At 43.3% G+C, this 144,179-nt stretch overlaps 2 protein-coding genes and 1 long non-coding RNA gene across 7 annotated transcripts; 2 read left to right on the plus strand and 1 right to left on the minus strand.

Annotated features, from left to right (window-relative positions):
* The first annotated feature begins 6,857 nt into the window (after positions 1 to 6,857).
* Positions 6,858 to 99,875, plus strand: TSPAN7 (tetraspanin 7). Its single transcript, XM_071565442.1, has 8 exons — positions 6,858 to 6,991; positions 81,462 to 81,650; positions 83,847 to 83,921; positions 85,406 to 85,501; positions 87,343 to 87,498; positions 91,918 to 92,001; positions 98,365 to 98,437; positions 98,761 to 99,875. The coding sequence occupies exons 1-7, from the start codon at positions 6,911 to 6,913 to the stop codon at positions 98,431 to 98,433; spliced, it is 750 nt and encodes a 249-aa protein (XP_071421543.1). The 5' UTR covers positions 6,858 to 6,910; the 3' UTR covers positions 98,434 to 98,437; positions 98,761 to 99,875.
* LOC139676448 (uncharacterized) lies at positions 65,717 to 119,291 on the minus strand. Of its 4 annotated transcripts, XR_011698656.1 has the most exons (4): positions 100,410 to 100,623; positions 90,585 to 90,671; positions 67,649 to 67,861; positions 65,717 to 66,117 (listed from the first exon to the last, which is right to left on the minus strand). It is a non-coding gene; the product is annotated as an uncharacterized lncRNA (long non-coding RNA). The 4 variants fall into 4 exon arrangements; XR_011698657.1 differs by lacking the exon at positions 67,649 to 67,861; XR_011698658.1 differs by lacking the exons at positions 65,717 to 66,117; positions 67,649 to 67,861; positions 100,410 to 100,623 and adding exons at positions 66,127 to 67,012; positions 119,150 to 119,291.
* Positions 119,292 to 132,148: 12,857 nt separating this feature from the next.
* On the plus strand, positions 132,149 to 134,524 carry MID1IP1 (MID1 interacting protein 1). 2 transcript variants are annotated; one of them, XR_011698659.1, is made up of 2 exons: positions 132,149 to 132,967; positions 133,335 to 133,462. XR_011698659.1 is itself a non-coding variant. In XM_071565478.1 (2 exons), exon 2 carries the CDS (start codon positions 133,458 to 133,460, stop codon positions 133,950 to 133,952), a length of 495 nt encoding a protein of 164 aa, XP_071421579.1. In that variant the 5' UTR covers positions 132,858 to 132,967; positions 133,338 to 133,457; the 3' UTR covers positions 133,953 to 134,524. The 2 variants fall into 2 exon arrangements, 1 of the variants encoding a protein (XP_071421579.1); XM_071565478.1 differs by having other exon boundaries at positions 132,858 to 132,967; positions 133,338 to 134,524.
* Positions 134,525 to 144,179: the final 9,655 nt, after the last annotated feature.

A 144,179-nucleotide genomic window follows, 5' to 3' on the forward strand; every position in this document is an offset into this window, starting at 1 on the left:
GAGCTGAATTTTTGATGTGCTCATGTAACAGATACCTGTATGCAACATGCAACAGGTTGTCCTTTAAATGCAAGACCTCTGCCTACACCGGCACTGAGGTGGGCACAAGATGTGCTCTAAGTATCAGTCTTGTTTCTTTGATTGTTTGAAGATTTAATGTCATAGACTTTATCTGTAATAAATTGGGGGGTTTTAATATTATTTTTTATACAGCCAAATTCTATTTGCCAAAATATTTATTTGTTGTAATTTTTTTCTCATTCTATGACTAATATGCTATTGCAACTTTAAAAATCAATCACCTTTTTTTCTGAAGAGGAGCCACTGTTTAGAGGAGCAGAAGGAATCCTAGGCATCACATCAAGAGAAAACACATCGGCTCAAAATTCATACAGTGTACCTCAAATTCCTTTCACTGCGTGCATGGTCTTATTTTCCCACCTTAAGCATGGCTATTTATCAAAGAGCTCCTGGTCTGACTGTGGCCTCTGTGGTGCTTTCCTCATCATCCCTGGTTGTCCTCTGTACTGTATAAAGCAAATATTGCTCTGTGTCTCCCAGAACACCCTTCCACTTCCTTCATCCTCCCACTGAGAATCAAGTCCTGCCAGTTGTACCCTAAGGTTAGTAACAGAATTAGCAGGTCCTGATGTGATGCTCAGCCTACAGTGCTTTGCCATTTCTTATGCTGTTGTGTCACACTAATATAACATCACTTTCCTTTGCAGCAAAAGTTCCACACAGTGACCTCCCTCAACAGCATCCATGCTGGCCATAGTCCATCAGTCCTCACACCTGAGCTCTCCCCATATCACTGTCCATAAACTGAGGACATCCAGGATTCCTCTTCTGCTTACATAGCTGCATGAGACTTAGGTTATGGTTTCCTTTCCTGTGGACTGAGATGCACATTAGGAAAATGCAGTCCTCAGGGAAAACGAAGCTTTTCCAAAACTTTTTCCAAACTGTAGTTGTTTGGAGTGGTGTCTGCTAAGAGGATGTGAACAGTGTTGCTGCAGGGCTCTTATGGCTGACACAAATAATCCAGTGTCTACAGGTGGGGCACAAGACTAGGAGCACCCCAGGCAAGGGTTTGTTAGGGTCCTCCCCCACATACCTACCAGTGGCTGCTGTAAGAGACAAGATACAGGGCCAGGCAGATCCTTGCAGGTGACCAAGCTGACCAGTCTCTTACCCTGCACAGAAAATACCACACAGTGTATCAGTCAGGAGTCTGTACCTGTCACACGAGGGGATGGCTGCACATGCCAAACAGAAGAGCTGGAGTTTGCTGACTTGCCTCTGTTTCTTATATGAACACTTACAGACCTACGATGACAAAAGGCAATTTCTGCCAGCACTGGAGGAGAGGCTGAGATCCCCAGTTCTGCTTGCATTTGCTTCAGGGCAGATAAAGGAGAAATCTAGTGGAAACAAATCACAGAACAGTCAAGAAAGGAAAAGGAGGAAAATGCAAACAGTGTTCAATGCTGTGGTGTTCACAGTTTAATGTGCAGCTCCACTGCATTTCTTGACAGAAACTAAATAACAAAATCCATGGAGGAGGGGGACATCACAGATGCTTCTTAACCCCTGACACTGATCTTTCCAAAAGAAGAAATTATCTAATTCCTCACAAGGTTATTGTAAATTACCCTCTGACCTTAAGAAAATGTGCAGGTATTACAGGGACACCGGGATAGAATCTGGCGCTGTTATTCACAACTACAAAGAAAGGGGGAAAGAAAGAAAAAAATACAGTGTGACAAACCAATTTCAGTGACTTGGCAAATGTGCAGGGTTAATTGTCACTTTATTGCTAAAGAAGATAATAAAATTGTATGGCTCCATTTTTCTTGCTGGGTGTCAAGACTCCTATCATTTGCAGATGTAATAACATTTCTCCTGAAATAATATAGATATGTTCCTTGGGTATTTATATGCTCTTTGTGTATTTTCTGCTTTCTGTCCTCTTATCTTTTCCAAGTTCTCCACTCTCTCCCTGTAAGTGCTGGTGTTCTTAATTTATCCTATTGTAGCAATTATACTTAGTCACAAATGTATTTGTTACACTCCCTTCAGAGGGGACACTTCAGAAAGCTTTGGAGTAATCAGGAAAGTCATCACAAGCCATGAGAAGTACCTGCCTTCAAAATAACTATAAGCTCCCCTTTAAATCAAGGCATTTCCTGAGAAATACAAAAAGTTATGAAAAGCTTATTTGTATTGATATTACTGGTAAATGCCAGATAGTACAAGCCCACTCTGAAGGCAAAGAGAATAAAGGAAACCAGACACTCTCTTCTGCCTCCACACAGCTGGGTGGCTTTTAGGACAAAGCTGCCCAAGCTTTGGAAGTCATACTGCAAAGAATCAAGAACTTCATTGATCCCTTAGCAACCATCCAGGGGCAAAGGAAGACAATAGCATGACAGAGCCCTTTTCTTATCATCTAGTAATTACTATAAAACAGCACTGAAATAAACACAGCAAGCAGCTATATCTAGTTGCCGTCTGGCTTCTGGGAAGACTGAGTGTAAGCTTTACCTCAGTTTTGTTTATCTCTGCACAAGTTTTGATCCTATAACTGATTATTTTGTGTTGTGAAAAGTATAAAGGTCACCCTTTTTACCACCTTTCTTGCCTGAAACTACTTCTTTTGATTCTTACTTCCTTGACATCTCTTTTTGGCCTACATGAGAGCATACATAAACAGAGCATAATTCATAAAGAATTATGTGCTTCCTCAAAGCATTCTAAGACTTTCTTTAAAAGGTCTAAGAATGTTTCCCAATATTACTATTTTTTCCTCTGAAAACATGTACTCCTTGTTCATCAGGCACTATGTTCTCAATACCGCAGAGCTGTCCCACAAGCCATGTATCCTGAATTGGTGCTGAATATGCATTTCATCCTAACTCACATCTGTTACCAAACTACTGAAGCTCATGTCTCTATTTGCTCCCTTATGCCTGTGGTGCAGGAGGCTGAATCTTTCTCATTAGTTATTGAGTTTGCCAACACTACATTTGCATCCTTCCAGGGTCTCTTCCAACAAATCATTCTCTGACATTGGCTTTGTAACTCCTTGTCTCTTCCTCAGTGACCTATAAAGTTTGAGGTGTCTTTAGAAAACACAGTTCAGGTCGTGGACCTGACAGCTTGGTCCCACTGATGCACCTGCCAAAAGCAAGCAGCTACCAACAATGTAACTAACTAACTATCTGCTGTGCAAGAACTCTGCTTACTTAGAGCTGAATTACGATGTAAAGATGTTAGTGGGACTTGTACAGAATTGCCTGAACTCACCTGAGCCACATGAGCACAGAAAAATGATGAGGCACTTATTTTTTTCCTTCTGCTTTCTGTGTTTTGTGAGAAAGAATGTCTTTCCTCCACAGTGAACTGACACAGGCTGTGCTTTCTGCCAGCTGAGGACAGCCACTGGCAGGATACATGGAGGTAGAAGGACTCAGAAAAGGAATAAAAACCCTCAAACATCTGCTTTCCAGGGAGGAAGAATTGAGTGTGAGATTATGAACCTGAATGCCCAGCAAAGGGGAGCAGAGATTGCAACCTTAACATTCAATAACAGCACCACAGTGAATCTGGGAAAGGCCAGAGTGGGCATGAAGAGAACAAAGCATCATGTTTCATGTCACCTGCTGTAGTTCAGAAGGGTGTGAGACCCCACCATGCTTGATACAATGGCTGTTTATATCTTTCATCCACCCTCCCCAGAAAGTTTCTAATATTTGAACCATCAAATAGCCAAGGTCAACTTCAGGTAAGGATGGAAATGCTCATTTTCATTTTCTGCAATATGATGCTCTCCTGTAGTGGGATTAAGGAGCTCTTCTAGATCAGGGCTTTGCAAACAGCCTTATTAAGACACAGGATATTCCCTATGCATTATGAAGAAATAGAAGCTTGTAGGCACCAATTGTGAGTAGAATCCCCTGCAAACTGCTAGTGTTTTAAAGAAATATTTTTTCAAATTACACACTTAGGCAAAAATGTTTCTTTTGAATAACTACAAGAATGTTCTCTCTGCAGGGAGATGTGAAGAACAATTATGTTCCCAACTCTGCAAACATGGATTACAGAACTGAAAATGTATTTTGCTTTAGAAAGACTTGCTTTGATTTTGTTGAAGTAATACTTGAGAATCTGCACTCCCAAATCTGCAAAAAAGATGATAAAATGATTTGAAAGGGTAAATGTGTTTCCAAGCCACACATGAAGGCTAGCAATTGTTCAGTAATTCCATTTAAACCTAAAATGTTTGATGACTTGGTGCTTTTGTCATATTTTAATGATATTAGCTGTAATCAGGCAGATTTATGTCCAGCTCTGCTCAGACATTCTCATTTTTAATCCCAAATTTGCTCTATATCTGGTAAAGTATATGCTGCTTGAGTGTGTGTCAAAAAGCAACTCAGAGTTCCTCCAAAGACAGTCTGGGAAGGAGACTATAGGTTCAAGTGGAGATAATGTGAAGTCTCTGTTTCTCAGTTCTCAGGACATAATCCTCTCTATGGACTGACATTCACGGAGAAAGGAACTGTATTTCATGATGCGGACATTTATTCTTGCACTTGTTTTCTCTCTGGTTCCCCAATGCAGAAGCCTCTGAGTTTTATCAGCACTGTCAAAGGAGGCTCTGTAGGCACTTGTGCACTTTAGATCCCAGTATATCCTTCTGAGAAAACTCAGGGGATGTATCTCAAATTAGGCACTACAAGACAGAGTGACCTAAAATCACATGCTATTGGCAGAAAGCTTGAGCCCTTGCCAAAATCAGCATCTACCGAAATAGCCATCCATTCTTTCTGTTGGCTGGATATTTAAATTCTGATTGATATTTTAGTTTGTTTCACGCTTTCGTAAAAACACCTGAAGGGGAGGGAAGTATAACCATAGCTACTGAAATAAATGATTGCTGTCCCCTGGCCTGTGACAGCAGCATTTATCTTTTCTACAGCCCATGTGTGAGAGGAAGCAAGAGAAGTCTCCTACTTTTGCTTAGCTATTTTCTGTCAAAAAATCATAATGTAATTTTTGTACAGTGAATATTTATAACTGTTGTTAGTGTCAATGTAATTTTTGCAGTTACTGCACTTATTTACATTTTAATGGCCAAGTCAATAAAGATTTATGCACCTGTCATCTGAATTTTCCACAAAAGTGGTGATTGCTTAAAAACCCCAGTATCTCCTCCAGAATACTCCCCCTCCAAGCATCCTTTAAATGCCTTCATTGTTTTCAGAAATAGTAGGCTAACCAAGTCTTAAAGTCATAATTCAGACCCAGAAAAATCTTGCAGCAGTTTTCATTTCAAAACTTCTGCATATTACAAACCCACTTGCTCAGGAACCACTTTTTTCTCTCTATTTTTAAACCATGTCCCTTGAACAGCAAGGGCTTGTTTATCACTTTAATATGTCTCAGATGCACAAACTACATTGTATTGTAGATTAAGGAAATACACTGCTAAGTGTTGACCTTGTTTTGATTTTAATACAGTAAAAGGTGCAGTTCAGTGCCCTGCTTTGTGGGGTGTGCAGGGACACCACTCAGGAGGGACATGTTATGCCCCAGCATTCACTGCCATGCATACATTATCCTCCTCCAAATTGTGAACTTTAGGAAAGAAAACCTGAAGGCATTCCCTCTGCACCTGCCCATGGTCTGGGTGCAGGAGTTCAGACTGCCAAGGCACATGTGTGCTTTTCCTGAAAGCAGCCAACCCACAAGCCTTTTCTTATCCCCACTCAGAGGAGGCTGATCAGACCCACACCACTGCTTCACTGTCAGGCTCTGCAGGACTAGCTCCCTTTCCATTCCCAGACTAATGTGGTTATTTCTCTGCTGTCCACACTTTGCTGGATTTCGCAGTGGGCTGGTGGCTGTAGAGACAATAAGGAGAAGCCGACTCCCTCCAGAGCTCTATCCTCTCCCTGGAGTGCTCTTACTCCACGCAGCGTTGAGCCAGGTCTGTTCCAGCTAAAGCTCAGGGTCTCATACAGAAATACAAGGTTTCTGATCAAGTTTAGGCTGGGGTTCAATGTCCAGATTAGTTTAGATAGAGTTGAGATTTGAGGCTGAGGTGAAGACAAGGTTAGGGGTCAGGCTTCAGCAGTATCCCAGCTCCACAACCTTCTCTTGTAAGGCACCATTCATAGATCTACTGTCTCAATGTAATTGCCTGCACTAAAGCTGCAAAAGAGGCACATCACAGGCGCAGAGCTGGAGAAACCCTGGCCCTTCAAATGTCTTCGGTGCACAGCTCTTGCTCTTACATAGCCTGACTCATCCAGACTATATGACTGTAACCAGAGCACTGTCAGACCTGTCCTACGTGCCCTTTCTGTGGTCTTCAGACTCTTGTAGCTTGTGCACAAACACACATTTTCGTTGTGACACCGAAAGATACTTTCTCCCGTACGGGCAATAATCTTTCCAGCTTGGACCATCCATCCAGCGCCCTTCTTCCCAAGCCGCTAAGCAGCCCAAACAACGCGTCCGAGCACTTTCCCCAGAAAAAGGGGCGGCCGTGGCGGGAGAGTCTTTCACTTCGGCTTTCAAAAATCACCCCCCCCCCCCCCTCCCCGAGATATTCCAGTAAATTGCACCCCGGGAGCAGAGTCCTCTGCCCTGCGGCCACCCCTCCCGCAGATGATGTTTCAGCCCCCTCTCCCCGGCGCTCGGCGGCCCGGGGCGGGGGTCCTCGGGCGGCAGCAGGAGGCGCGGTGAGCCCAGCACCGGCAAGCCGGGCGCTGAGCTGAGCTGAGCTGAGCTGAGCTGAGCTCACCTCCCTCCACCCCCCCGCGCTTCCTCCTCCCTCCCTCTCCCCTCCCTCCTCCTCCGCCTCCTCCCGCGCCCAGCCTGCAGCCGGGATCTCAGTATTATGGCATCGAGGAGAATGGAGACCAAACCCGTGATAACGTGTCTGAAAACTCTCCTCATCATCTACTCCTTCGTTTTCTGGGTGAGTGCTGCGCGGCGCGGTGCGGGCACACACGGACCACCCGGGCACGGCCCCGCACCCCCGCGGCCCCCACCTGCCCGGGGCGAGGGGCGGCGGGGTCTCCGCAGCGCGGCTCCGCCGGGGGGGCACCGCTGTGGCGTGCGGGGCCGGAGTGTATCCGCCGGAATACATATGTGCATACTCACATGAGATATATAGATATAGATTTATGTGTATATATATATATATATATATATATATATATATATATATATGCACTCATATGTATATATACATACGCACCTATATATATATACACACATGTATATGTATGTGTGTGTACATATTTATATACACGCACATATACATTAACAAATTATGTTTTTTGCCTCTTCTCGCGGCGAGCACAGACCCCCAAGCCCCCACTGGGCAAAGTTGCAGGGGTCTCCCAGACAGCCGCCATGGCCATCCCCCTCCGCACCCACCGCCCCCTTGGCCGGCCGGACCAGTGACTCGGGAGGATGCGGAGCGGCCCCCGCCCGTGTCCCCGCTGCTGCCGCATCCCCGTCCCGCGGCGGGGCCAGAGGGGTGCCGTCTCCGAGCCCCCTGAGCCCCCCGATGCTCGGCCCGGCGTTTACCTGCGCGCAGCGGGTGCTGCCCTCCTTCGCCGCCCGCGGTACCCGCCGCGGTATCTGCGTTTCGTAACCGGGCTCAGCCTCCCGCAAACCATTTTCCTGACCCAGATGCATTAATTGAGTTGCCGCGATTGACTGACGGGGAGCCGAGCGGTGTTTTTCAGGCGACCCCGGCGGCTTGGGGGGCTTTTCGCAGCGTCCCGGCCTGTTAGTCAGCAGATCTCTGGCAGGAGCCGCGTATCGCGGCGGCGATCGGCAGATTAAAGTCCTTTTAATGGCACACGGTGACAACACAAGATAATGGCCCCGCTGTGTGCCGTTAGAGACCGTGTTCCGCACATCGTCGATACAGTGCCCTAAGGCGCATTTGTCACTTCCTAGCAAGGGGAGCTGATTGTGTTTTATCGGTTTAGTAGCTTTGTGCCGTGAAAAGTGTCTGTGAAACAGAGTACCTCTAATTTTCATCATTCTGCTTAAAAATGCATTCTAAACAAAGAATTGCTTATTCATGGCAATAACGTTTGTCATCGTTATAGTGAACATATTACTTCAATTGTTTCAACTTTAACTTCATAGGTTTGTCTATTTTTTAAAGAGCATAACCAAAATGCATTTTGCTAATCCATATTTATGGCAGTACCTCTGCATTATTGACCACCCCCCCTCCCCCCCGCAGTATTTAACATAGCCCCCACTCTTTTTTAACAATTTTGCTGGTAGCTGCAGTAGATATATCTGATGATTGAAATGGATAGGAAGCCGGAATCATCTGTTGGGGTTTTTTTGTTGACAAGTAGATCTTTCAAGCTAGTCTCGAGTATGTAGGTTGCTAAGTTTATACAGTTACAATTTCAAGATTCATCCTTTCCAGTCCTCGGTTCTCAGCGAATCTGTAAGAAACCTCTCTTCTTCCTGTGATGAATAGCAACTGCAGGAGCTCTGGTGAATTTATGGTGTCTTAAAATTGTATCTTCTTTTAAAAGTGATTGCTGTGTCTGCTGTAGATGGAATAAACAGAGGACTTAGATTGGCATGCCCGTTGAGCTAGCGCATTTCACCAGCGCTAATCTCATTAAAAAAGAGAGAATTGTACACTGACCCAAGCAGCTGGCTAAGGGCATTTGTGCCGTAGGTTGTTGTGATGCCAGGCCAGGTTGACAGCTGGGACCTTGTCGGGTAAATAACACAGCTGAGCTCTAGTATGGGCGCCAGCAACACGGCTGTGCTGGTGGGATGCTCTCCTGCAGATTCTTTTGCTCTGAACTGCATGTCAGGCTTCTGTCTATCCCGATCTCCAAGGGAGTGGCCCACTCTTCCTTAACATTCGGTAGCCCTCAGAGTGTTTGTCTGTTTATCATCTTCCTTGAGCCTGGAAAAGGAGGAAGACATAAACAGCTGTAGACATAATCCTGCAACCATTAGCAAAGGAGAGTGAAGAATCATACTTGCTCTTACATCCAGTTTCTCAAGGCAACAGCCTAGGGAAACTTAGGCAAGTCTCAAATGCTGAAGACAGCAAAGTACTTGGTACAAAGTCTAGAGTAGTTGTCCCTAAGTCTTCATCAGTTCTTCCATGCTAAAAGGAAGAAAAAACTAATTAAAATTTTTGGCCCCTTTCTGAGCTTTGAATCCATATAGCATAAATTGGAGCAGAATGCAGCTATTGCCATGAGTAGAGCAGAAACACAGTGTGCTCTGGCTGTATGCTCATTTTCTTTTTACAGTTTGAGAACTAAGGGATGCATGGACTTGCTTCAACCCTCTCTTCATTATTTTCTGGGGTGCTTTTTGTACTCTCACAAGCTGCCGGCTCCAGAGCCAGTGTAATTCAAATTTAGTCCCTGTGAATTCTCAGAGCTGAAAATATGGGAAGGATTCTATTGGAGGAACTGTTTTAAAAAATTATTTCTTGGACTGATCTAAATACCAGGAGGAAACCATGCCAGCACCACAAATGGCTGGTTTGTAAATTTTCATTCTGACGTCTTTCCCACATTTTTTGAGAAGTGGTAAGCTGAATTCTGAAGGAGAAAGCGCTGCATTTCTTAGCTGCCGTTTGTGTAGGGCTTTTTCTAGCTGTCAGGATAGAGTTGTGATACAACACAGGGCAGAAAGTTGTCCTGTGTCAGGGTGGGGTGTGGTGTCAACCTTTTGCTTATCAGGCCAGGTGATTGTGGATTGTGATGTAAGGGGTCAGGGGGAGAAGATGCTTCTTTGCCTCCAGTGATCTGTTGTGAACCATAATGAAGGACTTCTTTGTGTTTACACTGTTTATAAAATAAGAAAATCTATGTACACAGAATGGTCCTATAACAAGTGATTGTCAGGGTTAAGTATGAGTTGCATTTATATCAATGGGGGAGATGTATTAGGTGAAGGCTTTTAGTGTAAGCGTTAAATGAGGCTCCACTGACTACATGGGAGCTGCAGGACCATAATGAGGAGACATGGTTCATTCAAATTTCATGCTGCGTAGCTTGTTCCTTTCCAAATAGGTTTTATTTAATGGTATTTGTTATTTTGATAGCTTCCCCTCCTCTCCCTCACCATAATTCCCAACTTCTTTTTGTAAATGTATCAATACGGTAAAAAAATTCCATAAACAGAGATATAACAAGCTTTTTATGTGCTCGTATGTATTGTTATTCATAGAACACATTAAGTGCCTAAGGTTACCGCTTTTGGTCCTTAAGGGATGTAGTAATAAAAATTCAATAGCCATTTTTTTCCTAATCAGAATTCTGTACTGAGTGCAACTGGTTCGGAACTAGTAGATTAAAAAAGGGTGATAAAAGCTTTGCTTGGTTGTTAGCTATTTTTATTTTTTTTCCTTTTGGGTATCATAAATTGCTTGAATAGAAATCCAAGATATAACCTGTCTTGTTTTTAAGAGAGATGAATTCTGGATTAGAATTCAAAGTGATTGTTTGTAGGAGAGAGAAACCTTGAAGCACCCCTCAGTACCTTGTATTTATCTAGCCTTTAAATAACCTTTTGTCTTAAAACATGGGTATACTTAATACTTCATTGTAGACTTCAAAATATATTTTGTTACCAAATTAACTTCCTGCCTTAATGTGTTTTGGAAGGGAGCTTTAAGGGTGCATGCATTGGTCCTTAAAGTTATACAGCTTCAGAAAATGGGTTTCATCTTCCATGCAAAGCTTGTTGTTGCCCCAAATAGGCACTGTAACAAAGTGATTACTTTCTGATTTTAGGCCCTGTGAGACACTTGACACTCAAATGAGTCCTTTTGTGTGCTGTCCTGCTGGTGTTGGTTTTTCTTGCTGTTCATTAATGTAGTAAAAGCATAAAAGTAGAGTTTCCACTCAGATATTTTTCCAAGATGAGTCACTGAACTGAAGAGCACCTTCCAAAGTCAGTGTTTTGGAGACTACATTAGGTTCTGTGAACTTGACTTGTGTTTTGCTTTGTGACAGAATCAGAACTAAGACAGCTATTTGCAATAGTGGCAGTTTAGTTTCCCAAGTTTTTAGCACTTTGAAAACAAATCTGTGCATCATGGCAGGACTCCTTGGAGGTTGGCAGGTGGCAGGAGAGTTGTGGACTGGAGTGTGGCAGGACAGGTAAGTGTTGCTTGGCTGTGAGGCCACAGCCGGCGCTGTGATTTTAAACCAGGTTGAAATTGTGTGTTTTCTCATAACTCACCTTCTTTTAGCCAGTTCTTCTGGTGGCTGTGGTGTCACTGGTGTGGAGGTCAGGGGGCCAGAAGATGGCCCCAAGGAGGATGGTGGGCTCAGGCCCCCTACAGCATGAGTTGTGCAGGGAGAATTGGTGTCTGCTTTGAAGTGACCCCCTCCATCTCAGTCTTCTCTCAGGCTTCCTGAAAAGGAGGAGGTTACTGGTGGGGACCTAGGAATGGCTGTGGTGTCGGGGCAGGAAGCTCCTGGTCCTTGTGCTGTGGCAGTAGGGTGGAGGTGGCACTCACCCATCATTCCTTCTGGGAGCTCACAAAGCCATTTTCTGGGAAATGCTTGAGACAAGGGGCAGGTATGATGGCCTGCTCTGTAACACAGATTTATGGTTCTACTGCTGACCCATCTTCAAATGCAACCTTTTGAGCTGTGCATTATAGTATGGAATGAAATTTCCATGTCCTTTTCAATTACTAGTGACATTAATCATCTTTACTATGAGTGTCCAGCCAGGTTGCTGAAATTACTGGTTCTCTCCCCAGAATTTCTTTCCAGTGCTTCTACATTGGTATCTGCATGTTTCTGGTCTTTTTAATACTTCTTACTATTTTTTGTTTTAATTTTTTTAAATGTCTCTTAGCAGATGGTTTTAAAGGAAATATTTTAGAAAATTTTTAGATTTCCCATGTGGCTAAGATTGCTCAATCTTTTGGTGGTTCCATTGCCTGCAAAGTCAACATTTATATACTTTTGAAGGGAGATGGTATTATTCATACATAGTTACCTGAAATCCAAAAAAATTCATGCTCTCCAAATGCATGATATCCCTCCATCATGATGGATTTTAAGTGCTCCACTGTTTAGGCAGAAACTTCATGCAGTTGCTTCCTTAGGTCAGTTGTTTCCTGTTCTGATCTCATAATGATATACATGAAAGATTAAAGATAGTGGTGTTTTGTTGTGAGCATAGCCCAAGGTGAATTCTGTTGGCTAAATAAATAACTGGATTAAAAAAATACAAAACCAAATAAAGGCCAGATGGTATTTAAAACCATATCTCCAGAGTCAGCTCTCTAAGTTTCCTCTTGGGGTATGTACCCAGCTTGGTTTAGTTTTGTGGGAGTTTTGGTGGGATTTTTTGTTTTTATCACTGCTGTGGTATAAACCCCCATTGATGGCCATCCTAATGGAGGAGATCTGTGCTATTAGGACAGCTTCAGAGATGGATTGTGGGTAAACAGGGAAGATAATGCTGGGACTTCAAAGTATGTTCTATAGCAAGTGCTGGGGCTGTTGTTGCCAGAATGCAGAGCCCCTGCCTGTCTTCCTGGGTCACCTGTGGGTGAGATGCCTTCCATAAGGTGTGGGTTGTGCCTTCCTACACCTCACTCTGTTCTCCTTCTTGGCAGAAAATTGGCTTTACAAGTGTAGTCAGCTTGCCTATTTTGGAGCAGAGAAAATGCTAAGTTTGTGCAGTTTTTGCATTGCTGATGCCCATCCATGTTCCATGTGTGTTTATGGTACAAATTAGCATTGTACACCTCATTTAAAGGAATAATTGACTTTGCTGTTGGCTAAATGCTTTCCTATTTGTGTAGCTATGCTTATGTCTTGGCAAAGTAAACTGCCAGCCCTTGACCTTGGAGTTTGTATCTGGACAGTGCTCTAGTTTGAGGATAGCAATTTTTTCACACTGAGAGGTTGGTTTGGACTGGTGAAGAGAGATGGTGTGTGACTTGAAGCATTTCAGTTATATTTGGGAAGACACAGGGTACATTCATAACAAGCAGTGGCAGAAGCCTTTGCTTTCTCACAGGGGATGGGTGTGGGGGAGTACTGCTGTATGCCTAGTAAACACTTGGCTGTTTAGCATTCACTCCTGCACTAAGCAACCTGTTGTGTGGCCTAAACAGTGGCAATAGAAATTCTACAGAAGGGTGCTGAGGAGGCCTTATTATTACTTTTCCATTGAAACAGTGGTAAACTCCTTTTTCTTGGATGCTGGTTCATACCAGCTGTGCTCATCAAGGAAACGGAGGCAATTATTGTAGGTAAACCAAGGGAATTTAAAATGGATCCAGTAATCTGATTTTATCTGTGATTCTGTGACTATTTATCAATTCCCTGTGCTGTCAGGGAAATAAATTAGGTTACCTGGTACTGTTAGTAATCTCCATCTCTGGATTTTTATCATCATTTCTTCAGTTGTCGTAACTGTCCCACAAATTTACATGCCAATGAGTTAATAGGTGAATATCTAGAAAGGCTCTTTGTGCACTGAGCTTGCAGAAGCATCTCCTTCAATCTCTCATGCTTTTTAAGCCCAATGACACTTGTTACAGAGATGTCAGCTTTAGTGTACTACTGACTCTGTTCTGCAGCCACCAAATTTGCAGTTTTCAGCCCTGATCTCAGTCTTGCAAACCTCAGTGACTGAATCTTTAGAAAAAAATGCAAAAGGTGGTGGCTGTAGGTGGCTGTAGGGAGCAGATGACCGGTACTGCAAGGCCATTTTTATTTGCATAATGTTATTTCTTGAGGCTCACCTCTATTAATTAGCAGTTAATAATCTCTTAGGGAATATATCTGTATCATCAGTAGAACAGGTTTCTTTCCATCTTAGCTCTCTTTCACGGTGGTGGGCAGATGGCTTATATATTCTGTCTCTATAACAGTTCTGGGTTATGAGAGGGAAGCATTTAAATTTCTCCTGCAGTAAAGGGAGTCTGAAGCATGGCACACTTGTGTCTTACTGGATTATCGTTACTTCATAACTGAGCAGGTTCTTTGAGCTCTGGGAGTAGGCTACAGGATTTTTAGGAGCTAAAGTAAAGGAGTGGAAGCAATGCTGTTAATACTAATTTTGCTATAATTTCCAAGCAGTGTTTTGCAAGATGTTTTCCAGATGTTCTTTTTTCGTCTATGTGGTTCTGGGGACAGTGCTAAACTCTTTAATAGTAGCAAGCAGATCCCACTCCCTCTCCATTTCTCATTTTCTTCATCTCCATGAATTCCTGTGCTGAGCTCAATTGGTGGACAGTCTCTGTGTGATACCGGCAGTGACCCCTCCCCAAAGCCAGGCAGGATACACCACAAGGCAACAGCCTGGGCTCAGCAGAAGGCTGAAGTTGTGTTTTGCCATTATTTATTTCTGGGAGTTACTTGCTGTGAACTTTGAAAAAATGTTGGATTTGGTTTGGGCTGCATGTGGATTTGGATGGATCAAAGTAAATGTTCTTTGCTTTTTTCATAATCAAAAATGTTTTTTAAGAGTTTATCTGCTAGGAGACTGTGATGCTGTGAATAACACGGTGATGGACTTAGTGTGCAGAAGTCTGTTGATGTTGGAAGCAGATGTAAGGAAAAGGTTGACGTGCTTGTATGGTACTGCAGAGAAGGAGAAGAGGAGAGAGTGAAACCCTGTAAATATCACAGGAAGAGGGGTCCTTACATTTCCCTAAAACTGGGAAAGGAAGCAAGCCCCTGCTCTATGACCCATATAACCACTCAGTGCCTTAATGCCTTTGAATAGAAATTATCAGCTCAGACCTGCTGATGCCACAGGACTGAAGTTATCAGTGAAGCTGACAAGTTCGTCAGGATCTTGTTCCTGACCAGATTACAGGCACTGCTTCAGAGAATGCAGTACACAGAAACTGCAAATTGCACTGAACAGCACCAGCAAAGTACATTTGCAACTCAGCCTTAACACACAAGAAATTCCTATTGCATGGACCTAAGTACATCCCCTGCAATTGAAGACTCAGCTAGACTATGCTGATTTAATCATTTGATAAGTTTTTAAAACATTCATCATTTGAACAGAGTTTCCAATGGGTTGGTCTCCATCTGGCGAAGTGTTTAGAAAACTTTGAAGTGTTTAGAAAATTCCTTTCAGCATTTTTGGCAACTGAATATGCAAAAGTGCTCATTTAGTATGTTTCTAAAAATAAATGGGAGCTATATCAAAACCTGAAATTTTTCACAGAGGTAGCTCTCTCAGGGGTGGAAACTGCTGGTGATTTGGGAAATCATAAAATATATAGCTTTCAAAGAAATTAGAATTCCCTGAATATTCCAGGTAACATTGACATTCTTTTCGTTTGTTTGTTGGTTTTTGTTTTGTTTTGTTTTGCTTATAGCTGGACTTGGAACTGAGGCGAGATTATGGCATCACGGCTTGTGTCATGGCATATATTGCATCAGCCCAGTTGGGCAGTACCAAGGCTTCAAAGTTGTGTCTGGGGCTTGAGGCCCAACCAGAGGTGAAAGTCTGTGGCAGATATGGGGAGCTGGGGTCTGCAGGCCCATGCAATCTGCAAGGATATACACCTGGACTGGGATGTTTTTCCATGTTAGAAGGTAATGCAAAGGCACATGGCAATGTGTGGCTTGCCTGGGCTGCCCAGATGCCACAGGAAAGGGGAAGGACATTGTATACAAATCATGTATGTTCGACATGCAACATGTGCAAGTCAATTCCAAAGGCCATTTGAGTTGGAAAATTGTTGCAAATTTCCTCCAATGAAGGTGAAGGGAGAAGATCTCATGAGTTTTATTGTGTTCTTTGGCCAAAGCATTTTCATTACAACTTGCTATGGCCACCACTACATCAAACAACAGCCAAAACACCAGAAATGTGTCAGGCAAGTTGTGACTTTCATTCTTGCAGGAATAGTTTAAGATAAAAGAGAGGACACTTTCAAGGTATGTCTTAACATAAGAATAGAAACTCAATCCTCCTGCATTCGTTTCACTTTAATAGTACTTAACATCTAACTGTCTGTAATTAGGCTTGGAACGGGAACATAATTAAGTGCATATCACTTCTGTTTCTCTTTGAAAACAAAGAGGAAACAAATACTGATAGGTTACCCTCAGTACCTTGATTCTCTTCCTGATGGCTGCATCTTATGGCTGGGATCATTTTTACAGGTGTAGCTGCCCTGTGCTGGGTGTAGGACTTGCTGCTCTGTGTTGTGCACTGATTGCAGACAGAGCGTGATTCGATTTACCTGCAAAATAATGTCTTACAGGAAACCAGCAGCTGATATCATTGCATGTTTAGAGGCTTTTTTTTTAAACTTCCTCTGGGTTTGAAGGTCGTTGATGCTATGGTAGAGCTGCTTTTTTGCATAGCTGAGTCTTTGAGCCAGTTGAAGCCAACCCAATGTGCAGTTGCTAGTGAATGCAGAGATCAGCTTGAGTGTAATCTGGAACGGAGTTTCTCTTTCCAGTATACTTCAGGAAAACGTGCTGAGTTAAATCATGTGGATCAAATAACCTAGAGGCTTAAATTGACCTGTCCCAGAACAATTTATAGACCAACTATGCATCACCTGAAGACTTCAGGATTTTGTTGGGTGTGTGCTTTTTTGTTTTTGTTTGTTTTGGGTTTTTGTTTTTGTTTTCTATGCAAAGGAGGTTTTAACACTCCTGAAGAACGAACCAGGACTTCAAAATGTTGAGAAGCTGACTGTCAGAAATGTTTCAGTGTTATTTCCTGAAACATACTATCCAGGCCTTGCTTCCTGTTCTCACAAAACAGGAGTTGATGCAAAGGGATTGAATCAGGATTTTCTAACAGAAGGGCATACCTTTTAAAAAGAAAAAAAACCCCAACAAACCGTTCATGAGGATGGCATTACAGCTTTATTTTTATCATTGCAGGTAGGACTGGGCACACATACAGGCTTTCTAGGAGGCAGCATGACCTTGCTGCATTTACTGAGCGTGTGCTGGATCTCTGTGCAGCTTTCAGAATGCTTGTGCAAAACTCACTGGCAGGATGGGGCGACTGCTGTTTGTGCCCATGGCCTTGCAGATAAATAATTTCTTATAGAAAAATACTCCTCTTTAAATCTTTCCCCTTTGATCTCTCTGCTGCAAAGTGATGCTTTCACTGAACATTCTCCCAGCTTGGAAAGGGCAGCTCAGTGCTCTCTATCCCCTGCTCAGCAGTAACTTCACCCACCCTCAGCTATGTTTATTGGCATGGTCACCTGAAATATATGCAAGACGGGACCACGGGTCCTTGTCCCATTCCAGGTGGTCCCTGCCACAGCCAGGGGATAGCCTGAAGCTGTCCAGCTAGAGTGAGAGCACTGCCAGGCTCTGCCCTGGGACAGGTAGGTGTGGGGTGGGTTGTCCCACTGTGCTCACCAGCTGGTGAAATTACTAGCTGCAGGAGATGTGCTGGACCAATCAGTGTGGGTAATAAACAGTATTTCATCCAGCACTTGTGTTATTTTCAACTGAAACCAGAAACAAAAATAAAACCTCCCACTTCCAGGACTTATGTGTTTTGTAAACAACAACTAGTTGCTTTCTGACAAGATGGTTGTACTTAAAATAGGTATGTCTGTGGTAGAGAGAATTTTCAGCTCATGGAATTGTTCAAAATGATATGGAAAATTTGCCTCAGTTTCTGTGAGCTGGCATGATATGCATGTAATACTTTTTAGCCCAAACTGAACCTAGTGTCTGTTGTACGGAAACCTGAGCATGCTGCACCATAGCTATTTTTTAACAGAAGTATCAGATTTAAAGTGTTCCCTTCCTCCTCCCTCACTGACCTCAGATTGCTGAGGGACGGGACAGAATTAATCCTTATGCCGTGAGGAATATCCATTATTAAAGCAAGGACCTGGGCTGTTTCCTAGAGCAGTGCAATCCCCAAATTGTCAAGAATGTAACTGAGCCACAACCACTTACTTGATTTCTTCTCTGAATTTCATCAAGTGTTTGGCTTTCCAGTTTCATGCCAGGTGTTATACTGAAATGGATTCCTATTTTTTCCAACACCACAGAATATGAAAAATACAGAAGACTGCAGACTTCTAAATCTGAAGGATATTAGAATTTCATGCTAAGTCTTTACTCAGGCAGTAAATCAAGTTATTAATGATATAAAAGTAAGAGCTACCTCATCAGTGTGGAACAGACAGTTAACCAGTTTCTCTTCTAGTACCACCCACCAGCTGATCAGTTGTGCACCCAAGTCCAAGTCTCTGTGGCAGTAACATCTGCCTTTTGAAAACATATTTGCTCCACATCATACATTAGTGCCGTACCAGTAAACAAAAGAATATGAAATAAAAAAGACATTTTAAGAAGAATTGTATCAGCTGGGGTTGATGAGCACATGTGGGTGGACTGAGCTTTGTCCATATGAAAGGTGCGAAGTATCTTGCAAAGTCATCTTGCCCTGCTTAAAATCAGCTGAAAGCAAATATTACCAAACTGTCTTATGGAGTTAGTCAGTTTTTTATGAAACTCCTCTGCTTAATATTCAAGTTCAATGAAACAAACAGTTATTCTGGTTTGGATTCCACAGAATTCCCATAGACTTGGGATTGGGAGAGTTTAGCATTTATTCTTGTGCTGGATATCTCAGCAGGATAAAGCCTTTTCCCCTTCCTCTGTCCAAACAGAAGATTTGTAAAGTTCTGCTTCCTATCTCTAGACCTGCTTTGGTTGCCCTATAATTTTGCAGCATTACATCATTTCACAAAACATGTGATCCTGTGGCATTGCAGTTCCACTGAAGCTCAGCTGGACCCTAAAATTTTGCAGCTTCTACAAAAACAAAGCCTAAACTAAAGGATGAGGAGCAAAAGGCTCTATCTGTAGAGGTGTTGCTGAGATGATGTAGTCTGAGATCACACGTGAGTCAGCTGGTGGATTAATAAATGCTGAGTATTATCAGAGGGCATGGCAGAGCACGTGTTGTTTGGAATAAATTTAGAAAGAAATGGACCCTGGCTGCACCCTGTACATTGATAAGGTGGATTTTTTACATTGACAGACGTATGTTATGTTTACCCCATTCTTAAGTGTCATTACTTATGGCAAAACTAAACCTTTGGATTTATTTACCAGTGGTAGTCTTTAAAAACTAATAGTTGGCATGTCCATTATATAGATGGAGACACTGATGCAAACTCAGCAGAGTGTCTAAGGAACAGTTTGGTCAAATTTGACACAGCTGTGAGTCAGTTATTTTAAGTCTTTGATTGTAATTATTGCATTGTAGCACGCACATTGACATCTTATTTCAATTGCATAAAGAGCAAGCTGAAATAAGGATCGCACTTTGACTGATGTTAAGGTAGCTTGTAGAGTATGGGAATATTTCTGAGAAGTCTAAGGAATATTGCTTGTGGAGAGAGATTATGATGGAGCAGCTGACTGTATGCGAACTATGAAATTGGTACACCACTATGTTTCTTTATTCTGGAGCTGCATATGCACAATGCACCGGAAAAAGCATTTCAGGCTACCTGATGTCTTAAGAGAGGGAGCAGAGCTGCTGGTGCACAAGAGCAAGTACCAAGGTGAGTGGGCTTCCACATCTGGGAATGATCCATGCAACTTTTCTCATTTCCTAGATCAGGCAAACCATTTTGGGGGGGGAAAAATAATGTTATGTCATGCAGGGCTTAGGGCAGATAAGGGAAATAAGTTCACATTTCTGTGGATGGATATTCATCTTAATTTTGAAAGATCATTTGTCTGGGGAACAAGCATGTTGACACACTAACTCAAAGAGAGGAGACTCAGTGTGCCTGCTGAAGAATGTCCTCATCCTCTTTGTGTTAAGTGTCAGTGATCTGTTATCTACATGATATGTTCCAAGTGTGCAAGCAGGATCAGGTTTAAATGGTGACCTCCAGAACAAGGTGGTTTGCTGCAGACATGAGGATATGGAGAAGGATTTTACTAGCATGGAGCTGTCGTTCATGATCAGTATGCAGAATTTTGTCATTTGTGGGTTCTGCCAGGTTCTAAGGGAGATTGTCAAGTGCTTCTATGACCTGAACTGATTTGTTACCTAAAGAAGGATTTCTTTCTAGTTTACTCATGCAGTGGATAGTATGACAGCTGCAAAGAGTTATTAGCAGTTTTGTTTGTTAAATTTTAATCAGACAGCTACAAAGTACAGTCTGTGTGGGGATGGTTGCTCTCAGAACTCTGCTTAAGTGCAGGAAAAGGGCACTAGCAACTACTAGGGCAGAGGCTGACCTGTGCTGAGCAGGGCAGTGTGGGCTTCCCAAGCTGCCATTTAAGACTAGAACAGGCTGTGAGGATAAGGATTTCAGGTGACTTATTGCTTGGAGGAAGCATTTAATTTGGGGATGTCTTCAAATAGAAAGGAGTTTGCTCATGCTGAGAACCTATTCTGTAGCCTTTCTACCACATCCCAGTGGGACCCTTCTTCCAGAAGTTAATGCTGGTTGCCCTTGGTTTTGTGGCAGAGTTAAATCAAGGTTTTCACTTGCCTGGATTAAGGTGTATTTTGTTGTTTGCTGGGTATAGGCAGCGACAGTTCATGGAAAGATGTCATTGTTCATCTTAAGACACATCTTGAACCTGGATGGGTGAATGACAGGCTGGTTTTCTTCTGATAGTCCCTGTGAAATTCCTAAAACCCCTTGCAATGGCTATTGCTCAGCACACTGAGCTGAGAGCAGAGTAGAATGGCTTAGAGCAGTTACTGTTGTGTTCTTATCCACTCATATGGCTTGGTGAACAAAAGGGGAAAGGGCTCAGCAGGGACTCAGCAAAAAGTAATTAATTTCTCTGTCATTCCTGTCAAGCAAAGGCCAAGCTGCTTTTATGTAGAGAGAATTTTCAGGTAAACTACACCATGATTTCTGTTTCCACTTCTCCCTAAGTGGTATCATGTAGGAACAGAGATTGGTCTGTGGCTTAGTTCATGCTTTGTTTTATCACCTTATGTGATGAGATTTAAATTACACTTTTCAAATGGTAAATTATGAGTTCCTTAGGAAAGACTTCTTAACGCCATTTTTCCTGTCAGTTTATTTCATCCTTTTCATGTAAGTCATACCAGTACAGTATCTAGTGGGGCTGCCTGCTAAGCAGTAACAGATGGCCCATGCTAGCTAGGACAGGAAGGATCATAGGAGTAGGAGCCAGTGTTATCTACATATGTGTTTCAGATTGCATCATGAATGCTTCCCAGGAGGAAGCACAGCTGGTGCTGGAATTGTGGAGATCAGATTTTTGGTATTGTTTATTCCAAGTCTTGGCATACTTAAAAGCAACATTTGTGGTTCATGTTGGGCTAGATCAATAATATAGAAATTATACCTCTTCTTGAATAAAATTGCTGTGCTTGCTGATTGTCTCCTTTTTTTTCTTTTTTTTTTTTTTAGCTTATCCTGTAATCAAAAGTACTGTGTGAGAAAATACACTGAAGAGAGCAGCCAGTTCCATTACGTAATCTTGCTTCTATATACACTCTACCACAGGGTGGCCTGAAAATGTAGTAACTAATGCAAAACTGAAGGAACAAAACCAGAACTAGTCATAGACAGTTTGGACCAGTATTTCCCCCATAGCTTTGGTCCTGCATTAAAATACTTGGATGCCGTGACAGGGAAAAGGCCAAAGAGAAAAGTGGGATGTACCAGAAAGTGTTTACCCCACAGAGCTCAGGTTCTGGGGCAGTTTCTTCCTAACACTGAGCTTGCAGCATCCCCTGTGCCCCAACTTGGTTTTCATCTGTAGCAGTGGGCACATGTCTAAGGGGCCAGGGAAAAGCATGGATGTAGAAAGCTGTGATATTAAACATATTCTGTAGAGGTCAATATTTGATTCTGCCTAGGAGGCCAAGGTTTAGCCACAGCCACCTCCGCTTTGCTCAATGTATTATGTTGGGTGTTTGTTAAGGTACCAGCAGGCAAAGGCCAAGAGATCCTGAGCATGACCATGTGCTTGTGATTTGGTAGGTCAGGCATTTGAGAGGGCTCTTACAGCATGTATTGGTATCTGTCTCTTCCTGACACTAAGAAACAACATGAATAAAAATATGATAAACTTCTTATTGAAAAATTCCCTGTCACACAGGCATGGGAAATTCACGACTTTGAGAGATTTTTACTTTTTGTTGTTGTTGTCCTAGAAGCTTCCAGTTTAGAAGATAACATTTCACTTGGTTCTCCCCTGTCCCATTCTGAATTTAAATCCTTTTCTTTCCCCTGGATGGACAGAAAGCAATTCTTGTTTCATATAAGGTAGCCAGAGCTTGTGTCAGCCCTGGAATGATAGAATCATAGAATCACAGAATGCTTTGGGTTGGAAGAAACCTTAAAGATCATCTAGTTCAATCTAGCATTTGTCTCACAGCTTGGTTTACGAAATTTGCACTTTCCTAATGCTACCTCACCGTGATAACAGTAGTTCTTTCTGTCTTGATGCCCATCTTTCGAGCATAAGCAGAAAAGGCTGGCAATGTTTTATGAAAAAATCCATGAGGACTACCTCTGAATTGTCCTGGGAGAGAAGAGGAAACCAAGTGAGGCGAGTGAAAATTCCTTCTCTCCCCCTGCCTCATGTATACAAACTTACTTGAGTCAAAGTTGCTTGATTGTAGGGTAAAGCCAGATTCTGCATTCAGAGAGAAGCATTTCTGGTCATACAAGAAATAGAGAAATACAAGTGGTACACCTGTGACGTCTTGCCAAATTAATGTGAGATGTCTTATTTTGGAAACTGCCTTCCCTTAAAGCATCTGTGCCTCATTTGGTATTAAAGTAATTTCAAAGGCAATTAACAGTTTCTTTGTGCCGTTCTGTGTTTGTGAACTCATTTTCTTCCAGAGAAGGTCATTTTCCTTGGAGCAGTTGTACCAGCTTATAGAAATATATAACTTTCAGGATTTTGGTGTCAGAACTGCCTTCTGCTGAGTTTCCAAGGAAAGGCTGAGATATTTCAGAAACTTTTTTCCAGGTGGTCATGGGATTCCACCACAAAGACCTCTTGTTCTTTCAGCTTTCTTTCCAAACCTGCCTTCTTGTGCTTGCAGGACTCTTCTGCATGTGGTTCAGCACTAGAGGGCCAGAGGGACTCTGTTCCTCGTGGTCAAAAAACCCTTTTCTGAAATGTTGTGAGCCTCCGGGCATTGCTGTCGGAAAAATGACCATGTGTGACAGCCTTTTCCATATCCTTTCATTTTCACCTTTCTGGCCTGAAGCTGAAAGGTCACTTCAAAGCCTCTGTTGCCTACTTTTGGAGCATTTCCATCTTACATATGCAAGACAACTGCATGATCTTTGTACAACACACCTGCAAAATCTTCTTTCTGGGTAGAACCTCCTGTGAGTAATTCTGTTCTAGGCTCTTGGTTTGGCAGAAACCAGTTCAAATAGAAGGAAGGGCCAAACTTGAAAGGAATTAGGACTGCAAAGCCCAGTTCTCTGTAAAGGCTGTGGAGGTCTTCTCAGATAGACTTGTCTTCCCAGCACAGTGTGGTATTGCTCAGAGGTACCTGTGTCAAGGTTGTAAAATGGTTGTGATTAAAGGTGGGCTCCTCTCTGCTCCTCAGCAGAGCTCATGGGCAGCAGACCAGTGTTGGACAGATTTGACTTTACTGGTTTTGGTTGTACAGCTGCTCCACAGTATTGTGTTGTGCACAGTAGATATGCCCTAGATGTCCTTCATCTAAACTCTCCACAGTGAACTTCTGGTTTCTGTGAAAGCAACCCACAGACAATTTCAAGTGCTTTTGTGGTATGGTGAAGTGATATCCAGTTGTCTGGGGTGATGGTTTATTAATATATTTATATAGGTATACATTTTTTTCTCCTTAGGAGCAAATAATTCTGTAATAAAAAAAAGTGTGTTTTCATTTTGTTGTTTTGGTTTTGCAATTTATTCAGAATCCCCCAAGTAGTGTTTGACGCACTATCGATAAACTGCTACAGACTTCTTACAGGGAATTTCTTTTCCCTTATGGATTGACCAGGTTAAGAACTCAGATGTGTTTGGCTCTCCTATGGGAGCTAGAACTGCTGCAGGATATTTTCAGAGCTGTGAACTTAAATGTTCGCTTCAGTCCTGTGTCCTGCTTTTTCAACAATGATCTTGTTTGCAGAGGCAGAACTAGAAATACATGGCTGGTCTTTCAAGGGAAGAAAGGATGACTTTATCCCTGCTTTCTCCAAGGGACACAGAGGCCGAATGGTCAAATGCACTTACTCTTGATGGAGGTGACAGTGAGCCTTTTCTAGCTGTGCTGTTCTCTGTTAGGTCTGTGGTGAAGTGCCATGTCATTCCTTCTGGAGAATAGCAAAGGAGGGAGCACCTGTTTTTGTAACTAAGCTGCTGAAGGGATCAAAGTATTTAATGCTAACTCTCCCTTGCACTTCCCTCCTTAAGCTCTTCTCTTGAGAAACAGCTCATTAATTTGTTATCGGCTTGGTGAGAAAGGAGGGGGTGGAAAGCCACTAACAAATGGATTTGTTCCAAGTCAGGTCTCCCTATAGCAGTCAGGAACCTGCTCTTTCCCACCTTGTTCCAGCAGGGAGGTCAGGAGTTGGATTATAAGAAAGTTGCTTCCCTGTTTTGCAGTAGACTAGTTTGACTGCTGCTGATACACAGGCTGCTATATATAAAATCTCTTCTTGATGAATATGAGGATTACCTAAGAAATGATGTAAGGGCTGTAGAGCTTACATAGATTCCATAGTTAACTGCTACCTTCCTTCCAGAATTTCACACCAGAATTTAAATGTGGTACCTTTCCTTTTCAAAGACCTATGTGTATATCCCAAGTTGACAGGTAAGAAGATCTTTATAATAATACTTTGACTATGTAAAGCAGCCTTGCAGATAGATAGAAATTGGCAGGTTCCTTTTATATCAGTTTGGCAAGCACTGCCAGAGGAAAAGACAGTTCAGTACCTGCTTAGGAAGGAGAATATCCTTGTCATAACAGTATCCATTGGTGGCCTTTTCTCTGGCTCACTGGTGAGATATGTTACAATGAACCACAGATTTTTTTACTCGACTTTGAAACTGGCAAGAAAACCACTTGGTTTCTGTTGTAGAAAGACTGTGGATTTTCACATTACTAATGCATATTTCAAATTGGCCACAGGATGTGAGAATGACTGTAGAGACGGAAGATTTTACTGTGCTTTGTATTACAGCAAACAATATATGAAAGATGATTCATACAGGAAAAAATGGGAAGAATTTAGGTAACTTAATCTGATGACACAGGTATTTGAAGGAAGAGAAACTCTAGCATCATTTGTTTTGAAACTCTATGAAGGGCCATAGCTACTCATAAATACCATATAACTGAAGTTTTATATGTCTTTGCTCCTGACATACCTGCTTGTGTTTCTACAGCATACCTGGGTTGCACCTTTGGGGCTCCCAGCTTTAAAAGTGGGAGACAAATGATGCAGAGTTCATCCTGAAACATTTTACGATAAAATGGCATTTGTATGTATGTATATCTAACCTAAATGATAACAACAACAATAATATTGAACATCCTGGAAGTGATCTTGAAGTTCAAAGTTCCCTCTACTTCTGATGATTCTACCAGAAAAACAATTATCCCATTTTTAATATTTCTCTTTGGGTAACCAGAAGGTTCCGTCTGTCCCTTTTGGGGGGGCCCTTCCCAGCCAGCTGCAATGAAGCTTGCCGAGGATGCAGTCCTGGTGTCTGCAGGGCATGAGGGATGGACCTGCAGCCTTTGCCTTTTGATGTAAGGATAGCCACAAGGGTCCACCAGACTGCTCCTTCATGGCGGCAGTTTGGGTCTTTTGGTGCTGATGAATGTTTGCCCTGTACTTCCAGATGTATGTGTTTAAGCAATATTCCCATATCCCTCAAATGTGTCACCTTTGTGACTGACTTTTCTCTTTAATTCTCTTTTCAGACAAGCTCCCATGCTTTGGGATCGTTCTTTTGAAGATACACAGTTGATTTCTTTGACTTTTATGATGGCTACTGCTACCTTTGGTGATCACATTGTTAAGGAAGTGCTGCTCCCCCACTGACATGATCTAGTTACTCTTTCCTCAGTAATATGTAGCTTGATTTTAAAGAATAATCATTACTACCTCACTTTTACCATGTTACTGGTACAGTTAATGTGTTGGCATCCTCATTTAAAGCCAAACTCTTCAGTCTCCCCCCCTTGAGTTTTAGGTTTCCACAGTCTTGCGTACAAGTATATACATTTGCTCTGATTTCTTATTTTCCCTTGCCTTTTTTAAATGGGACAACTTATTCAGATTTCTCTGGGGTGTTGTCTGCATTTTGCCGGATCCTGTCCTGTCCCCAGCTTGAGGCTGCAGAGATTTTATGACCTGATCCACAGGGAATGGCTCATTCTAAACACCATGCACTTTTGCACTTCCCTTAGCATTTTTTAAAAAGTAGTGAAATCATCTCTCTCTTTTTGTTATTTCTTCCCCCCTCCCAGTTTAATGTTTTTTGTTTAGTTTAGAAGAACCTGCCCTCCCTTTTGCAGGTTCCCTCTATTGGAAACTCTACCCAGCTCCTCAGAAGACCAGATGCTGCTGGGAATTTTAGGCTGTGGTACAGTCTGGGGGTCCAAGCACCCACTGCAGGCTGTTTTCCTTGTGCTTTCTCCCTTGTTCAGCATTTTTGGAGAGTTATGTTTTGGGAGGTATCTACCTCTTGGGAACTGCTAGAACAGGGAGGGGGCAGTTGCACTGTGGTGGCAGGGGATTCACCCATGGGGCATGAGGGGTTTATGTCAGTGCTGAGTAGCACAACCATCCTAAATCCATCCTTTGCCAGCTGTATCTTGGATTTGTAATGCTTTCCCAATGAGGCTGCAGTTATTTACTGTGCATGCTTGGTATGGCCACCTGCCCTGCCCTCCTCACCACCTGTGCCCTGGGCAGCACTGCACACCCTCCCACTCTGGTCTCTGCTTTGCCCTTGGGATGTGTTGGTTTGACTTTTTCCTACATTCAGCAGTGTGCACAGAGGAAAAAAAAAAGAAAAGAAAAAGGAAAAAGAAAAGGCTGCATTGCATTAAATAGGAGGAGCGGAAAGAGTGAGGAGAGATGAAAAGATGAAAAATGAAAGTATGAAGGGGAGTGCAAAAGCATAAATCTTGGTGCGGTGGCATCAGATGAAGCACCTGTGCACAGCCAAGTCAGGAGTGCAAACTGGGCTGCAAGCCCTACAAAGCTTTTTTGTCACCTCATTCACAACTAACCCCCACCCCTACAGCACGGTCTCCCTGTGAACAGATGAACTGTCAGTTGCTGTGTGATTATTGGCAGCACAACTCAGGTTTTCCCCAGAGGTGGTGGTGTGGGCAGGCTGCCTGCAGTGTAGCTAACACTGTGGTGTTAGTGGTGTCCAAATGTCTCCCTCCGTGCCCAGGCTAAGCAAAACTCGTTTTGAAAACAAACAAGTCAAGACCAGGGTTGCCTCATGTACTCCTGTGTTGTTCTCCATCAGTGGGCAGCGTGTCGAGGTCTCCGTGTGCCAGGTGGCTCTGGAGAGGTAACAGCCGTTGGCTGTTACCCTGGTGTGGGGTGGGAGCAAGGAAACCAGACTGCATGGCGAGTCCCTGCCCCTTACCCCCTAATGCCATTTTCAGAGTTTCTCTAAGGCCATGATAACATGTAATACCTTTGGGGTGAGAGCTTGTCCTTTCCTTTGGTCTTTCCTTCCTTCACACAGCTTCGCCTGTCAGGAGTGGGTGTGGATGTTGGTGCTGTCAGCTGCCTGTTTCTAGCCCTGTGAATGTGGACACACGACAACTGACTGAAACAACTGCAACTTGCTTGTGCAGGCAAAGATGTCAAAGCAGAAAGGGTGGGCTAACAGAAAAAGAGGATGGGGATGTATGGAGGAGGAAGGTAAAAGTTAATGGAGAAGAGAAGGGCAAAGAGAAACTTGTACTTGAGGCAACCAACCAGTCATCTGATGGCCAATAAAATAAATAAATGGCCAAGTAGAATAAATCAGGCAGGTAGAAGAGTAGATAAGGCTGCCAGGACATTTTGTTTTATGGCCCTGTGTGCTTTCTTTCTGGGACATTTCACTTTTCCTAAGGTTACCTCTCTCACTGCTGTTCTGCATGTGCATGAGACCAGCAAACTAAACCACTGTAGCCTGGGATTTGTTGCTTCATTGTGGGGCAGATTCATGCCCCTCTCTACTCCCCCTTCAGCTTTCTGTCCCTCAGAGTGGGGAGCTGCTGTCCTGCTGACCCTACTCTTTGTTGGGGGAGGCAAAGGGGGAAATGGTGTGGGGGCAGATTGGTTTGTGGAATCTCTGGGTCTCAGAGGGTGTTGTGCTGGGATAGAAGCACCCCTGGGAATGGCTAGGGGAAGACATCCCTGTGCTGCTTTTCAACACACCATCGTGGCATAAAACCCCTTTATCTGCAAGTTGGTCTCTGCAGCAGAACCAGAGGGTTGATGGGAGGGAGGAGAGTTCAGTATTGTACTGAGAGCAGGGAGGGAAATCTCTGCGTGCTTGGCTGCAAAACTCCTGTCAGGCCCTTTCCCCAAAAGCTTCATAATGTTGTGACTCTTGGTGGCATTGAGATTCAGTGTTTCCACTGAAAATCAGTGGTGTCAATGGCATTGGCCATGAGCACTGTAAATGTGCAGGCAGAGCCCACTATGAGGGCACCAGTGCATTGAATCAAGCCCTACACCTTTGGATGAGCCCATGTGACTGTATTTTAAAATTACATTATATATCCTGTCTGTGTAGAGAAAGGGAGTGCATATCAAGGGTACTTAGAATACATGTCTGGCTGTAAGGACTTATGTCACCTTCTGGGGGACTTGTCACAAAGCCAGGCACAGCAACATCTTTGTCCGTCAGTCATGTTGCTGTTAGTTAAGTGTAAACACTGAAACCCCCAAGGTGCCAAGCAATTCAGTGGCTGCACTGCATGTGGCTCTTCAATGTGCTGCTGCTAAAGGTCTTCATGCTGTGGGAGTGGGGCCTTCAGTGTAATCCTAAAGTCAAAGAACCCCAACTGCCCAGTTAGCTGTACAGCTGAGCAAGCTCCAAGGGTCTTACTTTCCACCCCATTCCTGCTACAATTCTATTTTCTCCCACTTTTTATTCTTCTATTGAATTAGAAATCCATTATCACTAATAAGTCTATTTTTAAAATAAGTTTAGAACTTCATGAGCTGCCCAGGGGGACAGAGCATCTCTTTTGTTTGCAGGAGCGAATCACTAGATCTTTGTCAGACCATGCCTGTTGCAGAGTAGCTTAAAGAGACTTTTCTGGTGACACTAAGGGACAGATTATGTTGAGACGCCCACTAATAGTGAAGCTGCGCTTATGGTGGGCAAGCCTGTGCTAACAGCAGAGGACTGATTCAGAACATTTGCACTAATGAACTTTCTTTGTGCTCTGCTTGTTTATCTGCTTTGTTCCCTTAAATGATGGCGCATTTGTGGATAATTTCCTCTGCTGGTGAGCTACCCCCATCAAGTTGAAAGTTGTCTATTTTTAAAATGCCAGCTGCCTCTCGGATAAAAAAGCCAGTGCTGATGTACCGTTGCTTGCAATGCATTATTCAAAGTCCTTTTTAGACTCTCTCAAATAAAGAGGTTCATTAATATTTCAGCAGTCGCTGTGATTCTCTCCAAGGGGGCTCCATTCCTTTTTCTCTCTTGACACCCCTGTATTTCTATGTGTAGTGAAAATGATTGGATTTTGAGTTACCTTTGGTAGAGCAAACTCATCATTTTCTGGAGGAAGTGGATCTTAAAAGAAAATCTGACCTTGAGATTGGTGCTAAGCAGATACCTGGCATACTCAGCATCTTACCCCAGCCCTTGGAAACAGAAGTGGTTTGGGAGTGGAAGGTCTACTTTTGTGCACGAAACACCAACTGGTGTGTGTTATCACATGGACTGATCATTCCAGCTGGCTTTGCTAGCTTAGAGGAGAAACAGAAAGGGGGATTGGAAAAAGAGAATCAGAACAGGTTGTATTTCTGTACATTAAGATTTACTTAATAAGGTTTTCTTATTTAAATAGTAACTGCATTTGCACTGATTTCAAAACCACACTAAGGGCTATTTGCTTTCTTCTCCCTGTTATGTACAGAGTCTTTGATAAAGCTGGACATTTAAGTAAGAACATAGTGATATCCTCACTTGAGGTACTGGTGGAAAATCAGTAGCAGGCAGGTCTAGGAAAAGTGATTTTAGCTCTAAAGAAGAAAGGCTGAGACAAAAAGTACCAGCCATTCTGAACATGCTGAATAAGAGAAGTTTTCTTAATTTATAGGCATCTTACTTTTATCCTTGTGCTGCTACAGTAAGTGATTCCTTTGGCTTGATTGTGCATGACGGGTTTTGATGCTGGGAGAGGGAGATCTAGTCATACGGAGCTGTGTAATAATTTTAAAAGGTAGTTTCTCAATACATCAAGCAATTAAGTGTTTGAAGGGAAGACAAGCACTCAAAGCTGTTGTTCACCCATGAAACAAGAGCAAGAGTGATAATGCTTGCTAAAAATCAGTGGTGCAGTCCCCTGGGTGCACGTGAGCTACGGGCTGGAGTCTGCCCTGCAAATGGAGTCAGCAGAGGAAAAGCTGATGAAGAGGTTGATCTAAGGAGGGTGGGGACCATCAGTTACTAAAGAAATAGGGCAACCACAAATATAGTAGGGTTTAGACAGTGGGTAACTGGACACTGTTGGCTGCCTATAGTGTGCCTGGTTTGTGTGTCAGGCAGCTCTTGCCCTGCAAGGCCTTCCCATCAGGACAACGTACGAGTGGAAGTCTGTGGCTTTGCTTGTGAAATACTAGACATGCTGTAAGCTGCAGTTGTGGAGCATCCAGAAACTTAAATTCTGCTTTGCTTTTGAAGAAAATGATTCTGACTAGGCTTGTTAAGAATAGCTTAATGTTTCTCTCCTGAGTCAGCAGTAAAGTGATATTCTGGACAAGAAATTAAATCTTGTGTTTGGGGCATTTTGTGGGAGTTTTTTTGTTGATGCTGCTGTGTTTTAAACCATATTTCACGTTTTGTTAGCTTATTCAGGGTGGAATTAAATTCCCTTTAGTTTCATGAGATGAATAATAGTTTTAAAAGTCCTTATCCTGCTTTCCCAAAATATGCCTAAGTGTTGTTTATTCCTTCAGGATGGAACTACAGCTGCTGTTCTCAGAAAATAAAGATTTTTCTACACACACACACACACACACACACACACACACACACACACACACACACACACACACACACTTCACTGAAATCATTCATGACTTTCCCAGTGTAATTTGTTTAACATTTAAAAAAGAACCTTGGCTTGCAAGCTGTTCAGAAGGTACAGGAGAGCATATTGCATGATGCTGGGAAGATGGAGGGGATGCCAAAACAAGGCTGGATTATTTTGAAATATTGTGTATTGGTGTGAAAGGGGAGAGCAGGGTGGGATAGACAGTAAAGTCCAGCACCTTGTGGAGGTCATACAGGCCCCGCGGGCTCATGCTGCCTGGTTGAGCAGCCAAGTGCAGGACTCTGGAGATTGCAAGCTTTGGCATTGATGTGTTGTTTATAACATGTGACTAGAGGGGCTCACCCTGGCCAGCAGCACCCGAGGGGTGACCTGAGTGTGTGAGAGCTGTGCAGGGCCAGCGGGTGCAGCAGCTCCCTGTGGGTGCAGAGCCAGGGCAGGATGTGTGCCGTGTCCCTGTCACAGCCCCTTCGGGCGCCTGCTTGAGATTATTGTGTCATGTGCTTACAGGCTGACCTTAATCTTTCTAATACGGGATCGCCCTCCCAGAGAGGGACAATAAACAACCCAGATTTTCCTGCTGATGGTAATGCGGTAAGCAAGCCCATAGCTCCAGGGAGGAAGCTTTCACAGGACACTGAGATGTGGAGGATGGAAAGACTACCCTGGGAAAAATTATGGGATTGCTTCTTATTTTTTCCTACTCTATGTCCATCAGGACTTTTAGAATTAGCATGGACTGGTGGGAAGTTCCTCCTTCTAACCTAGCTTTTCCTGGCCAAGAAAACTTTTCCTCATTACACGAGGAATCCCTGAGACCCTTTGGCTGGCTGTCACTTGACTTGCTCTTTCAAATCAGTGGAGATCTCTGCTTCTTGTTCACTGTCCCAGGAGGGAGAGAAGGCATTCCTTTCCTTTGTGTTATGGTCCTGCTACTGCTGTCATTCCTGCAGCAAAATGTTAATTGCACTGAAATGTCTATTACTAGTTCCTTGCTTGCTCTAAGTGTGTAATAGGTGTCTTGCTTTTGCAAGGGTTGCAGAAGGGTCCCAGCCCAAGGGACCTGTCTGAATGGTGTTTGGAGTCGTTGCTTCTGTCTGGTTGTTAGGCATTTGACACTCATTATTTTACTCAAATGCTGGCTGCTGGAGAAATTGCTGCCATTGTATCTGAGGACTGTGGCTAATGTGAGAGCAGATGCTCAAACAGAAAGATGTGTGCTTGGGTCTGCCTGAGCTTGCAAATGGCTTTGCTTGGGAAACAGGAGCTAAGTGTATTTCAAAACCCCTTAACATTTGCTAATGGCAAATATTTTTTCCAACATAGGAAGCAAGGGCTAGGAGCAGGCAAAAGACAGTGGCCAAAAAGCAAGTCCAAGTTAACTGGGCACACTTTTGACTCAGTGTCTTAATGGATTAGGTTAGCAAGTGCAGATGCCTTTTTGTAGCTTTAGCCACTTCTTTTCAAAGTTGTGTGTTTTCTGTGAATGTGCTTCCACAGTCAGTATTGTCACTGGTCAACTCTGCACAACACCCCTACTTTGGAAAGCTGAGATTTTTATAAAGGAACAAAGGTAAGACTTTCATGGTGAGACACATGGTTCTCTCTTATTCCTGTTAATTTTCCTTTCCTTCTTCTAAGTCAGTTCCGGAAAAGGTCTCCATGCTGAGTCTCTCTCCCAAAGGGAAGAAGGCTTTCTGCAAGCCTCCTTGCTTCTATTTGCTCAGAAAGGGACCAGGAGATTTAGTCAGAAAAGCTGGTGTGTTTGGAGGACAGCCAAGCAAACAGACACTCGCACACATCGGTGCTACTGATAGAGTGAGACACTGCTAGAAGTGACTCAGAGGAATTGGCTAATATGTCCTGCAGCTACAAAGAAGTGTACAGAGCAAAATGTTGTTGTCAGCAGAACATCTGATGATGCAGTAGGTAAACTTGTTTTTAATGGAAACTGGGAAGTGTGGCTTGGAAAAATGTCAGGCATCGCCTTGTAGGTAGAAATTGGATGCTGTATTCTTGGATGTTTGCAAGACTGTAATGATTATTTAAGAGAGTAGAAAGTTAATTTGTTAATTAAACATTCTGTCATCTTGCTTCTCAGTGCCAACATGTCTGAGTCACCACTTATCAGCTGAACCTTCTTTCCTTCAAATATCACAAGCTTAAACTTTTAGCACAGCTTGATCTACATGTACTGGAAACAACTCTGCTCATTTAAACCTGTGCAAATACAAATGTTGCCTGTAGCATACCCGGTGTGGTCAAAATTACCTGTTTTGTGGGAAGCATGTCAAAATTGTTAGCTTGGCTTGGATTTTCTCCTGAGAACAACCACTGTACTGTTGATGGTACTGCAGAAACACTGTTGAGTTGTACCAATGGACAAGCAGTAAAGGAGAGTTCTGGAGTGTTGGCAGAGTTTGGGGTGTTAGTAGGAGCTCTAGAGAACTGAACTACTGCTGCATTGTGACGCACAGAGATGGCACATCAAAGTGCCTATAGCGCAGCATCTACATTTCCTTCTGGTTTTTGCATCCCTGCCCTGGAGTCTGGGGGGTTGGCCAGGCATCAGTGCAGTCCCACACAGCTGCAGCCCCTTCACAGCCAAGTTTTTGGTGGAGATCCCAACAGGGAAAGCTTATGGAATGCTTCTAAATGTAACTTGGAGCAATGAGAAAATCCATGAAGCATCTGTCATGTCACCTCTTGCCTGGACAAATGTCTGATTTTAAATCTCTTTGGGAGAATGTCAATTTGGAACTGAGCTCTCCCAGCTCCACAGAACTTTCATGAGGGATCCCTGGCTCAAAGTTGCTCTTTGCTTGTGCAGGAGACAGGAAGGAAGGACTTCTGCTTCAGAAGCTGCCCAAGCCAAGAGGCTTTTGCAGAATGATGCTGAGTAGAATCTGTCCTTCTGATGGCCATCCCAGTGGAAGCTGGAGAGTTCAATGCTGTCCAGAGGTGTCAGCACTACTATCAGCAGGATCTTGCTCTGCTGCTCTTACCAGCTCATGGCCGCTTGCAAAAGCAAAAGTCTTTGGTATTAGGTGAGGTGTTACTCAAATATGTGCACTGCTGATTTACAGCCCCTAGAAGAGCTTCAGCAAAGTAGGGCATGTAATTTTGCTAAGTTTGTGCACAGTTACCTCAATCAAAGGCTCACATGCTGAAAGTTTCTTCAAGACAAAAATGTGAGCCTCCTTTCCTGCAGAATTTTCAGTAATGCCATAAAGGGCACATTTCACTGGTAGAACACAAAATGGCTCTTTTTGATAAGTACAGTGACAGTGCTATTACTACACAGTAAATTAGGTCTTGGGCCTGAAATTAAGTTATTTGGACTTTTTAACTTTATTAATAGGAGAGATTCAAAGGCTCTTCCTCCCTTTTCTTTTTCTGCTATTTTCTCCCTTACTTGTCCCTTTTTTCTTTTAGATCTGAAATTATTTAAAATTGCCACAGATGGACCTACTGGGCAGAATTATCCAAAACTGGGCAGCATAAAGAACACCTCCTTGTGCTTGTGCCCATTAGTCTAATGGGAGTGAGGACTGAAACTCTTGGCCAGTCTTTGGAAACATGCTTCTGTGCCTATTTATTTTGTGTCCTGTAGAGTCTTTACTTTCCCTGAATGTCTTCTGCTCATGAAAGGACAGCTCACTGCCCCAACTGAGCTCAGGTCTCATGTGCACAGACCTAGGCTTGGAAAGCCACTTTGCCTTGCAGAGTCACTAAACCTAGTGTGCTGCAAGTGAGTTGGCTGTTTAAGCACTTCTGGAGGAGCTGTGTGGCACCTTTTTTAATTCTTTACCCATGATGCTCAGAGTAAGGCAGCTGGGATACCCTGCAGGGAAAGGCTGGTTTTCTGTGGATGAATAAGAGATTGGGTTTTATAGTCTTTTCTTTGCTCCTGCCCTCCCTCCAGATGTGTGACTGATGCTGATTCCCAGTGTGCATAGGCCATTTTCCATAGTTTTATTACCCTTGGTTTATGGAAACACTGGTTGAAATGTAGCTTATGATAGATTTGCTTAAGTACTAGTACCTGAAGCATTACAATATTAAATTATTTTTAAAATAATATTTGGATTATTAAAAAAATCTAACTGGAAAGTGCAATTTATCCTCAGTGCATTTCTCTGCAAAGCCATACTCCCTGCCATAATTTGTCTTTGTATGACTAGTGCCATTTCCTTTAATGGCTTGCATAATCAAGTTCTTACGTTATCCTACCCCTCACCATAGTTTACTTTACTTCCTATTCTCCTCCAAGACCCTGAAGAATGGTGTGTGCTGTTTTGACTGGGAACAAGCCTTTACTGGTTGACACAGAGATGGGTACACAGGCTCTTCTTCTCTTGGCCATTCAGCCACCCAAGAAGCAAGGATGGCAGGTTTATTAATTTACCCTAAACAACCTCTGGAAGCATGTTTTACATTAGAAATTGTGTCAGGGTTCATATGTCCATTCTCTAAGAAATAAGGGTTGAGACCAGTAAAGGATTTGTGTGATGTGCACCTAGTACTGGAGAATGATGGGAGTGCTGGCCTTAGTCCAGGAGAAATGTGACCCAGTAAACTTCTTAAAAGGCTGTTCAATCACTCTTTTTATTATGCCAGAGCATACAGTCTGTACACAGGATGAATGGCATTTTCATAACTGGTGCCAAAGGAAATATTTTCTATGCTGCCTATAGTAAATTTCTCCAACTTGAAGTCTTGGCTGGCAGCAGAAGAGAGCTGCTCCTCAACTGTTCACAAGGGTGGGCTGTAATGGTCATATAGATCAGCAGAGAAATAATATAGGACAAAAGTTCTTTTTGAAGAAAACATCACAGATGAGATATCTGGATGGGAACTGCAGTGTGGTTGCTTGGCCTGAAGTACAGTGAGAAGCACTGACACCCAAGGACTGTGGGCTCTTCTTGGAGTGAGGGGCTGTAGTGTCCAGCTCCTGCTGTACAGACTCCTTCCCCAGGGCTCCTCAGCTTCATCCCCACTAATTTTGGATGACAGGGGCAGCACTCAGAAACCAGTGATGCAGATTTCACCCCCACTTGCCACTTACCCACCCTTGCCATCCCCCTTTCAGTGAACAGCTGGAGGAGGGGAAGACCTTCTTCTGTTTCTCCAGTCTCCCAGGCTGCCTAAAGAAGGATGTGAGGCTCCCGTCTCCCTTCCTGGCAGCCCTGTAGTGAGTAAGCACTGGTTGTGAGCTGCTGGCAGTGAGCAGCTGCAGTGGGCCAAGTCCTTGTGCTGGACTGTGGGATGTGAGGGTGAAGTTCCTCTGCTCTGCCACTGATTCAAGGCTGGTGAGGGCAAATCCTTTCACCCTTGCTGCTGTTTGACTGCAACAAATGGCCCAGCTTTGGCTGCTCTGTGTGGAAAGTTCTATCTCTGAGAATCAATGTTACTATTGGACACCTGCGATGATGAAGGAACCAAAGAAAAATCCTCAATAACAGCAGAAATAGCACAGTGTCTCCAGGTGGCTTTTTTAATGCCTCAAGCCTTTTCTGTAGCCTTTGCCCTTCCCAGTGGTTTACTGCTTTCCCAAAATAGGTTTCCTGGGAAAAAAAATTTTCCACTAGATTCGTTCTGAATCCAGAGTGACAAGCTGTTTATTTATTTAATTGGTTTTATGTTCCAACCAATAAATTAATCTTCTCTGTGTTTGATTTTTGAGCAAGCAACGCTAAGAGAAGGGGGAATGCATACCAGAGATGTGGGGTTCTCTTTTTCATGTTTCATCAGCAATTTGTTTAAATAAAAAGCTTAATTAAGCATACGTTTCTCATTACTGTCTGTGTAAATGTGGCACCCAAACTGCATGAATTGGGCTTGAGAGTAGTTTACTGTTCCTGTGCAGCCCATGATTTTCTTTATAAGAACAATTCCTGCATATAATTATTTTGTTAGCCCAGTATATTTATCTTTTGCAACTTCATATGTGTCTCTTGGAGATTTTCCTGGCATTCTAAAACATTGAGTTTCCCCAGCACTCAGAATATATTTTTCTACCAAGCTGCTAAAACAACATTAGATTTCATACTTTTTTATTACTTTTTTAATCTACATTTGCTTTTTAATACATCATGAGCCATAGGGATCACAGTTGTGTGTACAACCCATCTGCCCACAAAACAAGAATGAAATATGCAGGGTTCATTAGTCAGATGTGGTGAAAGCCTTGAAATGTTTAATTAAGGAAAAAATACAAAGGGGCCAGTGAATCAGATGTTCACAGAGTAACAGAGGTGGGGAAAAAACTTCATAAATCATCTGCTGTTTGAAATGTAGGCTCCCTGATTTGCCCACAGTTAGTTCCCACCCATGTCTTTTCGCAGGGATGATCAGTCAGTAAAAATAAATAACATTCTCAACCTGTTATTTCTTACGGAAATTCTGTTACGTTAATTATTTTGCCTTGATGGAAGACCTTTTGTCCTTAATCTGTTTTAAAGATAAGCATTTCTGGAGTCTGGAATGTACCTTTGTTTAAAAATGTAATGCCCATATCTTTCCCAGCAATGGCACAGCCCTTTTATCTTAGAACTTAAGCTTTGGAAAAGTCTATTCCTGCTTAGGAAAAGTCTATTTTCACTTAATTTTTATGAACTAGCTTGCAAAGCCAAACTTGTGACATCCTTGATAATCAGCCCTTGCAAGATTAAAAAAAGCACAAAGAAAAAGTAAGTGCTTTATGTCTCTTGTTGCTGTTAAATTTTTGGTGTATTTTTAAACCTTTCCTGACAATTCATGCTTCTTCTGAGCTTCTCATCAGAAGAGAAGTTGAACAGAATAGAGGTTATTTCAGCTAATTACAGGGTGACGTTATAGCTTGAAATGGAGGATGAGGAATGAACAAGCACTTTGAGTGGCCATGTTCCATTTTGTGCAGACATGTTAATAGTCGTATCTGTTAGTATATTTTTAAGGCTGTGTTCAGTCTCAATAGGGTGATGTTTGTCTGTGGGCCTCCCTCTTACTCTGTTTGGGCCCAGTGTATTTCTGACAATGCCTGCACTGTCTCTGTGCTGTGAGCCGAATGGATGACTTGTAAAGGGGACTGAGATGTTATACTGGCTTGTCAGTGATGCTCCTCATTTGTATTCTACTCAGGGGGCCAAGCCACTGAGGAGGAGATGTGCCAGAATGTTTTCCTTACAAGAACCTCTGCCCTTTTTAATTTTCTCTTGCACTACTTTACTCCAGTGAACTTTTCTCTTTCAAGGTGTAACTGTTTCTGCAGCATGGAGCTTGGCTTTAGATGATGAAGGAAATAGGATGAGCAGTACCTATAAACCAGTTAGTTGTTTTGGGCTGTTTTATTTTTCGCTGTGAAATGCAGCATTGGGAAATAGAGAGCTGCATTGACAGCATCTGGTGCCTGCCCTCTTCCTGGCTATGAGGGAGATTTCGTGTGGTCAGAGAAATGTGAAGTATACTGTGGGAGTGTGGCCTGTGCAGATCTGCCTCGGATGCAATAGCTAGTTCTGATTTTTAGGGAATGGCACATGCTCTTGGAAACTGGTGAATAAGAAGCTCCCAAAGTGCCGTCGTTTTGAATCCAAAAGGCTGGTTTTGCTCTTAATCTAAAAGGCTGCTTGTTTGAGACTTGACATACTATTGTGGTATGTTTTTCCTAAAATGATGCAGTGATGCATCCTCAGTATTGAGGTGATGTGTAGACAAGTGCAGTGTCCTTACTTGCTCTGCTGGTTGAGACAGAGCAGCCTTCAGGGAGAAGGAAAGATGTTTTAACCATATGAGGTAATTTCGTTCCCAAGTTCTTGAGTATCTTCTTGTAAAAATCTTCTGGGTTGGTTCTGTGGCTTTCTGGAAAGTGAAGGGTGCTGGTTTCACATGCTATCATCCTTCCTTTCTTTACCTACAACAGTATCCAAGTCTGTTACATGATGATCCCATTTTTGGGACTGCTGATGCAGCACAGGGCCATTGCAAGAGAAACCTTGAGCCATATCCTTGTGCTCTACACTGACAGGGGCAAGGCAACTCAGGCTCATCTCCCAGCAGCCAATGATCAATGCAAAGTTCAATAGCACCAAATTTCACCTTCTGCCATGTGAGTTGTCCCCACCAGCAAAAGAAAGGTCTGACTGTTCTGATGTCAGCTCCAGTCTGTGCTGCTGTCTACATGCTGGTGTGACTTTTCTCTCCTTCATCCTTCCTGCAGCTCCCTTTTGCCCTCTGCCCTTGACGACTCCTGTGTAAAGGCCAGATCAAACAGTCACCCTGAAAGGAAAACGCAGAAGAGAGAAAAGGCAATTTTGGTGAGGATTGCAGGTCATATGTCAGCTCAAATTAGTCCCTGATGAAGACAGCAAAGAAAATGTAACATTGCAAGAGCAAATGCAGTTTGCTGAGGAAAGGTCTGTGGCTGGTTTTGATTGCTTCACGGTCATCTTCATGGCTGCCTAGAAACCCTCTCTGCACTTAAACTCATACGTGCCAAATTCTTTCAAGTGGAGAAAATGAAGATCAGGAGGAGGTTGCTGGACACTGGCCAGAGCAAGTTCCTGACCATTTCTGTGAGCCAAGTTAGGAACAGGACAAAGCAGCTCCTACCTTGGTATCCCAGGGAATACCATGACATGAAGATGCCCCTTTCTTCTACTGTACTATTATTTTCTTCTGAGCCTCTCATTGTCTGCCTACCTGTGCAGGAAGACAAAGATCTAATAGATTTAGACACTCATGGGTTGAGACAGGGGCAGTTAAAAATTCCTGAGTATATTCCTAAAGAAAACTATTTTCTCTATTCCACTTCCTTGGTCCTTTAGGTATGTATTGGAAGTAGAGGTCTTACTTTCTTCTTGAATTTCACTAGCTTTTGAGTGTTGCAGGATACTTGTTTTGTTGTTTCCAATATTAGGAAGAGAGGAAATCCTTCTTCTTGAAGAATATTTTGGATAAAGGCCTGGTAACCAAAAGGAAGTTCAATCAAATTCATCAATACTGTATCCTGGATTCCTGCTAAACAAACACATGTGAAGGCAGAGAAAGTCTTGATCTTCCTGGGCTGTGAATGAATAAAAATCGTTCCTGATTTCAAAACAAAGAGAAAAATTAATGCTATTACAGCCAGAAAACTAGTTATTTGTTGTATTCTAGAAGGGATCCTATATACAGAGCTAGAACAACCATGGAGTAAATCATGTTACCTCTTTTCCTTCATCAGTGATGGATGCAGGGAAGTCAGATCACAGCAAGTGAGGCAAGGCAGAAATAGTAGATGGGCATGTTTGGTGCCTGTTCCATTTGGAACTGAGAGTCAGAAAGAGAGGTCCCAGCATCCTCTGAACAGAGATGGGGTGATCTGTTGAAGTCCCAAAGCTCTGTTGTTTCCATGCATTACACATTTGTTCTTGTTGCAACAATCATCACGTCGGCGGAATTTTCTTACATAATTAGAAGGAGTGTGATCATGTTCAACTCTCTGACAGCAACTGAGCTTCTGCAGCAGCAATTCCCATTCATGTGTGCTCTGCATACCAAGGGGAAGAGGAATACAATGGATTTTATGTGTCTAAGCAGAACACAGTGTGCAACTGGAAATGTCACTTCTTGTAAAGCAATTTTCTGTGCTGATGACTGGGCATTTTTTATTTGAAATTAAATTCTTCTTGGTCCCTCTGCATATTGGGGTTTGGATTGATGAGTAATTTCTCACAAATCTGTTCATCATCTCTGTTTTGCATCTTCTGCTTCTCCCAACACTATGCAAATTGATGGCAAGAAGAGAGCATGACTCAAATTGTTATTTGTTAGTTCTCCTGGTTTTCTCTCATATAGTAATTTTGCTATTTCCAAATTATCTTTCAGCTGTAACTAGGCCTGTGCAAAATTGATAAACAGGTGAAGCAATCACCCTGCTTTATGAGTCCCAGCAACAGGCCAAGAGATACAGCCTGTGGTACTGGCTGAGCAAAGTCTGTGAATTAATGACATTTTAATCAAGTGAAGTATGTAGTTTGGGTTTGCTCTGAGAGAAGTGTTTGAGTAAAGGATCAACTCTCTGTTTTGCAATATTTTCAGCAAGCTTAGGAAGACATTCTGGAACTAAATAGGCAACCTTCCCCAAAATGCTCTCTTGACTGCAAGCTTTCAAGATGCTTAAGGGTGATATTGCTGCCTCTTTCTCATACTTTGACTTCTGACTAGACTGAGCCTCTTATGCAGATGTCATCATGTTCCCAATTATTACAGCAATGTCCTTGAGTGGAGATATCTCCAGTCAGAAAAATCTGTAGAGTTGAATATAGCAAAGTGCTGTTTCAACTCAGGTTTGGCTTTCTTCCAGCTGACTTTGCATTTGTTCCCAAAGTCAATTCCAGGACAATTTTTTATTCCTTCTTCTCTTTTTTCTTCTTCCTATGCTCCTTTCTCCCAAAGCCATTTCAGGGAAGAGAAGTCACATAACTTGCATTGACATCTGAAAGACACAGCTGAATATGAATGTCTGGCTATTTTTTAGCTGATGTTCTGTGTCATTTTTGTCAAAAGTCCTTTCCACAGGCTCATCCATGAGAGGAGTGGGATATCTGAATGCACCTCATTTGGTATTTTCATATTTAAAATTTTGCTCTTCTTCCCATTTAGAGATAGCTAAATTGCCTGCCTGGCTGTAATGTATCTGTTGGCATTATTAGGCTGAAAAACAGGAAAGTCTCTGTTCTTGTTCTCTTTTGCTATGAAGAAATTTTGCCAGAATCAACCCATCTTCTATTGTCATGTGAAGTTTCCAGAATAATAATGGATGCTGACTTACAAATATTTAGAGTTCTCTAATTCGAAGAAATTTTCTTTGTGCTCCACAGTAGGGGAATTGTGTACGCTTTCCTTGCCTTCCCAGCCCCAAGAGGGCTGGAATGAATGCTGAGGTGTAAGAAAGCAACTCCTGTACCATGCAAAAGGCCCATGAGCTGTGGGACAGCACTTCTCTGGCTTTGTAATGTTTTCCAGAGAGGCCATGCCCCACCAGGAGAAAGCCCAGTGAAAATATGCAGAACCCAAACCCGAAACATAATCTTAAAGGTTATGCTTTTCTTACTTGCCAGAAACTAGGCTTGATGTTTCAGTGAGGATGTAACATGAGCTGTTCCTCTCTGATAACATCCCAAGTTGTATCTTGAAAAAAAAAAAGGCTCTGGATCTAGGGTTGATTATACAGCTTTCAAAGAAGTGTTGCTCTAAATATATTCTAATGTCCCATACGGAATAACATCAGTGAGAACCCTGAGGCATGCTGGGATACTGTGGTCCCATAGGTAGTAAGGAATATAGCCAAAATCTTTTAAGATGAGAAATGTAAACTCCATCTGAGACCTCATGTGCCAGTGCTGTACAGCATCCTCTCTTCATGGCCAGCTGCATTGATCAGGAAAGTGGAAGTGTAAGCAGCGGTTTCTGGGTGAAGTGCAGGGTGCACAGGTAACTGTTATGGTGCACTGCATTACCTGTATAACAAATCTCACCATTCCAGCCAAGTCCTGAGCTAGCTTTGAAGCTGCCTACCCTGCCAGCACAGAGTACCCCACTGACACAGCATTCATCCCAAAGTAGGCATTGACCATGGGCATTTCTCTCTGTTGAGTCTTCTAGGGGCTGAGAGTGATATGTGGCTGAAATTTCTCTTCTTCTGCTCAACTCAGTCTAAGTCTGCTAAGTTCTGCTAAGTCAGTTGAATCATGTTCTTAGTAAAAGGTATTTCTCTGCTATCACATTGACTGAACAGCACAAACTGTTTGTGACTTCATTTTCAGTATTAATGAGGTACTCGCTGCATGTGAACTTCAGTGGGGTTTGTCATGGTGTTTATTTTAATATTATTTTAGTTCTTAATGCTTGCAGCTGTAAAGCTGAGATTCATGGAAAACTAGGAAAAAATAGGTTGGAAGGAGAATTCCAGGATGTTACCAAGGTCTTCTCCCTATTTTTGGGTGTGATCAGCAATACTTCAGTCATGCATCACTGCTAATCTACCCCATGTTTGAAGAACATAAAATCTATTTCTGTGCTTTGTTATCATTATATGCAGTTTTTATAATATTTGATCTGAGTCATTCTTGCCCCAATTTTAGTCCATTATTCCTTATCTACTGCGGTTATGGAGAACAGATTGTTCTATTGACTTCTGTAACATGTTTCCGTGTATGTAGAGCTCCATTATCACTCTGCCCATTGTGTTGCCCTTTCCAGATTAAAACAATGCAATTTTCTTTGACCTCTCCTGATAAATTGTATTTTTTAAATATCTTTCTTGTTCTTTGACCTCTCTTCCTTTGGTCGATTTTTTTTTAATTTAAAGTATTTGGTGCTGGAGACAATACTTCATCTGGGACCTTATGAAGCTGAGCAGAGGAGAAGAATGACCTATACTGCAGATGATGTGGGCTCCTGTGTTTATTAATCCCAGCATGTTCGGTTTTCATAACAATATGACTTCACTGAGGCATGTTTGCCTCACAATCTGCTGCACCCCAAATCTTTCTCTGAAGAGCTGTTGTCTCAATAGTTTTCCCCAACCTCTCTTTGTACAGTTGGTTGTTTTTGTGTGTGTGTAATAACTATCCTTCTAGCCATGTTGAATTTCAAAGCATGTCTTCAAATGATGAAATAATCTCATATAGTCCTGTCCTCTGGTATAATTGCATTCCCTCCAGACTTGTGTGCTACAAATTTTAATGAGCATGTCCTCTACTACCTCCTCTCCTTCACTATTGTCAGCATGGAATAGAACCAAGAACAAGGGGAAAAGGGGAAATGTACTTGACATCTCTTTTTGCTGTTACAGTGTCCCATGAATGACACTTGTCACCCACATGTGTGGGTCCTCCATTCATTACTGGTTTCATAGAGATTATGATGCCTTAGTTGCTTATCAGAACATCTGTGAATGCAGCATCCATAGAAGTGTGGCCATACATGAAGAAAAAGCTATAAAAATATTTTAATACAAAGGTATCTGGAGCTTTCCTGTGGAGGTGGAAACTCATGGGCTGCTAATATAACTAGCTTTGTCTTCAGTTTGATTATAGTCCTGTTGCAATAGTGTGTGATTGTCCAAAGCAATGTGGGTGTAAGTGCAGGTTACTCACATGAATGTCTTAATTTGAGATATGAAAGTCTTAATTTGAGATTAAAATCATTCAGGGAATTGTAAATCAGTCATAAACATAAGGATTTTGGAAATTGGTAAGAAGCAGATATTGGAATGGCCACATTCCTGGCTTCAAATGTTCGAGAACATGCAACTAGATGCTGGCATTCAGCAACATTGGTACTGAAAACTCCCATGTTAAAAGGCCCCCTATACCTGAAAGTTAAATCATTTCATAGACTGAAGGAAAATGTAAGTTCCAGTGCTATATAGGTCCGCAAATCCCTCACCAATGTGTAGGTTTTAAAGTAGGTTCTTTTCATAGTACTTTTGCACTTCTTTATACGTGACAGCTGGGAAGAAGGGGGATGGCATGTGTGGCACCAACAAATGCTCAAACTGAAATCATCCTGAAGAAGAGAGTCTTCGTGCCACTTTCTCTTTGAGTTTGCGATGATAACAGCAGATGTCTGCAGCGATGGAAGATGCAGGCTCCTGCTGTGAAAGACTGTAATAATGAGAAGCATTTGATGTGCCGACTCTGTTTCATTCTTACTGATGAGTTGATACTTTAAGTATAGAAATAATTACAGCAACTTAGATCAGATGTAGTTTAGGTACAACTGGAATTGATTCCCAGAGAGTCAGCTTGTGTGAATTGAAAAGTAACTAAGATGTGATGTGGCTGGGTGTGCTGTTTGTGGGCTTTATTTTTCATTCCTTCCTCATCCCTGTTTTCCCATCTACTTAGCAGTGATTTTATGTTAAGTATCTCCTTAGAATTTACTTGGTCTGCAGTTTTTAAAATTTAAGGTCGTGTGGCATCATTTTGGTTGCCTGGTTATCACAAGTATAGGGAAAACAGACTTCTTGTTAAATATGAGTCTTGAAGTGACACTCTGGCAGAGTCAAACTACAAAACAATGTGACTGTTGCTGCAATCTGTGTGTGCCTCGTTGCCTGGCTTCCATGTAGGGAGGAACCTGGCAAAGCTGTAGAGGATGAGAAGAACAGAGGCTGGGGTTAATGCTGCCCTTAGAGGAGTCATTCAGGGGTGGTGGACTGAACACTTCCAGGGAAAGGTACTGATACCAAAGTATCTCTATGCATTGCTGCTAATACTGGGAAGGAAAGTGCCTGAGGGAAGGACAAAACTCCGTTAACAACTCCAAGACGGAAATTCATGCAGCAGCCCTTTCGGTTGCTTTCACTGAGGGCAGGCCAGCAGGAAGTCTGTAGCAAGCTGTTGCTTTCTCCAGGTCAAGGAAAACATTTGAGAAATAATCTCCCCCTGCTTTATTTTGTTTTTCATTCTTGTGAAACAGCGGGGAATGAAGAATAAATGGGCAGCAGTTATTGTTTTCTGGCCAGTGCCCCAGGGAAGTGGGTGCAGCCTGGTAGCTGTGCTGCTCACCAGTCACCTGCCTTCCCATGGAAACTGCGGGCAGGGACCGCTCCAGGCAGCAATGCCCTGCTGGCTGTGACAGCTCTGACTCCACTTCCTCTGACAGATCCCCGGATCTGTAGTGAGTTTAAATATCTCTTTCCCCACGACACAAGGTCTTGCCTTGAGCTTTTTTTACATAAAGAAGGACCAGGTGCTGTCAACCAAGAACAGCTACAAGGACATGAAGGCTGGAGGGGCAGCAATGGGGCACACTATGTGAGGGCTGATCACTCCTCCCTGCGTGCTTGTCGGTAATTAAATGGTGGCTGTGAAATGGGGGCGGGCGGGAGCGGGTCATTTTTGGAGAGCTGCTGGTGAATGTGTCACGGAGCCGCCTGCCTTCACACCGCCCCGGCAGCGGCGGCCCTGCCGTGAGACCAGTGCTATAATTAGCTGGTGGCAATCAGCAGCCACTCGCTTCTGTCACAGGGATTCAGACTGACTGAAGCGGTAAATGCGCAGAGCTGTGGGGTTTGTGCTTTAATGACTGTATTCTCCCAGTGTCAAAAACAACTGACTTTTTCAACCTGGATATCAGACTGATTTGTGGGTTTATTTTTGTAATTTGGGAGAAGATTGGTCTTAGCTTTCCCCAAGTAAATTCCTGGAGATAGGCTTTATTGACATTTCTGTACAACCTCTTCAATTTACAGGAAGTTTTCATCAATTCAAAGAACCTCACTGATTGGAATATATGCAGACCCCTTTCTGGAGATGGTCTCAGTGCAACCCTTTAACTCATGTTCTTACCATGTTAGTCCACTCTGCTGGAACCACTTGTGAGTGCAGGAACCCTTATGGGGTGGGAAGCTCCATTTCACTGAAGGCATTTTCTTTGCTTTTTGTTGAAAGATCCTGGGTCATTTATAGCAAAGATTGTTTCAGCATTGATGGATGAGCAAAATTATGTGTGCCCCTGACCTTCTGACTTGCATAATCTACCTGATAAGGAGAATGGAGAAGAGATTGTGACAGTATACACCACTAAATGTTATTTCTGCAGGAGCCAAAGCTAGGGAAGGAAGATATCAGATCCTATTCACCCTATTGCAACATGATAAGCCAATACATCAGGATTTGTACTGCGTTTTAAAAGATTTTTGGAAGTGCAGTTAACTTAGATGATTTTAAGTTAAGATACCTGCCTGATCTGACATGTTATCCATTTCCATTACTTTGTTCTGTGGTGGCAGGGAAAGTGCTTCCCCGCTCTAAAAATGATCACTGTACCTAAGGTTTGTGTGTTTTATTGCTGACATGTCATTCTACAGCACTAGCACTTCTCTGGCAGTTTATAACAGCCAGACTGTGGGAAAAGAGAATGAGGTCTCACATCTTGGTGATCAGGGTAGGATCCAGGAGTCTGCATTACATCAGACTGAGCAAGACTGATTTTGGCCTGATTCTATCAAACTCAAATGCTGACAGTAAGAGGTGGAAATATGAACTCCTTTTGGTGTCTGCAATTGCAGGGCATGATCTGTCTGCCCTGCCTTTGGCTAGAGAGCTGGACAGTCAGCATCTGGAAGTACTAACAAACTTTGGGGGCTTTTTCCAGTGTGAGGGTTTTTTCAACCTAACAAATAAAGTGTCAGGTTTGCTTGTCATGGGATTTGGGTTATGCCCTGACAGTCTTCCTGTGCAGCTGTGATCAGCCCTTAGAGCACAGCTCTCCATCCTTTGCCTTTACTTTGAATTACTGGTCTTTGTGGAGTCTCACTTAATGCCTTGATACAGCTTTCTGCCCTCCTACACAAGGATGAGACCATTTATATGAAAAAGCCCACAGTAAACTCAGCAGGTCTGTGCCTGGATCTCTGTGGTGTGGCTCTGAAGCACTAATCTCTCCTGTGGTTGCTGATGTGCATTTGGAAGCATGAAATTACATAAAGCTTTAAAGCTGATGCTGTCAGGTAACTTTGCAGTCTTATCTTTCAAAGTCAAAAGTTTTTTCTTCGAATCTGTATACAAGTTATAAACCTGGGCACCTTGTTTGTACCCACCTCTTCCCTTTTGTCTGCCCTCTTCCATGAACTATTAACTGATTCATAAAGTAATAAGGATGCAGGTACATTTTGGAAGAATTTTTTCAAATGTTTATAGAATAAATTTGTTCAGTAAAAAATGGTAGCTTTAAAAAAGCATTTGGCATCAGATAACAAGACTGTAAACCTAAACACCTGCTTCACACACCAAGTTGCCGCAACCTGAAGGAATTTTTAGGAGGCAGTACTGCTTGCAATGTGTGATACTAGAAGTGTCTGCTGCCTTACTTAGTGCGGAACTAATACTTAGTGGCTGTATTTATAGCATGCAACAGCCTGATATGCCACAGCCAGCAGAACTGCTCTCCAGTGTCATGGGATTTCCCTGGTGTTATGCCTTAACAGAAGGATGGGGCCATCTCCTCTCTGAGATATTTGGAACTCAAACTCTCCAAAGCAATTTTCATTAGTCTGTACCATGTGCACTGACAGTTTTTATGCCGAGACTGGCACAAACCAATTAGTTGACTCTCTGTTTACCTTGTGCTCTGCACTGTACTGAGTTCCAGATAGGAAGAGAAAGTGTTGTGTCTCCTGCTCTCATCACCTGGGAGAGAGATTATGATGGGAAACAGAGCATCCACTGGAGCTGGAGCTGTTGGCCATATATCTGCTGCTCACATAACCGATAATCTCCTACATTCAGCATGAAGCATCCGGAACAAAGTGCTACCCACGCTGTTCCCCTGCTGACATCCATCGTTCTAGTTTACAGCTGCTTGCAGGTTTCCAGGGCATCAGCTGTGTCCGCAGCTGCTGATCCTCTCACGTATCACTCAGGTCCTGAGACAAGCTTCATGCAGAGTTGCCCACCAACTAATTCCCTAAGGGCCGGCAGAGTACCCCTTTGAAACATGGCTCTTTAAATTTTTTTGTACTTGCATGTAGATGTGTATGTGTATTCATCTAATGCAATGTATAAAATGATACATGTGGAGCTTCTAGAAAAAAAAATTAATTTGCCATATGTTATTGGCTGCTTTGCGAGGCTTCACTCTCCTCAACTGATCTACACTTTTTTGTTTTTTTTTTACTTACAGCCTTGTTTCAGCCCTTGAATGTCTTAACATCTTACACATGTTTTTCAGTCACTCAATCTGCCATAGAAACTTTTTTCTCCTATGGACCTCCAAATTTCTGTACTTGAAGCCTGTCAAAGGTGCCATTTAAACAGCCATAGATTTAAGCATGTTCTTGGACTGCTCCTGTACAAGATTTACACTGCAAACGAAGTAGGAATTTTTCCTTTCCCTTGGGACTTGAAGCACTTCCATCTTACCTTGGAAAGGACCCAAGATACCAATTTTTAACATTCTTACTCTCTTTACAAGAAAGTGTGTTACATCATGTAACAGACTTCAGCATCCTCTGAGCCTTGTATCTATCATATTGAAAGGATACAAAAAATAGCTGTGGTAGGATTTGGGAAGTGGTCTGATGCATTTCCAGAAAGGTGGCATATGGGTGATACATCGTAGCTCTTTTTAAACATTTCTGTCTTGCCATCCGAAGCCAATTGTGACTTTACGATCTGTGTACAATTCCATTGTTTCAAACTCATGCTGCAATCACCTTGTACGCCCTCCTTCCCCATCACATATTCCAATCCATACACTGAGACTCTGCTACAGAGTGACTTGAAGGGACTCTTCAAATTTGGCAGGAACAACGTGGCTGCTTAGAGCCTGTAATGGATGCTTCTGTATTTTATTCATTGCTAAAAAGGGATTTGGAGAGGGTGGGGATCCGAATAAAGTGTGTAAAATTTTCTGCCAACAGCACAATAATTAAAAGGGAGAAGATAGTAGTACATGTAATAATATTGTTACGTGTGCACAAAGCAGGGCTGATCTTAATGCTGGAAGTTGGATATTTCTGAGCTGTGTGCCTTTAAGACCTACATACTGCTGTTACATTACCTTAGGGCTTTTCTTTTGAAATTCCAGCTTCAGAAAACCAAGCTTGATTTTCTTTTTTCCTTCCTTCCCCTGATGACACTCTCAAAACCTGGGGGTGTTTATTTGAAAGAAGACTCCTTGCATATACGATATTACGGTGTGATAAGACATGTTGCAGTAAATAGGGGCAGAATCATGTGGACATCACTGTCATAGAGCTGGCATGGCTGGGTTGACTATTACCTGCCCTATACAACGCCAGCTTTGTGATTTAGGGCAGCTACAACTAATTTTTCTCTATTGCTTCCTGACATCTCGTGGCAGCACCAGGTAATGCAGTTAATTGCTTAAAATTTTGCCAGAAGGGTAGCTCCAACATTAGATTTTGAAGCTTCAGTGGCTTTGGTGGAAAAGAATCTAACTTGGCTGTTGATATTGTATTTTGGAGTGGTTTTCCCCCGGGGTAAGAACACTTCTAGAAGGATGGATTTTGAGCAGGCCAGACTCTTCAATAAATTGTGGGTTTCTATATAAATATACATTAGAAATTAGATGGTAAGTTTGCGTTGACATAGTGCATCCTGTTTTAAAATGTTGCCAGTGAAATTTCACTAAGAACTTCTTTGATGCTTCAAGAGGAAAAGGTTGATGATAGCAACGCTAAAGAGAAAAATGCCGCTGGCTGGCTCTTTGATATTTTCTTGCTATAACAATTAATTCCCCAAACGAGTCAGGAGTTTGCTGGTTAGCTTTGAGAAAATGGCCAAGTCTAGCAACAAAATTATGCTACATTCTCAGCTAGAAAGAAATGTACTTTTGCTAGAAATAGCTGAGTCCTTTCTATTCCTTCCCTTTCCTCCCCTCCTTAAGCACTGAGTAGAGATGAAAATGAGGATACAACAAGCAAAACTGGCAGTAAATAGACATGTGTGTGGCAGGTGCAACAATATATGAGCTCAGTGCAGTTCCAGTACAGGGGCTTGAGGTTTGTGTGTGGCTACTGAGGTGTCAGTGAACCTTTCTCTGATACTCAGGCATTGTGTGACTAACAAATAACGAGGTTTCTCAATGAAGACGAGTAGCAGAAATAGATGGATAAAACACTGTTAATAGGAAAGACAGCTTGTTCTCTAATGGTTTGTTTTCTAGTCACATGTTCCCATTGTAATACCTGTTTTTGCCTTCTCTCTGGGTAGGAGTAGTGAGAGCTCGGTGGGAATGTAAAGTGATAAGTGATTATTTTGTGTGGCATACTGCAAATTGGACTCCTGTTCCAGTTTTAGGTAGACTGCCTGAAAAACCATGTTTCTTTCACTCTCTAGTCTCCAGGCTCAAGATAAGAAACCAGCCAGCTAATACTAGGAAGTGCAACCCCACACCTTCTTACCTCTGCAGTGAGTAGTGCTGCATCCAGGAAGGGGTTTTTCCACCATCGCTCCTGGTTTTGCATTCTGTGCCATTTTGGTAGTTCTTATATGTGGGTGCCATGACATGATTGGGAGCTTCTGGCATCTTTCTTTGACAATTTAATGAGATAACAGCTTACAAGTATCTTCTTTTTATTCTCTTCCTAATTTGTTTGGGTTTTTTTTCTTTGCTTGTTCCAAAGCCACTTCATCCTGGATTTTGTTTAAGAGATTTTCCAGCTTTACTTCTCAGACACAGTTGCCATTTATTTATCTCCATAACTCCATGAGTAGATGGCCACATATCCCAGTTTTCAGTGTTTGAAAGGAGGGCAGAACAGGCACAGGGATCTCTCTTCTGACAGCCCTGTTGGCTGCCCCCAGAGAAAACCTGAGGCAGATGTCAAGGATTATATCCACTGGCATTGCAGGGCTGAACTCTGCATAGAAGAGACTTCAGAAAACACTGTTCAGCAGATGGGACAGTTCTGTGGCAGCTGCAATTTCACCAGAGACCCACTGAAGTGTATGTCTCACTGAAATACTCATGGAGCCCTGGCCTGGCTTATGGGAAACAGAGGAACTGCAGTGCACTTGAGGCTACCCTAAATGTGCTTGAAAACCAGCTGATGGTGCCAAAGCCTATTTTTAACTTCACAGTACAGAAGACTGTAAGATGTCTTATTATAGAAGAAACCTGTTGTGAAGATACTGCCCAGTGGGTTTCACCAAAGTGCTTTGCAAAGGCCTGTGGTTATGGGCAGTTGTTCCTTGCATAGCTGGTCACAAGGATACAGATGACAATCAGGGACAGGGCTCAAGCAACATGCTGCAATCCCACTTGCCACAGGATCTCTCACCACTGAAATAATGGCCTAGGCTCTGAGTGAACTGACACTAAGGAACTCTTGCCACAGCCCTCTGCTTTCTCCTAAATGGGTGAATTTGAACCTCGTGAGCCATAACATGCTCCAGCCATGTAGGACAGACAGGAGCACAGAGGATGTTTTGGGGAGAGCAAAAATGCTCCAGTAGGAGATATGGTGTCTCTGAACCATCTTGAAGGGCAGTTTGAGAAGGGTTCTGGATGATGGAGCCAGGGTGTGACCAAAAGGACTGAGAGCTCCCGAGATAGGTGTCAAGGTAAAAATAAAAAAGGTTACATCAGGATACCTTGAGCTTATTATCCTAATCCTTTTGTTTGCTTTGTAAAGTTTTAATTCATTCTTCCTTCCCTATTTGTCCTTTCATGGGTAAGACCACAAGTTTAATCCATTATTTTGAAATTATTTTTCCACAGGGACATTAGTGATGATATCAGAACCTTTTTCTAGCTAAACTCTTACAGAGTCACTTCATCCTTGTTCATCATGTCAGTGTGCTATCCCACACTGAAGAAAACAAAGCCCCTAAAAATTAAAACCTGCATTTTACAAGCATGTTTAATAGTCTGAATTATACCCAAGTTCATTATAGTTTATCAGGTAAAATATTTACCATATGTATTTTCCCACTGTGGAAGACAGCTAGACTTGATTAGATGCTTAAATGCTCAGATGTTTTGAATGAAGAATTGAGGGAAAGCTGTTAGTTCATGGCAGAGGCAGCAGTAAGGACAATATGAGCCTGTAAACTGCTGCAAGATCTCCCAAGCAATAAAACAGAATGCAAAAAGAAAAAAAGTACACTCTGCAATCCTTTGTGTTGAAGATGACTGAATCTTAACCTACGTAGCAATAATTTCCTGCTCACCAGTGAATGGAATGAGTGATCACATGAAAGTCTGCTCAGTCGTTTTGTTGGGAAGGAGCAAGTGCACAGATCTAGGGCTTTCAGCAAATCCAGGGGTGTCTTGGTCTACATCCTGCCTTAGAGAACAGTGTCCCCTCCAGATCAACTACTTCTCTCTTGGGCAAAAGTAGTTTCTGCTCTCCTTCCTGTCAGCTGGCTTTCATGTGAAGGTGAAATAAACTCTGTGTGCTGAATGTTAGGTTTCAGGTGTAGTGGCTCCAAATCCTAGAGTGTAGCCCAAACCTGAGTAGAGGGGTTGTTCCATGAGACATCAGTATTTTATAGCACTCCTGGAGTAGTTACACCAGGCACTTCTGTACACAAGTACTGATTTTGTGTATTTTAGTTACATTTACTGCAATTTAGCACAGGGCTGCCCTCTGCTCTCTCATACACATGGTATATGACTGAAGAGCCAGCAGCACAGCCTGTTTGTGAAAACATCCCAGCATCACTCTGGGGTAAATGAGCTCAGGAACTTGCCACCACCGAGCCAGAAGAGGTTTGCGGTTGCCTCCTTTTTGTACTTCCTGTGCATTGGAATAGATTTCGATTTAAACCCTTCACTTAACATTTGGGAGAGACTTTTTTTCTGTCTGGTTATAATTGTTAAAATAGGTCAAGGTTGAGATCTAGATCATCATAAATCACTCCCCTTTAAAGGCAAATGTTTTTCTTTGTGGCCCGAGGGACTGAAATCAAGACTGACGAGGTGCATAGACCTGAATTTCATTCTTGGCCTTTCCTCACTGCCTCTGTCTTTTTTTTTCTCCATCTGGAGAGCAGTGCTTACCTTGCACTGCTGTTGTGCGGATTAATTAATCCCTCTGTTTGCACAGCGCTTTGAACATGCCCAAACAAAACACTGTTTTCTTAATTGCCTCATGGCTCTGTGCAGCCTCCTGTGACAGCAGGGTCTGAGGGCCAAATGGATGGGCAGAGTGAGGTCCCTGTGTCACCCCATGTGCTGATTTCTGAGGTCTGCCTGCCCCCCTCCCCCCCCCCAGCCAGCCCAAATCGGCGGGAGGTCACAGGGTGTGGCAGACCTCTGAGTTGGGCAAGGCTTATCAGGACTTGTGCAGGCTCCTGGGCTGTTTTCTGTGTCCCATGGGCTCCTCTGGTGGAGGAGCTGCTTGTGCTGGTGAAGAGACTGCTGTGGGAAAGGCTGGCTTGCAGGTTGCTGTGCATCTAGTACTGACTGCTAGAAATTTGGACCTAAATTTAACAGCCAAGTGGTTACATTAGGTTATCTATTTGTGTTTAGAACCAAATAGGTGATTTGACCTTTGCTTAGAAGGTGTCAAACTATTGCAGGATGATGTCCTACAACATATGCAAATGTCTGAGGACAAATGGTCACGCAGGCATCTTAAAGGTGCATTATAAATTGTGTTTGTAATCTACTAGGCATTTAAGGCCATAAAAGAGATCAGTGATGCTGACTTTACAGGGCCACAGGTTTTGTGTATTTTTTTCTCTGAGGCCTATCTGACATACTTGTGGTCTTACCTCCTTGAGTTTTCTTTGTTCAATAGTTGACCATATTGTTGGGGAGGGGAGGGTTAGTTCACAGTAAAACAGGGGCAGGTTAAAGGTGTAACAAGGATATTAACCAGTTGTAGTTACAGCAGTAAGCACTTGCATACCAGTGATTGATTTTCCTAACACCTCTTTCCTAACAAAAGAGATGCACTAGTAAAGCATGTAGGACTTCACCGATGGGTTGTAAAAGAACAATAGAAACATTGTGGTGGTGCTTGCTGTCATTTCCTTCCATCTTTTCATTTGCTGTCTTACTCTATCACTCTTCATTTTTTTTTTTGTCTTGTCAGTTTCTATTTCCTCTGTTCTTTGCTGGCAAGTAATTTCCGAGTGGAAATGGATGCCAGCATGGTGATGTTCATGCAGTAGTGCTCTCACCTGCCAGTGACCCATAGCCCTGGTGAGGCTGACTATGGAAGAGCTGCAGAAAATGCGGTCCACAAACGGACAAGGGATGGGAAGCCAGAAGACAGAATTTACTTTGCTGTTATCATGAGAGTGGGTCCTTTTCCAGTGATATATTCAGGACACTTGTGTTCCAGTGGGAGGAAGCTGAGTATAACCAGAAAAACATTTGAGTTGCTAATCATGTGCCAGGAAGCAAATTTAGGATGACAATGCTGCATGGACAGTAGTGTCTGTGGTCAGCCTGTCATGACCTGCTGAAATAATGGTGTGGGGTTTTCCTTGCAAGGAGAAGGAGTATGAAAAAGACACTTTTCTTAAGTTTTCTGAGCTGAAAAACTGCTGCATAGGTGTAGCTTTCAGAAAATTCAGTTCAGGCATGAAAGAGGGCTCAATTACTCCAGTTCTCTGAAGAAGAAAAAACTTGTTCATAGCTACAAAAATCCATTCAGAAATACCACATTTTGTCACCATGTTTCTGTGACTAAATGCAAACAATAGTCTGGCCATGAACATGCTTACTACATCATCGGAAAAGATGCATTTTGATTGTGTAACAACTGAATTTCACCCATCTTTATTTGTCAACCCTATGCTGCATTAAACATTCCTCCTAAATGGGAGTTTTCTTGGTGACTCACAGCCATGGGAACTATAGTGTGAGACCTGTATGTTTACTGGAGAATCAGAGCTTGGAGGTGACAGACTCAGCTCATGTCTCACTTTGGAGTGATACCAGTGTGTTGTCAGGTATGGATTACTGTCATTTCCATCTTTCTCCATGTGCTTTCCCACAATTTAAAAGATTTATAGATGGCATTTGATATAAAGCAGCATCTGTAAGAGAGTGAAGGATAATTAACAGCACAGCTGACTGCCTGTGTATGTGTCCCTGCAAGTGTATTGACCTGCCTTCTTCATTTAAAGCCCTTTGCCCTTTGTCCTTCACTTTCTTCCTGTCATGGACTACATTTTGCAGAATAACCTAAAGCCTTCTTGAGGGCCCTCCTTTGGTCATCAGTGCCCTGTTGGCCATCCCTGGAGGTATTTTATACCTTCTTGATAGTGTCCCTCATGCTAGCTACTCTAGCATGGGCTCCTCCTCCAAAAAAAAATTAACACAGTTGCCTTGGGAAATGTTCATTCTATTAATGTGCTTTGCTGTGATAAGAGGAATTACTGTCACTTGAGATAGCTGGGAAAGGAACTGAAGAATTAAGTCAAGAGAGTGCAAATTTTATTGCTTTCTCTTCCAGGGAGCCAGCAGGTATCAGTAGTTGGTGTGAGGTGGAAAATTGAATGGTATTGGAGACATGATCTTCACCACACATCTTCTGTTCCTTCATCATTCATTGCTCTTGTCTCCTTCTTTCCCCAAAAAGTGAGAGAATAGAGGCCATTGATTCTTATTCCCTGGCTGATGGAAGAACTTCTCTTCCTGTGCATTGTGTCCTTGCTGTTAAAACCCCATGTAAGGGCCTTTCTGATGCCCTTCCTGCCCAGTCCTACAGGGAACCAGAGCTTCTTTCCATCATCCCTGCCCAGGACATCACTGAGACCTTGAGCTCTGGGCGGTGGGAGGCTGAGCCCACATTTTGGTTCTGCCACCTCTGCTTGAGGGAAACCATTATGCTTGTTTACCTCTTGGCTTTCAACAGAAATGCCCAGTCACTCCCACATGGATTTGGCTTTAGGCTCAGCTCTCACTGCCCTGAGTTTGCTTTGCGTTGGACTGGTTTGGTTTGGTTTGGTTTGACTGGGAGGGAGGAAGGTGGGAGGAGTAATCTTCTGTGGCCAGTGGGTTACCCTTCCTCTGGCTTGTCATGATGCTTTTCCTTGGCTTCTTCAGGCTCACCTGCCCATAGGGCTGGTGGTGTGGGAGCTGTGCAGCAGCACTTGGCTGAGCAGAGGTGTCACTGAAGTCTTGCCATGTTATTCAGTACCCTCTAGGATGCAAGCAAGGCTGCAGCATCAGTTTCTTACCTTCAGTCACCTCGTATAGCCTCTTTACCTGTGGGGTCTCTTGTGTGCTCACTCAACCCACCAAAGCCTGGTTTTAGTCTCCAGTGAGGCCTAGGTCAGATCTGTTTGGCCTGGGGACCATGCAAGACCCAAAGAAGGCAATTCCTTCCAGCAAGAGCAGCCCAAACTGCAGCTCCACAGGGTCTGGCCCTCATGTGTGTCTCATCTCTCTGCTGCCCTGAGCAGTTCTGTGCTGTGATTTGGTGTCCTCCTGGTTGTCATCCATGTTGGAGATGACAAGATGTGCTGGAGCAGTGGGTGGTCTCCCTTCCACGTGTTGCCTGGTACTGTTGCAGCCTCTCTCCTGCTGCCCCATTTCTGTTGCATCCTCGTCAAAAGTATTCTAGATTGTCAGGAAACTAGGCTTGTGTCATAGAAAATGTGCTGGTTTTGTCTTGCTTCCTTTCTCCCAGGAGGCAGGAGGGAGAGGAGAGGGAAGAGGTAGAGAGTGAAGAAAGCAGTCTGATGGGCTACCCATGGCACTGCCACAGGTGGGCAGTTTTTGGTGGTGAATGTTTGCTTGTGCTCCCCCCATACTGCCAGGAGGTGATTGTGGAAAAAACACAATCCCCTTGGGAGCTGGTCTTGGGAATAGAGGATGGGAACACCCTCTTAAGACTGGGGTCCAGAACCAAAGAAGGACCTTAAGCCACGTGAATACACTGATCTGGTGTAGGAGAAAGCTATTTGAGCAAAACCTACCAGGTTTGGTTGTAAGTTTGTATAGGGTGAAGGAATTATGGGCTTCATATTTAGTTTTGATCTAAATATTTTCAGAAGCAGGTCAATTACATAAAACTTTCCTAAGCTTTCATTGCCCTGCTAACTAGTCAGTTGTTAGAAATGTTGCATTTTTGTTGTTCATCACCTCTGAATTGAAATAAAGGAAATAAATTTCATTAGGACACATTTACTGTGCTCTCTCTTAAATGCTTGAAGTTGGTTCACAACTGGGTATTAATAATTGCATTGTATTAATTTATTTTTAACTTGACTCTAAGCCTGAAAGGAACCAAGCAGAAAAAGCATTTAATAACCAGCAAACTTAGAGCAGTACACATAGCCCAGTGCTGTTAACATCCTTCAGCAAAAAAGATTAAGTGCTGCTGTCGTCATTTAAGCTTTAGGGGGTGGGAGGGAGCAGGGGAAGGGAGAGAGAAGATGTCTGATCCACTTAATGCAAAGTATAAATTGATGTCATTTTAATTTTCTTCTTATAAGATTTACCACTTTACATGTAAATACCAGGCAGCACTGTGGTTATGTTGAATTTCTGATTCATATGGAGAATGTGTTCATCTGCTGAAACTTAACTGATCACACTGAGTTAAGGGGAAGATAATAAAAAGCTATGGAGTGAATAATGGAAGGATTTAAAAATGAGGCTTGGGGGGCAGGAGATACAATACAGCGTAATTTTAGAGGTAAAACTACAGTTGAGATTAACAATGTATTTCTGGACATCTGGCTGATCTAAATAAAGTCTGTCTGACAATTATCTTGTAATTGTTAAACCTGCCACCTTTATGTGTGGGATTAGGTCTGTTTAAATATGCATGCAAAAAGCACAATGGTTATTGATTCTGTGCTGCGTAATTTGTGTAGATCTTAGTTTGGAGTCAAATGAGGTTTATTATTTCTACTTTAGTTCACATGTATTTAATCCTTGTTTAGCTTTTTTCTCAAATACAATGTGAAAACAAGCATCTGTGAGAAGCTTAGTGACAGGGAAAGAGTTTAGAATAAAAGTTAACACTTTCAGAGGAATTGATTTATAAAGGAAGAATCAGTGTCTTATTAGTTACTAAAAATGTATCTTCTGAACAATTGTATGAAAATTATCATCTAATAATCCTGCATCTGTATTTAATCCTTTTCACTGCTGCAGATCTTTAATTAAAGACTCTTGTCTTTACACCAATTAGTTTGAGATCCTAACCTTTGTTCTTAACAAAAATGATTGCAGGAGTTCTGCTGACATCCTTGGTACTGTTCATAAAGAAAGAAAACTCCTAGGAAAAACACATTAATATCAGCCCCCATGGAAACACTCAAGCATTTCATTAGCAGTTGTAAGCTGGAGAGACAATAAGCTGGAGGGAACGCTTTATTAGGCGAGAGGGGGTAAATGGAAAATTGGCAGCAGAAAATCAAAGTCTGATCATGAATAGCCCCTCAGAACTGCAACAGCATCTTATTGTTCATGTGTTTGCATTTCCATCATGCCCTGATCACAACTAAGGCCATATAATAAATAAATAACCCAACCTGCACAAGCGAGAAAAAAACAGTATGATGGCTCAGTGCCAGAGCAAACTGCTCTGCAGCCATCTGCTCAGCATCAGCCCGGCACCAGCCAGCGTGCTGTGAGCGGCAAGTACAGATCATTCCTCAAGGCCTGGTGGTCAAAATGTCACTGGTTTTATGTTCTTTGCAGAGTATATTTAATGTGATCTTTTCCTTACAGCAGCGGTCTCCACTGGTGTTCTAGTTACACATCTATATTAAAAATCCACCATAAATATGTTGTGTCCATATTAAAAGGCTAAGGGCACAGAGTTGAAACACTGAATATTTTGGTTTGCTGTTCTAAGATGGTTTAAATGGAAAACCTGAGCACATGAAAAGGGATGTAAGAGAAGGGACAGATTAATGCTGGCATAAGAGTGGTCAGAAAAGGTGATGCTTCTGTAGTCACATTTCCAAAGATGTTTAGGTACCTAAAAGTGCAGATGAATCCTGGGGTTTTCAGGTGGTCTGGTTGCTAGACCTCTGTGTGATGAAAGGCAGCCTTTGGAAACTGTGTGCCTATTTTCTACTGCATTATCTCTTCTGAATAGCTCAGTACTTTTGAAATTTCCCTATTTACATGCTGGGCTTTTACAACTCCTGATAATCTGGTTTATAGTAGTTATGGAAGGTGCTGCCTCTGTATTTTATCCTCTGCCCTGGCATGCCCGTTCTTGGGCACAGTCTTCATGCTTTAGTAGTATTGGCAGCCAAAGTCCATGCTGGGGTTTTGGATTGAGAGTGAAGGAAGGAAATAGGGCATGGGAACTCACAACTCTGGTTTAGTATTTAGATACCTAAAATCTGTTAAAATAAGTGATCTGTAGACTACTAAGTTGGACGTGGTGATTTCTACAGCAGCCATGGTGTTTGTGGAGGTTCCCTGTGGGCATCAGTGACCCTGATGTGGAGTCACCCACTGGAGTTTGAGAAGCTTCAGTCTTCTGATGAGGATTTCAAAGAAAGAGAGGAGCTTGTTTTCTCTCACAAATTTTGTTTTGCTGCCAGGAAATGCATGTGTTAGATTTGTCACCCAAATACTGTTGTGGGCATTCACAGCTTTGCCTCTTGAATGCAAGGTCAAGAGAGCTCCTAGGCGGCATGGACCACTTCAACCTTTAGTCCACTGCAGTGCTTCATCTCTTCTCTATGTTAAGAGCAGGTCAGGCAGAGAGCTGAGATTTGGGGACAGCCAGCCATGTCAAAAGACTGATTATTGGTATGGTTTAACACTGACAAAGACCTAACATAAATATGTATTTGAAGACTGTAGATGTTTCCAGAACTTGGAAAGAACCTGACTGCCTGCTACCACTGGAACTGCATGACTGGTGCCTTTGTGTGTAGACCAAACACTGTCTCAGAGCTAACTGGGCTGTCGCCTCCAAGTCCTGTTAAAATTCTGTTCAGAAACTCATTTGTATGAGGGATTAAACACCTAATTTTATCCTGAGACAATACAATTGTGACTTTGTACCCATGAAGTCCCATGGCAGTAAAAGAGGTAAGCCAGCTGAGCTCAAGGCAGTGGGACTCATTCTCACCAAAGCAAGCCACATTCTTCTGTTCTTTCCTGATACAGTGGACTCAGTGATGGAAGAGCTGAGCATTTCTTCTCTGGGTGTTCCATGCTCAGTCTGTCATATTTGAACATGGCCAACTAGAATCATGCTACAGAGGACATTTCATCAGTGCTTTGTTCCATAGTGCCTGTATCTCCATGTGCCTACTGGAAGTACATCATTTGCACAAGCATTTTTCATACCTGCTTTGCATTAGTAACTAATACTCAGCTTCTGAGCAGCTGCTACAGGTCTTTCATCTGTAATTCCTGATGTCTGAGATGAGAGTATGTCAGAGATCTATGCACATATGCTCAGGACACTACACAATTACTTGAGTTCCTTATGTTTTTGTGTGAACCACCTTCATTTCCTCCAGTGTCCTCTGTATGACAGTGCTGGCCAATTTCATCACCAATAAACTTTCCTTAGGATGTTCTTCATTTTCTATGACACTCATAAAAACAAATCATCTCCAATACTGGCAGAATTTCTCCAACTCCTATTGGCAGAGGCTATTGCAGCTTTCCCTCTGTTGCCAGCTCCTTTATCATTGGACTGTTTCAGTGCAGCTTTTTTTGTGTTATCCATGTGATGCTCTGTCAGCAGGTTTACTGAAGGGAACTCAGATGGTTCCAGCAGTATTTCTGTTGTATAAAAAGTGAATCAGCTTTTCAGAAAAAGTTATTTGGGTTAATTTGCAATAACTAAGCTTCAGTGAGCCTTGTTTTCTGCATGGCTTTATGCTACTTCATACGTACCTCTGTGGCTTCATTTGATAAAGCAAGTAAAACAATCTAGAAAAAATATTTTTATGTTATTTCTTTTTGTAATCAAAAAGAACATCTGTTTAAAGTAATAAATTTTTTTTGCTTCATTTATCTGCAGTAGTGCAGATGATGCTGCTAACAATGTATACTGCTGATCTAGATTTGAAAATTAATTCTGGTTTTAAGTTTTAAAAGGAACATTTTCATAATATTGTTGTATTTTGATGGGACATCTGAGTTTATATTTCTTAAACAGTGAAGATTATGCTTTGCTGATGGCTTGCTACCAGGTGCCAAATCATTCCAAAAGGTGGAGGCAGCAGCTCATACTCAGTGGTATGTATGAACATAGATGTTGCAAGAATATGACTTTATTTTCAGTAGGCGAGCCCTTGTTTTTCATTCATGTTGGCACTTTATCAGCTTGGACAGTGAAAATGATATCTGCATTTTCTAATAGGTTTTACTTCCTTCTTATATTTGCATTCTTAAACAATTCAGTTCCTGTACTGCTGCATCAAGGGTGTATTTACTTGTATTGACATTAAAATAGACATTTGAATGAGAAAACATTTTCTTCAACACAAGTGTAAATTTGTTTCAGAAGCCCTTACAGATCTGAATTTATCAGCAAATTTGATCAAAGTAAATTCAGCTTATATTGTCATGTTGGCAAAAAGGGAGATATGGCAGTGTTTGAGCACTCCTTTTGGGGAAGAGGGAAAAGCATGTAGAAAGTATATTTTTTCATTACAGTTTAAGCATTGCTTTGCTTTGAAGGATACTCCTAATTATTCTTTTTATGATCTAGGAAAGGGAGTACTACAGTGTAGTGGAAAAGGGCTGTTCTATCTTGCCTTTCTGTACTCAGCAGATCACCAGTGGCTTTTGAATGCCCCTCCAGGGAGGGAGGGGATGTAGAGATACTGAAATATTTGCAGTTTCCACATGGATTTTTGTTGGCTTCCCTTTGTGTTCAGCTGGCTTTTAGAACTGAGAAAACTTAGAATCATGGAATCATTAAAGTTGGAAAAGACCTCCAAGATCAAGTTCAACCTTTGACTGAACACCACCATGCCAACTAAACTGTAGCACTAAGTGCCACATCCAGTCATTTCTTGAACACTGTGGAGCCCAGGTGCCTGCAAGGCATGCCTAAGAGGGGATGCCCAGGTACTTGTGAGGAGTATAAACCAGGGGGAGCAAAATAGCAGGCAAATATGAAAAAAATGTAAGAGAAAGATGGCAGAGCCTTGTTAAAATAGTTTTATTTTTCATCTGTGGGTGAAGAATATATACCCAGACTGATCCTTCCAGATAACAAACTTCAAGAGATTCTCTTCAAAAGAACAGAAGCTGTTTGCATTTGAAGACTTGCTTTACTTGCACTTACTTATATTTTCCTTGTATTTATATTTCCCTGTATTTGGTTATGTATCTTCTTTCTGTTCTTGCCGTCTCAGTAACTGACTGTTCTGCTGTGTTGTCAACTGTAGCATAAAATGGATAAGGTTAAACTTCTCCGAAGCATTGAGTACCTTGGAGTACCTCTTAGAAGTATGGTGGCAATAATATTTATATTTAACGGGGGCAACATACTTCTATTATGGGAACAACCTCATCTTCTGACTTTCCAATCTACATGGGCCATTTTAGTGAAAGGAAAACTGCCATCTGAGAACTGATCCTGACCTAAAGACAGTATAAGGCAAAAAACAAGACTAGAGTGATAAGATGTCCAAATAAAGAAAACAAAAGAATTGTGACATTCCGGAATTTTTGTCTATGACTTTTGAGAGAAGTGAAGCAAAATAATGAGGCAGAAGTTTCTGAATATTCTGAATACTCCTAAATTGAGATAAGCCCAAAACCAGTATTATATGCCCCACTGAGAACAATCCAAGAGATGATGTGAGGACTAGGCAGCCAACATCTCCTGACCTCTGGTGTGGGGATCTTGGTCAGACTGGTTGGACACATGCCTTGAGTGCATATGAGTACTTGAATATGGGGAGTTGTAAGTAAAATCAGCTTTGAAGTTTCATAAAATGAAAGCACTTTCTACTTCCATGAAGTCTTACACTGAATTTTGTTACAGTAATCTTCTACACTTGTAGGCAGAGTCTTGAAGTCCAAGAAAGGCTTACAGGCTAAGGAAGCCAATGATTGTATAGACTCTCCATGAAGTTCCTTTTGCTTGTTGGGTTGTGCAATCTTCTCTGGAGGCTGATTTTGGAGCACTTCCTGTTGGTAACAGAGGGAAATAACATGGTTTGAAGAAGCAGAACTAACTGGAGCTGTTTGTCAACGCTGTCACAGCTGTGAGCAGGATTCATTTTCTCCCTGTGAATCCTAGGAAAGTGCACAGTTCCTGAGCTTTGATCTCAGCAAAGGTTAGGCAGCAGAGCTTCCCAACAGCCTGGCAGGCTTGGAAGTCTTGAGGTCCCCATGTTGATATAATCCATATTAAAATGCAGGTCTTTATGTTTTTATTTGTTAATTAAGGAGGATTCTTTTGTATATGCCTGCTTCTTTTGTATATGCCTGGAGTTTGGAAATAATGACACTGTCGTGTGTGTTAACAATGTGGTTGGGAACACAAAATGTAAAAGGTATGTCTGGTCTTTTCCTATAGTGTTTGGTTTGTAGGTTTTTGTTGTTTTTTGGGTTTTTTAAATTATTATTATATATGGGCACGTGTAGCAATTTTATTTCTGTTGCCTTCCTTGCTAATACTACTACTCTTACATTGCAGATCTGCCAGGCGCTGATACCTTAAGTTTAGTGTAGCCCATTTGAAGACACCATGGTGCTGGTTTGTCAGCCTGGATTAGCACTGAGCATCAGCTACAGCCAGCTAGGATGGCAAATCTGGGAGCTACATCCCTGCCTGCAGCTAGTCACAGTACAGTCTTAGTGACAGCTGCTGGCAGTGTAGTAAGAGCTGGTGAAGTAAAAGAGGAAAGCTTAGTAAATGCATGGAAGAGAGTAATCAGCTAGGAATTTGTATGGCTCATGCTCAGCCTTTTAATGTTTTCTATTTTCTCTCGTTAGTAGGTGGTTCCCCTAACTGGAACCTTTAAAGAGCATAGATGAGGCTTGAATAAGATCAACTGGCAACAGGGTAACCATGAATTTTACAACAACCAGTCAAATGAAATAAAATAGAATGATGTGTTTAATAATTGTAACATAGCTGGTCTTACTGCTAATATGAATGCTAGTAAGATAAATATTGAATATCTGTAAATAAACTACCATTATTCTAGCATGAAACCTCCCTTCAAACTGTAATTCTTCTTGAGAAAGAGGCAGTGTTTTTCTTTAACCTTTGCAACAGGCTCTCTACTCTGAATCATTTCCTTTAATTGTTGTTCTAAAACATATAGCAGGGTTTTTAATGCCTACTTTTTATATTTGTCTTTTTTCTTTCTGTTAATTGCAGTACTTCCATTCAAGCTTGAAAATTAAATTGCTTCCTCAACGTATTTCTTCTCTGCTGTATGTAAACACTGGGGGTTTTATTAGCCCTGTTTCCAGGAAGGCTGGAAGTGCACTAGCACCGAGCACTCAGAGAGGCTTTGGCCAGTTGTTGTAGTTACAGGAGCTTTAAAGGAAACTCAGAAGACCTGCCACACAGAACAAACCTCATCTCCTCTTATTGTGGGGAATTGATCTTGTGCTTGGGGGACTGAAAAGAAGCACCAAAAGCCAGTGGGATGGCTGCTCACCTCTGCCTTTCCAGTGCTGTCTCTGAGCAGCTCAAAAAGGCTTTGCAAGTTGCACTCTGAAACTGTGAGTGCAGAGCCAGGGATCAGGATAAAGTCCTCCTCTCTCCCTTCATTTAAACAATCCACTTACTTCATTTATTTGCATTGATTGCAGATTTGGTTAGTAAGTATATTAACTGTATATCAAAACCTGATTAGAGCTGGTGAGATGAATAGGAATAAAAAAGCCTTGAAGTATTTAAAAACAAATCATCTTTCACAGCAATAAGATATGCAAAGTCACATACAATTTGGTCCATCTGCCATTTAGGGCATCATTGTAGTTGTTTCAAGAAAAGAAAACTTGAAGGAGAAAGAAGCAAGTGAGCCACAAGTATTATGTGTAGAAATCTAAGAGTTTAATTTAAACCCCGGAAATAATCCATCCCCTCTGGAAATCTTACACTGCGTCTCAAATAGCAGGAGCATTCCTGCTCAGTTTTGGGGTATTTTGCTGGTTTTGACAAAGGGCATTTTACAAGCCAGATGGAGGGATGTTGGTCGGGATGGGTGGTCTGCAGGTGGAAGCAGCAGCCGTTGCCTCCCGAGGCTCTTCTGAAGGGACTCGCAGCAGCTCAGCCAGGAATCACATGGGTGTTTGTTGCTGTGCTCCCACAGGAGCTGTGGCAAAGCCTCAGGGCGGGGTGAGGGAATCCTGCACGTGTCTCACAGCTTCTGGATCCACACCAAAATATGAGTGGGAGTGGTGGGAGACCTGTGGTTAGAAATCTTTCCTGTTGGCCTCACCATCCTGACGGAGAATAGAGTTGCAAGTTACTTTGTGTCTCAAAAGGGCATTAAAATACCAGCAGTATAATTACAATGTGTGTCATTAGCAGTCTGTCAGTGTAACTTGGTATTGTGATTATCTGGTATTTTTTACTGGCTTGATTTGGTTTTTGTTGTATTGTTTGGGTTTGGGGTTTTTTTAATAACCAAACATCTGGGTTGAAATTTTTTAAGTTTCATTCCTCCTCTTGCTATTTTTTTGTTTTGTTGCAGCAGGAATTTAGCAGTTTGAGTGCATCCTAGATAAACAACTTTTTTTTTCTTTTCCCAGGAAAATACATACAGTCATACAGACTCAAAGATGTCAGTATTTTAATTAAGTAACTCTAATGTGTGGCGAAACCAAGCTTATCTATGAGGAATATGCCTTTATTTTCAGACGTACACAAGTACAATACCTTCAAAAGGCACTCCTGTATCGCAAGCATTTAATCATCAGTATATGTATAGGAATATAAAACACAAATCAGTTGTTTATTTTGATTTCATCCAGAGACTTTTGGTTAGTGGTTACAGGTCATGAAATACTTTGAAATAATATTTGTGAGTTATGGTGTGCAGGCTGATTGTTTTGAATTTTGATTCTTGGAAATAATTGTATTTTAATAAGATGGTATATACTACAAGGCCAGTTCACTGTAACCTTGTACTAAATGCTAGAAGAATGTTAGAGAATCGTAGCTTCTCTTCTGCTTTCCTTTGAAGCTGCCATGTTGTCACTTGCCCCTTTCTTCCAGCCAGCTTATGAAGCTGAGGATAAGGATATTGTGATCTCATAGCTTCACACACACAGCAGAGCATCACCTCCTGGAATATCCAGCTTGCATGTGGATAAAGATATTGCATCTCTGCTAAACCTGCAAAGAAGGGAGTTGATGGTCATTTTAGCTGGCCTTGCAGAGAAGGTCCCTGACATCCACATGGTTGGTTAGGGGTGCATGTGTCTGATTTCTCTGTAGGCAGGTGCTGATTTTTAAGGATTGTGTGTTCTAAAAATGCACACTTACTACATATTTTAAAAACTTTTAGGAGTTAGTTTCTGGCAGCACATGGTATCTGTCTACTGTGTGGGCTATGGATGAACTGACAAATTTGAGTTTCATCCACCTTCTTTCTCCTCCTTTTAGCTACTGGGAGGATCGGACATGAGAGGAAAACCTTGGTTATTAAATCCATCTCCCAGTAGTGCAGGAGAGTTCACAGAGCATCTGCACACCATGATCCATGGGAATGCTTTCCTGTTGGGATTTGGGGCAGATATTTCCTTCCTCTCCCTAAAAGCATTTGAATATTAAAGTGACTTCTGGCTTTGACTTTGGCTGTTTTAGTAGGAGCAACATGTGGAAACCAGAGACGTACACAAATGAACAACAGAGCAGTATGAAAACTGTTGTGTAGACACAGCCACAGTGCTGTACCTTGACTGGGCAAAACTGGATTATTTCAGAGGGGAACAAAACATACTTTTGCTGTCCTCAGCCTTATTTAGTTACCTTTTTTGCTTCCTTGACTGTTCTGCCTGTGTTTTGGAGGAAGAGCAGTAGCCAAGGTGTGAGAGCAAATACTGAGGATTATGGAGAGCATCACTGGGTTTGGGTATGCTGAAATGAGAACATTTACTTTCTCATGATGGCCCAGGTGAGTTGTACAGCAAGAGAGTGAGGATCCATCCACCAGAGAACACTGCAGCATGGTGCCTGGAAGAGCTAGGAAGGAAAACATGGCTCATGCTAAAGGAGAAAAGGAAAGAACCAGAAATACTAATTTTGAAAGAAGTGTGTCCTTTCTCGGATAACATCAACAAAAAAAAAGAGCAGTCTCACAGTAGGAATGGCAGTTCTTTGCTCATTCTGCGTATGATTAGGAGACTGTAAATAACCAGTGATTTTCCATAAAAAGGGATCAGTACATTAGGCGTTTGGTTGCAATAATAAAACCCTTGTTAAACTTTAAACAAATCCCCTATCATTGCATGTGCTCCCAAGCTGATTTTTGGATGGATTGAACTGAAGTTAATGCTGCAGCTGATGACCTTCTTGGCAGAGGCAGCCTGACACTGCACAGATGGAGGCTTGGAGGCCCACTTGGCCTCCACCTTCCCCTTCACAAGCTCCAGCCAATTAGGTATTTAGTGGGACCCCCCCAGCTCTGCACTTGTGCCACTGCCCAGCAGCCCCTCTCCCATGGAGAAGGGATGAAAGCTGCCCAGCTGTCATCTTTTGCAGGCTGCAGTTGTGTTGCCGGCTTTACCTCCTTCTCTCCCACCTCTCTTTTCCTAGACAAGGAGGCTGCTCCCAACATCATTACTCTCATTTCCACCCTAAGTGCATTCATGGCCAGCATGCACCCGCTTTGTTCCCAGCTCTGTTGTCCTGTGGCTTAAACAGCTCTCTCTTGTCCTTGGTGTGTAATCCCCTTAACAAGCAGGTTTATAACCCCTCACCCCTCTTTATCCCACTTCATGGGATAAAGAGCCACGTGTCTTGCCTCCTGCTAGAGAGACTTTCCATTGCACTGTCATCCCAGGAGTCTTCCATGTGCCTATTGCAGTATTGCATTACCTTTCTCGAGTGGGGATAACAGGATTTACACCCACTGCAGATTGCATTACAGAATTGTGGGTGGGGCTCACCAGCACCTGGTGCAGTAGCAGCCTATGCACAGCCTCTTCTGGAAATTCCTTGCCTTTGGAAGTGCACCATCGGGTTGCATGTGCCTTTTTCTCTGTGTGTTTCGTGAGACGTTGCTCATTGTGGACAGCTGACATTCAGAAATCCTTTTCCTCTACTATTATTTGCAAATGTAGGAGCTTGAACCTGCTGGAATTGGTCCCAGAAAGATGACCTTGTATCTGGGACTATTGAATTTTGTTGCATATCTATTATCACACAATTCAGTGCCATATTCTGCTTTTTCTGAAGGTTAATAGGACTGTAGCTGCTTGAATACAAAATGGTTCTAAGGTAGTTTCATACCACTGCTGTAGTGTGTGGTGACTAATGAGCTTGTAAATCTCTTTTTAATTCTTTTCAAGTTTTCTCACTGCTAAATCCCAATTTTGCAAGACCAGCAGATAAACAAACTGTGATAGCTCTGCTTTTCCTCCAGTTCCCACAGATAGCAAAGTGAGAAATCATGCTGGGTCTTGTGCTGCTGTGGGTGTCATTACTGCCTCCTGTTATACTCAGAAGAAGCTGTGTAAGATCAGCAAAGTCATAATTACAGAAATATAATAACTATATGGACAGTGGCAGGCTTGTGCCTAGTTAAGAATGGAATTGGACTGATACTGCTCTGCATCTGCCCAAGAGCTTTTGAGTGCCCAACAGGCCTGGTTGCTGCCTTTTACCCCCCAGGCACATTGCTGGTGATGGTACAATGGAGAATACCTTTTCCACATGTTGACTAAGCATGTGTGTTAGACGGGTGCAGGAATTCCCTCAAGGAGCTTCCTCTCCTAAACTTCATTGCAGCAGCTCCCCTCCAGAGGCATTTTGCAGAGTCTTTGCTGACTGCATGTATTCTGACAACTTTTATGGTGTCTGCTGTCATCCAACTTAACATGTTTGTGCAAGAGAGTGTGTTTTTTCCTTGTACGTTTGACTCAGGATGCACACATAATATTTTCTTGCTCTCCAGAGCTGGATGAACTGCACCACATGGTTGCTGTGTGCTCACTACATAGTCTGATTTTTGGTTTTTCCTTTTGAGAGGTAAAGAAGTTGTAATGATTTACTTGGGTTTAATTGGTGTACTGTGATGCTGTAGTTTGCTGCTACATGTCTGAAGACTGTTGCACATGCAGGGAGGAATTCCTGTGCTAACTGATCCACTGAAATGACCAAAACACCTTCACTGAGGTCTCTCTCAAAGTCTTCTCTACCCTGCTCATTCCTCAGGTACACAAGAGTCTTTCTACTGAAGTCTAACTTATTCTTGTGCCACCATGGGCTTTCAATATAGTGCTAGTCTCAGGGACATGGGTGGCACTAGAGGTTATTTTTCAGGGTGCTTCATTTTGCACCTTTATTTTGTTCACATAGGGATTATAGAAGTTTAGATTTTACATTGATTTATTAGGAGATAAGCAACAAGAACATTTCAGAAACATTTAAGTATTTAAATAGGGGATATTCCTGTTTCAAAACATCTAGTCTTGATTACCTTGCATTTTTTCTCTTTTGAAGTCTTGTATCTCAGTAAAATTGGACAACTGCTTTGAATTTTGAGGTCAAACTACGTTATACTCTGTAAACAACATTTCTGTCATCTTTGTGTATAGCTCTTGCAGGAATTTGAAAGTGTGAATATAAGGGACAGCTGCAGCATTTAAGCTTCCAAAAACTTCCAGGCCCCATAGGTAAATACTCTCTGGCTAGATCAGTTTGCTGATGATCAGTTAGTTCCTTCTATTCTCTGTAGTAGTAGACCTTCTAAACAAGTACTGCGTCTCTAGTTAGGACTTTGCCTTAGCCTTTGCCCAGCTACTGGCCCTTGAAAAGTGAGCCCTGGGTGCCCAGTTTGTGATATGGGAGGCTGTGACTGCTGTCTCTGACCACAGCTCAGCAGAGGAGGGTGAGGGGGTGAGGTGTCCCAGTCCCACTTCCATCACAGCTTGGTCAAACAGGTGATCTGTGACTGACCACCCACCTGAGGTACACAGTCCTGCCCAAAGGAGGCTGCAGCTCTGCAGAGCATGTGGCTGCTGAAGCTGAAGCCATTCAGCTGCTCTCTGCAAACAGCCTGTGCCCCCACAAAGCTCAGTCCAAGGCAGGCTGGCACCCCACCACTCTGGCTTTTGTTCTGGTGGCCGTGGACCACCATGCAGCTTCTTCACAAGTGGCCACAATCACCATGTGTGGGAGCCATGGGATGAATCAGTGTTTGGGAAGAGTGAGTGGCCACAGGGCACCAAGTGTGCCACAAGCCAGCGCTGCGGGCTGAGGGCACCTCCTTTTCCTAATGATGTGCTTTAGCTTGCAGAGTGGGATGCTGCTTTTGATGTCTCTACTCTCTAAGTTCTGTTTCCTCAGACGTTCAGTCATGCATATTTAAAGCTACGTTTCAAGAAATTAGGTCTGAAAATTCCCAGGAGAAATGTATTTTTTGCAGGTTGTTTGGTTTTTTTTATCCAGAGATGACCACATTTTTGTCTGCAGCTGACTTAAAAGATACATCAATTAATAGAGCCACTGATGACTAAACTGTAAAACAGAATATTTTCTCTCATTTAATGAAGTGTCTTACATAAAAATAAGCATAATTATCATAATAATTTTACCAAGATTTCCAACTTTTTTTCTCAAAGTGCAAGGTATAATACAGCTGAACCTTCACCATAACAATATGGCTGTTTATTATAACCATTCATTATGTGCATGGTCTTAGTATAGAGATTAGGTCCCAGATATCCTTATTCTTCCTTAATCTTCCTACTAGTGACATGTAAATAATTATTTCCTTACAGGAAAATTCTCTAAGAATAGGTACATGCACTGTATTAGCAAGAAATTGCTAGTTTTGAGCAATGCTGCAAGGTTGTTTTCAAGCTCATGTGTTGTGTTGTGCCCCCTCTGCAGTCTTTGTTAGTATTCTTAGGACTTCTTGGGCCATATCCAATTCTTCATCCTGTAGCAAACAAAATTACTCTGATGTTTTCTTCCCTGCTATTCATTAAAGGATCACTGGCCTCTTCTCCTGGTTGCAAGGAGAAGGTTGCACTCACCTCTATGTGATTTTTCATCTGTTTTCCCTACAGAGTAAGTGACACAGCCCTGATTGTCATTTCTGCCCCAGCCTGCAAGGAAAGAGTTATGAGCCCTCAGTGTGTGGTTATTGTATGGATGGGTGAGGGTGCTGGGAAACACCTGGATTGTTTATAAAACGACCTTGCTTTCAGAGGTCATTTAAGTCTACTTCCTCATAGTTGACAGAGGCACTGATAAAATTAGGGATTAGTACACACTGTTGTCTGCAGAGCTGGTGGTCAGTAGCCAGATCAGCTTCGTGATAACTTGGTATTCACTTCAGCAGTATTTTACTGAGTCAGTATTGTACTTTCTTTTTGTAATTTCTTTTTTACCAGCACTACAGTTTGACCTCTGAGGACCTTACTGTGATGTCAGCTCACTCAGGACAACTATTCATGTACTTATAACAGTGACCCCACCAAGCAGGAAAAAGCACTAAACCTTAAAAAGTATTTTTGAGAAGCAAATAGTATAGTAGTCTATTTACAGAAAGTAGGCATACAAGAACAGGCTGTTAAGCTTGATATAAATGTGCCTAATCAAAACCTCCTCCACTGTATTTCAGGGCAGATCTAGTGGTTGTCTCTTGAGTTGGGTGGGCTAGATACTCAGCTCTGAGATGGTGGTGACATGAGGGCAGAGGCAGCATCCCCATTGCTGCAGTTTGCATGTGCTGGTATTCCCCAGTGATGGTTTCTGCAGGGAGGACATGGGCCAGTAGTTTTAATACACAGGAATCTCAGTTTTGGACAGAAACAGCCAGACCTGTGGTGGGTAATCAGTTTTGTGACAGCAACTAGTACTATATGGATGCTGAGCAGCAAGGATCATAACTCAAATAGATTGCTGGAGCAAAGGGACAAAGCAAGACTTGTTGTGCTGGGCATCCCACACATGCAACAGGAAGATAAAACCCTGAGCTCACAGCCTGGCAGCCTAGTCAGGTGAGACAGGCAAGGGATCACAGAGAGGAAAGTAATCTCAAAAAATTAATTTTACAGCATTTTCTCATTAAATCATTTTGGCTGGATTTTCTTAGGAAGGGATTATTTAGATGGGAAACTGGCTGGAAAGGAGAGGAAGAGGAGGGATGGGCCTGAGTTAGAAAAGCAGGGGAACAAAATAATCAGGTTAGGTACTGAGGGAATGCATATTAAGAAATGGTGAAATCAGAAACTAGAAGATACTAGAGCAGTTACATACCAGAAATGGCCATTGAAGGTGTTTTTTCCTAATGCAATAACCTTTACAGGCCACCCCTTGATTTGCAAAGGGAACAGAAATGGTTATTAACTGGCTCACGGCTTTTTCTTGAGCAGTCTTCACTGAGTAAAGTATAATTACAGCAGATTAAAAAAAAAAAAAGACAAGGATCATTTGTTTGTGTTTATCATCAGATTTTTTTAAAAAGCATCTTCATTTCTAGTGGAAAGACTAGGCAGTACCATTGATGACTCCACCTCTAGTGATGTGTTTGGCTTTTTTCTATCAATGAGCATCATTTTCTCCAAAGGAGAGGTAAGGACATGAAAGAGTTGCCTTTTTCCAAAGATACAGCTCATGGCATCTTCATTTCTAACTCACTTCAGCAGAGGTCAGTTCTGTGCAAAAGTGACTGAAGTTCAGTTTGCAAGTGTAGTCACAATCACCAGATGTGAGAACAGAGAATTCAAGTGTGTTGTTGGATTACATGCACTTCCATATTCCACTGTATCTTTTCTTACTGCTTTGCCCCTGCCTGTGAAGAGCTCACATTCAGTGCAAAAGAAGGTTCCTACTTGTTTTAGTTGCCTGCCTGCCTGATGAGCGTCCAGAGGCTGAGGCAGAAGATTCAAAGCCAGCCACTCCCAGTGCTTGACAAGCTGTAAAGCAAGAACATTTGGAATGTGATCTGTTGCCTATTTTGGGAAAGTTATAAAATTTTCAGAGGTAGGCCAGTTATTTTTAAGTCTCTCTGGACACGCTTTTAACGCAGGATTTGTTCAGGATGCTGTCAAGGTCGAACATTTTCTTCATGAAAAAGTTTCCCTCCTTTGGAGAAATGTCTAGAAGATCTAATTAGCTGTGTGCCTTGGTCCTCTTTCATTTCCTCACAGGCTGCTAAACCTATCACTAGACCTTTCAGCTTCAAGATGGATTGTGTTAGTTCTTGTCTGCCTTCCTCTGGCTTCATCCATTTTATGTACAGACTTTCTCTAACCTGTTTGAGGAGAACATTTTGCAGTAGAGCTGTGCAGAGACAGAATACTTCTCTCAAAATTTAGGGAGGCTGGTGTTTGGAAAAGGAAGTATTGGAATTGAGAAGCTGAATATATCGACAACATGGTTATTTTCCTTGTGTCTGACTCTTTGCTGCTGCTTTGAATTTCTTTTTAAGCTGCACATATTTTACAATCATTTAGCAAAGTTGCAAATGTGAAATAAAATAGAAAAATGTTACCTACAGTGAGATCCTGACTAATGACTATACCCTCCTGCATCTCAGTTCTGCAGATAAAGAACCAGTCCAGGGAAGTGATGAGCTTTTCCTGCTGCTTTTGGAAGCAGTAGGGATTGCTATGTGCTCTGCCTCAATCAGGATTGGGCTCCAAATTTTACTTTGCCAGAGCTTAGGAAACAAAATAGCTGACATAATGAAGAGGAGGACATTAATTATGTAGAAAAATAAACTAGCAATTACTGTTGTGCATTTGCCTTCATCTCTGTAACTGATAAACTTTAAAAGTCCCATATGGAAGTCCTGTGTACACATTAGAGTTTGAATTAGTCTCAAGTCTCAGTGGATGTGAGTTGTAGTAACTTTCATATTTCCTGTCTCATATTACAGCAGCAGCTCCTTCTTTGTCATGCCACCAATGCTCTGCAAGTTTTGGGGCATGAAGACAGCAGACTGTTAGGATGTGGCATGCATTCAGTTTAAAGGAGTACATAGTGTTTTCCTACCTAATTCTGAGAGAGTTAAATATAGTGCACTTTCAGAAGTTATTCTCTGAATACTCTTCTCTTCTCTACATATTTTGTTGCTGTTGCCTAGAAGGAGTTTGATAGTTTAATATTTGTCCCAGCACTATTAAAATAAGTAATTCACAGACATTTTTCTGTTGCCTTTTATTGTGAAACTGCATGTGTTTAGCCTTAATTCCTATTTCAGCAAAGCCCAGAATTATAAGCGTATCACTCTATCTGTCTCCTATAAAACTGCAGCACAGATCCTTTTATTAATGCTGTTGGCCATATCTTTCTCTATATGTCTCTAAAAGCAGATGGTTTATTGGACAAGTGAAGTTGTAGCTAACATCCAGTTCAATTATATTTCTGCCTGCCTGTAGCATGTGAACTTTTTCACCACATCCAATCAGCTCCAAAACTGGGGGCAGTATTGCAGATAACATTGGAAACATTTGTACTAACACTGAAGGAAGGCAAAAGACCTAGAAAGCCTGCATTTGGCTGAAATCAGTGACTGATGGGGAGGTGCCTATGATACCATGCTGGAGGAGAGGTAGGACAAAGCAAGGAGAGATGCTTTGGTGATCCCTACATAGCCTTGCTGTCCTACTGACAATCCCTAGTTCATTCAGGTGTGAAAGTAAATGTGTGACTGGGTGGGTTGATCCTGGCTGGATGCCAGGTGCCCACTGTTCTCCCCAGCTGAACAGGGGGAGAAAATAGATCAAAATGTTCATGTGTTGAGACAAGGACAGGGAGAGATCACTCAGCAGTTACTGCCACAGGCAAAACAGACTCAACTTAGGGAAATTAATTTATTACCAAAAATAAGAGTAGGATTACCAAATCAGAGTAGGATAATGAGAAAATAAAACCAAGTTGTGAAAGGATCTTCCCTCTGCCCTTCCCTTCTGCCTGGGCTCAACTTTACTCTCAACTTCTCTGCCTCCTTCTCCCAGCAACACGGGGGGACTGAGAATGGAGGTTGCAGTCAGTTCATCATACATGGTCTCTACTGCTCCTTCCTCCTCAGGGGCAGGACTCCCCACACTCTTTCCCTGCTCTAGCATGGGGTCCCTTGCAAGGAAGGCAGTCCTCCATGAAATCCTCCAATATGAGTCCTTCTCATGGTCTGCAATTCTTCACAAACTGCTCCAGCATGGGTCCCCCACAGGGCCACAGATCCTGCCACGAGCATGTTCCTTTGTGGGCTTCCCACAGGATCACAGCCTACTTCAGTCATCCACCTGCTCTGGCATGGAGTTTCTCCACAGTCTGCAGGTGGATCTCTGGTCCACCATGGCCCTCCATTGGCTGCAGAGGCAAAACTACCTCACCATGATCTGCACCATGGGCTGCAGGACAATCTCTGCTCAGGCACCTGGAGCACCTCCTCCCACTCCTGCTTTACTGACCTTCATGTCTGCAGGGCTGTTGCTCTCATATAGTCTCTTTCCTCTCTTTGGCTGCTACTGTGAAGCAATTTGTTCCCCCTTCCTTCTTAAACATGTCATCCTTGGGGTGGTCCCATCCTCTCTAATGGGCCCAGCCTTGGCCAGTGGTGGATCTGTCTGGAGCTGTCTGGCATTGACTCTGCCAGGGAAGCTTCTGGCAGCTTCTCAGAGAAGCCACTCCTGTAGCCCCACCACTACCAAACCTTGCCACACAAACCCAGCAGTGTTAGACAGAGTACATGTGAGACACACAGACTTGTGAGGTGGGAAGGAGCAGGGGAGCATAACAGTGCTTGGGTGGCCAGTGAGGTTTGGGCAATGATGCATGTGGCCACAGCAAGGCAGTAGAGCTGGTTAAGTCTTTTTTTCCCAGTTTTTCTTTGTGTGTGGTTTGGTTTTTTTTAAAGCCAGAACAATACAATTCATGTAGATTAAAACATTCCACGGGAATCTCTTGATTTCAGTGGAGTTTTTCTTAGAAAATGTCCAGGTGGCCCACCTGCTTAATTTCCTGCCATCTCGTCAGTCAAGGGCTTCTGGGGTTTGCTGAGCCTGAGCTCAGACAAAATGAAATGTGAGACCTGCTAGTGCTAAACAATGTGATTTCTAGTTGTATGTAGTCTTTACAATCCTTGCCCTACTTGGATATCTTCTAGATTTTTTTTTAACCTTTAAAATGTTTGACCTAAATGAAGGGCAAGCCTAATAATGTTTTATGGAATGCTACATCTCAGGTTTCTTGGCTGAGGAAACATGAGTCTAAGGGCTTCCACTGCAGTGAACTTTCATAAGGAAGACATGATCTACCTTTGATGAAATCCAGGATAAAACAGCTTTCTAATAATGTTGAAGACTGGGGAAGCAGCACAGAAAAGAAACAGAAGTTGCAGGGAAAATCCATCAAAATAATGCGGGGAGTGGGACAATTTGCAAGCAAGAAAAAAAGCAGACCAAAACCACCACAAATCACTTGCAAGCCCGTTTGTGGACACAAAACCTGTCTGAGTTTCTGGGGCTTGTTATGATTTTAGGAACTGACTCTAAGCATGGATAAATCAAGTCCACCCTGGTTGCTGGAAAGACTTTCTCTCTAGTGATGCTGTCTGTTTGGGGATGGATGTGTGCTTTGGCTGTTTAATCCAGGTGTGGGCTATTACTGCTTAAGCTAAGGCTTGTATAAAGTCCAAGAAAAACTTCAGAGGTTTTTTTTCTGAATCAAAGCACTAGTCAGGCTTGTGACAGGTCTTGAAACCTGGTATGTTGTTTTTTTTTTCACTTTTGTTTTATCTTAATCACACCAGAGGACAGGATGGCACAAAAAGCTGGATAACCTCATCATGTGAAAGTCATCCCTTCTCTTTTCCCATCCACAGTGTGACTTTTACATCCATAAACACTGAGGGTATGTTTCACCTACCTGACTCTGGTTGTGTTCAGCGTGTATGGCTTTACCTCAGGCCCTCCATCACCTGTAGGATCCAGTGGTGTGACAAAGGGGATGCTCGGAGATCTTGTAGAAGAGCAGAGTATCAACACTGAGGTCCCAGCAATAGCAATGAGTAAGCAAAGCTTCCCAAAGCAGCTGCAAGTCCCTTGAAGTTGCTCCATGGGTTTAACTAATCCTGCCACCACAAAGAGATACTTGAAAGAGATGGTAGAAGCCAAACCTGTCTTTATCCCATCACACTTTTCACAGCTGGTAGTGCATAACATGGGGCTGAGGCTCAGAGGGGATGCTTTGACATTTCTGCGCCCCCAGGAGCTGGGAGGGAAAGGGGGTCCCAGCCCTCCATAGATCAGCTACTGATGGTTCTCCTGCAGCTCCTTGCATTTGGGCAGGATGCCTCTGGCAGTTGCTTTTTGGAAACAAAGTTGTGGGCTTTTTGACTCTAGAAGTCAAAAGGTTGGTAGTCACTCTCGTCTGACTGCCAGGATATCTGACATACTTTGTACGTCTCCAGGAGAAGCTGTATTGATCACATCCATCTATCCATCTGCCACTATTTTGCTTGGTGATTTCCTAATAATTTTTCATTTTGCCACTGAATTATATGATCATGGTTTGAATGGAAACTTTACAATGGGAAAGGAATAGGGAGGACTGAGGAGGGATTGTGCATTGGAGGAGGTGCTCCGAGTTTTCTTTTAGAGTTTTCAGAAGCAAATGGACCCACATCACACTGCTTTTGTACCTATTAGGCCTGACCCACAAGTCACAGAATTAGGCTGGTGTGATCATTTCATGTCAAATGAAGGAGATATAGGTAGAGAGTAAGGGGAAGATATGTGTGCTGAAGGTGAGTGTCAGGAGGAGCATCTGTTTCTGCTGCCTTGTTTTCAGGCCAGCACTGTCCTGGTCTGTCTGCCAATATCCCTCCTGCTTTCGAATCAAAATCTAAAAACAAACCAAACCAGAGACCCAGTACATTTATCATTTCCTTGACTGTGTGATGGAACAGAGAGACTGGGATGGAAAGTGTGTCTTGAAAATACGGAAATAAGGTTTGCCTTGGGATGGAGGTAGGCATTAGTCATACCACTGGTTGTGCTCTGCTAAATAAAGGACATGAAAAGTTTTGTAGGGAAGTTTTTTGGTTTTTCCTCTTCACAAGCAAAATTCCAGCCAGCGCTGCAGCAACCCAAGGTGCATCTGCAGCGGGACTTTGTGGAGACATCCCATCCTCTCTGCACAGTGCCAAGCTTGCACTTGGGGGTTTAGACCGCCCAACAGACTGAAGGATTTCTTTAAATCCCTGTATATCAGAGCTCTATTAAGAAGCAGAAGTGGAATAAACCACTGAGAAGCTTTCCTCCTTTTTTCCAAAATCTGTGTTTTCCATAAATTGAATAGGCTCCCCCTGAGACAGGGGGAAACCAAACTTTTAAAGCTCATAGTAAAGGGTTAGTAATTGTTTCAAAGAGCCAACTAAAAATGCTTTTTATTGCAAGGTTTGAGCTGTCTTTCATATGTGAAGCTGCTTGTTCATTTTGGCAGTGAAGGCTGCTTTTACGCCTCCCTGGGGACAGTGGTAAAACTTTCAACAGCTCAGGCACAGAAACCAGCCCTTTGAGGAACTGGAGGCGAGAAACCAAAAGTTGTTCATCAGATTTCCCAGTCCCCTGCAGCTTACTTTCAGATTTTCCTGATTAATCTGAAACCCTCTGAAAAACCTTTTGTTAGAGACAAGAAGGAGAAAGTTGCCAACAGTGTTGTGTGTGGATGGGACCAGACTTGGAGGGTGCATTTGATGTCTGTGGGTAGGTAGGCTACTCAGTGATTTTTTAGACATTCAGCTGTTAGTTGGTGAGGGGCAAGAGCAAAGAATCAGCACTTTTCACACATTTACACTGAGAGATGGACTAGAGATGGACTTGTTCCTGTTACCACCATGGGCAGGAGGGCAGAAGTCTCTGCTAGTCCTGTCATAAAGATGCAACAGAAATGTTGGTGCCAGTCAGGGGGAAGAGGATGCTCAATGAGACAGAGGGACATGATGGGTTTCTGTGAAAGTGCTGCACTCTGGTGTACTCTGAGTGGGAGCCAGGTGTGGTTATGTCCTCCCTGCATGGAAGGTCTGGGAGGCATGGAGGAGGGAGGTGGATGAGCTGGGAAGTGCGGAAATTGCCAGGTGAGATTGTTTTCTCTGATATATAAAGGATCTTCTCCCTCTGAGGACAAGTTAATTTGCTTTTATCTGCCTGGTCTTCTCTCCTCTTGTTTATTCTCTCTATTCCCTTTTTTGTGATTTCTTCTTTTCTCTACATCTCTCTCACTGTATCTTTCTTTAGAGCACCTATTTTGTATCATCCTTCCTCCAGTATTTTCCTTAGGTGACTGACTATTCAGCAGCTTTGCTGAATGCAGTTCCCTCTCCAGGGAGGTAGGAGTTCTGCACCAGAGCAATACCCACTTGCTGCAGACACAGGTTGAGCAGAGGATGGTCTCCTCTGCCTGCTAGTGCCAAGCAGCAGGATGGTGGAAAGGCAGGAGGGAAGGCAGTGGCAGGAGTGCACCCTGCATAGTCCTTTTTGAGGCAGCCTTGATAAGAAAGTCAAAAAGCTGTTCTCCTTTATCTTCAAGAAGTTTTAGCCTGAATTATTTCACACCAACCTGTACGAAAAGTAGCTGAAAGATCTTACAACATACTCAGCTTTGAGTTTTTAGATGCAATATAACTCTGAACAAGGATCTCCTGCAAGAATAACTGCAGAGCAACCCTGGCGTAATAATGTTGAATTTAAAGTTTTCACAGCAGTATAAAGATGTTCCCAAGTGAAAACATGGAAAGTGAACAAAAGAATCTTGTCAGGAGGAATTCAGGAAACGTTTGCAGAGCTGGCACTCAGGACTGGTCCTTTGTGTCCCACCTTTGGCTGTGCAGTGGGAATGAGTTACTTTTGTACAATCTCAAAGCAGGAGTTACAGCATTGGGTGGTGACTAGCAGACAGTGTGGCATTATTCCTGTTGTGGCCACTGCTCAATGTCAGCGTAGGGCACACCACAGACTTCCCCCATGTCCCCTGCTGGTGCTGGGAGCTTGTGTGCCTCAGCTACCCTGTGACACAGCAGCAGCCTGTGCTTGTGCCTCTCGGGTGAGAGTCTGGGTGCTCCCAGAGCCCACTGCTATTCTCCCAGCCTGTGTCAGGGGCACAGCTGTGTAGCCTGGGGAAGGCTCACTTGCCAGAAAAAGCTACTGCAAAGGATGTTCATATTCCTGAAACTTTGGCACTAGGAAGGATAGGATATCAGGAAGCTGGTTTTTGTGGTTCAGGCACTTTTTGTGGTGAAACTCAGGAGGTATGAGGTGACAGCAGTTGTTTTTGCCTTTTGGTAAGAGTGGTGGAATTGGACACCTCTCTCCATGTGCTGTAGGAGCACAGAGCCTGCTCCTGCAGGTGGTTCACTGCATCTTCCCTTGGTGATTGTCAGCTTTCCAGTGATTAGTCTTAGATGTTTGTCCTTCAGTGTCGGTCTTAACATCTTCAGATGCTGGAATTTAATTTTGTCTGCTCATCCTTCTGGAGTTAGTAAAAGTCCTGAGTCTTCCTTCTGCCCACACAACAGCACCAACGAATCTCTTCAGGATCACATGTACTGAATTTGCATGCCTTCCCTGGTAGCTCCTGACATCTTTCTCATTTTTCTCTGCAGATCACAGGCGTTATCCTCCTTGCAGTTGGCGTCTGGGGCAAGCTCACCCTTGGCACATATATCTCTCTCATTGCTGAGAACTCCACCAATGCCCCCTACGTGCTCATCGGGACGGGTACCACAATCATTGTATTCGGGCTTTTCGGCTGCTTTGCCACTTGTCGTGGCAGCCCATGGATGCTGAAACTGGTGAGCATGCCAAAGTACCTTGAGAGGGGAAGAGGTTTTGTTGGTGAATTGGAATTCCCCCACCCCCTGCCCAGCTTCACCAGATGTTGATATTGTTTTTTAGGCACATAAGCTAAATTTTATTGATCTTAATGTTTAACATATGTGCCTTTTAGACAAAGGAGGGAAAAAATCTTTGCCAAAACTAGTTGTTGATTGAGTATTACTGAAATTTGCTACCACATGGTGTATAGGTCCAAGTGTTGTTTGGAGCAGGGTGGAATGCTGCTGCTGAATTGCTCTGTAAGTCGTTCTACAGTCATTCTGTTTCTCTGTGAGCCAGATAAATAAGTATATTTGCAATCTTTAAAATGCCCAAAGCATTATAAATGTGAAATTCTTTTGAACTATATTTTTAGTGGTCAGTTTAAGACTCTGATGTGAAATTATGGAAAAAATAGTCACGTAAAAAGGCACACCAGCCTTTCTTTTTTTCCTGATCTTCACTAGGATAGAACAATTCAACCCTAGAAAACAAAGTGCTGTATAGTATGTTTGGCCTCATCTCAAAAGCAGCAAGGGCTCAAAGGTGCACTGAGCAGAGGTACATCAGTTATCACTTGGTCCACTTTAACCTCTCTTTGTACAAGTTTCTCTGTTCTGAGTTTTCCAGCCTCCCTTAAAATGCAAAATAACTGCAGGTTAAACAAAGTTATATGATAAATTGTGTTTATAGGAATATTCAGAAGCAAAATCCTACATGTGTAATGGCTAGAAAGATTGGAAATAGTACTTGTGTACTACTGAGCTAGTGAAAAAGGCCTTGAAAGTGCATCTTTTGCTACAGTGTTTTGGGGCTGGTTTCCCAACGAGACAGTATGATTCTTCTCCAGTTTTAAACGTGTTTTTTTTTTAAATGACAATTTGAAGAGAGTTAATTTCCTCAAATGATGGCAGGGAAGGAGCAGGGGAGAGGTAGCAGCTGCAGATCTATCAGCAGATGTGTGCTGGTGGCCAATTGGCAAGTACCTGATACTGTCATAGGTGCTCTGCTGCTGTCTCTTGCTGGTGATGTGCTGTCAGGGCATGTGTAGAGGCTTGTTGGAGTTAGTGCAGTCCAGATGGGAAAGGGATAAAGGTGAATGATGATACAAATCCATAGGAAATCAGGCTCTGCTAATTGCTTCATAAGTCATATAACTTTCTTAAAGGTGTGCCACTAACAGTAGCATGTGCTGTTCCAAGCACATGGGTTTATTTTTATTGTACACATAAGAAATATTTCTAAACTGTTTTTCTCTCCTGAACAGACAGTGATTTGACAGCTGCATTAATTGGAGACATTTTCTTTTTTTAATCCTGCCTTCACTGCTGGCCTCCCTTCCCCAGTAGCCTTCCAGTAAAACTAAATTTACCTCTAAATTCCGCTAAATCCTGTTAGAGCTGATTTTAATTTAAAATATTTCCTCTTTTAATTAACTCCTACTAGCATGTGGAGTACAAAAATGTAATTTTTCCTCCAGAAGATTAAGGCCCAACTTCAAATTTTACCATTCCACTTTGCATTTTTTCCTTTACCTTCTTTATTTGTGCTTAAATATATTTTTAATAGTTGGTGAGTGTCTACACTGAAAGCACTGTTTTCAAGGTTTATTTAGCTCCTGATCCAAATGCTGCTCCTAAAGCTAAACATAGACCTTGGCTCAGCCAAATATTTGAAGCATATGTCTAGTATTATTGTGAGAATATCTCCAGTGAAGTCAATGTTTCGGTTCATTCATTGGATAAACTTCAGGGATGGGGGAGCAAATCCCAGTCTAGCAGTGCGATAGACAAACATGAACCAAAACACCTGGGGAAGCCTTAGCAGAGTCCCATGAAAACAAGAAAGGCCTGTTTGTATTCCTTATTGCAAGATCAAAACCTGAGTGACTTGGATTCATCTATGGCATGTGAGTGTGTTTTCATTTATATGAGAATGCTAAGACGTGGAAACAGAAATATCAGAAAAGCCAGTAATTTTGCAATATGTTGCAGTTGTGAGGTGTGTAAAAATGTATATTACATTCAGGTAACAACCTATGTGTCTACTTCAAAAGACCTTTGGTTTCTTAACAAGTTTGAGAGGTGCCTAGAGTGGGAAGTTAAATTTAATGTGATCTGTTCTGAGACAAAAGCCTGTCATGCTCTGACTTTTCATGCCTCTTGCCTTTTCAGTATGCCATGTTCTTGTCCCTGGTGTTCCTGGCTGAGCTTGTGGCTGGCATTTCAGGGTTTGTGTTTCGCCATGAGGTAGGTTGAAATGTGCTGAGTTTGCATATGGCAGTGCCTCCCTGGGCAGGAGCTGCGAAGTTCTCTGGAGCGTGGAGAATGTGTAGGTCGCTGAGCTTGGCGCCTCCAAACACATCTCCAGGGATGTGCTGATGTGCAACAATAACATGTACAGCTCTTAAAAACTGGTGCTATTCCAAATGAAGGGATTTAGCCAAAGCTCTTGCCCTCAGCTGCCTGATGATTTACTCTGGATCTATCAGGTTTTCTGTGTCCCTCATGTACAATCTTCTTTACTCTTTCACATATACTGAACTCTGCAGGAGAGATTAAATACTTTTCTTAAATGTAGCTCCTTCAGCCAGGCAAGTGCTGGTTTATGTAAGGCAGAGAGCATTTCTGCATCAGACCAGACTTCACGTTTTGTAAATCTTTTCCTTTTTTTTTTTTGGGGGGGGGGCAGGGGGGCAGGCAGGGACAGGGAAGGAGTGGGATGGGATTTTGTTTCTATCCTGAGAATCAGGAGAGATTAGAAGCAGAGGGAGGTTTAAAACTGGGACAGGAAGAAGCTTTAAAAAAACATGATGGTCTAGATTTGTAGTAGAACTTCTGCTTTATCCACTGTAATCAGGTCGATCTCTGGTTTTAAGTCCATGGACCTACATGCCACAAGTGCTGAACCAGAACAACCCCAGAGACTCTCCTTATCTCTTCTCTTTGTATTAACTGGTTTTCTAGTCTCCCCTTTTGACATGAGATTTCCATTGCTATATGTTTTTCTGGTGTCTGCTCTTGCCTGTGTTGGATTGTTTTTGATTTGATTCTGAAATACCACCATGTGCTGAGGATTGCCACTTCATCTGGTCTAACCTGCAGCAGCCTCAGTGTCAGGCTGCTGCTGCCTTTTGGGAGGGGCAGTCTCTTGTGTAGGTCACAGCCACGAGGCTTCTCAGGCCCTTTACCATGCACTCCAAGTGCCATTCCCGGTGATGTGCCTGACCTTCTCCAGATGAGGGACCTCTTGTTCCTTACTCAAATGCCTTTGGTGCTGGGGACAAGGGCTGTCACCTGATCAAGGGATTTATGTCTTCCTTTGATACCACTGGCTTCTATCCCCAAGGCATTTCTACAAGCTTCCACTCCCACGAGGCATCCATGAACAAGGAGGAGCACACAGTCTCTTGCTAGTGCTTGAACAAAGTGTTGGGGGAAAAAGCATCAAAGGATATCTTTCTGATAGGTTAAATAATGTTATGTTTGCTTGGGGTTTTTTTTCAAATGTATCAGTTTGCTTGAGTAGTTTTGTTTCTGTGTCTGATAGACCCCACTGGACAAAGGGCATGGAGGGAGCTCTGCCAGCTCTGAAAATACACTTGAAAACAAGTAGAAAGGGCTGGTTTGGGTGCCTGGTTAGGTCTGGAAATACATTTGCTTCCTGCAAAAGCTGCTTCAGATGTTATGCTTTTTGTTGCTCATGTGGGATGTCTTTTTCCTTGCCCCCATAGATCAAGGATACTTTCCTTAGGACATACACCGAAGCAATCCAGAATTACAATAAGAATGATGAGCGGAGCCATGCAGTGGATAACGTACAGGAAAGTGTAAGTCTGAAATTGGATACTAAAAATTAGTAGAGACAAAGCATACATTCAGGTTTGATCACAGAACATGAAATGTGGATGGCTCAACCTGCAAGCTGTATTTTGCAAGCAAAATTAGAGGTTGGCAAAACTGATCCAAAGAAAAAGTATTTCAGCTGCTATGCTTGTCCAAGGCGCCTAAATTTTAGTGAAAATCTATCTGATAAAGGCAGGGCCTGTCCCACTTGCTTGCTGTTGGTCCCAGGTCATGAATTAAGTTTAGGGGTCAGTTTTATCACTAAAGAACACACCTTGTTCTTACAAGAAGCTGTCAATAAAATTATGAAGTGTTGTAAATTGGAGCTGCATGAGACAGACTTTCATTATCTATCATCCTATATCACTGATAAACTGCAGCAGTTCTCTTCACAACTACAGTGGGAAGCTGGAAAAGGAGACCTGTGAGTTAAGGAGAGAAACTGAGTGTAGTTTTCCCCAGAGGAAAAGCAATTGTACAAATGTGCTGCTGAGCTTGGCAGTGAAAGCTGTTCTGGAGGGATGCAGTTGAAAGAGCCTTTCAGACCCACAGGGTGTGGTAGCAGGGCAATGGGGGGTTGCCTTGCCTTCCATCAGGGCACAGGTCATGAACATGTGCCATAGCATGGCCAAACCAGTTGGAGATGTCACCTTTGAGGGACCAAGTCCACCAACTACAACACAGAGTGATAAAATTCACATTTAAATTCCCACTGGAAACCGTAGCATAGCAAGAAGCTATGCCTTCAGCTCACAATACATTCTGTGAGCCAATTTGCTTTCCCTATGAGTGTAACTTGCTGAATGGCTGAAATGTCAACCTAATTGTATTGATGACTTCTATATCTTTGGAAATTACAACTGTTACTTTGAGCCCCTGAATGTGTTTGAAACTGCACCTCTAACCTCGTTAGAAGATAACTGCACTCCTCTAAAGTTAGTATATTCTGCTGACAAATTGTCTGTTTGCCTAATGTTAACCTGTATTTTGAACTGATTCCTTGGAGTTGGTCAAAATAAATAGTTCTGAGCAATTCTTCAGTGTTTCTCTCATTACAAAATGTTCATTTCATTCATAGCTCTGTTTTTACAGGGACTGCATTTCCATGCAGAAAATTCAGCACATACTCCATGTCTTTTTGAGTGTCTGTCTTCTAGCTTAGCACCTAAACCAGAACATCCTTCCCAGCTTAGGGTTTTTCAGATGACTTCATAGATATACTCTATGAACATATGGTCTCTTTCTATTCATGGCTCAGTGAGTTGTCCTACAAATTATTTTGGTGAGTTAGAGAGGCTTCACCTTGTCAGTTTGTACTAGCTTGACTCTCCATGTGTTACATGTAATTCTGTGTAATACTTTGGGGGTTTGAAATTCCAGCATCATCTTTCATCAAGTAAATAAGTAGCGGAAACAAATAAATACACACACACAAACTAAAAAAAACCCAAACAAACCAACCAACCAACCAAAACCAAAAACTCAAACAAAAAACAACAAAACAAGCAAATTAAAAAAACCTAACAACAGACCTTCAGCTGAAAAAAGATGACTTTATGGCTGAACCTTTGTTGAATGTTATAAATAATAGCTCTGCTCAAAATATACCTTCTTTAAGTTGCTCATCTGCTCACATATTCTGACATGACCTTCTTGACACTTTCATAATTAATAGGGCAAGGGATGGTATCTGCTTCTCAAAACTAGAGACACCCTGTTTTTATTTTGATTATGAACTGATTAAGTGGGCAGTGGTTATTCTATACTAGTTTTAATTCTGTTTTGTTTGCTTGTGTGTTTTAAATCTGCTTCTTATTCCTCCTAGCTGAGCTGCTGTGGCATTCAGAGCTACACCAACTGGAGCACCAGCCCTTACTTCTTCAAGCACGGCATCCCTACAAGCTGTTGCATGAACTCCAGTGACTGCAATACTCAGGATCTGCGCAACATGACCGTGGCTGCCACTAAAGTAAACCAGAAGGTAACAGTAACATTGGGTCAGAGGCAATTGTTGTGACACCATCCAGTACATCACTGGAGAATATTGCTGTTTACAGTTGCATCTCATTGCATTGGTTGATAATGTGCATATAGGGCTGTAGTGATGGTAATGATGGGCTTTGTTCACCCCTTTGCTTTCATATTCTTTAAGCTGGCCTTTCTCAAATGCCCAGGTGCAGCATTTCTGTTGAGGAGGGAATTTGTTCTTTCCTCAAGCAGAGGTTGAGTTAAAGGTACTGCACAGAGGCAATACTGGCCGGGCATAGGACCACAAATGACACATGGACCCAATTGCCCATGATGGTTAGGTCAGTCAGCACCTCTCTACTTCTCTGCTCACTCCTGCTGGACACAGTGGGTTTATGGAAGAAGGACAGGATTTAGTCTTGCTTATGTTCAAATAGTAATTTCAGTGTTGGAGCCAAGTTGTCATCCCAAATAGAGAAAACATGGGTGATTGACAGTAAGTATTGTGGTTGGTGGGTACATTTACTGTGACTTAAAACCTCTGAACATGTGCTGCTGAAAGCATAGCACAGGCAAAGTAACCCGTTCCCTGAGGCTACCTGAAGAAGGCTGGGAAGACAGAGTAGGGTTGGGAAAACAGGAAGAAAAAGAATAATTGGAGAATAAAAATACAGAAAACACTAAGAGGAGGAATAAAAAAGAAAAAATGCAGTAGCTATAGTAGACACTGTACTGTGGAAAAACAACTCAAGGCATTGCATCAAGTGCTAGTGCATCATCAACTCTTTCTTTCTCACTTGATATTTGCAAGAGAGAGAACAGTTTGTTGGTAAAAAGAATGATATTGTTGCTGAATCACCATGCTGAGTTGCAGCACAGCTTACTCAGACTTAAGGAATATTTTCTTTTCTGCTTTTATTTTCAGAGTAATTTTTAAAAAAAAAACAAGTAGAAGTCCTAACTAGATAATGGCGAAATGTGGAAATGCCTCTCTCTTTTCTCTTTCAGTGTTTTTCACCTCAGTCCCCTGTGACTCACAAGTTTGGAGTGGTGGCTGAGCACAGCCTGAAACATCTTTGAAAACCAGTCAAGTAGACAACATTTTTTGTCATGTATTGGAAAGTGGCACTAGAGGATTCTTTTTCCCTAGGCCTTTCTTTTTTGCAATATTTTAATGAGAGCCACTTGTTGCAGTCATATGTGGAATATTAGTGGTGTCCACTGCTTAAGAAACTCAATCACCACCAGCAGAGTAATCTCATTAACTTGCATGAGAATTGAGGGTGAGGCACTCTGTTCAATTGCAGTATGTGAACTTGTAGTAACTTTATGTTTTTGTAGAAGTGCAAGTAAGGTGAGAGGCAGGACAGGGTTGATCTAGGACATGTGCAGTACAGCCAACATCTACTGTAGGCAGAGTGCCTCCTGGGCAGCCCACCCTGAGCCCCTACTTCCACTCATCTTCCCAGCAGGAAATCTTACTGGTGTGAGTGGTATTCTACCAGCAGGTCCCACCTTTTCAGTTTGGGACAGCCATGTACTCTGAACCTTTCCTGAGTGCATAACTGAGCAGGCACCATTTGCATTCCCAGTTCTGATCTAGTGTTTTCGCAAAGTTCAGGCTTGCTCTGCATGCACAGGTAAAACCCCGTCCACTTGTGAGTTCCTGGTGGTACAGGATGCCTGCTAAATTGTAGGAAGTGAATGAGGGATGAATGTGCTAGTCCAGGGCTAGTAACTTATTCCAGCCATGCTTGCTCCATGTGCTCCTGTGAAATGCACAAGTCAACTGACAGAAAAGAACTGCTGCTTCGTTAGGAAGTAGTTGAAGTAATTACTTGAGTTAATTACTTAGGGGAAGTTTGTAGGTTTGGAAGTTTGGTTTTGTCTCATTCTCTGAAACAGCAATTTGTAACCAAACGTTACAGGGTTCTGTTTAGCAGTTGTGAGATCTTGGAGTTGTCCCAGACATTTGAGCAAAGCAGGATATTTCTGAAAGGGTCACAGGAATAAAAAGCAAGTAGGAGGAAATGCTGTGTGGCCCTATCCTTTCACTTCAGCTAGAAAGCAAGTGTCATCGCCTCTGAGCCCCTTGCTCATCTTGGAAACAGGCCCTTTACTCCATATGTGTTGGAGAAAAAGGAAAATATGTAGTGCCTGTGTTGTAGAAGACTCTTCTCACCATGCCTATGGACAAGTATATTTGGAATACATCTTTTGATGGATCTTGCAAAACTATCAGTAAGACAAGTTCTCTATGAGCTAAACAAATTACTATCAGTTTCTGAGGACTAATGATGAATAAACCAAAGGGGATTAAACTAACTACATAATTGCAAGACTAAAAGACAACATTCCTGGGTTTTCTTTGCCAATTCTGACCCTAACTTGCTCAGTGATCTCGGGTAAATTATTTAGGCTCTCCATTTCTTCATCTCAGAGGATACTAATACCTAACTTTTAAGAGCTGTCATTAGGATTAGCTAATTACTGTTCATATAGTGCTTTTAATCTTCACGATTCTTTGCCAACAAACTTCAAGAACTACTCTCTAAAGGCTTAAGACAGGAACAAATGGAGTCAAGAAAGACCAGATAATTGCTAAACTGTCACTTCGGTCCTCTGGATCAGCCCCCAGATGTGGGTACACAGTGCTTCACATATTTCTGTACTGCATGTCCATCTCGTGGGTGCTGCTCACACTCTCACTCAGCACAGCAGGAGCTGAGCAATTAAGCCGTATGTAAACAATGGACTTCAGTAAACATATTGTGACATAGGAAAGCAGTCTTCAAAGGAGGAGTGATCAAAACTCTCCCATTGCATGTTTTGTTAACAAGATCTCGTCTCCCCAAATTACCATTGCATTTAGATGTTGCATCTCTTGAAGGCACTTCAATAGAACAGATTACAGAAGAGGTGGGAGAACATTAAGCCATGTCAGACAGAAGGAAAATACTGCTTGAGAAATCTAATCTCATTGCATAACATGTAAAACACACACAGCTATAGTTGCTTGATGGGTTAAATAAACAGGCTTGAATCAGACTTACTGCTCACTGTGGTAAAATATAGTTAAGGATTAATATGTACACTTACACATTTCAGAAATGAATCACAGCTGTGCTGGTCCTCAGCTACCATCAGGTTCACCACTTCATTACTCTCAGGATTAAATATCTTCTCCTGTTATAAAAGAAGTTAAATAAATGAAACAATTTATTTCACAAATGGCCTGTCTCAAATAAAGGACATTGTTTTCCCTTCTTGCTGTTATTTTTTCACAAGTGCCTATTGCATTGAGGTCATGGTAAAGAGTTCCTACAATGTTTGCAGAGATGAGAGGTGTGTGGATGGATGTGAAATGGTGAGACACTTCTCTCTTATGGGACAGGAGTCCAAACTGGGAAAGAGAACTTACTGTAATTCCTGTGTTTTTCAACTTACAATAAAGTGGATAAAGTTATAAAACATAAAACACGTCAGGGCTGGCCTTAAGCCAGACGAGTGTTGGTCATTTGAGGAAGTGTGGCAAAAGGGGCTGAGTGTTGATTTCAAGTTGTGTGGACAGATGGGTTAGTAATGAAAGAAAAAACAGATGTCATCTTTCATTTTTCTTCAAGTATCATGTCACTTGATTAGATTCATTCAGGCACCACAAACTAGGAAAACTAACTTCAAATGCTTTTTTGAGCGATGAAATATGCAAGGAGAGGAACTTGGCAAACACCTCAAAAAAGTCTATCTGAGAGAAGGGCAGATATGTATATGAATCTTCTGGCCCCAGTCTAGGCTGTGAACTGAGACATGAGGAAGCAAATCAGTTGATGAAGTCAGGATCTTAGTTAGGGAGAGAAAATTGAGTTTGGGGAGCAAGACAGGGAATTTTATGTCCAAGGGCAAAGGAACCAAGAAAATTCATACAACATCCATGATAACTTTGTTATATGCTTTAAAGTTACATACTACTCAGTGCCTTGTCTGGAGTCCCTTGACAGATAAAGGCGAGCAGAATGCCTCAGGGGACCCTTGCATTAAATATCTGGAATATTAGGAAACCAGCATCATCTATTAATTTTTGACATCTATATTGTATTATAACATTGGTATACCGTTACTGATTTTGTTTAGGTCAAAGATATATAGTTTTTTAAAACAATGCAAATTGACTTCCTTTAATAAGAGCCATAAAAATGAGCACAACATCACATTTAGCTTTTAAAAGTACTGAAATGCATTTTTTCTGAAAGGAAATTGTTTTGCCACCACTTTTCATCATTCACTCAGAACTGCTATTAAATAAAAAGAGGAGAGTGTTGAAAATCACAGCAGAAATATTGTCTAGCCTGAGTCCATTTTGAATGAGAAATTTGTATGTATGCATTAATGGCAGGGAAGGTCGATACAAGGAATGATAATGTTTGTTTTCCAGGGCTGTTATGACTTGGTGACCAGTTTTATGGAGACAAATATGGGAATCATAGCTGGAGTGGCTTTTGGGATTGCGTTCTCACAGGTAAGTGCACAGACACTCCCCTTCACCCCTTTTCTTCCCCTCTCTCTCTTTCTTTACCTGCACTTCAAGGAAGGAAGAATTATGGAAAGGGACTGAACTCAGCATGCTCATTAGTCCTGAGGTCATCAGTTCATTGATTTTCTTTTTTTCAACTTAAATGAAGTTTCTCCTTGGGAATATCAGTTACAGTGGAGCTAATGACTAGCTCAAGGAAAACAACTTGTCCCTCCGCTGGGTCAAACAGAGGTTAACCCAATAAAACATTGGCTTAAATGGAGCATAAACAGCTAAGGAGACAAATAGCTTATCTGTTGTTTGGATAGGCTTCTAAGTACTCTTATTTGTTCTTAAAGGAGTCTAGAATTAAAACAAGAGTGTACCTTCAGGTCTGACCTGGAGCCTGGAGGGAGCACTTCATTTTGGTGACCAGATTTATTTATTTATTTATTTTCCCTTTAACATTGAACACTGAACAGAGATGTGCCAAAATCAGATTAAACCAACTCCTATCCTGCACCAGAAGGAATTTGTCATGAGAGGAATGACAGGGGAGCTCAGAAGCTGTTTGCTGCTCCCTTTACATAGACAGAAGCTGGAGAAGGTATAGGCCTGCTCAGAAACTTCTGATCAAGAAGGTATCAAGAAGGTGTAGGAAAACACTTGTATCATTCAACAAGATGCTTCTTTATACTAATCACTTAATTTGTGATGGCAAAGACTCTACTGGAAACATGAGAAAATGAGAGAGAGTGAAACATGGAGGATGCAGAACTCTGCAGAATGGTTCAGCAAAACACACAGGGTTGTATATGATGCCTTCCTGAGAGGCAATCTGCTTTTTTTCCATGGATAGTAGACAGTGCACTGTACATCTTTCAAAAATTATCATGCAACTTTTATTTACTCCATTCACACAATATTAAAATCCTGGGTCCTGAGGCAACCCTGAAAATATTAATATACCTGTTGGATTTATTATGTTTATCCAGTGGTTGGGAAAAATGAGGTGCTGGGAAAAATATTTGAGGTGTCCTTAAAACTCATGAATTTAGATTGCACACTGCAAGTTTACACTGAGCTGCACTGGAAACAAGTGATCTGCCAGTGCTGTTTCCAGTGGTGGGCAAGTGAATTAATGGATGTCTCTTGCCCCAGCTGCCCCATGTGGTCAGCCTGTGCTTGGCTGCCAGGTGTTTTAGTTAAATCTCTGAAGTTTTGCTCAGCAGTTATAATGGCCTCCAGGTTATTCAGGATAACTGTTCCCATGCCATGGGGAAAATGGCCACACATCCTCTCGGTCTATGTATACACATGCTGAGGGAGCCCTAAAACTATTTGGCCTCAAACTAGCTGACTGCCCTGCCCTTGGCATATCTGGAAACCTGATGCCTTGTAGCCAAGGTATTAGATGTGAACAGCCCGTGACTTGGTCTGTCAGCCAGTTTCTTGTGGGCGTATGTTGGTTCATCACAACACCAGCTGCCCAGGGCATGTGCCTGCATGTCAGGTTCTCAGGATCCAGAGCGACAAAACCACCTGTCTGGAGCTGTTTGTTCATAAAGTAGGGGGAGTTCATTTTTTTTAATAGGCTATTCTAGTTCTTGTTGAATGGTCACAGTCTTGATACTCTTCTCCAACCTTGATTATGGCTGGATTACTGCTATAGTACCCTGAGCTCATATTTCAGTTCAATTTCTAGACAACCAGAAGGCTATAAAGCATCTTTTTAAATGCCTCATGTAAAGCTACCCAAAAGAAAAATGGGATGAGTAGAATTTTACAATTCATATGTGGCTGGGGCAAATGTCTCAGTCAGGACCAATACTACTTGAAAGCTTTTAATCGATGTATCGTAGCAGGCTGCAGGCAACATGGGGTGCAAGGCACTTTGCTGCTGTGGCTCTGAGTGAAAAGCAAGGTGTGTTTTGATGTGGTGCTGGCATCTCAGACTGCTGGTGGCACTGTATGTTCCACTGCCATGTGGGGATGTCACTCCCCAGTATAGGTTCAGGGCTCTGGCACTGTGAGTACACATCCAGCTCCTTGTGGTGTCAGGAAGTGTGTAGAAAGGAGAAGAGAGGGGATGCAGAGGAGAAAAATGCATCTCTCCTGGGATGTGAAGAATAGAAGGCACCTGGTTATAATTTACTGCCTAATCTCTTTTGCTGGACCCAATTAGGGACAATGTTTACAAACTGATTCCAGGTTAACCATGGCTGGCAGTAATGCCAGGCAGTACTCCAGCTGTAGGCAAGGTTTCACTGTTCCTTCTGAGGATAGGCTTAATCTAAATAAAAGACAAATTAAATCATGTTGCTCTTCTACAGTAAAGCACACTCAGGGGTCTTTCCTTCAAATTATTTGTTAGGTGTTGACTAGCATAGGGAATGTGCTGATGCCCAGAAACAGGGAAAGTTTGATGTAATGGCATTGCACATCTTACAGGCCTGGCACAGACCTCTCTATCAGAGTCAGAGTTTATAAAAAACTGCTGTGTTGCTGACCTTGTCTGCTCTGCTCCTTGGGTTCAAAATAATAACCATAAAATAAAATTTGATTGTTTTTGGACTCGGATGCCAATGCTGACTTCCAGCTGGAATAATTTCAGTTTAGCAGGTGCTCTTCAGAGCAGAAAAATGATTGCTGTGTTGTGCCCAACAGAGAATAAAATTATGCAAACTGCATAGATGATGAAGAGTTTTGCCTGGCTAAAACTACAGTGCAGCCATTGGCTTAAGGAATGTGAGAGACACAGTCTGGAGAGGTTTATAGATTGTGGTTGCAGGAAAGACTTCCTGAGCAGGGAAGTCTCCATGCACTGTTAAGGGCAGATTAGTCCCTTTCTGCTGAAGGACTGGAAGTCAGCTGCTCTCCACATGCTCCAAACCAGTTGTTGAGCATACATGGTTCCTATCATTTAAAGATACATTCCCATGTTCAACTCTACAGTGAAACATCCACCTGCCCTCATTACCACTGACATTATTGTGAGTAGCACTGACTGTGGATGCAGTTGTGGTGCAGACATCATCTACCCTGTCTGCTACAACTCCTCCCTGAGGCTGAGACTTGCACCTCCTTACACAGGGTTTAGGGAGTGGGATCCATATCAGGATCCAATATGTAACGTGAAATCCAATATAAGAGTGGGTTGCTTTGAAAGACTAATCACTGTGGATTCACTATGGAGATAGGACTGTGCCAGAGGTATACCAGGGCACAGGAGACTGACTCAGAGAAGTGACATTGAAAATTCCCTGTCTTCTAAAATAGGGCCAGACAACCTGGATTTGAGAAACAGGGAAGAGAGAGGGAAAGAGAGAGAGAATGCAAATGCAGAACTGAGTCTGGCATCTTAGCATGTGAAAATCAAAACTAAAAAATAAATTGTAAGTGGATAAAAGTTGAGATTGAGCATTCAAGAGACAATGTGAGTGAAAGGAAATGAATGCAACTCCTAGCAGCTTGTTCCTTTGTGGGAATCCTTTTATGCTGATCCTTCTAGTTTTTCAAAGGAGCTGCAGGGACCTGCTGTACAAAAGGATAAGGGGCTTCCCCCTGCCTGAAGAGCAGAAGAGGCAAGTGATGGACCAAATGCAGAGAGCAAGGCAGGTTGGAGAGTGCTCATTTGTGGTTCAGTCTGGGAGCCTCTAACCTGATTTAAATGCAGAGGACTGTAGTTATGACTGTAATGAAAGAACACCAGGAGGAAAATTCAGCAGCTTAATACAGTACCACCTCTTGGCTACAGGAGGGATGGTGCTCCTGTGGTTAAATGTGGAAGTCTACATACCTTGGAAAACACATGTTTTTGCATGTGTTCAAAGTACTCCTAAGATATTTATTACAGCCTGCTATGTCCTGATAATACTTAAAAATGCTGTATAAAATGTATGCAATGGCTCAATATGCATGCCACTATTTTTGAAGTACAGAAGTTAAATAGTATGTTTACTATACTATAACCACTATAATACTATAACCACTTAAATGCCTAAACCAGCATAAAGTTCAGAGATAATTAATAAGTGGGCCAAAGATCAGAAAGATACATTCATGAGTAACCTGCCATTGGTCCCAGGAGCCAGTTGAGTAAAACAAAACATTGTTACACACCTGCAGATGCTACAAGGGTTAGACACTGATTATTGGAGTTACAGCCTACCTAGAACAGAAGAATCCCTAATTAAAGGTAGCTGGGGAGGTCTACTACTGCAGAAGGTGGAAAGAAAAGCCTGTGGCTTCCTATTTGTACAGGCTACAGAATCTTTGCCTTTGTAAACATGATACAAGCAGCAGATTGTCATCGAGAACTAGCAGCAGAAATCTGGGTGTTTGTGATGGGAAACAATGGGTACCTCATGGCACAGGTGTTAAAAAAGACATGAATAAACTTGAATGTGCATACATTGTTGTCCATTGTAGAATAAGAGAGGAATTGATTTTGGTCTGGGCCAGAATTTGCTCAGTGAAAATAAATTGGATTAAATACACTGTAAAGTTCATCTTAAAGAAAAATGCAATAAGGCAGAGAAGTGACTTCTGAGACCAGATGAGGAAGGGGAGAAAAGGTTAAAAGCTACCACAAAGCATGGAGAAATACATACCATTCCCCAAACCAGAAATCTTACTCCCCAAAACGGAACTGAGCTAAAGAAACATTGCATCAATCAGCAGCAGGAGTGTCAAGGCCTCCCCAAGTAAACCTGTGTTAGTTGGTTTTCAGCAACACTTTTCAAACCACCAAATTGATCAAATCATCTTCCCAGTGACAGGAATATTTAAAGCATGGAAATCCAAAGCCCAGCCAGACAATGTTGGCATCCTCATTGTTGCTGGTCCTTTTCTGGCCTTAACACCTGCCTAGAGAAGTTGAGTAGAAAAGACAACAAGATGGCTAAAATGTCTTCTTGGTGCCAGGTGAGATTTTCAAACCTGAGAAAGGGTTTTCAGCACTCACATCTCTTTTGGCAACTAAAAATACAGCCCTTTAAACCTGGTAGCTTTGTTTTTTATTGGAGGTTAGTCAGAAGGTGCTACCTGTGCCCCATGTCTAGTAATAACCAAGGCAGTGTCATAATTGGGGTCAAAATCAGGAGGTGCACGTGGGGAACAGGATGTTTCAGCCTGCTTTTAAAAGTTACTCTGTGCCCTTTGAGATCCTCAGAATAGTTATGGTGGACACAGAAACAGGAGACAGAGCAAATTTCTGGCAGATGAAGCATGGCCTGACAAGGACTGTGACATCTTAAAGGCAGGAAGCAGTTTATCCGGATTGGAGTTTCTCTGGTTTGGTCTTGCTCTGGCCTGGTGCCAGCCCAAAACAAGCAATTGGCTGGTAGAGAAGATGTATGCTTTGATGATGATCATGTTAACAGGGAGCACTGCCTGGTCTAGGGGAAAGGACACACAATCCTATGAGTGAAATAGAAGGAGCTACTTCAGACAAGCAGCCACCCAGTCGTTATCTAGTCATGATCTGCTGCCAAAAGATTTGATCCCCCTTGCCAGGTGGCGCCCTCAGCAAGCCATCTGGAGCTGGTGTGACAGCCCCTGCTTGGAACCAGGTCCAGGGAAGGCTGGTCTATCAGCACACAGCACTCTTGCCTCACCTCCTTAGCCAGGGATGAGTTGTAATAGTCTGGATATGCTCAGGAGTTAATTAATTGACCAATCCAAATGAGAAAAGCGAGGCTGAATTATTTACAATATATTAACACTGTTGGCATATGCAGGGAGCACTAAGAAAGTGCAATAGGCAAAACGTTGAAAAGACAGAGTGCTTATTGACGAGTGGAAATCTCGGATCTGTTTTCAATAATCTGAGTGACAGCCAAGGGAATAGTGAAACACTTTTTAAAAATTTATTTCCAGATTTATAGTGCTCATTTCTGTGGTTCTGCATCACTTGTAAAGAAAGCATAACCACTCTGGGGCATTAGGAAACTTTTCCCTGGCATACTGTTAAGAAAGTTAAGGGGACCACAAGCTCTTTGGGGTACTGGTAAGGGACCCAGGTGGAGTTTCCAAGTGAAAATCAGACGGTAGTGTGCTGATAGTCCTGCCAATTTATCCATCCACATCTGGGTTGGCCAGGCAATGACAACAGGATTGAAAAATACCAAAAAGGCATCCTGCCTGCCAAATAAACACAGTCTGATAAAAATCAAAAAGAAGATCTGACAAAGATGAGAGATTTTCATGCTGGTTTTGTGATGTCAGTGGTTCTTAAAATAGAGCATAAATACGTTGTGCATAATAACTTCAGAACATGAAATAATTGTTTAGCATGACCTCTCCTTTGCTCTGCATGGATATAATTTAGCTTAAATTCTATTTTGCCTCCATTCTTGTCCTGAACAGTTGATTGGGATGCTGCTGGCATGCTGTCTGTCCCGGTTTATTACTGCTAACCAATACGAGATGGTGTAACAAGGTGAGCTTTTCCTGGTTTCCAAGTGGTAAAACTATATAAGCCTAGGTATGGTTTTGTGGCTGTGCTGCTTCTGCTGAAAACAGTGGGCAAGTTTTAGATGCTCAGCATATTCATTGAGAATTAAGTCTTCCAACAGGCTTCTTGTCCTTGAGATTTTCATCCCAATATTGAATCGGGGGGGGTAGGGGGAAGGGGGAAAACGTAATGTTGAAATGTTTTGTCATTTGAGTTTTCTTGAAAAGAGAGGGCAGAACACCTGCTGTGAGTACTGTTAGCAAGGAAAGCAACCCACTTGTGTTTTTTTTATCTTCCCCGCTGTCTAGTCATTCAGAAGCGTGAAGTCCAGAGCCTGCCTGAAGACCAGGAGCTGCAGAACTGGAGAAAGACTGACATGAATGTTATAGCACACACTGTCTCTCGCACGCACGCACACCCCCACGAGCAAGCACGTGCGCGCGCACACTCGCACCCCTCCTCCCGAACTGTCCCATGCGTAGTGTTACCATTCTGTGAAGTACCACGGTGCCACCGAGAGCAGCCGGGTCCCCTCGGCCTCAGAACCCACCCCCATGGCTCGGCGTAGGACGGCACTGTCTGTATGTTCTTGGTCACACAGTAGTTGCATCGTAAGTTAACAAAGGTAATTCATTAACAGCATTGATTGGGCTGTGCATGTAGTGACTGGAGGGCATAATTAGCCTTTCACCATGGTTAATAAGTGTTGCACACGTTCATATAAACTGGTATATGAAATATATATTCTTTTGGTTTTATCTTAATTTCTTGGGTTTGTTTATTGCTTTTACTAAGGTTTTTATCCTTTCCCCCTTCCCTGCGCCTGCCCCCTCCCTCTTCCCCAAAAACAAAGGAATAAGTAACATAACATAAAGATACTTGAAAACAATGTTAAAATGTTGTGCTTGAAGGGAACCATTATTCCTGATGTTCTACATCTTTGATTCTTTCTCAGTGTTGTATGCCTAGTGCGTATCCCAGTAGGCTTTGTCTAGTGCATTTTGCCTTGGAACCTGATCCTGTGTAATACTGTTATTAAGCTGTGTTGTTGCTTACTGTGAAGGCAGAAATTTTGCTTCCTTTATTTTTATTACGTAGTTATGAACTAATTGAACTGTGCTGTACTGCGGCCTTCATACGTTTTTCCTGTTCTTTCTTTTTCTTTCTTTTTGCATTGAGGTTGCAGCCACCAAATACATTGTTGAATCGAATTGAAATAAAAAACACATACACATGCAAAGAAAAAAATAACAAAGAAACCCCCGGCATATGAAATATTTTTTTGGGGAAAAGCAAAAGTTTAAAACCTTTTTAAAAAATAGGACTTTTTTAATAATGCCTCTGTCTAGCATGCCAACGAGAATGCATTGATATTGTGAGTATTTGTGATATACGTATTAATAAATGGAACAATTACAGATTTCTAGCTGCTTCCTTTTTGTTCTTTAGTCATAAGAAAACTCTTTTTTTGGGGGGAGCGGGAATGTGAAACACCTGGGCACAGCTTGAATTGACATGTCTTTATGCATTTTTTAACAACTAACTTGCTTGTGACAGAAAAATGTTACTACTCTGGGGGGGGGGGGGAAAGGAAAAAGTGCTGGAACTGTTTCAAAAGTCCTAGAAAAACCTTCTACAGCTGGTTTCATCATGTGACAAATACATACCCTTTGCTTTGCAATTTTTCTTCTTGTGACTGTTAACTATCTGCAGTGTTTAATTATCCCATCCTTAGTGCTGTGAGTTATTTTGGTTGTCATTAAGCATTTCTCTCTGATTTTGGTGTAAATAGGGAGAAGACAGATTTGGGGTTGAGGAGGGTGGGTAATAGCCATATTTGCTGTGTTTGTGGAAAGGCAGGCACTTGTCTTTTTCTCATTTGAATATGTGAAACACTGAAGATCTGACAGAAAACCCATGAAAATTTAAACCTGGAAATTTTGGGCCAAGCCCTTACCTTGGCAATGTGGACAGAAAGACTTGATGAGGGAAGTCCTGGAGCCTTTGGGTTGTGGAGCAGCTGTGCAGCGCCCGTGTCTGCACAGCCCATACAGGTGCTGGAGTCCTAGTCCTCCATCCATCCATCTGTCCATCCATCCGTGCTGCCCACCTAGTTACTGCAACCCTCTGCCCAAGAGGGAGCTGCCCTGTGTGGTGCCTCCAGCACCAGATCCTGGGGAACCTTCAAAGGGTGCTGGCGTAGTCAAGGCACTCCCACCTATGGCTGTAAAAGGGTTCACAGCCAGACAGGTAAAAACCTGTCAGCACATGCCAAGGCAACATGTCTTAAAAATCTGGGTAGCATCATCTCTGGCTTTACTCAGAGAACACTTCCAGAGCAGGAGAGAGAGAGAGAGAGCTTTGCAAATAGAAGAGGAATGCAGTCTACAAATTTAAATCTGCCCTCAGTAAAGCATCTGCCATGAGGGAGCAAGCCATCTCTAAAGGTGGAGAATGCTGGGCAGCTAAGCAGGACTGTGCTGGGGACAAAGCCACTCAGCACAGATCACAGCACTCACATGTACAGTCCCTTCTGAGGGCTTAAAAACAGTCACAGCCGTTCACTCAGTTGCTGGGGCTACACGATGCTGGAGTGATGCCCTTCTCCTGCAGGCACAGGAAGTTCACTGAGGGATGTTTTTTCACGCCAGAAAGAACTGGCTCACCAGCTGCCCCAGTTTCCCTCCCTTATGCATTCCCAGGCAGGTCTCCCCTTGCCCCATGGAGGGGAGGGAGGTGGATGAGGCTGCCGTCTCCTCCCTCAGGAGCCACCAGTGACCTTCCAGAGTGGAAAAGCACCAGGCCCTCCTTGGTTTTCTTTCCTTTTCTTTCTGTTTTTTTTTTCCTGAAAGAGAGAGTTGTTTGTGTCAAGAGCTGTTTCTTTTAAAGATGCTGATGTTGGATGACAGGTCAGCAGGCCTCCAAACGTGCCTGTCCCCATTCAGTAAAGCATGTGTTCAGCTTTAAGGCGTAAGTGTTGAACTAAGTCCATTCAGCAAAGCCCTTCAGTGCATGGCCAATTGTTTCCCTCAGTGCAGCAGCACTCCAGCTTGTATGGGGCAGGTGTGTTAACTGGGCTCTTGGCAGCTTCCCTGAAGAGGATCAGGCTGGTGGAGGAACTGTCAGGGGCTTCCCTGGTGAAATCCCCCTGGCTTGGACTGGGGCCACTCAGGCTGCACCGGCTGGCACTGTGACATCCCCTGCCCAGGGTGGAGCATCCCCACACTTCTGAAGGGAGACACAAGGCAGTGGATACAGGAAACAAAGTTGGAGCTGCAAAGTATGGGTTGATGTCAGCTGGGCACAGATATGCAGGATTTTCCCTCCAGAGGGGAAGCTGCCACAAGGTACCAGAGGTCCTTGCCTCAGGACTGAGTTCATGTCCTCTGGTATGAACTGAATAAGCAGCAGAGGAGACAGTCTCCTGCTGCTCTGGGCTGGCTCTGGCTGCCTGATCCCTCTCCAACAAAACTGTGATTACTGCACTCACCAGACCAAGCTGGGCCAAAGAAGGGTGGGCAGGTTTGGGAGTCAAAGCAGGTGATGGAGCAACTGGATGTGTCCCAGGAGGGGCGGGAGAAATGGGGTGCGGCTGGGGGACAAGGAGAGTGGGGCATCATAGAATTATTTAGAATGGAAAAGACCTCAGAGATCAGTCCAGCTGTTAACACAACACTGCCAAATTACCACTAAACCATGGCAATAGATGAAGCAGGACTGTGGGAAGAGGAAGAAGGGGCACCACTTTGTTTTGGTCCCAGCTATCTTATTTTGGCTGCAAGGTAGACCAGTGGCCTTAGCTGACATGTATTCCATCATGGGTTGCCTTCCAGGGCTTCTTTCTACCAAAGACAGCTCTGAGCTCTGCTGAGAGGACAATAAGTTTCTGGGAAGGTGCTGTTTCACAGTACCAGTGAACTGTGGCTCTGGGCAGCTGTGCTGGAGGGCCTTGCTGGCTGCTGTCATCGTTGGGTGAGCATTGCCGCAGAGGAGACTGGCTTTGCTTACAGGAGTTCAGCCTGATGCTCCTTGGAGGATTCAATGCAGCACCAAAGTTGATTTTATCTCCAGTGACTTTCCCTTGACTTTAATGGCTCCTTACTGTTGAAGATAATTTTAAGGCCAGGAAAGTAATTTACTACCAGCCAAGCCCAAGGCATAAAATATCTGGCATCCCACTGGAGGAACAGGATTGATCAGGATGTCAGATTTCTAACAGGGCTGTTAGAGCTGCTTTGGTATGAACCTGTATCATAAAAATAGAAATCTTCATGATTTCATGTGTGTAGAAATGACACTTCTCTTTTTTTGTAATTGAAAGTGTTTTACCCTCCAAATGTGCAAAGTATGGGCAACTTTCTGCAAGCTATTTTTCCCAGCTTGGCTTAATTTTGAAGAAAAAAGCTGTTGCTTTTGCCTTTTTCTTGTCATTGCACCTGTTTCTGTTGCAACGGAGTATCATCTTACTCAAAAGACATTTCATTTTTGTCCAGCATGACTGTAGATATTTGGTACACACAAGCTCTTTAAAAGCAAGCTATGCTGAGGCAGCAACTTCTCAAGATCAGGAGTCTGTTCTGCTCTGTAATAGCTGCAGTGTAGTTATTTTTGGTCTCTGAAACTATCTGTAGGTGACACCGAGTTCTTATTTTACATTGTGGTTCTTCCGTATGATCGATAACTGGGGAGTGTATATTACACACACGAAAAAAAAAATCCAGGCCAGGTTGGATGGGGCCTTGGTCTAGTGAAAGGTGCCCCTGGTCATGGTGGGGTTATTGGAACTTGTTGATCTTTAAGGTCCCTTCACACCCAAATCGTTCTGGTTCTGTGATTCCATCTGTGGTGTGCTATAGAACAGTGTAACTCCTTCCTAATGTGACACACATTCCCAAAGCAACTACTAACTCACCCAAATGCTATTTTTTATTCACCATACTCACACAACACAGTGTCTTGCCAAGACTTGGAGAAGCAGTAGATTTCAGGCAACCTCCTGGAGGTATTTACAGAATGCTCTACCTTTCAGAAAGTGCCAAATAACTAACTGGTAATCCGGACCTTTCAAAACCTCTCAGGACAGTTAGAAATGAAAAATAATTTTTGAAAGTCTTACCTCTTCTTGAAATGGAGATCATTCAACCAAGTAAAGAAAAGTTAATATTTTTAAAACTGTAATTTCCAAAGGGAAGGACAACTTTGTGGCTTGCATGGAAGGCATAGTTTGTGGGCTTTATCTGCTTGAGCAGAGAATCAGAAAATGTGGTATGAGAGAAGGCCAATGCCCCATAGGAGAATTGCTGGGGTGAGAAAGGAGGAGAGAAAAAAAAGAAAAAATAATAAATAAACTTTTTTTCCTTCTGTCAGAAGGGTTTGAAATGGGAAGGAGTTCAGCCTGATTGTATATCTGACATGGCAGTGGAGCAATCTCGAGGTCCAAGGTAAGTAGGCTCAGCAGCTCAAGTCTGCAGCCAGAAGATCTGCAGTCAGCTCCACAGGGGACTCTTGCCTGCCAGGACACCTCCTACAGAAGGCAAGAGCAGCCTTTTGTGGAAGTCTGTAGGGGTCAGACTGCTAGAAACTACTGCAGTGCACACCCGATGAAATTCATGGCCAGGATTAACTCCTGGCACTAGCTGAGGCTTTGCAGGATCAGTTGGACAGTGGTGGTTTCCTACTCTGTCTCCCATGGACTGACTGTGCTTCTGTAAGATTTGCTTTTAATGTAGTGTTCGTAAGTTATTACTTGCTCAAAAGAACATGGTTAGTGCTTATGTTGATTTTTTTTTTTAATCTTCAGCCCTGTGGTTATTTCTAAGTAAAAACAAATGATTGTCCAGAATTTTCTTCATCCTGGATTTCAGTGTGACCGAAATGTGAGATGAATTGAGTCTTCCTCCCAAATACAGGAACTACATTGACCTCGTGGGTTATTGTTGTGTGCTGCTCCATTTGCTTTTTTGCAATCCTGGTACTTGGCAGAGCCAGGGACTGCCTTGTTCCTGCAGGCAGGATGGAATTCAGCTCAGGGAACTAGCCTGAGCCTTGCACATTTCCTCTGCTGTGCCAGCACCAATAGCCTGCCAGAATCAATCCCGTGCCTTGGGGGAGTACAGAAAACAGGTCTGCACCTGCTTTGTGGACAGAGGCAGTGGGAACGTATGAGACCCAGAAAATCCTGGCCAGCACCACAGCAAGCTCAAGCACTGAACTGAGCATAGACTGGCATGGTCCACTGGTCTTTGTAATGGTGGAAGTTCCTCCTCACGCTTATCTGGATAACCTAACTGTTCCCAGCTTCTTTGGACTATGTGTTTTAAGTGCTACAATATGAGAGGGAAATAAAAAAGCCAATCAAAATTATCTCTATGAGAACCATTCAATAAAAAAGTTATTGGCAATTAGCATGGTTTTTTTATAAAGAAGTAATTAGCCCTCCTACCCTGAGCATTAATGAATGCTTTTCATTATACCCCAAGGGGTAGTCAACCCAATAATAATCCACTTCAGATAAATGTTGTTCTAAAATGACATTGTTTGACAACAGAAGCAGCAGGACAGTCACAGACATGAGGCAAACCTGCCCTGGTGGGCACCAGAGCTGGTTGCTTCAAAATGAAAGATCATTAATAATTTGCTTGGATTAGTGCAATAGACTTGACTTCTTACTCATAAAGGAGATGAAGAAAAAAAAAAGGGTGCCATTTTTCCCTGAGAGCAAAGCTCAAGAAGCCAGTGGAGGTGCACTAGTGCTGGCCACAACCTTACAGTGATGGTGCCTGTAGAGCTTGGCAGGACGGAACATGACTTGTGCTTGTGGTTGTCTGGATGTGGTGATTTTATGACCTGAAAGGTGTTTGGCAGACAAATGGCAGAGCTGTGTGTCCCTGGTGTCTCCACTGCTTAACCCATTCGCACTGCATGGAATGAGTGCCAGGAGACAGCACTGCTTCCTCAATGTTCCTATTTGGTTGTTGGCATTTTCTAATAAGGTATGTGTTAATGCAGATGTAAAATTGCTTCGACTTCTCAATTCAGTGGCTTTTCTGTCCTGAAAGTCCATCACGGCCACCTGGTTCCCCTCAGGGTGGTAAGTACAGGCAGGGCTCTCTGTCAGTGCAAAATGAAAGCAAATGAAATAATAATTTCCCTTCCCCTGACCTGGGAGCATCCTTGCAGCTCCCTGAGGCAGTGCTCTCCTGTGAACCACACTTGTGACCCTCACTCAACTCGGGTCTGTGGGAACTCCAGCTGCTACTGCTGACCAGGAGGCTGCTGACACAGCTTCCTGCAGCCAGACTTTAAAAGCACCCCTGTTACATTCAAAAACCCGAGGATTCCACTGAACAGCTGAATCCTCCCCTTCAAGCTAGGCTGCCGAGTTAGGAAGAAGTTGTTTAGGATGATGCTGTGGACCTTGGCTTCAGTGCTTTCCCCATGGAAATACAGGAGGTAATGTGAGGTCTAATTAAGGAGGCCAACAGCAGATTTGTGTGCTGCAGGGATGATCTTCCTTGCCATTTCACACTTATTTGCTGGGAACCCCATTCACCATCCCAAGGAAAGAACATGCCTCCCAGCCTTCCCTCCTTTCCATCCCTGTGCTTTCCTGGGGAGCAGGGACCGTCTACCCTATGATGGGGGATGAGGGCTGCCAGGGCATGATGCCACAACCCCTATGAAAAGTTGTGAGCACTGGAGGGGAGCATGGCAGCCAGCTCTGGAGCCAGGACAGACTTTAATGGGCAGCTCTCCCAAACTCCTCTGTGGTAGCCACACTTCCACTGCTGCTCCACACTGTGTGAAGTGAGAGAAGCCCCTCAGATGAGCAGTAAAGGGAATGATTGCTCACCTTGCAGTGTGGTACTGCCTGAAGGTGATAGAGCAGTACCACAGCACCATCTCACTGGATATGTCAAGGAAATTCAGTCATGCCATGGCACTAAGGCTGTAGGTGCAAGGGCAGGAATAAAAAAGGGCAGAATAAGGAGAAGAGAATTAGGCAGCATGCAGGTTGTTGGGATCAGTGCAATGAGCACAGAGCTGCATTGCAGTTGCTTTAGGCAATCTCACTTTTGGCATCTCATAGATTACGGATGCCTAATTTCGCAGCTGTATGCTTCTGTGAGCACACATTTGTTTTGGAGTAATTACTTAACTTCAAAAAATAAAAGTACATGGGGGAAATTTTTTTTCACGTGGAACCATAATTATCCTCTAAGGTACCCTTTAGCAGGGCTGCAATCCCTACATCACCCCCTCAGTGCCTGTCACACCAGCTCTTTATGGGATGGGAAAACAGGACTGTTCAGCTGCGGAGTTGTGGGGATTAAGGGAATGCTCCCACAGAGCACCAGGCCCCTGGGGAGGCTGATTTCCATGCTGTGTCATGATTTTTGTATAAAGAGAGAGAAAACATCCCCCGGTTTAATATTCAGTAGAGTTTTATTCTCTATTTTTGCTGGAAGGGTTGGCAGACCTCTGGGGAAAATTTTATAAGGAGGGAAAAGCTATTTTTTCCAATGTAGACGTTTTTAGATGACCAAAAGGATGCAATTAACTTTGCAATATTCATTAGGAATCACTTAACTGCTACCCTAAAGGTATCTGGGCTCAAGGATTAAATTTTTTGGTAACATAATGATATTTTAAGTGTTTGTATTAGCAGTTTTCACTTTTTAGAGAGTTGTCCCTTTTTTTTTGTTGTTGTTGGTTTTTGCTTTTTTCAGCAAAAAAATGTATGAAGACTTGATGCAGTCTTACTAGAGAACTGAGGAAGAGCAGGACTAGGTCTTCTATGGATCCATACAGAGCTGGAGACTGTATTTTCCATCATCCCTTTTCCTGAAATACTGGGAAAGGAAATTTTTACAGGAATAGTTGAAATTTGGAAAGGGAAGTATGCTTTAATGCCATACCATCCACAGTGCCAAGAAATACCAACTGCTTATATCTGCAGCTAGGATAGACTCTAAGACATAAAGGCAGCTACAAGCTCAAAACCAGAGGGAGTTACAGGATGAGTATGTTTTGGTTCACTGGGAGCTGTGACCCAGTACACAGGTGCACTTACTGAAGTGGGAGATGCTCATAAACCCTTCCTTTATATCTCCTGCCCTGCAAAACTCCCATCAACATAGCACTTAAGGGATCTATCCCAGCTAGGCACAGCAAATATAAAGCCTGGATGGCTGTTACTTTACAGGCTGCCTGCACCAGCCTCTGGGCCAGGCCTGCCAGCCCCTGGCAGCAAAGGGGTCACTGTCCTTGCCAGGATGCTGCCATTGACATTGGGTCACATATTCAGCACCTCCTCTTCCCCCTGTCTCCCTGTCTGGATGGCTTTGCTGGGCTTTCAAAGGATAGCTATGCATGGCAGCGAGTCAAGAGCAGAGGCATGGACAGACTTGCATTTGCATTGTATCCTAAATATTTGAATAGCTTTCTTTGTGTCCTGAGGTGAATGTTATGTGGTCCCTGGGCCACTGGAGTAACAATAAGAATCACAAATTTATAGTAACTTTAAACCTGACCTCTTTCTCTACTGGTTTTCTTTTTATTACTTCATAGAGGATCAACTGATGCTTGTTTTAATAATAGCAAATGGGGCTCCCTTTGAATGACTGAGGTGATTAATAATAGCTCACCTTTGGAGTCAGAATGTGTTTCTACTAAGGCACTGAAACTGCAGCCCAAACAAGCACCAACCAGCTGGTTCAGAGCATGGCAGTGGCTGCAGCAGTGCTGTTGACCAAGCTGGGTCTTCAGTTCACAGTTCTTGATGACCAGATTCTTGCTTTCCCCATGACACTCAAAGAATATCTGTGTTAAAAGTGAATGCTGGAGCTGCCACTTCTCTTGGCATGAACTGGCAGAGCAATGTGGCAGTCCATCATAATTTTGAAGCTCAACCTGTCCAACTGGTGGCCAAATCATCACCCATGTTCTCGGTGCATTGTTGGCCTGCAGTAAACTTGCCTGTAGCATTGAAGGTTGCCCACAGCTGTCTATCTGTCCCAGCTTCAGTTGAAATTGAGTTCATTTTCTTAACAGTAGATGGAACAGATTTGTGTTTTGAATTTAGGATGAGAATAATGTTGATAACACACTGGTGGTTTACTTTTTGCTAAGTAGTGCTTGCACTAAGTCAAGGACTTTGTACAGTTTATCACTTGTTTATCTTGTGTTTTCCCTCTCTCCCTTTCCTTTTAATTATAATTATTATTATAATAGTAGTATCATTATAATTTTTGGTTCTGGTTTTATTATTATTGTATTTTACTTTGTCAATCCTTAAACCATCTTAACCCACAAGTTGTACTATTTTTCTCCCATCCCACTGGGGTTGGTGGCAAGTGAGTGAGTGGTTATAGGGTCCTTAATTGCTGGCTGGAGTAAAACCATTACACTATCCCAGGAAGGTTTCCAATGCTGGAGACCCTGTACAGTTACAACAGTCAGGAGACAAATTTTAGCTGGGGAACAAATGAGTTGTTGTGTTTTCTTCACTTATTTCCAAACTGGAAAAGCTATGGCTGTTGCTGTTTCTCAGCCTCTCTAATTACCTCTTGTAAACCAATGTCTTATATTTGACAAAAATTGGAGACAGCTTTTTTCATAAGTAGGATAAATTTTCTAAAGCTGTGCTAGTCCTCTGCTTCTGGTTGAAGAAGCCATGTGGTGTGCACAGGTGTCCAAAAACTACAGCAAACTCTGTCATCTCTCTGGGGGAAAAATAAGCTGCTTTTAAGGTATGGATTGCAGCAAGACATGATATGGAGCAGGGCTCTGAGCAATCTGATCTAGTTGAAGATGTCCCTGCTCATTGCAGGGAAGTTGAACTGGATGATCTTTAAAGTCCCTTCCAACCCAAACCATTCTGTGATTCCATGATTCTATGATCCATGATTCCTGATGCCCAAAGAAGGCAAGGGTATATTTTGCGGGTAAATAAGGAGATCTTTCCATCCTTAGAGCCTCACTAATCTTCTGATGAGGCCATGTTCCTCCAAAGGGCATCACCACTCCAGGGAAGAGCTGATAGATGGCCAAGGAGGAGTTCTATAGCCCCTGAGAGTTTCAATCCCTTTCCTGGCAAACACACCAGCTGGCGGAGAGCGGTTACACCTTATGGTGTTATGTGGTTCCAGCACCCAGATGTTTGGAAATTCAGCCCTTCTGCGGCAAGTCCACTGAAATGACATGGGGGCAAATAGCAGAGGGCCTGGCTTTTCTGCCATGCTGGAATCAGTCTGATCTATCTGAGTAAACCTGAATAATGCTGTGGAGAACAAAACCCAGAGGCCCAGCTGCCGAGATCTAGAAGACCTGCATTTCCCAGTCCTGGAAGTCCCTTGCAGTCCCATGTTGATACTTACAGTGCAATTTTCAAGACCACATTCCAAAACCAAGTTTTTTGTAATTTGTCCCCCAATTAACATTCTCACCATTTGGATTCCTTGAGATTCATGTCTGTGCCACCTGAGGAAGGAACTAGTAAGAGTGCACATCTCTGCATCTAAGGCACAGTCCCAAAACAGCCCAACAACCCAAGGCTGATTGGCTAAACTGAGAATATTAGAAGCAGCTTAGTGAACTTGCCTGTACAATCTTAAAAGTGGAAGATAAGGATGACACAGCAGCCCATCATGTGAACCTCTCTTATATGGAAGTTATTGAGCAGATGATCTCTAGCCATGGAAAACCCTATAAGGACTTTCCAATCTATCAATGTTCATTATTTTACCACTTATTCTTCTAGGGGAAAAATATGATCAGAAAAACCATGCCTCATATACCAAGTATTTTCTGTAATGTAAGCAGTGGTGGTTCTCATATCTGTGTATGTGTGTAAAAGACAGTTATTATGCCACTTATCATCATCATCATTATTATCACCATCATTGTATAATACATCTCTATAACATACTCTGATTGAAACTGAATACATTTTTTGCCTTATGAAAGGGAGAGAATGTGGCAAGAGAAGAACAAGTTAAACGTGACTGAGTGCTTTTAATGCTGTTACATATCTCTGAGACAGAGCTTTTGAGGGTAGAAGAGATATATTTGGCAGGTCACCACAGTGGTCCCCAGCATGGGTGTCCCAGGCACTTTCTCTGAGGTATTCACAACAGTCCTCTGCTTGTCCTGGACCATGAACAAGGGCAGTGCTGGGTTTTGCAAGCACTGTGCCTGAGCTCAGAATTCTTTTATCCTTGGGTGCCACAGTGGAGCCATAAAGCAGAGCCCTCAGTGCAACATAACCCTGCACCTCCCACACACCCACACCGGAGATCCAGAGGTCTAATTTCAGGTCTGAAAGCTCTGGCAGTGTCTCTTTCAGCACTATTGCAATTACACCTGTAACGCCACTTCTCTTCATTCCCACTTAATGTACTGTGGCACTTGCAGTGGTGTTGCAATGACAGCTGACAGATCCTTTGCCTTTGCAGATCCACTCCTGTCGAGTTGCAGGTGCTTGCTAGTCGGGTAATGCTGTTGTTTTGGTTGCACTCATGTTTGTCTCTGCTAAATGACAAGCAGTAGCTTGTATTCTGCTTTCTGGCACTTCCCTTTCAAGCATCACAGTTGTAGTTGCCATTTCACCTTCTGTGTGTATCAAAGTTGTTCTCACTGCTTTGTGGAACGGTGGCAGTTCAATCATGGAGAAGTGGCATTCCTGGCAGTGCCTGGCACCCAGCAGCCCTCATTAGCCTTTCAGGGAGGCAGCTCTGAAATTGATGGGAAACAAAGGGCAGTCACCTAAAACTGGTCCCAGTTTGGTTTCTGGTAATTGATCTGCCGGCTTCACTGGGGGAAAACAAGTTATGCTGGATGTGGATCCACTCCCTTCATCTCAAGAGCACTTTTAGTCAGGATCCAGGGAGAGAAATGCATGGAGAGAAGCCCCGTCTCTCAAGGAGTGCATGTTTCTGTAAATCACACTCTTACTAATGAATCCAGGTGTAAATGAGTACTGCTGAAACACACAGTTAGACACACTGATCCTCAGGGGATCTCAACAGGAAGATTTCAACACCAAAACCACAAGGTTAAAAATGAAAAATTCTCATTATATGGTTATAATACTGTACAAAACTGAGAGTTTAGATATTCTTCTGTTAAACAAGTTTGTTTACCAGCACCTGAAGCCCAGAGCAGCTCCAGCCTCTCCCAGGTAGAGCTGTGACCCTCACACCATGTAGTCAGGTCTCGTTCAGGGCTCTTGTGGCAAGACCTGAACTTTCATGCAGCTCAAGCGCCTGGAAGAACTCTGCCAGGGAGGGTGTCAATCAATAGATTTTCCTCATGTTTGAGATCAAAGCAATGAATCTTTAAACTTAATAATACAATTTCCCACCTTGGCACAGATAAAGGACATCTCATTTAGTACAGGCTGGAGGAGCCCATGTAGTGCAAGGCTGTCTCTGCCCACAGAGATAATCTGCAGTGAAGTGTTAAACCCAGCAGCAAATCTGAAGCCATTGTATTTCCCAGTGGGTCACTGTGGGGCACCAAATGTCCAGCTGACTTTGGCAGTGCTTTGAATGTGGAGCTGGGAAGCAGCTCTAAAATACAGACAGACTAGAGCACAGTGGTATTGGAGGTCTGTGTGCTGTATGACTTTACTTTGCTTACTTTAAAAATCTTACTACAGATCAGTCAATAGGGTTAGAAGTCTAAATACAGAGAATATGGCAGGATACCATAAAAAATAAATCAGATAAAGGCCTGCCTCTTGGTATAAAAATGGGAAAGCACCGTCAGTGGCACTTTTTGTTGGTTTTAGTTGTGGGAGTGGGGAGCTGAGAATGAGAGTTAGAAGGGAAGAATATTACTTCAGAGATGACATGTTTTACATAAATGATCTACCAAAGACTAACATTCTGCATAAGAAGTAAGTCAGAGAAAGAAAAAAAAAAGGCTACATATTTAAAACAGACTTAAAAGAAATAATTAGCCTTCTTAGTCTGACATATAAAAGAAACTCCATATCTTCAAACTGATCAGTTCTTGACACATCTTCATTTAGCATCCTACGGACATGCAGAATGTAAAGATACATGACAGTCTCTACGTGGGTGCAGAAATCACACTGGGCAAAGCAGAAATGAACAAATACATCCATAACGTGAAGTGTAGAAAGTATCAAAAAGCATGTGGCTGGAAATGCCAGAGTAAAGCAGACAGAGGAAGAGTGCACACAAAATCCAAGGGGAAACCTTTTCTACAAGGATTGATAACAAGACAGATTTGATGAATAATTTTAAGAGCTTCAAGCCAAAAAGAATCACAAAATGTTGAGCGTGGGAAAAGCTGGGAGGTGAAGGTAGAATGTGAAGGGACTTTACAGAAAAGATAGGAGTAACTTCAAGTTGAGTGAGAAGATATTCTGTCAATTTTTAAGGCTTTCACTTGTGAAAACATACAGAGACACACAGTCAAAGCTAACCACGGCCATGTAAGCAAGAACAGAACCAGAAAACTCAGGAAATTCGGCAGGAAGATTAATACTTATCACACTAAACTAGATGGGGTACCTGTCACTTAATCCACTAAAGACAATGAACTTGAAAAGAAAAGTAAGTAGGCCATGAGATTGCATGTACCTGAGCTGTTAGGCCTGAGATCAAGAGAGTGCCTGTCACCAAAAGCTGCAAGACCTGGTAAAAAACCTTCCCAGGAGCAAGGGGACTAACTGCATCCTATGAAAGACATAGGGCCATTCGCCAAAGACATATAGGTATGTCACGGAAAGGATGAGCCCTGTTCTGGTTGCTACCTGCAATGTTTCACAAACCTGAAATTAAGGGATTAAAAGAAGCATTGCAGAAGAGTTAAGATAGCATAGTTTGTAGAATACAAGAAATGAGAGAAGGTTCTGTAACAGTGTGATGGTTTGTGCTGGGGTAGAATTAAATTTCTTCACAGTGGCTGATAGGGGCTGTGTTTTGGATTTTCTGAAAACAGTGTTGATGATATAGAGATGTTGTTGTTATTGCTGGGCAGCACTTGCACAGTGTCAAGGCCTTTTCTGCTTCTCGTACTGCTGTCCTGGTGAGGGGGCTGCAGGTCCCTGGGAAACTGGGAGGAGACAGCTGGGACAGCTGACCTCAAGTAACCAGATGGATACCCCAGACCATACAGCACCATGACCAGCCAGTAGAGCTGGGGAAAGAAGGAAGTGGGGGACATTTGGAGTCATGACATTTATCTTCCCAAGACACTATTACATGTGATGGAGCCCTACTCTGCTGGAGATGGCTGAACACCTGCCTTCCCATGGGAAGCAATGAATGAATTCCTTGTTTCGCTTTGCTGGCACGGACAACTTTTGTTTTCCCTATTTACCTCAACCCAAGAGTTTTCTAACTTTTCCTATTCTCTCCCCAATCCCACTGGTGGGGGACTGAGTGAGAGGCTGCATGGGGCTCAGTTGTCAGTTTGGATTAAACCATAACAGACAGCAGAGGAGAGGAGGGGGCACAGGAGAGGTACCAGGTTTTCCTTTGACCCTCAGGTCATGAAGATCATGAACAGCAGGAAGAAACCAAATTTTTCCATTAATCAGTTCTTTTGTCAGGAATTTATCAGCCACCAAAGGACCCAAGGGATGCTCCAAACCAGAGCTCTGCAGGGTGTAACAGTGAAGACATCAGCCCTGGAGAGCTCACAGCCCTCCTTCAAAGAGACAGGGACCCGTAGAAATTCCTGTAGCTTGATACAAACCTGCTGGAGGCTCCAGTATGCACTACAGACACCATAGCTAAGGCTGTCTTGAAATAACCTTCCGCAGTGCTTAGAAAGCCACAAACACTTCAGTGAGTTATCGTAGTCACAAGAGAGTCTTGCAGGAATGAAAGCACCCATTGATGATGTGCCATGTCAGGGCAGGCAGTGATTAGAATCCCAAATCAAGGAGGACATTGAGGCAGCCAAGGCGACACAACCCAAACCTCAGCAGAGCCAGATGCCAATCCCAGACAATTTAATTATGTCTGGAGAAATCAACCACAAAGGCAGTAAAGCCTGCTGATTATAAGCAATAGTGAACAAGATGACAACAAAAGGGATAAACAGGGAAATTCAGAAATTGCAAAGGAGGTTGAAGTAGGTCAGTGTGTTCACACCCAGCAACGCAACTCAAATCACTCACTAAAGAAACATTGTTCAGGTACAGAGTAATTATGAAAACTAGAGCAGTGGACATGGTCCCTTCCAACCTTACCTATTCTGTAATTCTGTGATTCTGAGAAAGCAAGCATCTGAAGCACTAACAAGCATCACCATTCAGTATTTCCTCCTCCTTCCTCCCCTTCAACTACTACAATCAGGCTTATGCTACGGGTCAAAATGCCGTTTTAAATAAATAATAGGACTTTGCCAAGCTGTGTCAATGACTGTAAAATGTTCCATGGTCTTTGGTTCCCACCCTCACAAGTGTCTATTTCATTAGGATGGCCATATTTTTGCTCTTAAACTATAATCCATCAAGAAGTGTGACATCTGTGCATATGCAGCACAGACTTAACATGCTTGGTGAAGCTTAGAGGATGATCAAGTGTCTCTGCCTTTGGAAAGCTGCTAATCTGAAAAAAATGAAAGAGAACAGAATGTCTACACAAAGAACTAAAGAGAGGAGAGGTGGTGTGTCACCCCAGAAATACAGGCTCAAGTAGCTGTCCTCTGTAGTGACCTTCATAGGAGGCACAAGGATTGGGAATCGGTTTAGAAAGACATGCCAGGCCACTGTACATTCCCTCACTGTGCAGCCTCATAGTAGAAATTGCACCTCAACTACTGCATTACAGAAAAGGAAAAGGCAGGGACTAGCACCTTGACAGGTAACTGTGACTGATTTTGGAAATAGGTGGAAAGTTAGGAAGAAAAATAATGTCAATTCAAAATAGCAGCCAAAATACCACTGGGTTCAGTTTGATAAGAAACAGTCAAATGATTTGGAGAAAGCAGAAGCCTCCCATGCAAACATGATTGGGCCTAAAGTGCTGTACCTCCGTCAAAAAGGGGAGAGCAGGGGAAAGAAATGCAGCCAAAGAGAAAACACTGTAACAGCAACAAACCCTCAAAGTACAGGATGGTGTAACTGATCCCTCTACATATTCCCAACATGAACACTCAGTCATTTAGGGAGTATTCATGAAAAGTGTGGGCACAGTGTTTCCCACGACACTGAAAAGGAAGGAGTGGAAGGGGCACTGTGGGAAAGCAGTGACTCTGCTCACTGACATTGACATGGAGAGAAAATAGCCTGGAAGTTACAGAATGAAGAGTGAGAAGAACCTCTGTTTCTACCCTGAAGGGCAGTCAAGTGGGGGCTCTTCCCCTCAACGCAGTTGACTGAGGGGCTCAGATCAGCAGTGTGAAATCCCCTTCTGCCCCTCATGGCATTCCAAGTGTTCCAGCAATGCTTATCCCCAAGTACCCCAGCAAGGTTCCTGAGAAGTAATTCATATCTGAGGCACAGGAGATCTGTGGAGTTAAGAAAACTGTTTACAGACTTCTACTGTCGGCTGTGACCACTCATTACCCACAGCTTTTTTAGATCCAATCTGCTGTGGATGATTGGTATCTGGGATTTTATCACAGCCAGAGTATCACTGTCCTTTTCAACTACCAAAATCTGAGTTCTGAAAAGGCCTCCATCTGTCTCCTATCACACTTTAATTTACTAATTTGTGCCATATCCCCATCTGGCTATTGGCTGGAATTTTGTTTTGTCCCCATGAGTTATTCAAGGAGACACAGAGTTGGCTAAGTACATTAGATCATTATATGTCTCTTAAAGTAGTTGTTGGATTTATTTGAATAGGGATTAGCAAGATTAGGAATGTTTTCTTTAAATGACTATAGTAGTCTACAATCTTCAAATGGTAATTTTGTCCATTATATTGATTTGTATTTAAAGGACATTGATGGTTTTTACTGTAGTATGAAGAAAGCAGTTAAAAACTGCTGTGAAAACCAACAGTTTTAGAGTATTGTTCAAGACTGAAACGACAGATGCACAAATCCCATTGAAATTTGATGAAAATTGACCTTGCACCTCTGTAAATTGCTTGAAAAGCTCATTTACAGAACTTTCAGCAGTAGCTTTACACATAATTGGTATTTCCTATCTTCATACAACTTCACGTATTGTTATTTTGAGGTGAAAAATAATTGAAAGAGCATTCCTGATGCAGCATTTCTAACATAGAAAAGTAGTTCAGCCCTTTCCTTATCTGTCTTTTTCTCTCTGAAGTGCTGCACCTCAGTTTAGCTATCTGTGGTGCTCACATCAACAAAGTACAGAATGAAGCCTCAGTCTAGTTTATCTGTCTATCATCTCAATTCCACCTCCAGCCACATCTATTATTTTATCCTATGCCTTTCCAAAAGAAGTAACTGAGCTTCTCTAGCTCTAAGGAGCTTTAAATGAGTCATCTAAGTTTCCTTTATCAGAAGGGACTATTTGGATGGAGGGCTGGCTACTCAGAATCCCATCACGTTGCTCCATCAGTTTCATGCCCAGCTCATCGCAGCTGGCTTAACACCAGCAGCTGGAGCAGTCTTACAGTACCTGAGGTTGCTCCAGCATCTCCTAGCTGCCTTTGTGATTAATTCAGGGAGATGGACATGACTTATGCCAATAATTTGCTTTCATATGAGCCCAAGGAAAGCTGAAGATGTACCACTCCTTTCTCAGTCTAATGCTTATGGTGTTCATCCAGGTGTTGACCGCTATAAAAGCCCACTACACTTTGCTGTTTATCCCTCAGGCTTTACCCATGCTTGGCATCAACCCTCTGACACAGATTGGGTCAGTGAACTAGGACTGACTGTGTGCAGCCCTCTTTAACACTCTCTGGTGCAGGAATGAGCTAAAGCAGCCACTCACACCTCGTTCCTGCACTGGCATTATCTGCCTGTTTGCAGACAAGACCTAAGCTGGACTGTCAGAAAGGAATGTTTAATTATTTGCTGCCTGTCTCCTGCACAAAGTTCTGCATAAAAACCAAGGAATTTTATTCTTCTTGCTGGAAGGAAAAGGATGGGGGCAAATGAAGAGCTTAGAAACCCTTTTCTTTCCCAGTCATGCTTTGTCTGTCTGAATTACTTAGTAATTCTCTGTGCACACTCACTGGGAGAAAAACAGCAACAATAAACACAACAACAATTATAATACCTTAATGAAATACTGTAATACTGATTAATAAGTGTTACAGTATCTATTCTGTGTGCTTGCTAAATGACAGAAGAAGCATTCATGTCTGTGTGCTGATGATAGATGAGTAATGAGACATCAGTTTTCCCTCACCATGTAACTACCACCAACTTTAGAATCTGTAAGGTGAGGACTAAAATATAAAGTATTCAGTATTTTTTTCTCTTCATCTTTTTGTATGTATATCCTTATATATGCAGAGACTCTATAGATAATATTTTTGTAAGAATATAAGCACATATCCTGACCCAAAAGTTAAACTGAACCGCAGCTCAGCAGCAATCCTTTCAAAGGCTTTTCGATTGGCCACTTCTCTGCCTTTGAACATGTCTTTGGCATACAAGTCCTTGGAAGAGAGGCATTTACATGTTTAGATCTGAGGCATTATCTGGTGTGTGCTCTGGATATTTTAGGATCTGTGCAATCACACATCAGTGCACATCTCATAAAACCAACACTGCCATGCTTATGCATTCACAGCACTACTCCAATCTGAACTCAGCTCCTTCTATTGACAGGAGATTGTCTTTTGGGAGTCTCTTCTACAATAATGCTCACAGTTTGCTTACTCTAGCCAAGAAAACACTGAGTAAGACATCTATGATTTAAGTCCTGGGTCCCTTACTTTAATATGAAACAAATCCTGACATTTTATGTCAGAACAGGAATCTATCCCAGTGTCCTTGTCTATAATTTCCTCTCTTCCACTGACGTTCAGCATGTCACAATCCATATGATTGTCCTATCCAAAGAGGGACTAGGCTTCAGCAACACTGCAAAAATGTAATGAATTTTGACAATATTACTCTGAAAGCAGAGAAAAACTGAAAAGCACTTTGAGATGTAAGCTATTACCTAAAAGGTCAGCTGTTATTTTTATTATTTTATTAGCCATTATTGTTGATAATGATGAAAATGCTTGCCTGACTTCAAAAAGGTCATCCCTTCTGCTGGAAAACAATCCCTTTTTGGAGACTGAAATATCCCTCCAACTCCGTGTTGATTAACTTGACTTTGCTAAGGAAACAAGACTAATTCAAGCCATAGGTTTGATTTTGAGTCTGCGGTGACATCAACAGTTCTAAAACTTATCACCCAATTTAACCAAATGTGACAAAGAGCCAAAGATGTCCCAGACAGACATTTCCTGTGGGTTGCATGAAAGCAGGAAGGTGGACCTTATTAACATTCCCAGCTGAGGAAAGAGGTACGGTATGAGCATAACTGCTATTAGAGAGTACAAAGTCCTCTTAGGCGCTCAGCCTTAAGCCATGTATCTGTAGAAAACCAGGTCCCTCTGGATTTTGTCTACAAATAGTTCTTTATTATTCTCTCCTGATAGCAAACCCAATAACCTCCCAAGTAAAGATTTGAATTGTAGATGACAATATAGCCTGTGCTAGCATGTAAAATGAAACTTTGGTCTTATTCATAGCCCATCAAGCCTACAGGGTGTGGTGTGGCCTTACCTGAAAGCTGCCAAGTTTTCTTCATGGTGGTACGTCTGTTGCCCTGTTTTCCTGTGCAGCGGTAGAGGTGTTTTGAATACACCTCATTAGTTTATTATTGTTGTCTTCACCTTTTTTTATCATCTCTCAGTCTCCAGGTCAACTCAATCTCTTTTTGTTTTGCCTCATCAGCATCTACTTTTAACTCGCTTGGCACATGCTTGTCCTTTCCCCAAGCAATGCCAACTCCTCCCTATGACAAATTCTTGTGCCCATAAACACATTTGTGTGGGTTCAACTGCAGAAGAAAGTTTTACATAACGAAACCAGAAATTATTTCTAAAGCTCCTCTGGAAATTGATTGCCAAAAAAGATTTTTTTTTTCTTAAAGAAATGGTATTCAAAGTCCAAACCTGTCCCTTTTTACAGCCTGTTACCCTCAGTTCGTGAAGCATAAGACTGTTTAGTTCTGTGTGCTGGGAACTGATTGTGAGGCAGTCAGACTCACTTATCTCTGCCCTCTCTATTTCAGAGGTGACTAGAATTTGTCAAAATTAAACTTAAAAGATTCAGCAAATATTTATAATTTATAGGAAATTAGATTGGACTGTATCTCAGGCATTTTTTCATATCTAGTGATAGTCTTAAAAATGTCACAGCCCCAAAGTTTGTAGACAGAGCACTCCCTAAATAAATAGGGAAGGATGATTTCAGAGAATAAATCAGAAATTCACACACATGAGTAAGCCCTGTGGCCCTGTGTGTCTGGACCAAGAGGTTTAGTATAGTGTTTCCAAACTTCCAGTCAACCGGCTAAAATCCCTTTGACTCCAGGGCTCCCCAATAGACTTCCTGCACATCCTTTAGGGGTGCCTTATGTTCATGGAAAGTTTTGACCCAATAATTTAAAAGAATGAATTAATGTGAGAATTGTGACCTGTTTGTGGACAAGTTCAAGATGAGAGGGAGGGCCCGCAAAACTGATGGGATTCGTTACTCACTGTCACTGAAAGCCATTCACCTGGCTGTGCTCCCAAGCTTCTCCATGTAAATCGTGTCCCTCACAACTTGAAGGAGCCTAATTTGCCAAACAAGTTGAGTGGCAGCAGCAGTGCTCAGCAAATGGGTTTGGTTCCATCACAGTTTCAGCCCTGAATCAGGAGATCCGAACGGCACTAAATATTCACTTTCAGCAGATTGCAAATCAGTGAGGGAAGGATTTCCCAGCAAACCACAGACAGCTCGTGTGGCCACCAGTGAGTTATTCCCTTCCCATAGTAATCAACAGCACGAAACACCCACCACCTCTTTGAGTCGGGGCTCTTCAACCATTACGGCACATAAAATATTGATGTGAATTAATGTTAAAGAAAAAAACAAAACAAGCTGAAGTTCCTATCATTCTCGCTGGGCCGTAAAACCGGTTTTCCGTGCGATACTGGCCATGGGGGAGCGGGCGGGAGGCGATGGGCTCTTGCAATCTGGACCCGCGGCACTAGATGGCAAAACAACGTCAGTTTTGGCAGCGCAGCCCGGGCTGCTGCTTCCACCTCCCCCCAGCCCAGCCCCCGAAAGCGTAGGGGGGCAGCTCGCGTAAGGTGGGCTGGACATCCATCCCCCTGCGCTTTCGTATGCCCTCCATCCCACCTTCAAACCACAGGGAACCTGCAAACGAGAGATCGTGCCGTAAAGATCAGATGCAGCTCATCAACACCGTAGGTGAGGAGACCACAGGGGCCCATATGGATGTAGAGGTGGTTGGTTTCCTTATCACTGTTGCTGGCATTAGTTGTTTGTGCAGCAGTTGGCCTCAGGAGCTCGAGATCCTGTGCAAGGCAAGTAGTCCTCACTCTTAAAGACATTACCCAGCAACTGGGTGGCAAAACTTGTCTCACCGCTTTATTGAACAAAAAGAGATTTACATTTAAAAGTCGCAAGTGGAAACACTTCTTTCAATTTCATGTCAGTCTATGCATTAGGTGTTTTACTATGTGAAGGAAGCTACCATCTATTCAGTTAAGTTGCAAGGTATTTTTAATAGGACCCTGTTCTTCCTTTTCCTTGTGTGCAGATAATACCTCTTTATGCTAAAGGAGTTACAGAGGGAAAACTACAATCTTCATGATCAAGTTTTGGATCAAATAACCAAAATCTTTTAGGTCTAAGGCAAAAAAAATTATCTCTGGGCAGGCCAGTAAGTTACCTCTCTAGTTTTTGCATGGCAGTGTTGTGGTTTAACCACTCCCTTAACAGGGAGTTAGGATTATGGTCATGTCAATCAACTCATCCTCACAACTGCAGCACTACAATTTATCCCATTTTAGGGCTAGCCTCTGTTCCCACACCATATCTATTGGACTCCAGGAATCAACTTAAGTTGGAGATTGCAACCTTTACAGTTTCATCTGAAAGGGATATCCAAACAGCTCTGCCTTTTTAACATTTGGGAAGACAGTAGCAGGAATGCTACTCCTCTCCTACAGCTTCAAGAGAACGTATAAGGCTCTGGATGTTAATGGTCATGATGTGACCCCTCCTTGGAGGTGTCTTATACACGGTCCCCTTCCTTGGGAGCCCATGAGCCCATGTTGCTGAACTGTAGCATTCAAAATGGAGTTTTCACTCTGAAAGCTTATCAGAAGCTTCAAGCTGTGTCCCTCCCTTGAATTTTTTTCTCCATCACTGCAACATTTAGTCCTTCCTCCTCTCCTCTGTCTTCTATGAGGTGCTGGTGACAGTCCCAAAATGACCTTCTCCTAGGAATCTCAGAAAACTGTTCTTCAAATGACGGTGCTCTTTCAAGTCCCAAACTTTGCACTTTGAGAGAAAAGGGCAGCAATAAGCCTGAGTGGGCAGTGCACACACACTACTTGAAAGGTATTTGCTCTTCAGGGTTCAAAGAAGCCATAATACTTGACAGTTCCAGATTTTTCTACCTTCAGGACAGGACAAGGCTAACAAGAAAAATTCCTGCTTTCTGCTGGTATGGGCTTTTAGTAAGTATAAGCATCTACATGCTCATCCTTTGCTACTTAAATAGCACTATCTGACTCTGTATAAACCAACCTACAAAAAAAAGCTATGGATCATAAAGCAAGTCAGAATGGATAATCAATTTTTAGCACTAATATTGTGGGTAAGACCAGTAACTCTGAATGAGTTGTGAAAGTCTCTTCTCTGAGCAGATGTGTCTCTTTTTGAAGCAGTCTCTTTTTAGCCCAGTCTTAATAACAGAAAAATTGTTGATTTAAACATTTTAAACCAAACCAAACGTGTTTTAATCATCCATCATATTTCTTCTTAAAATGTAGGAATGTGAAATTCTCACAGGTGGGCTGGCTGTGGGAGGCACAATAACAATGGACTAGAAAAGCCTTTCAGCTTTACAAACATGGGTTCAAATCAAGCTTAAGTAAGTGACAGGTGAAATGGGACTATTGATTTCCATCCAGTCCTATTTGGCTACAGCAAAAACTGGGCACAACAGTGTCAACACTTAAAGGGATGCCGTCAGCCAAAAGATAACACTTCTGTTGGAGAATATTTGCAGTGTTATATATAGCAATCGAGATTACTGGACCAGTTGAGATTACTCAAGCTGAAAGATATCAGAGAGTAAATTTACATCCCCCCATTTTGGGAGGTATTATTTTCTGTGTTTGGCAGTGCCTTCTGCCAGATCTCTGCCCCATATCTCCTTTCCAGTTACAAGATGCATGTGTGTAGGTCAGACTGGAAAACACGTTTTCCTTGAAATGGGCCTGCCAAAGATTCACATGGAGTCAAAAGTCTTCTGATGACCAGGAACCAGGCAGGTGATATGTTCTGCCTGATTTTCCTTTCTCCCCATGCACCCATCTGCCCCACAGACCACTTGGAAATCTGCTGATGAGCTTTGACTACCAGGAGGAGCTGTGGCAGGTTCCTCTCTAGGGGAGTTACAATGTGAGTCATGATGAATCCAGATCGGGTCAGGAAGACTGTGTGGGAAGAGATGATCTTTTTCTGCTTCTCTGTGCACACAAGCAATTTTGTGTCACTCAGACTACACCTTTCGTTAAGGTCTGGTATGTGCAGAAGTCACGAACCTGGTCTTTGGCTCATGTTGGCCAAGGAAAGATTGCATGAAGCACTGAGAAAGAGAGCACAGAGCCTTATGCAAAATGAAATACAACTGCTGGGATGTAAAATCTACCCAGAGGCCTTATGGTCAGAGGTATTCTCTGAAACTATTCATAAATTCATTTTGAAAAAACACAAGATAACAAGTGGAGAGAGGGCGCTCTAACAGCATAGGATGGGACATGGTGCAGATATCCTTGAGTCCTGTGGGCCCTGCTCCTGCAAGAATGCCCCAATAGGCCTTTGAAGCAAAAGCAATGTTCAAGGCTGTGCCCCTTGCAGTTGATCATACATAAGGAATCAGGTCTTGCCTTGCCTGAGAGGTATCCCAAGTAGAACTGTAAGTGGGGTGTACTCACAGCTTCATCACAAACTCACAAGATCAGACCTTAAGGATCCTATTTCAAAAGCCACCAGCACACACCATCAGCACTCGGTTTTTAAACACCTTGATGCTCTTTGGGGTGTGTAAGTTAGGTCTGTATAAGGTCTGGCCTTCACTGTGACTGATTAAAGCCTGAATCTCTGGTCCAAGGTGACTGTATTAAGACACCGTAGAAGGAGTCAGAGCCAGGGTTGAAATGCAAGTTTTTTGTTCCTATACTGCTCTTCTACCTTTCTGATTTTGGTGCACCTCTCCTACTGCTGTTTAAAGACACAGCAGGGCTCAGTGGAAGGCTGTGCACCTGCCCTCTCCATTTTCTTACATCAGGGGATTTGTGTCAGAAGTTCAGCATTGCCAAATGTCATTTTGAATGATTTTGTAGTTGTAGGTCAATAAACTCCTTACTATCATAGGGGAACTGAACCATGCAATACTCCAGTTGCTAGAACAGACCTTTTTCCTAGCCATATACATAAAATGAGCAGTTCACAATGATTCTCAATAGCCCTACATTTTCTGATTCACATTTTTAATTCAACATAATTTTCTTTCTTCTGTTTCTGAATGGGCATTCTGTGTCATGGACCACCATGACTAGAGCATCTCAAGACCTTGTAGCAGCAAAGCTCCACTCTTGCTGCAGAGAAGAAAACACCAGAGAATAGTGAGAGAGCATAACAGAGCACACAAAGGTTCTCTGTATACTTATTTTTCTATTTCATTACATGGATAAACATCTTATCAATTCAAAGTCTCTTTGTACTGACCTATCTTCAACATTATTGGAAGATTATGTTCATCCCTTACTTAGCAAGGTTGTTTATCAGTTTAGAGAAGGAATGGAGGGAAATCCCCCAAATCTGGGAGAACTAGGATGAGAATAAAAATGTGCTGGTGGTACTATCTGCAACGTAAGGAGTAGCAGTATGTGATATGTACCCTCTTACATATGTTAGAAGTTTGGATTCATAATGTTGTTCTGAAAATGACCTTAAAGCACATGCAATATTATGTTTTATAGATATGTATTTTTGCCTTGATGCTGTGGAAAACAAATACCCAGTGATGGCAAAGATCCCTTTGGGGGCCTCAGACTGCTGAATGCTGTGGGTTTCTCCTCTCAACCCACCAGTTACTCCAGTCTGAGGCAAGGAACATAGTTCAGGATTTTTTACTGGCTTTCCAAAGTATGACTCAGGCACAATAACTACAGGCAGAGTGATGATTTACCTTTCAGTAACATCCTCTCTTTTGGGAGCAGCCAGCTTTTGTTCTGATCCCAACTCAGCCCTTCACCCCACAGTAGGGATGGGAGTGTGGCAGCTCGTCCACCCGCTTCCATTTCCTCCTGCAGGCATCACGTTATATATCCCTCACAAGCCTGACCACAGCTTTCAGAAACATCCAATAAATCAACAGTTAAAAGGGAAGAGTAGACATGGGGAGCAGGTGCTTATTATGTGTGCATCTCTGGAGAAGAATAACCCACAGTGTATTTCCATGCCCATTTGAAATGGAATACGACCATGACCCTGCAAGTGGCTCTGCTTGAATTGTTCCTAGCATGATGTTTTACTCCTAATATTTTCATTGTCTGCCTCCATCAGTTTTACCTCCCACTGTAGCATTAATTTTGTATGTGAATATGGAGGCTGTGCTTTAAATAATACAGCATATGCTTTTTATTTGCCATGTAGAATAATATTTTTTTGCTGATTTATGCTCCACATGGACAAAATTATTTTTTATGATGGGTTTATTTCATTTGTTCCCACATCCCCAATTGGGGGGGGGGGGGGGGAAGAAATCTTGTAAACCACCAGTAATGATGGACATAGAAATCTGCTCTGAAATACAAATGTACAGCAAAAACAGATTCTCTCCAGCCACGTAAATGAAAAAATGCTGTTGTAATAATTTTAAGCCTGCAAATGCATGGTAATACTGGAGAGAGTAATCTTTAGGCTCTTGTATCATCCCTTACACAATGGTGGGAGTATGGAGAAATTCACTGACAGCTATAAGCTATTCCAGTAGAACAAAATTACACATATGGCTACAGCATGGATTTAATTTAGCTCCTTTCAGAACTTCATCAAAGCCAGGACAAAACCCTGTGGTCTCTCGGTTTGCAGATTTGCCACAGAACTTCATAGCCTAAGCTGCCAAATCTACCTACTTGCCGGTTTTCACAAGGAAAAATATGTTACTTGCCATTGAAACTAGTTCTTTTCAAACAGATTATTTGAGTTGCAATTTAAAAAAAATGTATGCTGTACCTTGTGTTTTATAACCCTGAAAAAGACTGGCAGTGTTTTTATGTGAATCTATCACCCTCAAAGATACCCATTATGAATAGATTTCTACCAAAAATAAAAAGTCATATGCAGTCCTTAGTACAACTTTGTTCTGATTTTGACTTCCAGCTTTTGGTGCTTTTTGTAAAGCAACTAAATATTAATCATACAAATCCATAATAGTTGCAGCATTTGCAAAGCTCTCATACTATTTTTGGTTGTAATAGTCATCTTTAACCATACAGCATCCACCAGCCAAAACTTCACTATAATAGGAGTGCATATAATAAGGACACATAACGCCTCTATGTCAGCTCTGAACTACAGAGCTGGGAAAAGTAGGATATTCTTTCAGAGCAGTTTCCCTTTTAATACTCAATGTAAAAAAAAAGAGATAGAACTTTCACAGGAAAATCCTACTGCTTCTAGTCCCACCTTTTAAGTCCTGATCAGATGGCAAAAATCCAAGCTGATGTCTCCCCCTTGGCACCTTCTGGCAGCATGCAAAAGGTTTGTTCCTACACAGGCCTCCTCCTCCCCACACAAAGGTCTCTCCAGCCCCTTGTCCTGCCACATCTCCAATTCTTGCTCCACCAACTATGATGGAAAGCTTTAGTCATGATGGCCACCTTTGTTTTGCTCCATCTTCTTCTCTCCGTGCACAGAGAAGTGAAGAAATTATCAACAGTGAGACAGGCACTGAAAATCAGTCACTGGTTTAAAACGAGGAGATACAATCTATAGGACTGCATGAACGCGTAAGGCACTTGTCTGACGACGCTGACAGCCGCGGGCCTTTCAAACAAAACCGGAGCTCCCTTTTTTCCTCCAACTCGTAGGGATGAAGAGGCAGCTCCTGCGGAAACGGGGAGCCTGCAGACGGGAAGGGGCGGCAGTACCAGGAAAGGTACAGTAGATGGCACTGGAGAGGCGCAGCAGACCCCGCTCGTCACCTGAGGATACCTGCGTGATTTACCCCTAAGCTAAAGCGCGTTAGAAAATGTGCAATTTAGATTTATCGGTTCAGGAGGGAGATTCAGATAAAAACAGTTGAGCTGGTGAGATTATTAAATGCAGAACCCCGTGCTGAGACGATGCTCACCTTACTACACGTGCTGATGAAGAGGAAATAGAGCACTGTCCCCTCCCCCGCTGCACCCAGGCTGTCACACGGGAGGCAAGGTGGTGGAAGGACAAGGGGCAAGTCGCAGACAGAGACCTTCCTCTACCCAGGAACGTCTTCTGGGAGCTTGGGGTGGCACCCTTCCCACGTGGGAACGGCAGAAGCAGCAGGAACAGTGCAGGTTTGGGTCAAAGTGGGAAGTGCGGATCGGTATTTCCTGATGTCAGCCCCTGCGTATCAACCCGATAATGTCACAGAAAGGTGGTCTCGTGTATTTAATTTTATCAGGTGAAAGAACTCTGATATATGCTGCACTCAGTTCACAGCTCCCGTGCAGATTTACTCGGTGCTTTAGTGTGTGTGCTGCCTCACTGACAGAGATTAAAGGTTCTCCTCAGAGCCCCAGGTATTACGCTCAAATGTATAAATCAGGGCTTAATATATAATATTTGTCCATAAAAATATATCACGGTGGCATTCGTTTTACTATCTGCATATTAAATACCATTACAGAAAAGTCATGAGCTTATTGAGGATTACTTTGCTACACCAGTAAAATCTCCTGCCATCAAAAACAGGAATCTTTGCTGCCAGAGCATGGCTGGGTGGCAAAGAGGAAGGGGTAGACTTTGCTAACACCATTCACAACCCACATGTGCCCCAGATATGCTGTGCTGCACCAGGAACATGCTCCCAGGCTGGCCCTGGTCTCTGGCTTCCCAGCACTGTCCGGGAAGGGCAGGGATCATGGTAAAGATGACACCAAAAGCCTCCAAAGGAGAAAATTGCATGATGTATCACCATTCATGAGCACCCACTAGAGAGCTGTTTAGAGTGAGATTACAGTCTCAGAGGAGACTGTCATGCCTCTTGGTCACAGGGTTACTACGATGATGCCAGTTGTAACTTGTATGTGGGAGGTAGGAGGGATTTAAGCAATGGCCGGAACGAAAAGCTGGATCAAACCTCCACAAACCCTGTTCAGATTAACCCAGATTCCTGAGTCCCAGCTTTGAGGGACTTGAAATCAGCCAAATTGCTTCTTTTCCCTTGAACAGAAGACAAAAAATGTGAGGGAGATCATAAAGTTTATACTTTGGCCACCAGTTTATAAGCAGCATTTTAGACTGAACAGAAACAAAGATCCTCAAAAAATAAGAGTTTGCACAGTCTAGAGGTCTCAATCCTACTCATGTCAATTCCATATTAGCACAGATGTATGGATTTTTCTGCGTTTGCTGTTGACTTGCAGAGGGAGTGAAAATCAGACACAGTTGCAATCTATCCCCCTTCATCCTCTTCATATTCAAACTCTTTTCTTTGTAAATTCTTATTATTAACATAGGAGAAAAAAAATAAAAAAAGAAAAGAATCCCTGGGATCCCTGGTGCATCCTTGGAGTGGCTGCAGCCTCATCGTGGATGACTAGACAACCGCCACTGTGCCACATAATGAGGAGCACACATGCTGCACCGGGAGATACTAATGAGGGAGCTACAGCCCCCTTAGCCCTCTCCAGTAAATCCATGTCTGCAAGCCATGTTTTATTTATCAGGCTTATTATGGCAGCACTAAGGAGCCATTTGAAAAGGGCTGCTGCTGTCCTGGGCACTGCACATTGCAGTGCCTGCTCCAACCAGCTTCCAGGGAAGATGGATGAGGCTGGCAAAAGGTAAGGGAGAGGGATGCAATGCACACACCATGCGAACAATCCGTGGCAGCATTTATCCCATCGGCTCCTTTAAGGAGGAACAGGATTCAGCCTGTTTCGACCTCATAGTGCTAGCTACCTGATCCCAGGCTCTGAAAATACACAGTACTGGCAAACAGATTGAAGCTATAGGTGTAATTATTTGCAGGATAGCTTCTGAGGAGGAAAAGGCTTGATGGACTTGGAGAGACCAGGGTGCAAACTGCAGAGCCAGGCAGCTCGGAGGGGCTTCACAGGACCTGCCTGAGGTGGCTGCCTCCCTGCCCAGCACTGCTCCCTGATCCCAATCCCAGCAGACATCCTGCTGGACTCCTACACTTTTCACCATGCACACAAAACACTGCTGCTCTGTGCCAAGACACGCTGCTGCAGAGCCCTTGCTGTGCCACTTCTGTAAGTGTGAGGTCTTGCGCAGATTCACATGTGTCAGGAGGAAAGTGGATTTACCATCACTGCTGCCTTCTCCAAACATCCTCTTCCTGACCCCTCTACACATCCTCACAGAGGTTTCTGTCCACTTTGGAGAACTGCTTCACTCACAGAGGACCAACAGAAATAGGTGTAAAGGCAGTTAAGTGAAAGATAGGAGAAAGATGAGTAAATCTTTGAAAAACATCCACCACAGGTCTCAGCAGGACTCAGACAAATTGGTCTGCATTCCTTTAACATATTAGATTTCTACTTACCCTGTTCATTAGCATGTTAAGCTACAAGGGCTGATTATATGAAACTCATGGAGAGGCATCAATTAAGATGATAAATTTACATATATTCCTTCTGGATGAGAAATGATGGGTTTCTGCAGTTCAGAGTTTGCTACAATTGGATTCGGTTTCAGAAAGAGCAAGAAGTGTTAAAGGCATGCATCTGCACTGCCTCTCAAAAATGATGGAAGCAGTTCACAAGTTTGAGCAAAAATGTGTGTCAAATAGGAATAGAAGGAAACAACTCATGGTTTCCAAGGTTGAACTCTAATCTGCCATGTCACATTGACAACAGATTATGAGAGGAAGTGAAATTCCCAAGAGATGCTGCTCTTACAAGGCTGGCCCAAATGGTGTTCCCAGGCTGCAGCATGCAACACTAAATATTTGCACATATTTATCATTTTTTGCCCACACAAGATCTTATCCTATTTTGCAAACACTGTGCAGCAGAACAACTTCCTAGCCGCCAAAGTGTAGCCATTACTGGTCTGCAGCGTGCCAGTGGCACCTCTTTTGTGCCAGCATGCGACTTGGGAAAACTGTGAACAAAGATGGTTTGTTATCTTGTTGCCACTGAAGGGAGAAATTAGATAGGCTTGCAAATGGTATGAAAACCCACACAAGTTGACAGAATCATCTGTCTTTTCTTGAAAAACACTGCACAGCTGCTAATGTTGCCAGAGGAGACTGTCCACTAGCAGCACTGTTCCTACAGCCAACCTTTGTAGCACTAACCTCAGTGCTACCAGGCCTAAAGACTAGTGTACAGCCAAGTTTGTTAATGCTAGAAATAGTTCAGTAACAGCTAAATAGTAATAGCTATAGTTCATACCTGTTATTATTCAGAAAGAAGAAAGAAAGAAGCTTTTGCCCAGAAAGGGCTGGACACCACCAGCTCTCATTCACTACAGAGAAAATTAGAGGGTTTTAAATAATGTAGTAACTTATGTGTGACTCCTGCTTTCCTGAATAGTGGCACTAAATCTATTCAAGCAGAGAAGCGTTTTCAGTCCCCACACTGCTGGGCTTGTACATCAGGAGTGCTCCATCCAATTGAGGTGCTGGATAAAGTCTGCTGTTGCACGTTGTCATGTTGCTTTCCTTATCCAGGACCCTGTGCCGTGTGAAGGTACGTGTTTACTCTTTCTTGGACTGCCAGATAGTGAACATGCAAGCTTCCTCATTGCTCAAGGCACGAGATAAGGGTTTTCCAGATGATTCCCCTTCCAGGCACTGAGTGGCCACGATAACCAGATCATTCTGAAGAGGAAGTATTTTAAACAAATGCCACTTGCATATAAAAGTTTGTGCCTTAAATAAGATCGTATTTTCTTAAGAGGAGTGGAAAAAGAAAAGTGCTGTTTCTTTTTCCCTTGTGTGCATATCCATGGCAGTCACATACCACTGGAGTTAGGAATATATGCTCCTTTATTTCATTTTAACCAAAGAGCAATGAAACTTACTCAGGCTTGTGTTAATTATATACATTTTATGTACCAGAGACAGTTACACTGCATATCAAAATGGATCAGAACATAAGGAAGCTTAAAAAAATAAAAAATAAAGAGGGAAAAAAAGCCCCTTGCCTTATGCTGTTAAGTTTGACTTCAGTATGATCTCTCTCAGCCTAACGGGAGCAGACCATTTGGCTTATCATTTTGGGAAACAAAGAAGGTAGGTGCTAGTGAAAATTATTTTATGCTCTGCTCATAATTTCAATTTGTAGTATCATCGCACTGAAGACACAAGTGCTTCCCCCGTTTGCAGTGCCAAGCTGGGTTGTTTCTGTCAACTCTTCCTCTGTCCCAGCCAGCATGTTGTAACCTCAGGTAAAGACTTCAGTTTTAATTTGTTCAATGTTTAATTGTTTTGGTTTAATTTGGTAAATTGGACAATAAACCAATTCCCCTCGTTTCTAAGGATTTATTGCTTTTTCCAATTCATTGAATGTTCAGCGCAGGCTGTATTTCAGTTAAAGGCAGCAAAACTGTTAATGGTATATTAACGGCATACTGCCTCTATATAAAGATGCAAACATAAGCCGTGGCCAATTTTCTGGCCTGGCGAGATTATTTTTTTTCTCTTGTAGTGAATTATCTGCGAACAGCTCGTAATTTGATACCACCCTGTATCTCTGGCAACTGCCTAACCACAATTATTTTCAGAGTGCGAACTGCCTGCGGCCCCATCTCCTTACGCAGGGAACCGGTCTCCTGCCTTCAGGTTGGAGTCTGGGCGGCACCCAGGACCCACAGAGGCTGCGGGAGCAAGGCGGGCGGCCGAGCCGCCGCTGCGGACAGGCGCGGGGGCAGCGCCGGCGGAGGTGCGGGGAGGGTCCCGATGCCGCTCAGAACAGGCTACTTATACCTGCGCATCCCCCTTCTCATGCCCTGGACCAGGCGGAGCCCGGGACACCCCCGCGCAGCCGCTCCGCCCGCGGTGGCCCCGGAGCCTCCGGGTGATGCTCGGCCCGTTGCCATGGAAACGCAACCCCCTTCATCTCGATCCACTCCGGCCCCACGTGACCCGCGGCGGCGCTCGCGGCCAACCCGCCTGTACCGGTGCGGGGGCGCGAGCGGGGGGGGGGGTGGGAACTGGAGGGGGGGGGTCTCTCTTGTTTTCCATTGGCTGCCGCCGCGGCTCGCTGATTGGCTGTGCGCGGAGGTGAGGCTGTGGGGTGATGGCGGCCGCCCCGCGCTGCCCCGGGACGCAGACAAAGGCTGCCCGCAGGCTGCCCGAGCTGCCCCCGCCCCGCGGCCCCGGGGCTGGCGCGGCGGAGCGAGGGAGGGCAGCGCAGCAGCCGCGGCTCCGGGGGCCGGTGGCAGCGGCTCAGCCCCGATGGGAGCGCGGCGGGGGGGTGGGCGGAGCCCGGCATCACGCTCGCTGCGCGCGGGGCAGCCAATCGGCGGGCGCGGAGAACGCGCGAGGCACGCGGGGCCCGCGTGTCCCCGCGGCACTGCCTGTCAATCACCCACCAGGCCCCGCCCCCGCTGGCGGCGGCGCGCAGGGGATGCTGTCGGGGCGATATCGCAGTGATGTCGTGCGCTGCTCGGTCACGGCTCCCTTCGCCACAGACCCCCGCCCGGCGCGGTACCGGTGCCCGGGAAGGTTTAGCGACCACCGGTGCCTCCTACCAGGGTTGGGGCGCGGGGGTGCCAGTGCCGCCGCCGCAGCGTAATGCGGAGCGGGCAGGCGGGACCCAGCGCGGCCCCCGCAGGGGACTCAGCCCCGCAGTTCCCAGCGCCGAACCCGGCGTGCGCCGGCCCCCTCCGGGCGGCGGGATGCCCGCGGTGCGGGCTGCGCTCCCGGTGCCCTCCCCCGGTGCGGGGCGAGAGGCGGGGCCGGCGCTGCGCGGCCGCCGCCCGCCGCCTTTATCTGGCGTGGCGGCGCGGGGGGTGGCACTGGGGAACACCTCGGTGTGAGAGACGCGCTATAAATACGGCGCCGGGGATGGGAGCGCGGCCACGGGCGGCGGCGAACAGCTCCGGAGCACGGTGGGTTCCTCCCCCAGGGCGCGTCCTTTCCTCGGCCGGGCACTGCTTGAATTTTAATTTACCGGCGCGGTGTGCGGCTGCCGTCCCCTCGGGATGGCTCTCGAGAGGAGGTTTTTTTTGCCTTTTGCCTCGTTTTGTACGGAGGGGAGCGGTGGCTGCGGTAGGGGAGGTGGAGGGCGAAGAGAAGGAACGGGCAGGGAAGGGTTTGAAGAAAGGAGATGGGACTGGGAATAAAGGCGGCGGGGGAGGAGGAGAGTGCGCTTGCGGGAGGGAACGGGACGGGAAGGCGGGCTGGGGGAGGGAGCAGCCACAGAGAGGGAGGGAGTGAGAGCAGCCCCTAACCCCGGCGCTTGCCACCTCCTCCCAGCAGGACTCTGATCGTCAGCAGCCGCCGAGCCCAGCCCGCGGCGAAGGGCGGCCGGTGCCGCTAGTGCGGAGCAGGAGGAGGAAGAGGTCGCCGCCGGAGGAGCTCGCCCGCCCGGCCGCCGACATGATGCAGATCTGCGACTCGTACAGCCAGAAGTACTCCCTCTTCAACGCCATGAACCGCTTCATCGGCGCAGTCAACAACATGGACCAGACGGTGATGGTGCCCAGCCTGCTGCGGGACGTGCCGCTGCTGCTGGAGGAGCTGGACGCGGCGGGCGCCGTGTGCCCACAGCGGGATGCTGCCCTGTCGCCCGGCGACCCCGGCGCCTACTTCTCCCGCAGGGACATGTACAGCCACTACATGCTGCTCAAGTCCATCCGCAACGACATCGAGTGGGGCGTGGTGCAGCCGCCGGCGGGCGAGGAGGCGGCCCGCAAGAAGGACAAGCTGGTCGGCGGGCCCGCCGAGGAGGGCGATGGGGAGGAGGACCTGGAGCAGCAGTTCCACTACCACCTCAGCGGTCTCCACTCGGTCCTCTCCAAGCTCACCCGCAAGGCCAACGTTCTCACGAACAGATACAAGCAGGAGATCGGCGTCAGCAGCTGGGGGCACTGAGCGCCGGGGGGAGCGGGGAAGGGGCACCTGGCCCGGCGGGGGCGAAGCGGGAGCGGCGCGTCCCTGCCCGGCGCTGCCGCGGCGGGGGCGGAGGGCCGAGGTTCCCCTGCGCTCTCCCAGGACTGCAGCAGGTTTTCTACCAACGCACAAGCGAGAGAGAGATGTAAATTAATCAATACTAGTTTATTAATTTTTTGACCCCCTCCGTGGTTTTTTCATTGTACGGTCCGGGGCGAGGGTGTCTGCGCCCGCCCGGGCGGGGAGGCTGAACCTCTACGTGTACGAGGTGGTGGCGTGGCTGGCAGATAAGGAGGCTCAACACAAGCCGATGAACATAACGAAACTGGCACAAAATTGCCTCTGTTATCCTGGAGGGAACCCTGTGGGCTAAGTAGCATCCCTCTGTTGCGGGACAGATGGTGGGTTGTACATGTACTGGAGTTTATTTAAAACTTTTTTATTCAGATGTAGAGGATATTCTAAAATAAATGCAAATGTATTAACTAAGAGTGACTTAAACTTTTGGTATGATTTACGTTTGTTTAATTAAATGATATTTTTAACATGTGGAATCTTCTGTTGTTCTTCTAAGTTATTTCCAGAGCTGCCTTACTAGACACAGAAATCTGCATGTGCGAGAGAGGGGTTTTCGTGGCTTCCCCCCCCCACCCCCAAAAGGAGGAATTAGACAGTGTTGATACCTTAGCATACCTAAAATGTATGAATGACTGTATTAACTGCACCATGCATGGCCTGAGTTTTGGTAAGCTGTTCCCAGTACAGTTGCTCTATATATGAATGCTGGTTTGAAGGTCAGTGCCTCTTTAACAGAATCTGAGAAGATCGAGTCATGGTTACTCTGCAGGCAGCGATTCATGGAAGTTGGAGCAAAGCCTAGGCATGACTCTTGCTTTTTTTCGGGAAGTGTCTTAATGTACTGAGGGGAGCTTTTTTTCTCTCTCCGAATAGGTCTGGGATACTTGCCTCCCCCATCTCTTGCATTCCTTTCCTCTATAATCCTCCTTGGATGCCAGGAATTAATCGGGTTTATGTTGTTCATATTGTATCGATTTTTTTCTACATTTGTTTTTTTTTGTTTGCTGAAGTAAATTACCTCAGAATTGGGTGTCTATATTGTGTTTTAATATTAAAGTGTACTTACTGATTGTGATACAATGTGTACATAAAACAGAAGATAACTATTTAATAAATGCATTCATCTTTCTATAACGCAAGTTTTCTTCTCAGGGACTGAAATACCAAGTTTGTAGACATCTCCTCATACTGAGATGTCACTGTATTATTGTCCTCAAATTTAGGCTTGGTGTTTGTTGTTTTTTTAAAACAATATTTTTTTCTCTCAGCTGTAAGGATATTTTTACTTAAATTCAGGTATTTGCTAGCACTTTATTTTTCAGCCCAACTCTTAGGACATTGTAGTAAAGCATGAACACACCAGGCATGATACTAATTGGCAGATGTTTGTATAAGGTAAAACAATCAGCCTACATGCTTGCTTAAAAATATGTTTTCCCTTCTAGGGTAAAGAAGAACTTTGTAAGGCTGGGTGGTTCTTCATTTGGCGATGCTTGTTCTTTTTGTAATGTTTTTAACTCCTCTTCCCCTCCCTTCTTGGGGAGAAGCCAGGAAAAAAGTCAGCAACAAGGAGAGGGATTACCCTGGTTTCCTAGCACATCAGCTTGCCAGTCTTTCCGTGGTTGAACTAATACAGTGCAAAGCATGCAGTGCCCTGTGCTCGATGGTAAAGTTTTGTTCTCCTGAAGACAAAAGGTAAGAGGGAGAACTTGTTCTGCTGCGTGGCTCCCTTCTGCCTTGAGCCCAGATGACTGAAAACCACATTACAACCTCTGCTCAGGAGCACCAGTAAAACCTCAGACAGAAGCAGCTAATGCAGTTTCATCTGTCTCCTTTTGATCTCCCAGTAACTTCTCTTGGTATGGATTTAGACCATACTGTTTAAATGTTGCACAAGAGACAATGTGGTGCTGATATAGACTATAAGTAATGTCAGAAAAATACTATGTTAGTGCAGTATGACCATGACATCCCTTTCCATTGCATTCTATACAAAATACAAGAGAAAAGTTTCGGTGGAAAAGCAGCTGAAAACTAGCACTGTTGAGCAGCAAAGGTGGCATTTCCTTGCAAGTAAAGCTTCGGATGATAGAAGTAGGAGGATACTGTGACTCAAGGGTTTGCCTTCCCTCTGTGACTCAGCTGCAGTTGCTGAACTGCACGTGGCTTCCAGCTGGGGGCCCAGCCACTTGGTTGGCAGCAGCCCTGGTAATCCCAATTCAGCTGCAGCAAAACCTGCTGAGACTCACACCACCTGGAGCCACCTCCCACTTGGGACCTGCTTTAGAATTCCCCCTTCTCAGGTCATGGGAGAAGCTTAAGGCTCTTGGGATCAGGAAAGTGATGCAGGGGGAAGACAACATGTAAAACCAGGGATGTACTTCTCATGCAAAGGACAAGGGATGGGACTTAGCTACTGGCTCTTGCGGAAAACAATTTGGCGTAAAAGTTGAGGTGATCAGGGAATTATATAAATGCTGGCTCCTGACATTGCAATAAACAAAGACAAGGTTGCAGAGTCTTAATGCAGATTTGGTATATTAGATGCTGAACTGGGAAAAATTACCAAGAGTGGCACTATATAAAACAATTAGGTTTATTATTAGAAGTTACATTTCCTTTAGAAGAGCTGCACCGTTTTAAGGGCTCCCAATTACGTACAGAGTTCAGCAAAGCAAACCTTTTGTCTGCTCTGCTAAAGCAATTTGGGTATTTGTAACTGATAATGACACATTAACATAAAAAATATCTTTATGATCTCAGATGCTTTGATAACTGGCCTTATTTCCAAGCCACACACAAACAAAAAGACACCTTGCCAAACTACCACAGCCATGCTCAAACCAGGGCATATTCACATGCACTGTGAGAAGCAGTTGTCAGTTTCAGCTTGCTTAAGCGAACTAGACTCCAGATTGAGTAAGGCAGACATTAGAAGAGCAATAAATAATGAGATTCAAAACAGTTTGTACTAACAAATTGATTACAGCAGAAGGTATCTGAAAGCCAAGGAGCCTCAAGGACATTGCTCATGGGATGCATCAGTTAATATACAGAAGTGCACAGTATGTGTCATTATAGTTCATGAGTCAACTTTTATGTTTTTGTATGCAAAAGGAGAGCAAATGAGGGGAAGGACACTAAGCTTTTGTCTCAATACATATATAATATGTGTATAGATATGTATAAAAATAAGGGCATTGGAGATGGGCATGAGTTCCATGGGAAAACCAAGAATCATAGGCTGGTCAGTGCTTGTTTTAAGCAGATGAGGCTGAGTCAGGCTAGGCTGTCATCTTCCTACTTTCCCTCTGAAAGCTTTTTCTTGCAGAGGATTTTAAATAGATCAGGATAGCTGTGTTTTGTGGTTTGTGTCCCTCCCCTCTGCACAGGCTCTTGCACCAACAAAACATGATTGATACTCCTGAAAAATGCTCTAATGTTAGTGGTCAGAGAGAAGGTTGCATTACGATCTTATTATCATGGACTTAAGCTCTGCACCTTGTTCTACCGCAAAGCAGAAAAAAAAAAAGAAAAAAGAGGAAGAACTTTCTTTTTGTGCCTCTGGATTTCATACATAGCTAATGTAGCGGAAAAGTCTGTAGCAATTTTCCCCCACTGACCTGTTTCCCTGAAGCCCTGAGTGTGGGAGGGGATTGACTGGAAGTACTGATTTTTATAATTTGTATTTTTAAACATTTCATTTTTTTATTATTTATATATAGGTAACAGTGTGATAAGTACTATATTCCAGAGAGCTCAAAGATCATGAAACAGAATGGTTTGGGTAGGAAGAGGCCTTAAAGATCATGTAGTTCCAACCCCCTGCCATGGGTAGAGGCACCTTCCACATGGTCAGTTTGCTCAAAGCCCCACTCAATCCGACCCTGAAAACTTCCAGGATTGGGACATTCACAGCGTCTCTGGATAACCTGTTGCACTACTTCACCATGCTCACAATAAAGAATTTCTTCCTAATATCCAATATAAACCTATTCTCTTTCAATTTAAAGCCATTTCCTCTTGTCCCATCATTAACGTGCACTTGTCAAAAGTCCCTCTACAGCTTTCTTGTAGCGTCCTTTAGGTACTGGAAGGCTGCTTTAAGGTCTCTGTGGGGCCTTCTCTCCTACAGACTGAACAAACCCAACTCTCTCCCAGCCTGACTTCATAGGAGAGGTGCTCCAGCCCTCTGACAATGTTTGTGGCTTCTGAACTCTAACAGGTTCACAACCTTCCTATGTTGGTGGTCCCAGAGCTGGACACAGTAGTCCAGATGCGGTCTCAGGAGAACAAAGTAGAGAGGGAGAATCACCTCTCTTGACCTGTATTTTTTTATGCAGCCCAGGACACATTTGGCTTTCTGAGCTATGAATGCATGTTGGTGGGTTATGCTGAGTTTCTCATCCCATAATAGCAACCCCGAGTCCTTTTCCTCAGAGCTGCTCTGAATCCCTTCTCCAGCTAGCCTGTATTTGTGCTTGGAATTGCCCCAACCCAGGTGCAAGACCTTCCCTTGTCCCTGTTGAACTTCAGGGGGTTTTCCAAGGCCCACTCCTCAACCCTGTCCAGGTCCCTCTGGATGTCATCCATTCCCTGCAGTGTGCTGATCACATCACACAGCTTGATGTCATCAGCAAACTTGCTGAGGGAGCCTCAGTCCCACTGTCCATGTCACTGACAGAAATATTATACACTGCCAGTCCCAAACCCATCCCCGAGGAATGTGACTTGTCACTGCTTTCCACTTGGACAGCGAGCCAATGACTGCAACCCTCTGAGTGCAACCAACTGGCCAATTCCTTATCCAGGAATTGTCCACCCATCAAATCCATGTCTCTTCAGTTTAGATACAAGAATATTGTGTGGGACAACGTCAAATGCCTTGCACAATTTCATGTAGATGACATCAATTCCTTCCAAAGAGCTTACGTGATGATTCACACAGGAAAAGAAAGAAGAGCACAACTGGTGATAACCTGCCACAAAATCTGAGGGGAGTGCAATCCAAGTGAGCATTGCAAAAGCAGCTCCAGGTTTGCATGCATTTTTCTGTTATTTGTTGGTGCCACCTCTAAGCAAGCAGAAATACCTTAATGCATTAGTTCTAATGTTGCAAGATAATTTTTCTTCCAGATCACAGACTTGCATAAGTTTGACAAAATTAGTTCTAAGGAATGAAGTTATAAACTCCTTTCCAAAAGGAAATTTGCAATAGGAGTGCAGTAATTGTATAACTTTTTGTTGGTAGCCAACTGCCAGAATTGACACACTTTATAAAAACTAATATTCCTTCCCTGTTCAAAGATATTAATTTGATCTGTAATTATGGAATGTGGAAAACACCTTTTCATTTCTGTGCTATTAAATTGTGTTCTGGAAGAGATGGCACAGAAGAAGCTTGGAGAACTTACAGAGAAAGCAGGTGCCTATGTATTAAATTACAAAACAGCAAATGAGCTTGCCTCATGATGTAAGGTTTGTTATAGTATCAGTTGTTGTATCTTTTTATCATAAATATTTACATCCATCTGATTCTAATATAATTCTTTTTGTTCTGGCCTGTTTCACCTGATCAACTGTGGGTTACAAACAAAAGGGTCAATGTCCCCCAGGCACAGACACACCACTTAAGAATAGGTGAGCCTTTTTAAGTGCATCTCCCTTTTCATCTGTATTTGAACTGAGAGGATGGACAGAGTGCCTAAAGCCATGACTCAGACTACAGCACAGCAGCATGGCAGCCCCCTTGCTTTAGGATTGCTTTTTGGTCATTGATATATGTGCTGGAGCCAGGAGATGGATGGAAGGGGAGCCTTTCCTTCAGGGATTTACTCCAGGTTGTACTATGTTGAGAAGGGAGAATGACAATGGGGAATTTTCTCACCCCATAACCAATATATGTCCTTCCCAATTCCCTTTCCCACCTCTCTGAGACTTTTCCTCCCTGAAACTCCTAGTAAACCAAGCTCATTTGGTCACCTAGAAAATTCTCAGTTTTGAACTCAACTGTAATTGGTAATAACAACGTTAGGTGATTTCACAGTATTTTCATGTTTGAACTGTGTAATTAAACCTGACTTCTTTGATTAACCTGTTGTTAATCACATGGAGGCACTTTTTCTCTGAAAATGTTTTAGTAGTGGTGGCTGATCACCAATCCATACTTTGAGAAATAGCCAAGTGCCTAAACAGCTGTTTTGAAGGCAGAGCCAACAATGCAGAAAGCTGGTTTCTGCCACTAATGTGTGCAGTGCTCATCTTTTGATGTGGCCTAATAATTGCCATTTGTATTAACTGTAGCATCACACTCATGCTGAGAGGAAACTACAACCTGTAGTGAGTCTGAAAAGTGACGAGGAAAAGGAAGGGAGCTGGCAGGTCATGGCCTTTGCATTTCTATGTTGGCTTTTATATGCAAGTTCAGTGCAATGCCAAAAAAAAAAAAGCCTCATTTAAAGAAGTCAAAAAGTCTGGTTTTAATGAAACAGATGTATAGTATTTAGCAAAGACTAAAATAATTCCTCATCTACCCTGAATTTTAAAAACCAAACTAAGAACACGTACACTATTTTCAAAAGGATATTTATTTTAAGACCCAGCAATGACTACTTCTTGACTGATTTAAACTATGCAGCACCAAGAGGATGGGTCCTGTCCTGTCCCCCAGTCCCCACACCGGCCCCATGAACTCTCCAGTTCTGTCATGCTGGCACCAACACTCATGCAGCAATGGAGTTATCAGAGTCAGGGATCTGATCCAGATGAAAATTAGTAGAGGAAAGAAGCTTTCAGCAGTACTAATTCCCTCATTCAGCAGAAGATGTAGCTGCATTAGCTGCAGGCTAGTGTGGAGAAGGGTTGGGAACCTCCCCCCTTGGCAGCCACTTTCAAGTAGATTGGATTAAGTGCCATTGTGAAAGTGTCATCTGAGTCCCATCTTCAAAAGAGGTTTGTATGCTGATGAGTTTCAGTATCGCTGAAACTGGCATTGCTTCGGGCTGAGATTGCAGGGAGGACAGGCATGGCACTGATGTGCCACCTCACTGCCAGGAACCATCTCCTTGTGCCAAAGCCTGAAGTCCCTAAGGAGAGAGTGCTGGCTCCTCATTCCACCCTCCTGTGCATCTGGGAGTGGGACTCAGTGAGGCAGCACGAACTGCTTGGTGCAAGCACTGAGGACACTGGGCTGGTTACACCTCATCCCTCTGGCTCTTGGATGCCTCTGTCCCCTCGTGGTGGCCATCACAAAGGAGAGAGTCTTTAAGAGCAAGACTTGGCTCTTTCAGAGCAATACTGCCACCCTGTCTTGGCTGCTGGGTGGCTTCCCAGCTTGCTCAAGAACACCTACAAGATTCCATGGGATGGTGATGCTGAGTACACCTTGGTAGCAATTTTGCTTGATATGAAAGGCTTTCATATGTTTGGATTGTGTGTGAGGGAAAGAGGAAAGGACAACAGGATCCCTGGTACATCTTGTCAGCAGGCACTGACACGTGTCAAGTTCCAGGCCTAGATGCAGGAATGGGAGCCAGGGACTTGCCCTCCCTGAGAGTGCCCTGAGCACAAGGTCTCTCCTGTTCTCTAATTAAAGGATGCCATGCAAAATAAGGCTGTGACCAGAGGACTGACAGCCAGGAGAGCAGGTTGCTCCTGCAGGGACTGGAACCACTCATAAAAGTGAACTTGAAGCTACTTGGAGAACTGAAAATAAGGTCTCTGCTAACCCTCAAAGCTGCCACTGGGTAAAAAGTCAGAGTATTTTGTGGGGAGCCCTTCTCAGCAGACATGCTGTGAGACCACTAACAAAGCTAAAACCTTTTCTCTTGGATGCTGTGGTTTAGAGGAGTGCATGTTTTGGCACAGTTCTCTCCTCTGGCTGAGCTCACCTTCTGCAGGAGGTAGGATCTGACTCTACTACAGGAACAACCAGACTTCTTCTCTTGCCTCCACGTTGGTGTGTAAGGCAGAATTTGCTGTTGCTGTTGCTGCAACCATCATAGATAAAGAGCCAAGCAAGGCAGCTTCTCCCAGCAAATTTTGCCTATTTCTCTCCACTGGGTAGGTAGCCCTGTGTGCCGATGGCTTTCCCAGCCAGCCTCCCCTTTATCCCCTCCCTGTGGCACTGGAGTCTTGCTATGCCCTTCTCTGATTCTCACCCTCTTTTCCCTCTGTACTCCTAGGGAAGCCACCTGAAAACACAGGAAGTTGCAGGTAGGACCCTGTACCATCAGGACAGAGAAGGAGAGAATGCCTGTTGAGTTTGCCAAAAGATGCTGCCTTCATAAGAAGGAGAAGCAGAAAGGAATCTGCTGTAGGGTACAAAGGTGCTAATACATAGTGTTTCTCCAGCCTGAAGGAGTTCCTCCCAAAGTCAGCCTTGCCTAGTATGTGAGCTCCTTCTTAACAAATGCCAACCAATTCAGTGCTTATAAGAAAAAGGTGCTTTTTTCAGGCTGTAAACATTTTAGAGATTTCAGTGTGAAAGCAAAAATACCTGTGTTCCTTTGCACTGTCATGGTTTGCTGGATGACAAGAATGGCACAAAAATCTTTATATTTTGAAATTAAATTGTTTTGGTTTGCCTTTGTGTCCTTTACCAGATTTGAGACCTGCAGCAGTGCCTACATCGGTGTTTTGAGCCCTGATGTGCCTCACAGTCCCGATGAGCAGTCACACAGGCCAGACACCTTCTGTGGAAGGCTACATGACCCTGACCAGCCTTCCTGCCCAGCTTTCCTTCATACAGGAAGTGAAAGTAGATGAGAATGTTGTTCGCTATGCCCTAATCTGACTTGGAGCCACCATGTAGGATGGGGAAGATGCCTTGATGTCCCCAGTGCCCTTTTGGTCTGCATCTGTGCAATGACATCATCAGACAATTCTAGGGAAGAGTTCCCATCAGAAACATGTCTAAAGGCACCACCCCATGAACTGAATCACACAGTCACATAGGGTAAGGATGGTGATGATACTGAAGGGCTGGACTTCAGGGGCTACACCAACTCCCTTCCTCCTTCTCCCCTGACTCAGTGGTCAGGGAGCATCTCCAAGGTGCAATGACTTTCTCTGCAAAAGTCTAGGCTCAGTAGACTGACTGTCAGACTCTGAAACACTTGCTGCTTTTGACTGTATATTTTGGACAGGATCCCCTTCCATCTGAATTGGTGCAACTATTGTTTGTATACACAACTTTAAGAGAGATTTCCCTTCCTTCCTGCTCCTTTTAATATCATGTAGCAGTTAGAAGCAGGGAAGAGAGACTGGCACCATCTGAGCAACCAGCTGTCTGTGGACTGTCAGAGCATATTGTGGGGAACACAATGTGACTACCTTTGGTGCTTCATCATTCAGTCTCTGTTGGCTAAGCTATACACTGTCTTCCTTCCACTCAGTTATCCTGAATATCATGTGCTGGGTCAGTGTGTGGTTTACGTGACAGTATTTTGAATTAGACAAAGGGAACATAGTCCTTCTCCAGTACGTGGTAAAAGCCCCATCCTAGAAAAGCAGCATAACTCAGGCTGTCGGAGCATCTACCAAAATGCTAGCTCATCCTTCCTGTTGTACAGCAATGTCTTCCCTTTTCTCAGTTGTCTTTAGAGGAAGGAGAGTGGGTTGCCTTTGCTTCAGGCCCAGGGTAGCAAACACATGTTTAGGAACAAGAATACCAAAGGATGTGAAGCAAGGCTAAGAATAGATGCCTCACATTGACTAATGTTGGAGAGATGGTGAGTTGTCTTTGACCTCAGTCCTCTCGGTTTTCTCTGCAGAGGAAACACAGATGCATTTTAAAGATATTTTCCATTATTTGTGAGTTGTGTGGATGTGTGAAGACACATAAGCATCCTTCAGTGTCCACCAGAAAATCAAGATGCTCTTGTAGAGGGAAAAGAAAAGCACCCTGAGTTGCACCAAGAGCACTGTGCATGATGTATTACTTCAGCACACTGCAGCATGGAAAGGCAGATTTTAGGTATTAGGGAAGAGCTAATCTATGGGCCATTAGAGGGATTTATCAGATAAAAACTTTTCTGAGGATTCCTCCTAAATAGTTTTCTCTGAGGAGCCAGTCACCAGAACTGTTAGGCACAAACTCTTCACATTGAAGTCTGATGTGTGGAGATTGCC

This window comes from Pithys albifrons, chromosome 1 (genome assembly GCF_047495875.1).
Source record: "Pithys albifrons albifrons isolate INPA30051 chromosome 1, PitAlb_v1, whole genome shotgun sequence".
Taxonomy (NCBI): Eukaryota; Metazoa; Chordata; class Aves; order Passeriformes; family Thamnophilidae; genus Pithys; species Pithys albifrons.

What these genes read in the sequence shown, in the direction of transcription:
- TSPAN7 (XM_071565442.1), top strand. Translation starts at nt 6,911, where the DNA reads ATGGCATCGAGGAGAATGGAGACCAAACCCGTGATAACGTGTCTGAAA. An exon ending in TGGATAACGTACAGGAAAGT is followed by an intron (nt 85,502 to 87,342) that starts GTAAGTCTGAAA and finishes TATTCCTCCTAG; the next exon opens with CTGAGCTGCTGTGGCATTCA. An exon ending in CCACTAAAGTAAACCAGAAG is followed by an intron (nt 87,499 to 91,917) that starts GTAACAGTAACA and finishes TTTGTTTTCCAG; the next exon opens with GGCTGTTATGACTTGGTGAC.
- MID1IP1 (XM_071565478.1), top strand. Translation starts at nt 133,458, where the DNA reads ATGATGCAGATCTGCGACTCGTACAGCCAGAAGTACTCCCTCTTCAAC.